Source organism: Cupressus sempervirens, chromosome 3 (genome assembly GCF_028749045.1).
Source record: "Cupressus sempervirens isolate cs-2001-9-10 chromosome 3, ASM2874904v1, whole genome shotgun sequence".
NCBI classification, from domain to species: Eukaryota; Viridiplantae; Streptophyta; class Pinopsida; order Cupressales; family Cupressaceae; genus Cupressus; species Cupressus sempervirens.
Genome location: NC_143120.1, coordinates 228,269,405 through 228,413,583, shown reverse-complemented (window position 1 = coordinate 228,413,583; position 144,179 = coordinate 228,269,405). Strand labels below are relative to the sequence as shown.

At 34.7% G+C, this 144,179-nt stretch overlaps 1 protein-coding gene and 3 pseudogenes across 1 annotated transcript; 1 reads left to right on the top strand and 3 right to left on the bottom strand.

The window, feature by feature from the left end:
* The first annotated feature begins 44,737 nt into the window (after positions 1-44,737).
* Positions 44,738-88,554, top strand: LOC149565673 (Guanylate-binding family protein). Its single transcript, XM_089819164.1, has 14 exons — positions 44,738-45,204; positions 58,432-58,593; positions 81,740-81,805; positions 82,213-82,356; positions 82,817-82,930; positions 83,569-83,670; positions 83,812-83,997; positions 84,799-84,888; positions 85,006-85,140; positions 85,757-85,879; positions 86,103-86,188; positions 86,318-86,930; positions 87,102-87,179; positions 87,273-88,554. The coding sequence occupies exons 1-14, from the start codon at positions 44,932-44,934 to the stop codon at positions 88,320-88,322; spliced, it is 3,222 nt and encodes a 1,073-aa protein (XP_089675290.1). The 5' UTR covers positions 44,738-44,931; the 3' UTR covers positions 88,323-88,554.
* A 4,325-nt stretch (positions 88,555-92,879) lies between these two features.
* On the bottom strand, positions 92,880-93,665 carry LOC149565672 (putative CCR4-associated factor 1 homolog 7 pseudogene; annotated as a pseudogene).
* A 14,017-nt stretch (positions 93,666-107,682) lies between these two features.
* On the bottom strand, positions 107,683-108,479 carry LOC149565671 (putative CCR4-associated factor 1 homolog 7 pseudogene; annotated as a pseudogene).
* A 25,173-nt stretch (positions 108,480-133,652) lies between these two features.
* LOC149565670 (putative CCR4-associated factor 1 homolog 7 pseudogene) lies at positions 133,653-134,514 on the bottom strand (annotated as a pseudogene).
* Positions 134,515-144,179: the final 9,665 nt, after the last annotated feature.

The following is a 144,179-nucleotide window of genomic DNA, read 5'->3' as shown; positions in this document are numbered from 1 at the left end:
CACAATCAAATCTTTAAAAAAATGAGAAATAGAGAAAATCACATGGGAAAAACCCTACTCCAAAAAGAGATGGGAATAATATTGAAAGAACTAGTGAAGGAATGGACAAGCCTCTAAACTAGGAAATGTCCTAGGAGATAGGAATAAAAGATGATCATGAAAAACACCATTGAAGCATGAAGCTACAAACACTACCAAACTACTAATCTAAAGAACCTCCACTATATAGAACATGACCAGGTAGAGAAGACCAAGTCTGAAGAGCTGATCAATCATAGATGAAAGGTATCTTCATGACCTCCAAAATAGGAATGAAAGAATTTCTATATGATAAATGATCCATCTCACCAAAATGCATAGGTATCCAGCCACTACATTCATCTAGTGCATAGGATCAAATATTGAATACATAGCTCACTCCATCAAACTAAGAAAGTAATAGAACCAACATAACCCCCCTATAATGTTGAGAGGTGAGACATGAACACTAAAATTGAATGCAATATCTCTTGTAGGAAGAAAAAATAGGAACATTGAGAGTGAAAAAGAAGTACAAACACCTATAATGGCACATATCATTGACACATTGTAAGAACCCTCCTCGTATGCACTTATTTAAATCTGAATTTCTTGTTAAACCCTTTATAGGAGATTTGAATGGATAAATGAGTACGATAATGTGACGTTATGAGAAATTGTCATGGTTATTGCTTGAAACTAGGTAGAGGACATTATGATAATTATGGCTATCTTACATATAATGATTTGATGATTGTTGCAATAAAACAACTTAATACTTAACCTCTTTTGAGTCATTATAAATTGAAAGACAAAGATTATCAACTCACAAGAAGTGTTCTTAAGTAGCTTAAATTTAAAATATTATAAGTACATTTTGATGTGTTAAGGTTGTTAGGGTATCATGTATGAGAGGTTATACTTTTGTATTGGGATGAGTTATTAGGTTAGTCGAAATTATGGTTTAAACCATAAACATTGTGTGCATTCTCTAGGATACATCTGCATAACTAGGTGATAGAAAGTTATGAACTTATATGATTATGATGATGGATATGAATTAAGGTTTTATGGTTTAGGTGTCCTAATCTAAATTGAGATCAGCTGATACATTTATGTTTTGATACCCTGTGATTCAAGACTAACAACATTGTTTGATTGTTTAAATATTGATTTGTACTAATGATGCTATGAGGTGTTTCACCTTATGAGGATGATGTTTATTTATGGTGCCTTGATGATTAGGTTATACACATTCAGATAGTTTAGTATGCTCTATTGATGGTGTCTATGATGGTTAAGTATATGCATGCATTACGACGATTATTTCAGCATTTTAATTCAAACTGATGAATATGTTATGATTATTGAATTATGAGATTAGTGATGTTAATCTATGTGCATAAATGGGATAAGTTTATTTAAATTAAGTTATAATGTTTAGATCAATTTGATTATGTAAATTTGGTTTAAATATATGAATTTGATGTTATCAAACTAATGATATTTGAATTGAGTGTGCAGGATAATTAACCATGGAATTAATCGAAGAATTGGTAATTGACCCTTTGTGCAAACTATAAGACTAAGGTTGAATCCAATAAAGTGATTCGAACCTCATTGTCAAGTGTTTAATTTGTATTGTAATCTGAATATATGTGTATCATTCTGTATTTTGTGACGTGTCAAATGTTATGTAAAAGTAAATCTTATGTTATCACTTGACACTCGTTATATGCATATGTATGTCGACATATCAATTTAGGGCTAGCAAAGTAGCCCATTAATCTAAGATTGATTAGTTAGTAACCTAAATTAGTCTCTCTTAATTAGGGTTTAGTGGAAAGGTTACATCCTTAGGGTTTTTGAAGATTAAATAATTCAAGGAACTTGTATAGGTAATAAATTGATCCTAGAAGCCAAATTTAATGTTATTCAAGTGTCCAAGTGGTATGTGTATAGGTTAGGAACCTTTTCCACACTTCTAGAGCTTCCTAGGAACATTTATGACCACTAAAATATCCCAAGTTCCCTTTGTTGTGAGAATGGATCATATCCATGAGGTCACCCAAGTTTTTACCCCTTTTAAAAGATTATTTTTATGTTAGGGGAAGACCATTGGAGGCTTAAGTCAAGCTTGGAATTATTGTTATTTTGAGTAGATAATTTTGGAGGCTATTTAGAGTCCCTTGGAAGAGTTGAAGGTTGTTCACCCATTTTCTACATATAGAAAAAGTCAAGTTTGGAATTGGAAGGAAGGAAAGGATTTAGCTCATCTCAAATTTCATTGCCATGACCTTTGCAAAGGTAGGTTCTCCATTGCCATGGTTATGTTCTTTGTTCATTGCTTGTGTGTTAAATTCTTGCAAATTGTAGTATGTGTGTATTTGTATTATGTGAGGGATGGGTATTGTGGCTTTTATTTGCTCTCTTTTCATGTTTCTTTTCTTCATTTTGTTGGAGAAATTGTGAAGGGAGTGTTGGCATTACTCACCCTCTGATAGGGCAAAAGTGGCCATGTACGGGAGAAAGACCTTAGTTGTACTCCAAGTCAGTGTAGAGTCTCTTCTCATGTTGAGAAGAGGGAGAAAGTAAGGTGTTAAGTACCCTTTATTTTCAATGTAAAATTGATTTTGTTTTGGAGAAATAAGGAGAGAAAGAAATGGAAGTTTATGTGATTTGGTAGACTTAGAAGAGGCATGTGATTTGTATTCTTCATTAACATCTCCTACCTGAAAAAATCCACCTTCTCCCTCATTATAAGTTCATTATGAAACCTGTTGTGCATACCTTGGATGAGAATTATATGTTGAGTTGTGTCATTATGTTTGGATTATGAATGTCACCCGATCAGTCACCGATTCTCCTAGCTTGGTGGGTGGCCTTTTAGGGCCTAGGATGGGAGGTGAGCTCTCCATGGTTCTTCTATGTGTTTTATAGATTGTCTGGATAGGTTCTTGATGGAGCAACCCATTTTTGAAGTTTTGATGATGTTCCTTGAGTCACCTTGTGCAAATATTTATCCATTATTTTAATCTCTTGTGCATTTTTATATTCATGTAATGAGGAAGGAATTGCATCTTGATTTTGATTATGAAATGGATCCAATATTGTGAGTTGCATATTTATTAATAAGAGAAAGGCATTCCATGAAGAATTATGCATGGCTTCATTGTGTAACATCCCTTGTACTTTTTTCATTAATTATTGTTTTCAAATGTAATGAAAAAACACAATAGCTACATGTTGAATGTACTCTTCATTCATCTCCTTATAATTTGAATTGCAACAATGAAAATAAAAGATTGATATTGGTAATCTCTGTTAAAAATAGATTGATACAAGTATGATAAATGTGTTTCAATCATTGTTTTGTCACTAATGTCAAACCTGGTATTTGCTGGTAAGACAATTACTTATATGATTTAAGTACTATAACTTATTTTATTGATGAAGAGGATTTAATCAAATGATGTAATAATAGCACCTAAAAGAAAGGTTGAGTTATCACATGAAGAGGAGTACAAGAATAAAACTAAGACAGTGATATCAAAGTGCATTGATTATCTACTTAAGGTTGCAAAGGTTAGTTACACTAAGCAAGTTTAGAAGAACAAGTGAAACAAAGTTTGTCTGCCAAGCTTGACCAAGTGGATAGTAGGTGCTGAGCAAAGTTAGTGCAAGTCGAGCAGAAAATCAGTTGGAGCCAAGTAAAAATCTATTTTAGTGTATGTCGAGTAAAATTGTTGATGCTAAGTAAAGTTTAGTTGATGTCGAGCACCAATAAAATTTAGTTCATGTCGAATGATTTTATAGAGGATGTCAAGTAACACAGTATGTATTGAGCATCAAAAGCAAGTTAATACTGAGTGCTAGCATTGTTAGAAAGAACATGAATTTGATAGATCTGAGCTAAAAAGTTTGTTTTCTTGGATTGTGTGAACCATGTGGAAGATAAGATTGATGACTCAGTGGCGCAAATTCATGGTAAACTGTATTGAGGCGAATTCAAAGAGGATTGAAGGAGAAGTTTCTAAAAAGGGATGAACTTAAATAATAACGGGTAGATTCATTGAATCCTACGTAATCTGTCCTAACCCTAAATTAGACAATGGAGAATGAATTACAAAATATCTTAATTCTCTATTTATAGGGATGGTTGGTCAGAATCAAAGGTTGTCATATGCAAGAACCTAAGGAAGACAAGGAGTCTAAGGTATTGCTTCATTCAGTGACCTAAGTCAAAAGTCTGCATTGGCCAGTTAAGCAAGAAGGCTCAATGGTATGGATGCTTGAAGGGTGAACAAGCTATCTAAGTTGAAGTGTGTGAAAGCCAAGCACAATTGAGGACTAAAATAGAGATTTTTAATTTGCAAATGGAGTTGTAAGTTGTTATCAGATCAAGCCTTTTTGTTACTCTTAAATAATTATATCACTCTATGGTAAATCATTTGGATTAAGGTTGACCTAATAGTCATTTGTAAATCCTTTAACTGGATAATATTCCAAGTAAATGGTCTACAGTCTTCTAACAAGGCTCACTCCTAATAGGGTGATTGAAATCTTTTAACAGGGTCACATTTAACAGTGTATATTGTAACCTTTAATAGGGTTGGCCTTTCATAGGGCATCACTTCAAAAGAGTGAGAAAGAGTAGCATGTTACTGGTGGTTTTTCCCAAATTTGGTTTCCATGTAAATCATTGTGTCAAGTGTGTTATTGAATCTATTATGTTTCATGTTTACATTTCTGCAAATTGATTTGATAGTAACCTACAAGGTTTAAGTGATTTCACAATCTTATGGATGCATGCATGATGATAAATGTTTTATGGGTTCATTAACTTGTGAAAAAAAATATTTGTACATCTGGACCTTGGATAACTAATTCACCCCCCCCCCCCCCCAGTTATTTTAAAGAATTCCAACAATTGGTATTAGATTTGTCTGCTTAAGAGGACTAGTTTGAAGGTACTAGAAGCACAAAAATCAAGATGTCAAAAAGAGAGGTACCAAAGCTTAATAGAGATAACTTTCCTGCATGGAAAAGTTTGATGAAGCTACACCTTAGAGGACTTGGAGATCATGCACAATCTACCATTACTGTTGAGCATGCTGATCTTTTTGGAGCCCTAACTACTGGGGATTTGAAAAAGAAGAAACAACACAACTAGGCAATGTTGGAGATTGCCTTTGCCCTAAGCTATGTTGAGTTTGATGATATCAAAAGTCTTGACCATAAAAAGAAAATATGGGATGCTTTACACACCATCCATGGAGGAGACAAGAATGTTCCAAGAGCCAAAGTTGAAAGTCTCAGAGGTAAGTTTGATGATATGAGAATGCAAGAAGGTGAAAATATTACTCAAGGATAAAAGATGTTAATGCAATAAGAGGAATTACTAGTACAATAGATGATGATACAGTACTAAGCAAAGTTTTGAAAAAATTGCTACCTATATATGCTATTAGAGTTTTTTCTTTACAAAAACTAAGATGTGTACTAGGGAATGTTCTAAATCTTGAAGGTCTAGTAGGTAGACTCACTGCTTTTGAGCTATCTAACTTTGACAATTACAAACCTAAACATATTGAATCTACTTTCAAAGCTAAGATGTCATTGAAAGAACCTAATGTAAAGAAGAAAAAGACAAAATATGTGTCCAATGACAATGAGACAGATGAGGAGGATGTAGATCAACTTGAAGCACTACTAGCAAGGAGATTTCACAGAGGTAAAGGCAAGTTTAAAGGTAAACTACATATCTGTTGGAATGTTCAAAATGGGAAGAGTACTTCTGAGAGGGGGGTAAATCAGAAGTAATCAACTATTATCCTTTCAAACGCTTGTTAACACATAATTGAAAAACAATTTGCATGCATGTAAACATATAAACAAACATGAAATGAAAGCATGCATCAACACATAACTTAAAGATTTGGTAACCTAGAAACCCTCCAGGAATAAGAAGGTAAAACTGGGGTGGGGATGACACCCACAAAAATCACTGTAGCAATCAACATTCAACCACTTATGATGGTCTGCCCTGTGAAAGGCCTACCCTGTTAAAGGCTTTACATTGTATCAATAGTGACCTAGTTAAAGGATTTACAAACACTTACATGAACTGTCACCCTATTAAAGGATTTACAATAGGTTGGTAAACTCACCAAATATATAGGATTTCCATGACCTTCTCCAAAGGTTCTCCTACCTAGCTATTAAGCTAACCTATCAACATAGGATTTCAACCTCTAATACAATTGTGAGAGAGTATTAAAACATTTGACCTGACTAAATGCAATCTCAAATTGTTGGGTTCAGGTACTAGATCTGCTTTTCCTATTCTGATCCTTGCTTGATCTAATCTCTGTATGTATTCCTTGTCCCTTGTGATGTTCTGATCAACTTGATATGAAATTGTTGCTCTGTTCCTCTAAGTCTTTTCTTTTCACACTAAAATTTTGCTAGAATCCTCCCTTATACTATTCTCTTCCACACATGCAATGGTGCATTTGTTCTCCTTATAAAGAATGCGAAGACTTAGGGTTAGATATGGATCTATGATCTATATTGAATTTCAAATTCCCGCTCATACCTTTCATTTTTCTTATTGGTTGCATGCCTTCACCTTTTTTTTTATTGGTTACATGCAAATTACATAGGGAATTTAAATGATTCGTCCTTATCCTTTTTCTCCTTCGAAATCTCTCTTAGTTGGCTTCAAAAATGGTTTACATCTTAGTTTGTGCAAGTATAAACTCTTATGCTAATTTTGAGTTACTCGGCACTCATTACATTACTAATGCTCGACATGAACTAATTCCTAGATTGCTCAGCATCTATTACTTTCCTGGTTTGCTTGGCACTTGTATATTATGTATTGCTCGGCACCTGTATGTTCTATATTACTTGGCATCTGAACATTTCTGGATTACTCAGCACATGAACATTTCCTAGATCACTCGACATCTATTACATTCTGACTTGCTCAGCACCTATTGGAATTCTAGCTCAACATCTATTGTGTACTTGGCATGTATGATGAAAATGGTTAAGTGTGTTGACACTCAATTGTCAAGACTATTCATTTGACCAACAATCTCCCCCTTTGACATGAGTGTCAAAAACACTTAACTAAGCATTTATGAACTTAGCCTTATTGAGTACATTCTTTTATCTACTTGACATTCATGCAAAAATTTCAAAAATATTGTAAGTAACAATACACCTTATGACTCCCCTTGGGTTGATTATGCCTTGTCCATTCTTGAGAGTGAAATTCTATGCTAATGTGCCTAATCCTCTCTTGTCCTTTGCCCTATTTCTGCATTCTAAGCCTGTGTGTTGTATCTAATCTGTATGAAGCTCAAAATTTTGCATCTCCCCCTTTCTTCTTTATTACATTACTCCCCCTTTTGGCTATTTACAAACTTTCCACTTTTATTCTCAAAAATGAATGAAAGAATGTAAATCAAAAAATGGTCCAAATTTTGGTGTATCCCATAGTATCCCATAATGAAGTTTCCTGGCTACTTTTGTTGAGCTCGAGCTTGGTGTTCTAACTTGTAATGCTAACATTTCAGTGCTCAGCTTCTGAAGAGTTTGAGTGGGAGTACCTATTTTTCGTAATTCAACCAAAGTTTGTATTGCAAATTGCTCCTATCTCTTGTCTCTTCCTTCTCTTCTGCTTGTTTCTCCTTTTCACTATCACTGGCTGGGGGTGCGCTTGCTAGCTATTCTATTTTCTCTTTGTCTTCCCCTGCTGCTGCACTCAGCACTTGAAGTGCATCTATGACTTCTTTTGGTGGAGATGGTGGAGGAAGGAATAGGATTCTAGTAGTTTGAATGGTCAAAGGTGGTTCTTGTGTTTGCACCTTGACTTCCTTTGATTTCACTACTACCTTTTGCAACTCATCAACACTAACCAGTATTAGGCTTGAACATAATCTAGCTGCTTGTGTTGATTGGTTAAGGATCTTTGCTAGATCCTCTGCAATTAATGGATTGATGTTTTGACCAGAAGTGTCAATAACATCCTTAATCTTGATAATCTTTGTAGGTGTGATGGTGGCATGAGGAGGGTTAGGAGGTGATAGTTGTGTGTCTTGCACACTTTGTTCTTGTTGCTCTGCTACACCCTTTTCTTCTTTTGTGTCCTCTTTATTCTCCTCTTTATCCTTCTTCTCTTCCTCAATCTTCTTCTCTTCTTCTACTTTCTTCTCTCCTTCCTTCTTTTCCTCTCCCTTCTTTCCTATTTCTTTCATTTCCTTTTTCTTGGCACTTGCTTCTACCTTGTATTCTTCATCAAACACATCATCAATTTTCTTGTATTTTAATTTCCACAATCTTGTAGATTTGATGACTACATCTTCAATTTTATTCTGCAAAATACTAAATGCTCTATATTTTGGAGTAAATATATTATTGTGCCTCTTGACTGCATTAGCTATTTGACCCTTAGTCAAATCAGACAACAATCTTGCTAAAGTAGATTCTCTTATTTCCTTCTCCATTTGTAAGCAAAAATACCATTTTTCTTCTACTATTTTGTACAATTCCTTGGGCATTGAGCCATCTAGCTCTAGAGGTGTGTGCTTGTATTCAGCCATCATAGCATACATAGATTCCTCTAATTTATTTTTCTCTTCCTTTGTGAGCTTATTAAAATCTAAATTCTTTAAATCTTTCAAGTCATCATTTCTAATCTTTGTATATAATTTATCAAGTGAAGACTTTGGTGGATGACTTACCACTTTAAATTGACTATTATCATCTGTTTCTATCTTTTCTTCATTAGAGTCAGGTTGAGCCACATATTTTCTTCTCTTTCCTGGCTCCTTATCAGTCTTCTTTGTAGTTTTCTTCTTCTTTTTTGCCTCTTCTCTTGCCTTTTGTGTTGTAGCTCTAGTGGTGGCTTTGTATCGGGCTTCTTTAGTGCAGGATTTGCCACTTTCTTAGCTTTGGGTTGAGGAGTAGGTGGAGCTTTAGCCTTCCTCTTGGTGACTTTAGTTCTGATAGGTGCTTCCTTGGCTTCTTCTTCCTCGGCACCTTCCTCTTTATCCTCACCTAAGCCTTGTGTCAATTGTAGAGGCTCTTGTTCAGGCTCATCTCCTTCATTTTCATTGTCTTCCTCTTCTTCATCTACTTCCTCTTCCTCTGTTCTTGCCTGCCTCTTCAACTCCAAATTTCTTTTTGATCTTTTTAACCAATTTATCCTTCTTCTTCATAGTTGTGGCTATCTTAAGTTCTATTGCCACCCTTGAATTAACAATGTCATAGGTTCCAAAATGTTTTACAGTATTGTCAATTTCCTATGCAAGTAGAGTTGTTATTGTTGCCGAGGCTTGATCAACATCAAGTTCATAACCTAGTGGCCTAAGCCATCTCACTCTAGATATGACTACTTGTATGTAAGTGTAATCAATGTCCACAAGAAAGAAAATTTCCTTTTCATGCCTCTCAACCAGTGAGACTGGTATCCTCATTCTTTGTTTCATGGACTTCTTGAAGTCCTCAAAATAGCTAGTCATTTGGGCATCAAAATTTTCACCCATTTGATCAATGAATCCATTTATTTGGTCAACAATGGTCTTATTTTGATCCCATTTCACCTTTCCTATTGAAAGGAATTCTTTCATAATGTAGAAAAACATACAAACCAAAATTGAGCCAAATTTGCATTAAGCTCCCTTAGACTTCCTTATAGCTCCTAGATTCTCATTGATCTGCTATAACATGAGCTCTGCAAGATCATATGTATGATCTTTCTTCACCAATTTATAGGCAACATCCACTGCTATACATGGTACACTGTTTAGTCTGCTTGACTGGTAGAATTTGTGTGATATGACTCTCATAGCAATTTAATCTAGTAAGGGTTTTGTTATGGTATCTATTGTCATTCCCCTATTATTCCATTTTGCTCCTGTATTCTTCTCTATGGCTTCCTTTTTGTCGCTTCTTAGGGTCTTTGGCCGACCTAGGGTTGGAATACTAGTAACCCTATGTACAGTTTTCTTTGTAAACTTTACTAGCCCTGTTTCTAAACAAAAAGCTCCATCATGGATTCTGCTCAACACTATGCGTATCCATTCCATTTTGAAGACAATAGGGAAAACTAGGGCTTTGGTCAGACCCTTCTTCTCAACTATGGAGAATTCATCTTTAAGTTTTCCATTGTCACACAGTTTGTCAAATGCATTAAAAATCTCCAAATCTCCTATGGCTCCAACTTTACAATTGTAACATTTTTGAACATCTTGGACCATAACAAATTTATCAGGAATTAAGGATAGGGCACCAATAGGATCATTTTTATAAGCGACTTCAGGGATGGGTCTAAACTTTGGCTATCTGACTTCATTACTGACTAGTTGAATTTCAAGACCTTCCTTTCCTTTGGTAGATTTTGACCCAAATGCCATCTTTTCCAAACTAGGGTTTAAAAATAAATAAACTTTCAAATTCTGCATAGCTCGGCACTTGAATGAAATACCTGTGAATCGATGAACTGGAGTTGAATCATGGTTGAAATCGCTACAAATCATTATTTGTTCACTGTAGAATTGCCTCTTCACTCTGCTTGACTTTGCTTCGTATTCGAATGATTCAAAAATGAATGATTTTTACCTTTATTAGGTTCAAAAACCTAGCATTTATTACACTTGTGATTATAGCTATACGCTTGGCTCCCAAAGATTTTATCAACTTAGCTTCCACTAAAGTTCATTTGTTTGGCATCCACTATCTTATTTTACTCATAATCAACTAAACTTTTCAATCACTTGGCAGCCACTAACATCACTTATTCGACATCCACTACATTGTTCATCTTGGCATATACTGGAGTTTTACTCAACAACCAAAGATAACTCGACATCATCTTCTAATTTTTAACTAGGCATCATTTCTCATGCATATTTCTTCTTTGCAGTACTTCTATATTTTCTTGGGCTAATGTATGGTACATCTTTGTATGTATCAGCCCCATGTATATGTCTTATGCTTAATTAGATGAGGTGTGATCACTTGACCTCTTGGGTGAAGTGATCTCTCCATTTGATGTGATGCATTCACCTTTCTTCTTCCATGTCTTGTTCATTTCTCTTCTTATTTGTTCAACATCAATCTTCTCTTTTCCTTTGTTGACTTCAATCTTTGATGCTTTTGACTTTGTAGGATAGTTTTTGCTGATATGACCAATCTTCAAGCAACTAAAACATGTAGTTTGGTTTAGCCACCTTCTGTAACTTCCCTTGAAATGTGTCCTTATGTAATTTTCAGTAATGTGTCCATACTCTTGACAATAGTGACAGCTATACCTACTATTGTAATCCCAATTGTAGTGATGTGCATGATTAATTCCTCTTGCAGACTGATTAGGTGTCCACATAGGCTTTGATATGCATTCAAATGCTCTATGTCCATACTTTTTGTAGTTGTAGCAATGACCCTCAAATCTTGGTGTCCTTATGGTCTTGATTCTGCAGTCTTGTGTTGAATGTCCTTGCTTTTTGCACTTGTGACAAATATTTGCATTCGTAGGCTTATCATGTTGATGACTATTCTTGCTTCTGCATACATTAGAGGTATGTCCCTTTTTACCATAGAAATCACAAGTAGGTTTAGTGTTCTTACCTTTTTTGCGTCTTTCTTTTGCAGCCTTGGATGATTCTCCTTATTCATTGCTGATATAGCCAAGTCCTTAAGTATCATTACTAGCCCTCGGTGATTTCAAAAATTCCTCAAAGTACTTGATGGCCTCATTGAATTTGTTGTAACTTTCTGCTATTTCCTTTTCTCTCTTCAATTCATTCTGCATCTTCAAGGTGGAGATCTCTATATCCTTCATGTTTAGCTCATGATGAGCATTCATCATCTGGCTTAAGGTGTCCAACTGGATGTTTGAAATCTTTTCAAATTCAATTGTCTTCTCTTCCAACCTATTGATAAGATTTCTCTTGTTATCTTCTATCATGAACTTTTCCTCAGTAGCTCTTTTCTTTTGTTCAGTCACTTCACAAAGTATTATGGCTTGTGATTCTTGTTCAAGCTTGAGTAATCTGATTTCTTCAGCTTGTGCTCTATTTTTCTCAATTAATTATGCTATTACTGCATCAAATTCCTTGGAATCTCCATTGGAAAACACTTGTGAGGTTTCAATCTCCTTGTAGTGTATGCCATTTTTAGCTATGGCTATCTCCTTTCTTCTTTTCAAGGATTTTCTCAGTTCCTCCCTGGCTTCCTCTACTTTGTGTAGAGCTAGTTGCACATCAATCACCTGATTATCAATGATCTTCCCAAGCTTGAAGACTTCCATCTTCTGACCTTTTTCTCCAAGATGTTAGGCTTCTCCTTGTGAGAACTAGAGCTCTAATACCAATTGTTGGAATGTTCAAAATGGGTAGAGTACTTCTGGGGGGGTGAATCAGAAGTAACCAACTATTATCCTTTCAAACCCTTGTTAACACATAACTGAAAAACAAATTGCATGCATGTAAACATATAAACAAACATGAAATGAAAGCATACATCAACACATAACACAAAGATTTGGTAACCTGGAAGCCCTCCAGGAATAAGAAGGTAAAACTGGGGTGGGGATGTCACCCACAAAAATCACTGCAAAAATCAACGATCAACCACTTCTGATGGTCTGCCTTGTTAAAGGCTTTACACTGTATCAATAGTGATCTGGTTAAAGGATTTACAAACACTTACACGAAGTGTCACCCTGTTAAAGGATTTATGATAGGTTGTTAAACCCACCTAATATATAGGATTTTCATGACCTTCTCCAAAGGTTCTCCTACCTAGCTGTTAAGCTAACCTATCAACATAGGATTTCAACCTCTAATACAATTGTGAGAGAGTATTAGAACATTTTACCTGACTGAATGCAATCTCAAATTGTTGGGTTCAAGTACTAGATCTATTTTTCCTATTTTGATCCTTGCTCCATCTGATCTCTGTATGTATTCCTTGTCCCTTGTGCTGTTCTGATCAACTTGATATGAAACTATTGCTTTGTTCCTCTAAGTCTTTTCTTTTCACACTGAAATTTTGCTATAATCTCCCCTTATACTATTCTCTTCCACACATGCAATGGTGTATTCATTCTCCTTATAAAGAATGTGAAGACTTAAGGTTAGGTATGGATCTATGATCCATATTGAATCTCAAATTCCTTCTCATACCTTACATTTTTCTTATTGGTTGCATGCCTTCACCTTTTTTTAGATTGGTTGCATGCAAATTACATAGGGAATGTAAGTGATTCGTCCTTATCCTTTTTCTCCTTCGAAATCTCTCTTAGTCGGCTTCAAAAATGGTTTACATCTTAGTTTGTGCAAGTACAAACTCTTATGTTAATTCTGAGTTACTCGACACTCATTACATTACATTACTAATGCTCAGCATGAACTGATTCCTAGATTGCTTGGCATCTATTACTTTCTTGGTTTGCTTGGCACCTGTATATTATGTATTGCTTGGCACCTGTATGTTTTGTATTGCTCAACATCTAAACATTTACGGATTACTCTGCACATGAACATTTCTTGGATCACTCAACATCTATTACATTTTGACTTGCTTGGCACCAACTGTGACTTGACACCTATTGGAATTTTGGCTCAACATCTATTGTGTACTCGACATGTATGATGAAAATGGTTAAGTGTGTTGATGCTCAATTGTTAAGACTATTCTTTTGACCAACACTATCATTTGTTTCAATTGCAATGAGGTTGGTCATATTGCTACTAGATGTCTAAAGAAGAAGAACTACAAAGGTGGTGACAAGTACAAAAGTAGAAGAGATGAAGACAACAAAGATTACAAAGACAAAGGCAAGAAGTCTTGCTACATTGCTAAAGAGGAAACAAAAGATGAATTAGATAAACATGATGATATGATGGTGTATGTTGCAATAAAGGACAAACCTAATGAAGATTAGGCAAATGCACTTGTGTCTTGTGTGAACAAGAATGACAGATGGATCATTAACAGTGGGTGTTCACATCATATGACTGGAGATAAAAGTAAGTTTATTGCCTTGAATTGTTATGATGGAAATAGTGTAATATTTGGTAATAATGCACCATGTTTTATAAAAGGAAAAGGTTCTATCAAACTCGTAGAAAAGATTTTATGTGATAATGCTTACTATATCAAAGGACTTAACTATAATTTATTGAGTGTGTCACAATGGAATAATTCAGGGTGTAAGCTTGAGTTTGAAAACAAGATTGCTAAGATATATGATAATGATGGAAAACTACTTGGCAAGAGTGATCAAACTAAGAGTAATCTATTCTACCTTGATATAGAAGATGCTACTTATTTAGTTGTAGAATTTGATGATGCGTGGCTATGGCACAAGAGGTTATGTCATGTTAATTTTGATAACTTGGTTAGTATTAGTAACATGAGAAAAGTTAGAGGTTTGCCTAAGTTGAAAAAGCCTAACAATATAATGTGCAAACAATGGCAGTTAGGCAAAATGACAAAGTCAAGTTTAAAGAGTAAAAGTCATACCTCTAAAGGAATACTAGAGATTGTTCATATTGACTTGTGTGGACCAATTGAAGTGCAAAGCTACAAAGGAGATAAGTACATTATGTTGCTGGTTAATGATTATTCTAGAATGATGACACTTATGTTTCTGAAACAAAAATTTGATACTTTTCAAATGTTTAAGTGGTACTTAGCAAGAGTTGAGAAGAAAATAGGTGAAAGTCTAAAATTTTTGAGTTTTGACAAAGGAGGAGAATTTACATCAAATGAGTTTGAGATATTTTGTAATGACAAAGGTATCAAAAGACAGACATCTGTTCCTAGAACCCCTCCACAAAATGGAATTACTGAAAGGAGGAACAGGTTTGTAATGAACTATGCTAGGACACTCGTGATGGAGAAAAATGTTGCTTCAAAATACTAGAGAGAAGCTATAAGCATAGTTGTCTATACCTTGAACCATGTACAAGTCAAGAAAGGTACTAATTCAACACCTTTTGAACTATGGTATGGATACTCACCCAATGTAAAATATTTTAAGGTATTTGGAAACAAAAGTTATATTCTCAAAGATTTCAGGAATGGTAAATTGGATGCAAAAAGTGAAGAAGGTATATTCCTAGGTTATTCCATATGAGGTAAAGCTTATAAGTGTTTAAATACTAACACTAACAAAGTTGTGGAAAGTGCAAATGTGAAAGTTGATGAATATACAAAAGTATATGAGGTTGAACCTATGAAGGAACCAGAAGAATACAAATTATTTGTATACTTTTATGAAGGTATGCCTACTGAAGAAGATGTTGCAAATTAAGTTACTAGCCAACAACAAGTTTCAGTGACTGTCGAGTCACATACTATGAATGTCGAGTTGCATTCAGGAACCAAGCTACATTCAGGTGTCAAGTTACAGAATGAAGTTGAGGCATATTATTATTCTGAGATTATTGTATATGAAAGAAATGTTGAAATACTTGACATAGATGTACATAGTGACTTAGAAGTTGAAAGACCAAATGAAGAAACTAGAGTTGAATCAAGAGACATCATCTTACTGTACAAATTATTGCAGTTAAAGATGCTAGACCAATGACAAGAAATTAGTTGAGAAATGATACATTTTTGTTAAGCATGAAAGAACCCAAAACAGTGAAAGATGCCTTAGAAGATTTGGATTGGAGTAAAGCCATGGAAGAAGAGATTGAACAAATTGAGAAAAACAAAACATGGACTCTAGTTCCTAGACCTAAAGACAAAAATGTGATTGGCATCGAGTGGGTATACATAAACAAGCTAGGTGAAAATGATGAAGTCACAAGGAACAAGGCAAGATTAGTCTACAAAGGATATGCACAAGAAGAAGGAATTGACTATGGAGAAACATTTGCCCCTATTGCTGGATTGGAAGGAGTAAGAACTCTGCTTGCTTATTCTGCATACAAAAGCCCAAAGTTTGTCAAATGGATGTTAAGTCTTCACTTATGAATGGTATATTAGAGGAAGAAGTTTATATAGAACAACCAGAAGGATTTGTTGATTTTAACAATAAAAACATGGTATGTAGATTACACAAAGCTTTATATGGTTTGAAGCAAGCACCAAGAGCATGGTATGAGAGACTTCATAATTATCTTGTGAAGATTGGATTTGAAAGGATTGATGATAACAACAATCTGAGCTTGAAAATGGAGAAAGGCAAAGGTATTTTGTAATCTAAAATTTTTGTTGATGATATCATATTTAGAGGTCAAGATACTTTATGTAAGGCTTTTGCAAATGAAATGAAGCAAGAATTTGAGATGTCTATGTTTGGAAAGATCAAGTTCTCTGTGGGTTTGCAAGTACACCTAATGAAATATGGTAGATACATCACTCACTCAAAGTATGTTAAGGAGATACTAAAAACTTTTAGATTGGAGGATTCCAAGTTAGTAAGTACACCTATGGTGACAGGACATAAATTGTCAAAGAATGATGATTCAACTGAGGTGAATCAAACATTATACAAGTCTCTGATTGAAAAATTACAATATATAGTACATAGCAAATGTATTATTGCATTATTTGTAGGGCTAGTTGCAAGATTCTCTGCTAATCCCAAGGATAATCATTTGATGGTTGTAAAGAGAATAATGAGATATCTGAAAGGAACAGAGGAGTATGGTCTATACTACAAGAAAAATGAGAATTTTGAATTAAGAGCCTATACTGATGTTGATTGGGCTAGAAATATTGATGAAAAAAAGAGCACCAGTGGAGGAGAATTTTTCTTAGGCAAGAGGCTCGTTACATGGACTAGCAAGAAACATAACTACATTTCATAATTTACTGCTAAAGCTTAATATGTTGTTGTTGTTGTTGTTGTAAATTGTACAAACATTATATGGATCAAATAGCCACTGAAAGGAATGAAGGAAGAGATTATTGAACCAATGATGCTTTATTGTGATAATACAAGTGCTATAAATATATCAAAGAATCCCATAATGCACACAAAGACTAAGCACATTGCAATCAAGTATCATTACTCGAGAGAATTAGTTTAAGATAAAGAGATGAAGATGGAATATGTTAAAAAAAGAGAAAATTGCTAATATCTTCACAAAAGCATTACCCAAGGATACTCATGAGTATCTAAGAGGTAAACTAGGGGTGATACCTCTATCAAATGTTATCTAAGAAACAAGAGGAGTGCACTGCATCAAACAATTTGATTGACATATGTTACACATTGATGCTGTGGATCTTTCTTTAAGGGCTGCCTAAAGTTTTAAAAAAGATGGAACTACAAATAAGTCACAAGCAAGGTGACAAAGGGAGAAACTGAAGAAGTTCATATCTACATATTAAGATGACAAGTTTTTGGCATTGTTGTCAAAGAGGGAGATAGTAACTGATTAGAAGAAATATTGAAGATAGACATTGTTAACAACACATAAAGGAATTGAGCAAAGAGGGAGAAATCCTAACATAGTAAGAGGGAGAAATTTTGACTACTAAGAAAGAATGTGTATCTGTTGATTACATCTACCTGGTAAGAGGAAGATAATGTAGAAGGAGATATAAGAAGTAATTCAGAGGGAGTCATAAGGATGAGTTGATTGTCTGTTGGTTAGAACAAAATACAATTTTGGAATCTATTCAGATGATGAAAGTTGATGAAAATTGTTGATCTTACTATTTAAACCAAGTCACTTTGGTTGATCAGTTTCATTTGTCATCAATGCCAAAGAGGGAGATTGTTGAAAACAGATTGATACAAGTGTGATAAATGTGTTTCAATCATTTTTATGTCACTAATGTCAAACTTTCTATTTGCTAGTAAGACAACTAGTTATATGATTTAAGTACCATCACTTATTTGATTAATGAAGAGGATTTGATCAAATGATGTAACAATAACACCTAGAGGAAACATTAAGTTATGATATGAAAAGGAGTACAAAAATCAATTAAGATAGTGATATCATAGTGCATTGATGATCTACTTAAGGTTGCAAAGGTTGGTTACACTAAGCAAGTTCAGAAGAACAAGTGAAACAAAGTTTGTCCATCAAGTTTGACCGAGTGGATAGTAGGTGCCAAACAAAGTTAGCGCAAGTCAAGCAGAAAATCAGTTGGAGCCGAGTAAAAGTCTATTTTAGTGTACGCCAAGTAAAACAATTGATGCCGAGTAAAGTTTAGTTGATGTCAAGCACCAATAAACTTTAGTTCGTGCCAAGTGATTTTACTGAGGATGTCGAGCAATGCAGTATGTGCTAGGCATCAGAAGCAAGTTAATACCGAGTGTCAACATTATTAAAAAAATTGTGAATTCGATGAATTTAAATCAACAATTTTGTTTTCTTGGATTGTGTGAATCATGTGGAAGATAAGATTGATGAGTTGATGGCATAGAATTCATGGTAAACCATTTTGAGGTGAATTCAAAGAGGATTGAAGGAGAAATTTCTAGAAAGGGATGAAATGAAATGAGGGGTAGATTCATTAAATCCTACCTAATTTTTTCGTAATCATAAATTGGCTGATGGAGAATGAAAGACAAAATATCTTAATTCTCTATTTATAGGGATGGCTGGTAAGAAGAAAATGTTGTCATGTGCAAGAACCTAAGGAAGACAAGGAGGCTAGAGTATTGTTTCATTTAGTGACCTAAGTGAAAAGTTTGCATTGGCAAGATAAGCAAGAAGGCTTAATGGTATTGATAATTGAAGGGTGGACAAGCTATCTGAGTTGAAGGGTGTGAAAGCCATGTGGAATGGAGGACTAAAACAGAGATTTGTAATCTACAAATGGAGTTGTAAGTTGTTATCAAATCAAGCCTGACTATTACTCTCTAATAATTGTATCGGTCTAGGGTAAATCCTTTGGATTAAGGTTAACCTAACAGTCATTTGTAAATCCTTTATCCGAGTGACATTCCAAGTGAATGGTCTAACATCCTCTAACAAGGCTCACTCCTAACAAGGTGATTGAAATCCTTTAACATGGTCACATTTAACAGTGTGTATTGTAACTTTTAACAGGGTTGGCCTTTCATAGGGCATCACTTCAAAAGAGTGAGAAAGAGTAACATGTTATTGGTGGTTTTTCCCAAATTGGGTTTCCACATAAATCATTATGTCAAACATGTTATTGAATCTATTATGTTTCATGTTTACATTTCTACAAATTGATTTGACAGTAACCTACAAGTTTTAAGTGATTGCATAATCTTATGGATGCATGCACAATGATAAATGTTTTTTGGGTTCACTAAGCTATGAAAAGTTTTATTTATACACCTAGACCTTGGATAATTGATTCACCCCTCCTCCTAGTTATTCTAAAGAATTCCAACAAATCTCCTGGTTCATGCATAACTATACTAAATCCAAATATAGATAGGACCCTATGGTTCTTGATTAATCCAATGCTCATATTAATACATGTATTTCATTGTTCATTTTAAATTTGGTGGAATAGACCCACTTAATAAATCTCTTACTACAAGAAGTCCTAGAAGAACTAATACACGTAATCCATTGTTTTCCTAAGTTGTTAAAATGATTATCCAAGTCCTTGAAAATTGAATTGTGCATATCAAATTTTACTATCCTTATGCTTTCTCAATACTTACCTAATCTAAAAGTTCATACCAATAGTCATTAGGGAAGGAAATAAGGAAAATTCATAAAAGTCCCCAGCGTGCATATCACTCGTACATTTTTCGAGAGAGCACTTTTGCTCTCTATAAAATGTATGGGCAATATTATTGTCCTCAAGAGAGAAACAAAGAATATCATTTTAAAGATCCCCTTTCAAATTTTAAATGTATATTTGAACCAAGTGGGACATAAATGCACGAGGTGGATAAAATATTCCTTTTAATAAAGTCATCATCAAAATAAGATAATAAAGAGGGTCAATGGACCACGTTGAGGATGGGGATGTGACCTACATGGGGCCCACACCCCACAACCTCACTCCTCCTTGAAAACCCACACAACTCTTACTGTTGTATGGACAAGAAAATAAAACATAACAATCAAAAACTAAATTCCACCTGACACCTCATCTTTTTACCCTCTTAAGTGAGCACATCACTCATCACTCGTGTGCAGGGTATTATTAATGAAGAAAGGGTACACCAAACATTAATCACCTCTCTCCCTCCATGAAAGTTGTAACCCCTAGCTTAGGCCACTCACCTTCCTCCTTGGCTTCTGCGTTCAACAAATCCCAAGTGCTGACATCACCATCCCTTCTCCTTATGTTGGGATCTCACTCCAACACTCATACCTATGTTGGTACACGTGTGGGGAGCCAAGTCAACAATTGTAATAAGTTTAATACTTAAAAATAAAAACCACGTAACTCCCTCTCAATCTTTTCAAAAGTCCATGCAAGCACCTCCTTGTCTTGGGCATACTTCTAAGCATGGGACAAGCACATCATCCTTGGGTAGTATATTCTGCACTTGGAGGATGTGTTCGACCTTGGGGAGCACTTCCAAGGCATGGGAAAGGTTTAAGTAGGTGGCCAAGTGGCCATTGTTAGGTTTAGTAGGGATGTTTAGGGGTTATAAGATTAGATAGGAATTTTAAGTATGTCATGGTATTATATATATTTTAATTGTAGTACAAATAGTGTGTTAATAATAAAGTTAGTATATTGAGTTCATATAACTAGAGGTTAGTGTATGTTTAGGATTATTAAGGTTAATAAAGTGTTTTTAGTTAGTATGTTTATTAGGGTTGGTAATGAATAGTTAGGGATTAGATGTTAATGTTTATATGGTTAGATTAGGAGTAGTTGAATATGTTTTATTTCATTGATGTATTTTTACATTTTAGAATTGTTAAATAAAGGTTATTTTAATATGCTCTGGTATTGACTAAGGAGGTTGATTATAGCAAGTTTGGAGATTATAGTTAGGAAGTAAGTATATGATTGAGGTTTTATTTTATAACAAAGTATTGTGTTGAAATATTTATACTTTTATCAAGGAAGTATTTTAGTAGCGATTTAGTACAAATGTTATGCAATTGATTATGGGGTTTATCTAGTTTGAATTTATTATGTCTAGGATCAAAAGTGGTAATTTAAAAGGTCTTGCATAGTTTACTTGATAGTTGTATAGGAGCATGTTTGAAAGATAAAATGTATGTTGTAAAGGATTTAATGATGAATATTTAATATTTTTAATTAGTTCTAAATAGGTTTGATAATATCTGGGATTAAGTATTAGTATATTATGATAGATTAACCTTTAAATGTAAAATTAGATTCTCCTAAAGGTTGACCTAGTATAGTGTTATAAGGGATAGTATCATAGTCAACTTAGGAACTTGGAAACCCTAAATGCATTTGAAATTGATGTCATACCCTGGTAATTTGAAGCTAATGTTTAATTGATCAACTTATTCAACTCGAACTAAGTGTTCCTATAGCATTAGGACTTAGGGTTTTGAACATGTGCGGTGTGTTAGAATACTGATTGCATCATTTTGTAATATAATCAAAAAATTCAATTGTTTGCTTAAACCTCAAAATAAGAATGAACTCCTTTATGGGTACTTCAACTTACCCTTACCCTAATCAACGTTTTAATCAAAAATGAAACCCTAGAACTGTAGTAAACTAATAGTGCAACCTTGTGACTTGAACTTGACTTACCTTGTTGTTATGTTTTTGTAATGCTAGTGTGTTATAACCTTAGTTACTATTATTCTTTAAAAAAAAATTGGTGTGTTTTTACCCTGAATTTTGGGAATGACATACATCATGAGGCTAATGTTGTGGAAGGAACACTCACTTAACAAAGGAAGATGTAGAATATGGCCAACATGAAACCCCTCAAGGTACTTTATAATGTAGTGTGAGTACAACAAAATACAAAGATATGCAAGATCTTGAAATGCAATGGAGTGACACTTTATCTCAATGCGTTTGCAAAAATATTACAAAAGGATGTCAACAAAGATCAAAAAAGACATAAGGTTGATACAAGAGATAATACAACCCATGAAAATTCATATGAAACAACAAAATTGATCTTCGGACCTGAACCAACCAAGATATTCACCATAGTGCCAAAAAGCAAAAAATTGAATGAGATGTGCATGGAGTAGGATATGGAAAATAGAATGTTTCAAGATATGTCTTCCGGAGTGCAAAATAGAACCTCTAACTTTGATTGCATAAACTACAAACCAAACGTCATCAAAAGTCCAAATAAATTGCACCATCATGACAGGCTCAAAACCAACTTTCCAGAGATATCTCATTTGCAAAAAACAAAGTCTGTATGCTCGAGATATGAGCAAACACATGAAGGTAGTTCCAAATAGAGCTTGAAGGGGTGGTAGGATATGCTAATGCAGTGTTGATGTGAGCAAGTGACAAGCATAAATTTGATGGGAAAATGGTCGTCAAGGCAAAAAAAGCTAGAAAATGACCCCTGCCAAAAATTTATCCAATTATCAGAAACAAGTCAAAAAAATAAAGGATCAATGTCGGAATAAAAATCTGGTGGCCAAAAAATGCATGTGTTTTAAAACATATGCATAAAAAATCAACAAACTACAGTGGCAAAAGAAACCATATATCGGCCAAAAATTAGGCATCACTGGTGATAAGAGAAAAAATCCAAACAAATGTGAGTTCCAATGGATCACAAAGGACGAATTCAACACAAGGGATGGAGCTTGCAAAGAACATGGTGAACTTGTCTTCAAAAAACTCATGCCTCCCAAAAACTCAAATAGGCCTACCAAAAATCTCACGCTTCCAAGTGCCAATCACCACAAAACTCCACCATTAGTTTGGAAAACTGCCAATGTAGAAATTACAAACCTAGTAGATGTAGTGCAAGCATGTGAGCACAATCATTGTGATGAATAGAGGGAGGTAGAGTGTGGTGCAAAGGTCGGCATGTAGTGGCACAAAAAAGGGGGCCACAATCATTCAAGGTGAAGTCCAAGGCGAAAAAACTAATCCGCTCCAATCCAAAAATTGTTGACCACTAATAAAAAAATCATAAAAAATGGAGAACACTAGCGATTATCTGGGTCATAGCATGGAGAAGATGACATGGCCTAAGGTGAGCATGCGATGACCTTTACACACATAAGCCTCTCAAAAAAACACCTCCAAAAACTTCAATCATTGCCAATCAGTGCTCCAAAAATAAAATCTACCTAGGTCATGCCAAAAAACATGGACCAAGAGGAAATAAAGAGTGCATTCAATAGTGGGTGAAATAAATTGCCCAAGGTGGAGGCGTGGAGTTTATAGCGCTCCACCAATAAATTGTGTGCCACCCTCCTTGGAAAACACAACATCTAAAGAACTATGCACCCAAAATGTTAGGACCCAAATATGGAGCCTATGAATGAAGGTCGCTTTAAGCATTTCAAAAAAATTGCCCAGGTGGAGCCAAAACAAAATATGAAGCTTGTCAACAAAAGGATGGGTAGGGTTCTAAAAAAAATGTGATTCTCCAAAAAATACTAATGTGAGTACAAGGCTATGCCTACATAGGTCTCATGCACGCTCCAAGTTTCGTTAAAAAACAAAAATAAAGCCTCACAAAAGCGCATGCAAGCACTTGTTGTTTTCCTTTTGTTTTGATTGATTTTTTGAAATAAAAAACCAATGCCAATAAAAAAAAATCAATATTTTTTTGAATAAAAAAAATCATCGCATCGCCTACATCAAATAGCCAGGGTGCAATTTTTTTAAACCTCAAATTTTAATAGTATCCAAACTAGACATATTTTATATGGAAATGGGGGTTTTTGAGTGCTTTGAGCTCAATGATCATGTTTGTTTGTGCTCAAAGTGCTCTAGAAAATAGGTCCTCCCCAAATCCAAAACAAAAAATCTCTAAAAGCTTAGATCTAAAAACCAATGCCAAAACTCTCAAGAACATAACAGGGACATAAAGATCTGAAGCTTTGATATCATATTGAAGTTGATGAAAGATCAACCCCACAGCTCCCAAGAATAACCTGCATGCAAACACCCATCATAGAAAGAGAGAAGAAAAAGCTATGGAGGCTGGAATTTCCAAATCCATAGATGAAACATTCTTGATGACAGAAAAGAGAGATTGTTATTATCGATAGTGAATTGAATTGAATTACAAAGAGAGATCATCCTTGATAAGGAGATCAAAACCCTAACAGGGAAAACCTAGGTTGCATTATAATAATTAATAAAGAATTAGTTATTATATGCCCAAAGTTTAGCTCGAGTAAACTAGAGATAATAAGTGACTTAATAATTAAATCAATATGATTTAATTAATAAGAAAATACTTTATTACTCTAACATAGTTCATAGAAGAACTGATATTGCACAAACACTTGGAATAGTAGCAATATTTTCAATCAATCCTAAGGAGACACATACGACTGCAGTAAAAAGAATATTCAGATATCTAAAGGGAACTAAAGATTATGGATTATGGTACATGAAAGATGGATATTTTGAGTTGAGAGTCTACACTAATGTTGATTAGGCAGGAAATGTTGATGATATAAAGAGTACTAATGGAGGAGCTTTATTTTTAGGAGAATTATTGGTGGCATGGATAAGTAAGAGACATAGTTTTATCTTACACTCTACTTCTAAAGTTGAATATGTAGTTGTTGCAATCAATTGTTCAAATATTGTATGGAATAGATAACTATTGGAAGGTATGCAGAGGAAGTCACAGAACTTATAACTATCTACTGTGATAATACTGGTGCTATTAACATATCAAAGAATTTGATGATGCATGCAAAGACAAAGCATATATCTATTAAGTATCACTACTTGGGAGAGCAAGTTCAAGAAAAAAAGTCAAATTGGGCTATGTGATGTCTAAAGAGAAGATAATAGACATATTCACAAAGTCATTGCCTAAGGAAGCTTTTGGGTATCTAAGGGGTAAATTAGGGTTCCTTCCCCTGTCCAATGTTCACTAAGTGAAGATGCATGTTGCATCAATTCATGGTTGATCACAGTATCTTTATGAAGTTGATGCAGGAGTTTACTCTTTCCGAACTATCCTAGAGTTTTGAAAGAGATTGTGATGTAGATGATGTAACGAGTACATGCAAATTATAGGGTATAACTACAAGGTTTTATAAGTTTCTAATTTAAGCTTATAGTTACCTTTGGCATTGTTGTCAAAGGAGGAGATGTCTAATATGAAACAAGTTGCATATAGGGGAGTGATGTAGTGAATGAGAAAAGAGTCAAGAGTAAATTATGGAAGTGATGCAAATAATTAGTAAGTAGAAGTGATGTATGGAGAATATCATTATTATTAAAGGGGGCATAATATGTCTACACCCAAAGGGGGAGAGAGTGAGTAAAGGATAATGAGTGTGATAAAGTCAAATATTACTAAACAATGAAGTATATCCTAAGGGTGGAGTATATGAAGTACATGAACGGAGTTACAAGTTGCTCAAAATAGAGAATCTAACATTGCAAAGAACCTAAGGAAGTCAGAATTGAAGATACTAAATTGTATGGTATTGGATGGTTTTTTTTCATAATATGATAATATGTTGCCATCAATGCTAAAGGGGGAGATTGTTAGCCCCAACTCATCAGGCTGAAGATAAGGGAGATAATGTATGTGAAAGAGTCATATCAATTGCTATGTTGTCATTGATGTCAAGCCTAAATTTGTAAGACATTATGTGGATTTAGTAAGTGCAAAATCATCTGAAGGATGTAGTGTTGATTGATGAAGAAGATTTGTAAAGAGAATAGAATGGAAGAAAGCGTTGATAAGTATGTTTTCAATGGGAACTTGATGAGTTGGTATTTGACAATGTAATGTTGATTTAATTATTTTTGCATGATTTGATTAAGTGTCGAGGTCATGCATAAGCAAGATATGTTGGTTGACAAAGAAGGAAAGAAGTCATGAATTGGAAAGATAAAGAAATAGTAAGTTGTACTAAGCTTGTCAGTGAGCTCACTAAATGGACTAATGGTCACCGAGCTATTACAATAGTCACCAAGTGCATGATATGTAAGTAAAGAATGAACAATATTAACTGAGCAAGAACAGTGTTACCCGGGCTTAGTATTGATCGAGCGAGTGTAGTGTTAACCCAACAGGGGAAAGAAGAATAGTTTTAAGAAGATTCAATTGAAGGCTGAAATTTAATGAAAATATAAATTGATCGAGAAGTTTCTAAGATAAGGATGAAGTTTATTATGAGATGTATGGCTGGAGAAATCCAAAGAAGATATGATGATGGAGATTTAATATTTGAATTGAAGCTCAAATTTTAAGGAGAAAGCGTGATACCTAAGTGTCTAGATTCAATGTATTTTAGATGGATGATGATCAAATGATTGTAATTTAAGTGACACAGTATTGAAGAATTTGGTGAAGCGAAAAAACCTGTCTATTTAAGGGATGAACGAGATTTTCATAGTTGTTGATCAAGTTATTTTTGAAGGAGAAGATAGAAGGTGAACCAAGCAAAGCAAAATTTTAAAATCTAGCAAGTGAAGTACAAATTTGTTGTGTATGTGAGTGGATAAGCCAGAAGGAAGGAAGAGGAAGAAAAGAGGATAAATAATGAGTGAGATGGATATCTGAAACAACAAAGGTAGTTGCATTATTCTCAGATCATTTTACTATTACTCTATAACAATGTAGTAGAACATCTCTTAATGGAGTGGTCTTTTAACAATCCTATTTATAAATCCATATACAGATACTCAATATACATATGGATTTTTTCTTATACTCAATATATATATATATATATATATATATATATATATATATATATATATATATATATATATATATATATATATATATATATATATATATATATATATATATATATATATATAAGTTAACAATTTATTGGAAAATATTGAATAAGTTGTAATTATAAAGTTTGATCTGTTTACCAAATTTCTTAATTTAAAGTTAAAGTTGTTAAGTTTTTTGAAAAATTATTAAGGACATGGGGTTAACCGATTCACCCCCTTTCTTAGTTATCAAACACTTGGATGTTCTACTAAAAGTAAGGCTTACAAATGTTATAACTTAAGACAAAAGAAGATTATTAAAAGTGAAAATGTAAGAATTGTTGAAAATTACGAGTGTGGGAGAGGAATTTTAAGTATGATTTGGATGATGATACAAATCAAGCAACTACAAGTCAGAGATCATTACAAAATCTCAATATAATACGTGAACTATTCTTTAAGATTGATAATGGAATCCATATTCAACTTGATGAACCTACAGAAGAACAAAGAACACCAAGGTATGTTTCTATGAACCATCTTGATGATTAGATTATAGGTAATGTAAGTAGTAGAGTAATGGTAAGAGGAAGAATGTGAAATGAGATTTTTTTATTTCATAAATTAAACCTAAGAGTACTTGGAAGAGCTTGAATAGATTAAAAAGGGAAATGCATGAGAATTAGTCCCTAGGACTAAAGACAAGAATGCTATAGGAACAAAGTGGGAATTCATAAATAAAATGAATGAGTATCGAGAAGTAGTATGGAACAAATAAAGACTAGTATGTAAAGATTATTCACAACAAGAAGGTATTGATTTTGAAGAAAACTTTGCCCTTGTAGAAGATTATAAGAAGTTAGATTATTTTTGGCATATGCATCTAACAAGAATTTTAATGTTTGTTAGATCAATCCCATATTCACTTTTGTGAATGGAGAAGTAGAAGAAGGCACATACATTGAGCAACCTAATGGATTTTCATTGACATAACAAGAAGATATGGTATGCAAATTAAAGAAAGCTTTCCATGGATTAACGAAAGTACCTAGAGATAAGTGTATGAGGTTAGATGAACACTTGTTAGACTTAGGATTAAAAGAGGGAAATACAAATAGTAATTTGTACCTAAGAGTTAATTCAGATGGCTTGTTGATTGTAAAAGTTTTAAAGGATGACATTGTTTTTGGAGGGAATGATGAGGTGGGTAGTAAATTTTCTTATAGAATGAAAAGTGAAATTGAGTGTCTATTGTATGTGAGATGAAGTAATTGTTGGGATTGATAACAATGCAAAAAAATATAGTATATTTATATATCAAACTAAGCATCTTAAGGAATTGTTAGTAATGTTTGGTATGAATATTTATAAACCAGTTAGAACACCTATGGTTACAAGATGTAAGTTGACTAATAATGATGATTCCCCTAGCGCCGTTTAGACAAAATACAAATCTATGATTGGTGGATTATAATATGACTTATGATTGGTGGATTATAGTATTTGACTTATGATTGGTGGATTGTAGTATTTGACTCATACTAGGCCTGACATAGCTAGTGTAATTGGTATTGTGGCAAGGTATCAGATAGATCCTAAGGAATCACATCTAGCAACTACAAAAAGAATATTTAGATATTTGAAGGGAACTTCAAACTTTGGTTTATGGTATGATAGATCAAATGTCCTTGCATTATATACCTATACTAATGGTAATTGGTTAGGAAATGTTGATGACACAAAAATAAGTGGTGGAGGAGCATTTATTTGTTGGAGGAAGATTGGTTTCATGGTTGAACAAGAAACAAGATTTCATATCACAATCTACAATAAAAGAAAAATATGTAGCAACAATTTTTTTTTTTAATAAGTTAATATGGATGAAGCAGATGCTAAATGATATTGGTATAACATTCTTTGAACCTACCATCATGCATTGTAATAATACAAGTGCAATTAATGTGTCTAAGAATCTAGTTTTACATTCAGAGACTAAGCATATTGAAATTATGTATCATTTTTAGAGAAATAAAATCATGGAGAAGGAAATCAAATTGGAATATATAAGCTGAAAATAACACATAACATCTATATTCTCTAAAGACACTTTTAAGTACCTTATAGGTATGCTTGGGGTAATGGCCTCATATCACAAATAATATTTGATGCAAATATGCAACTATCCAATGTATTTAGAACATATTTATGTTAGAAAGTAAAGTCCACCAAGATAACTAAGAGTGGGGGGGGGTGAATCAACTACATGAGCAAAAGAAACATTTATTAACCTTATTATTTCTCAAACATGTGATCAATACAAACATCAACCATAAGAAGACAACCATACACAATAACACCAAATGTGTTAACTAGGTGATGTAGTACAAGGCAAGAGAATCCCCAAAGGAGACATGTCCTAGCCCCCAACGAATGGCCACATAGTGGAAGTATAAAAATAACATAAAGATTTAGATCCAAATAATGCCAACTCTCGTAATAGAATCATAAAATTTACATCCAATATGCTCACTTATAAGGCCTTCTGGGTTACAACCAAATACATAAGCAATTGCAATAGTAATTATGCAAGATCTCACAAGATCCAAATCCTAGCTAGCCCAGATCCACAACTAGGTAGAAAACCCTTAAAATAATCTAATCTTGTGCTCGCAAGCCACCAAGAAACCTTCTTATTTCCCAAGCCATAGCTACTAGCTCTGCTCAACTACTCCTCTCTCTAACTGACTTCATGTCAAATAATGAATAATGAGAAGACACAACCCTCTGCTTATATCAAACCAAGCCACAAGTTGGCCTAGCAAGTTACATTAAGTAAACCCTCACTTTAAATAAATTTTCAAGCCACAAGTTACATTTATTATTATTATTTTTCTTCCAAATTTTGTCACTTTCTCTCTCCTCCATTTAAAAAATAATAATTTATTTATTTAATAAATATATCACACCCCCTTTTATTTTGAGATGCAAGATGCTCCTACATCACTAGGGAAACCCTTTATCAAAGGGAAAACCCTGGTGGGGATGGTACCCACAAAATGATGTAGTAATATATAAGTTCTTTGTAAAAGGATGAACCCTATTAGGAGTCAATGCAATATATTCAATACATATTAGTCACTATTAGGAGACTTTGAATCCTTGTTAGGATATTCCAACTTTGTTAGGAATTGTAGAAGGCAAAAGGACCCACTGTCCAAACAACTTCAAGGATAAGACCACCAAACTCACTATCGAATTGGCCTCTGTATTATTCATTTCAAAATAATAGAAAATGATCAACTGTCCACTAGCACCCTTTGCCAAATGAAATCACTTCACTCATTCACTATGCCTCTACTACATAAACACTTCTAAGATCTCATTACCAGATCCACAAACTCGCATCACAAGAATCCCTTAGATTTCTTACTCACATATAATTTGCACTTACAATTTACTTTCTATTTCAAAAGCATCTCATATTTCTCATTTCCATACTCATCACAAGAAAAATAACTTTCCTTTATACCTAGTCCTCAAATTAATTCATTGAGTCGGCCTTGAGGCTTTCTCGAATTATAATTACAATAGCACCTCATTAAGATATACATTACATTACATCTTTTCATAATTACATAAATTGTTGGCTCACAGTCTTTACAAATCTCTCACACGTGTGACCTCAAACTTTGTGCACTCACTAACAACATCATGAGGTTGTATTTTATCTTTTTACAACTTTGCATAGCTAGATTCTATCTCTATTAGGAGATACAATCTAAACATCATAAATTGCTTCTTAGGAACTCTCTCTGTAAACTGTCTTCTGTAAATCTCGAATAACTATTACCAGTCTTTGACTTTCTGTACGCACTCTTAACCACATCATCAGGACACTTTGTAGAACACATCCTCAACTTTTCATAAAATCATCTACAATCCTTTGTCTACTATTTTGTCAGTCTTCAATTGTTTGACATCAATGACAGATGCACTCATGAATGCAACATGTTGCCGCTATAGCAAATTCTCAAGTGCTCCAATAATGCTACGATACACTCCCATAGGAATATCATCAACATTCATGCTAACAATCTCCCTCTTTTGCATTGATGGCAACATAGATGAAGAACATTTAAGTTCCATGAATACCAAATACAACTCTAGTGGTGCTACTGCTCTCATCTTTTCAAATAATTTGCGCTAATCAAATCAATCTCTCAAAAAACATCTCTACCCCATTGATATAGTTCCCCCATTGACATCAATATTTTTCTCCATCTCATGAACAACTCTCCCCCAAATCCAGAAGGTTTTTTTCATGTATTCTCTCCCCTATTCACATCAATGGCAAATGCATCATTATGTCAATTTGCTACAAAAATATCTTCATCAAGCTCAAGTGTCCAAAGACACTATTCAATACCAACTACTAAGAGTCCTTCATGATTCAACTCAAACACATATACTCCCCCATAGAGGAAGCATCAAGCATTTAGTCCATATAAAGAATAATGCTATGTATCACTAGACTGATGCAATCTTTGCATCATCTGCTCTAAAGTAGGTAGGGACATAACCCCAAGCACACCTCTCAAATACTCAAATATATAATTTGGTTAAGGCTTTGTAAAAATATATGTTATTTGCTCCTTTGTATTGACATACTCCAGTATGATCTCTTTCTTCTCTCTCAAAACATGATACTTAATAGATATGTTCTTCATCTTAGAATGTAATACAAGATTCTTTGATATACTTATTGTGCTTGTGTTATCACAATGTATGACAACAAGATCAAAAAAATAAACTCCAACATCCTTCAACATCTATTTCATCCACATGATCTAACTGTAATTATTTGTTGCTACAACATACTTTGCTTCTATTGTGCAATGTGAAATGCAATCTTATTTCTTGCTTAGCCAAGAAACAATTCTTCCTCATAGGAAAAATGCTCCACCACTTGTACTCTTTATGTCATCCATATTGTCTATCCATTCAACATCAGTATATGCACATAGAGTAAAGTTATTTGATCTGTTATACCACAACCCAAAATTAGATGTACCCTTCAAATATCTTAAAATCCTCTTTACTGCTACATAATGTGCTTCTTTAAGATCAAATTGAAATCTTGCAACAATGCCAACTGCATTAGCTATATCTGATCTTCTATGGGTCAAATATTGTAAACCTTCAATCATGGATCTGTACTTCTTCGGCTCAACAGGTGTCTAATCTTTGTTGTATTACTTGTAACCAGTTACCATAGGTGTACCAATAGGCTTGCAACTTTATAAACTAGATCTTTTCAACAAGTCTTTTAAATACTTAGTCTGATTAATAAAATTACCTTCATCATTTTTTACAATCTGCAAACCCAAGAAATACTTCATCTCACCAATCATGCTCATTTCAATTTCCTTCTTCATTTCATTAGCAAATGGTTCACTTTCTTCATCATCTCCTCCAAAGATTATATCATCCACAAACATTTCAATAATAAAAAAACTATTCTCAATTTCTTTCCAATACAAGTTACTTTATGTAGTACCCTTAACAAATCCCAATTTCGCCAAATATTTATCCAACCTCGCATACCAAGCTCTAGGTGCTTACTTTAAACCATATAGTGATTTCTTCAACTTGCAAACCATATCTCTTTCTTTTGTTAGAGAAAACCTTTCAAGCCACTCAATGTAAACTTCTTTTTCAAGTTCTTCATTTTGAAATGTTGACTTCACATCCATATGATACGCTTTAAATTTTTTGTAAGCTGCATAAGCCTGAAATATTCTTATTGCTTCAATCCTAGCAACTGGTGCAAATGTTTTCTCGTAATCTATACCTACTTGTTGTGAATAACCTTTGCATACTAGCCTTGCTTTATTTCTCACAACCTCACCTTGTTCATTCATTTTATTTTTGAAAACTCATTTAGCTCCTATAATGTTCTTGTCCTTGGTTCTAAGAACTAATTCCCATGTATCATTCTTCTCAATCTGATCTAACTCCTCTCTCATAGCTTTAATCCAAAAGTCATATTTGCTAGCTTCATCTGTACTTTTAGGCTCTACTTGAGAAATCAAATACAACTCTTCATGTACCTTGTTTCTTGTTATAACTCCTTTATCTTTGCTTCCAATTAGTAGGGTGATTCTTTGTCAAATTCCTGTTTGATAACATTATTGTTTCAACTCTTGCTTTTGTTCTAGGTTCAAATCTTGGTTCCTCTCTTTGTTCCATCACTTGAATCTCACTCTACAAATCATTGTCAGTTTCATAAAACAACTCAATATTCTCTTGGTTAGTCTTAAGATTAGCTTCTTCATTAGAATTGTAATCAAGTATTCTTTCTTAAACTCCAAACTTCTCATCCACTTTCACTATAATTGATATCCCTTATCAACCAAGTGTCCAACACTTACAAGATTATGTTTCAATCCATCAACAAAATAAACATCATCAATATTAGTTTTGTCATCAAGAGTAATAGGTCATATTCCCTTAATATGACAAGTTGCATTGTTCCCAACTCTAACAATTCCTCCATCACAATCGTTAAACTCAAAAAACTTATTCATATCACTAGTCATATGATGTGAACAACCATTATCTATGATCCAATAAGCTTTCTTCGTAACTTGTGACACTAGGGCTCTTTCTTCTCTAACTTATTTTTTAGGGATTTCTCATTTTATAGCAGCAAATCCTAAATCATCATCACTTTCACTCATAACTCTTTCATCTAGTTCATCATCGTCATTTTCATACAAACATTCTCTAGGATTTCTAGATTTGAAATTCTTTTTGAACTTCTTCACTCTTTTAGGGCATTTATAAGCATAACGACCAAATTTATCACAAGTCCAACATCTAATTTTTTCTTACTATCGATTTCTCTTCTTACAAGCAGGAAAATTCCTTCTTCAATCTTTCTGGTCTTCTTCAGATCTTGATCTACTATTTCCAGCATAATCTCCACTAGTGATTGCACTCTTAGATAGGGTAGGTTGAACACTTAGTGCGCTAAAGGCATTCTCCAATCTAGGCAAATCTCTAGATTGTTTCAAACTAATTTTTGCTACATCCAATTTTCCAAGAAGAGTCTCTCTAGAGACCTTCTCAGTACAAGGTATCACTTGCTCAATTATCTACGTTGTCTACTTGAATGACAGTGTCAAATTTTTTAAGATTTTCCATATGTATCTCATCTTCTTCTTTACTTCCTTCACAAGCCTTAATTCCTGCAACAATTTTTGATATTCTGCCAATATAACTTCTTATAGATTCATCTTCCATAATTTTAGCTTCTCGAAATAGACATATTTAATTATGTAGTCTAATCCTTTTAGCATTTGATCACCTTCAAAAGTAGATTCCAAAGCTTTCCAAATATCACTACATAACTTTAAAGATTTTACCTAATTATATTCATTTTTAGGAAGAGCATACAAAAGTGCTTCTCTTACAAGCATGTTACACATGAGCCAATCTCTTTAAGCTTTAGTACATTCTTCAAGCTTATTTTCTTCAAGTACGATCTTCACATTCTTAGTGATCAACCAATATCTTGGACCCATGCATAACAGATGTGCCTTAATCTTCTCTTTCCATTTGTCATAGTTAACTCCATCAAACTTAGGACTTTCTCTTTAGAAATGACTCGCCATTGATCTCTTTAAACTATTAACCTTTGCCTTCAAGGACCATATATAATAACACCATATATGTTAACTAGGGAAACCCTTGATTAGACTGAAAACCCTAGTCGGGATGGTACCCATAAAATGATGTGCTAATATATAAGTTACTTATAAGAGGATGGACCTTGTTAGGAGTTAGTGGAATGCATTTAGTACATATTAGTCCTTGTTAAGAGACTTTGAATCCTTGTGAGTAGATTCCAACTCTATTAGGAGTTATAGAAGGTAGAAGGAAACAACTTAAGGGGTAATACCACCGAACTCATTGTCCAACTAACCTCTGTATTATTCCGTTCAAAACAATAGCGAATGATCAACTGTCCAATAACACTCTTTGCCAAATGCAATCATTGTGCTTTTGTAATGTCCCCTTTTTAGCATTTATAGCATGATGTTGTCGTTAGCCTATTTCCCCATGGTCCCGTAGGCTAAACAAGACATTAAAGGGACTTAGAGGCCATTTGGCCTAGATAGTTTTAGTTGCAGGTCTTTCTGAGGGGTTTTGAGGCAACTTTGGGCATACTTACTATTTATAGTAAGTCATCTTGGACATGGTCGGACATCCAGGGGCAGCGGTATGTCGATGGTAATTGTTTAAAATCGACAAGAAGACTTGTTTATCACTGATAAGATTTATTATGCATTGATAAAGCTATTTTATAAAGTTAAATTTAAATATTTAACTTTATTAATGCATAGACTATAGTTTGTGGAAAATATTTAAATTAAAAAGAGTCCCCTTTATTTTATAACACATTGGAGACATAAGTTACATAAAGGGAGTTATGTTTTATCCCACATTGAGAAAACGAAGGATGGAGCTCTTGTGAGAACACTATAAAAGAAATAGAAGAGCTTCTTTTAAGCATGCTTGGAAATATCAAAGAAATTGGGAAATTTTTTGGAGATTATGTCTCAATAGTTTGAAGGACGAAATCCCTTCAAGTTGGAAATCTTGATGCCATTGAAAGATATGGTCTTGAGATTCAACATAGTAGCAATCCGAAAAAGCAGATATGAAAAAGCAATCCGAAAAAGTGAAACCGAAAAAGCAGGCTGAAAAAGTAGTCCGAAAAAGCAGAACCGAAAAGGTAGGCCGAAAAAGAAGTTCGAAAAAAGTAAAGCAGAAGGGGCAACATTGAAGGAAATTATTACAGTCATCTACAATCAGGTTCTTCTGTTAGTATTGCTTTTTAGGGTGTTATAAGCTTTCAGCTGTAAGTGTGCATCATACCAGCATTATCATTTTGTAATCCCTGTAAATGCCAAAGTCTTGGCCATATTTCATGAGCATTGTATTAGAAATTTCATTGCAAATTAAGAAGATAATAGTTGCTGGTGTCATTTAAGCAATTTAATATCATTATTTATCAGCTAGTTAGTTTGCATACCAACTATTTGTAAAAATGCCAGTTGGCTGTAAGTGTTCATTTCTCATGCTTAGATCATATATATACACTGAATATTGTCAAAATTAGTAGCACACTCGCGTTAGGTCATTGTGTGGTCCATTTGGAGTCTTCTAGCACAAGTTTCTCATTGATGTAAATTGAAAAAAAAGTCATTTAAAGCCAGCTGAAATACTATATCAGTCATACGTCCCTTGCATGTGAATTGTTTGACGAAATTCCTTGAGTTTTCATCAGCATTTTTTGAGAGCAAATTTGAGGAGGGTCTTTACAATGGTATTAGAGCTTGCTTGCAAAGTGTTTGATGAAATGTCAAACAACTGAAGTATAAAGATTTTTGGTGTTTGAAGAAGTTATAACCTATTGGGGTTATTACAGTGGTATCAGAGCGGTTTCCTGCCATCCTATGGAGGTCTTATTGGGAATTTGGATTAGCCAGATAGAGAAAAAAATGTTTGACAAAATGAATGCCAGTCTAGATCAGGGAAAGGAAAGATTCTTACAGTTATTAGACACCTTAGCACAGGGACAACGATCAGCAGAGCAGAGAGCACAGGAACAGAGTCAGAGATTGGAGCTTATGATGCAGATGATGGCTCGTCAAATGGGGTTGAATGCTAACGTAGGTGGAGGAAATAATCAGAATGGTAACAATCAGAATGGGAATAATCAGGATGGGACACATAATCGAGGTGAACAAGTTGGGAACAATTTCGGTCATGCACCCCAGCAATCTAGGACAGTGAGTTCGAGGCCCATTATTCCCACATTTCCTCCTAGAGCTCCAGAGCAGCCCGTACTAGAGCCCCAAATCACTGATATACAGGACCAGCTGAGGAGAGATTGGGAAGCCGAAGGTCTAGATTTTATTGCTGCAATTACCTTTAGGGAGTATATAGATGTGCGGATGAAGCATATGCCACGTGGACATGACAGGAACCATAGCTATGAGCTACGGAAGAAAGTAGAGAAACTTCAGTTACCATATTATGACGGCTCGGGGAAGTCTACAACAAGAGCTTGGGTTCAAAAGCTTGACACATACTTTCAAATGAACCCTATGCCTGAGGAAGAAGCTATTAAGTATGTAGCAATTCACTTGAATGGGTTAGCACATGAGTGGTGGCATCATGGTATGGTCACTATGGGTCATGCACACATTACCTCATATGTAGAGTTTACCGAGATACTGATTGAATGTTTTGATAGGCCTAAGGATCGTACCTTCCCTATGACAGGCAAAAACTTGTATGAGGAGTTTAACAGACATGCTAATTCGATACAGGGAGACATTAGCACATCTTCGGGTAATGGTTTATCTGCATCATCTTCACAGGTAGAAGGGGTTACAGATGTTGTGCAGGTTGAGCCAGTAGCATCAGAAGGTGATATCACAGGCACACTGGATTGTGCGATTGACACAGATAGTGATTCCAATATAGTTGGGCTGGATGAAGTTACAACAGTTGAGGATACTGTCATGTTTGAGGATAGTATAGTTGATCAGAAAGTGAGCATTCAAGACTTTGTAGAAAATGAGTATCAAGCACAGTTGGATGCTTCTTCACATGAGATAGAGGCTAGTAGCTCTTCACTTGGTTTGGCAAGCTAGCTGAAGACAGGGGACAAGGATATTGTCGCGGCTTTATCTCATCATGACAGGATACATGGATTGATTGAGAACCACATTTGGATGATTCAACTATAGGAGAGACAAAAAGGAGTCACAACAGGTTCTTCTTGTGACGACTTACAACAGATCAAGGAAGGCATGGAGGCAATGAAGTTAAGTTACATACACCTACTTTCAAATCGCAATCATATCCTTAATCTTGCAAGGATCTATTTAGATGCAGTGAAGAAGGAGGAGAAGGAGGTTGACCAATTTTTTCATGAGTTGGAGGATACTCGAAATTCCTTGGTGTGTACTCAGTTGGCTCTCCAAGATTCTGAGAGACATGTGGATGACAGTTGTCTTGAGGTTAGTTCAGTTTGGGAGTTAGTGCATATAGCAGGGACTCAGTTTCCTTTTACAGTCAGGTCACATATTGATGATGATATGAGTACGTCTAGCATTCACACTCCGAATTTAGAGACTATAGACAAGTGCATGAAGTCAGTTGATATTGTTCACATTACTCAAGTGAGAAGTTTACTTGAATTGCCAATTGGTTTCCGTTCATGGATTAGATGTTGGGATCCTTATCTTAGTACTTGGGATCATTTTGACCAGAGATATTTATCATTCTTTGGTAGTAGTATCTATTACACCATCATGGACTTGAGTAGTAGCTTGCCAGGTGTAGTTCTCATCCATGCCAGCAGCTTGTTTGATGCTGGATTTAGTTTTTACACACCTGTGTTGGGCATTGTTCATATATCCAATCGACCATTCTTGTTGGAATGGGTTAATGATCTCTCAGAGTTTACAAAAGAGTCCCAGGATCTGAGTATTACAGATGATAGCTATTCTAAGGTTACTCCTTTGGACAGTGTACTAGGGATAGAGTATAGGAGTGCGACCAGTTGGCACAATCATGTGTCTAGTCAGTTGAGAGTTTGCGAGTGAGACATTTCTATCACTTACGAGCATTTCGATGCTGCTCGTCAGTTGTTAGCATTTTATGGATGGGGTTCTCCTGCTAGTGATGAGCAGGGAGGCAGTTATCTTTCCTTGACAGAGATCCACTCTTTATGGGAGGCTATTCGGATTCTGAGATAGAATTATATGCAGTTGGTAGCCGATAGAGATTATCTTATGGAGTGGGGCAGTACAACATATGACACATTATTGGTCAAGGAAGATGAGGTGAGTAAGCATACTCAGCAGTTTGAGGTGACTTATGAGTTTCTTGAGAGTACACAGTTGGCTTTTGAGGAATCACAGTTTCATTTAGCTGAGGTGACCGTGGAGTTGGAACGACTTCAGTCTTTACTAGATTCTGTACAGTCACTAACCGTGGTGTCTGGCGATCCGAGGATGTCCATGGTCGAGGTTGATAGAGGTAGTGGAGATGAGGATATATCTATCCATGACACTAGTATTGGCATATTTGGTTCGTTTCCACTGGAGGCAGGTTCAGCTGAGTTGGGTGCTGCAGTTGAGCATTGTGGTATGTTTGACTTGGAGGGCACAAAGACTAGTGATGTTGTTGTTGATTATGCACTCTTGGCTATATCATCCTCTGACTTAGCTAATGATCAGTCACAGTTGGTTGTATCATGTTTGCAGGATGAGTCTTTGATTGGGATTGGTTCTTTTTACCAACATTATACTGTAGGATATGTCATCAGTTTGCTTTTGATCCATGTGTTGAGGAGTTGATGGCAGACAGGTTTAGTCTGGGCTCTCATGTTTGCTATCTACCGTGTAATGACTATTCACCATCAACAGTGCATGGGTGTTATGGTTATGAGACAGTGACCAGTGATCTGCAGAGTTGTGATAATTGTAGTAGGTGTGTAGTGTGTGGATTCTCTGTATTTGGTGTAGTTTCATGCGGGAGTATTCATCATTGTTGCAGAATTGTATTATACATTCCACATAGGCTAGTGGGATGTGTTGATGTTATTTACTATGTTGGCAGTTTGGGTTATCTACTCTACTTGGGTTCTGATATTTCGAGAGCTTGTTTCTCATGGGTTCCTGACTTTGGAGTTTGGGTGAGTTGTATTTGCCAATTTGATTATGGGTTCCTCTTGGTTAATTTTCAGAGGTTGTTGCAGGAGCCTATGTTGACTGACAGCAATATAGTTCATGACTACATTTGGGATCCAGGTGGATTGATTGGGTTGTTGTTCGACCATTGCTTGGGGACAAGCAATTTTGGGAAGGGCGGACTGGAATGTCCCCTTTTTAGCATTTATAACATGATGTTGTCGTTAGCCTATTTCCCCACGGTCCCGTAGGCTAAACAAGACATTAAAGGGACTTAGAAGCCATTTGGCCTAGATAGTTTCAGTTGCAGGTCTTTCTGAGGGGTTTTGAGACAACTTTGGGCATACTTACTATTTATAGTAAGTCATCTTGGACATGATCGGACATCCAGGGGTAGCGGTATGTCGATGGTAATTGTTTAAAATCGACAAGAAGACTTGTTTATCACTGATAAGATTTGTTATGCATTGATAAAGCTATTTTATAAAGTTAAATTTAAATATTTAACTTTATTAATGCATAGACTATAGTTTGTGGGAAATATTTAAATTAAAAAGAGTCCCCTTTATTTTATAACACATTGGAGACATAAGTTACATAAAGGGAGTTATGTTTTATCCCACATTGAGAAAACAAAGGATGGAGCTCTTGTGAGAACACTATAAAAGAAATAGAAGAGCTTCTTTTAAGCATGCTTGGAAATATCAAAGAAATTGGGAAATTTTCTGGAGATTATGTCTCAATAGTTTGAAGGACAAAATCCATTCAAGCTGGAAATCTTGACGCCATTAAAAGATATGGTCTTGAGATTCAACATAGTAGCAATCCGAAAAAGCAAATACGAAAAAACAGTCCGAAAAAGCAGGTTGAAAAAGCGGGTATGAAAAAGCAGTCCGAAAAAGAAAAATCGAAAAGGCAGGCCGAAAAAGCAGTTCGAAAAAAGCAAAGCAGAAGGGGCAGCATTGAAGGAAATTATTACAGCCATCTACAACCAGGTTCTTCTGTTAGTATTGCTTTTTAGGGTGTTATAAGCTTTCAGCTGTAAGTGTGCATCATATCAGCATTATCATTTTGTAATCCATGTAAATGCCAAAGTCTTGGCCATATTTCATGAGCATTGTATTAGAAATTTCATTGCAAATTAAGAAGATAATAGTTTCTGGTGTCATTTAAGCAATTTAATATCATTATTTATCAGCTAGTTAGTTTGCATACCAACTGTTTGTAAAAATGTTAGTTGGCTGTAAGTGTTCATTTCTCATGCTTAGATCATATATACGCACTGAATATTGTCAAAATTAGTAGCACACTCGCATTAGGTCATTGTGTGGTCCATTTGGAGTCTTCTAGCACAAGTTTCTCATTGATGTAAATTGAAAAAAAAGTCATTTAAAGCCAGCTGAAATACTATATTAGTCATACGTCCCTTGCATGTGAATTGTTTGACGAAATTCCTTGAGTTTTCATCAGCATTTTTTGAGAGCAAATTTGAGGAGGGTCTTTACAATGGTATTAGAGCTTGCTTGCAAAGTGTTTGACGAAATGTCAAACAACTGAAGTATAAAGATTTTTGGTGTTTGAAGAAGTTATAACCTATTGGGGTTATTACAGCTTTTGCTGCACCAAATACTTCTCACATCTCAATAACAGATCTGCAAACTTGCATCATAGTAATCCTTTAGATTGCTTATTCACATATAATTTGTACTTACAATTCACTTTCTATTTCAAAATCATCTCATACTTCTCATCTCCATACTCGTCACAAGGAAAATAACTTTCCTTTACACCTAGTCCTCAAATTAATTCATTGAATCAGCCTTGAGGCTTTCTCCTTTCCTTTACACCTAGTCCTAAAATTAATTCATTGAATCAACCTTGAGGCTTTCTCAAATTACAATTACAATAGCACCTCATTAAGTTATACATTACATTACATCTTTTCACAATTACATAACATTGTTGGCTCATAGTCTTTACAATTTTTCACATGTGTGACCTTGGATTTTGTGTGCTCATTGATGTCATCATCAGGATGTCTTTTATCTCTATTCAATTGAACATAGCCATATTCTATTTGTATTACGAGATATAATCTGAACATCATAAACTGCTTCTTAGAAACTTTGTTTGTGAACTGTCTTTTGTAAATTCTGAATTTTTTTTACCAGTCTCTAACTTTCCATACACACTTTTAACCACATCATTAGGACACTTTGTAGAACACATCCTCAGCTTCACATAACCTCATATGCAATCCTCCATCTACTACTCTATCAATCTTCAATATGTTGACATCGATGACAAACACGGTCATGAATGCAACATGTAGCCGAAGTTACAAACTATCAAGTGCTCCAACAATGCTAAGATACCCCCCCATAGGCATATAATCAAAACTCATGCTAACAATTTATTCATCTGGATGTGATGCTTGGTATTGCTCCTTTGAAGGAGTGGTCACATGGTGCCGAGCTAATCTTAGAGCTCTTATATAATGATTTTTGGTATACCATTATTTATTGGCACTTGACATTTTTGGTTGCAAATTGGCTTGACCCAATGTAGATACTATGATGAAGATCATCATCAAAAAGGGGAGAGAAGTTCAAAAAGGGAGAAAATCAGTAGAAATATTGATATTTGGCATATTGACATATTTGTCATTAATGTCAAAGGGGAGACGATGAGTGAACATTTTTTATTAGGAGAGTTATATACAAGGAAGACTAGAGATAATTAGCAAAGTTATATGCATAGAAAGTTTAAATTTTGAAGACTGTATATGTTGAGGATATTAAAAAAATTGTATTATACTGTTTACTTTTGGATTGATGAATTTTCACCATACGTTTCCATCAATGCCAAGGGGGAGATTGTCAAGAATTGAAGCCTTTGTTGTCACTTAGTTGAGTTAGAAATAGGTTGTATTAATGAAAAGTTTGTCATTGATGATAACATATACTCTTACATTCATGGGAAACACAAATTTCGTATATCGCAAGTGGTTAATCAGATCAACCAGGATAGTGGTTGACAGGATTAGACATGAAAGCTTACATGTGTGTAGTAGAATGCGCATAGAGATCATACCTATGTTTGCTACATGCTTTATGATACGATCTAGTTAAGTTACAAATTATTTGGTAAAAACTGGTTGTAGATTAGTGTATAGGAAATAATGATAGAGATAGTTGCAAGCATTTTGGCTATATGTTATTAGCAAATAGGAATTAACCATGACGAACATGAAAGGTGGTAGAAGATTTTTTCATGCTTGTATGTTCAGAAGTGAGAAGCATTTTAATTATTTTTGAAAGGTCACTAGTGTGAAACATGTGATATATTTTATTGGTAGCCAACTAGGTTAAGCGAGCATGTGATTTATCATTGGCAAATGTAATATCTTTGTTATAACATGTGGAAACTTAAAGCAATGATTCTAATGATGATTATGAAGGCATGTACACCTGAGCATGGTCTTATGTAATTAACTATACATTAGGGAAACTGTAACATGTCAAGCTACTTAATTATTTATAAAAAGGGTATAAAAGAAAGTTAGTTTCCTTGGTATGGTAGAGCCTAAATGGTATGCATGGTATGTCTGGATACATCTGATGCAAGCTTTTATGATGATAATCTTAGCAAAGTAGAGATGGTGTTGGTTGGTCAAGTGGACTTCAAATTAACTATTTTGGCAAGTAAGTAAACCAACCAATTCATATTCATTGGACATCATATCTTGAAAGTATTGTCTTTCACATTGTTGGGACATCTAGACATATCGTCTACTTATTCTTTTCAACCTTTAACATGGTTAAAACCTTCTAACAAGAGTTCAAGGTCTCATGGTAGGGACATGTCCTTTAACATGGACTATTGTACTAAATAAACTATATTTGAGTCCTAATAGGGCCACATCCTTCCAGAAGGAACTTATATATTAGTACATTATCTCGTGGGTATCATCTCCACGGGGGTTTTCCCTTCTAATCAAGGGTTTCCCTAGTCAACAAATCATTGTGTTATGGTGTATGGTTTCTTGTTATTATTCATCATTATTTTAATCATTGGAGATCATATTTACAAGTTTGGATCTAATTATATTTGTTCAGAACTAATTCACCCCACGTGTGTGGACTTTACTTCTTAACAAACATTAGATCATTATGATATGGGTAATGTCTTTTTCACGTGCTCGAAGGTTGCACTTGTGTTAGATGTAAAATATTAAAAGCATGAACCACTACCTTTGCATCAAAGATCGTTCTTCAATATCCATTTTGTTGTTGATTGGAGGCATAAATTTCTTACAAAGACTTTTTTTTAACATATAACTCATTATTTGTTGAGAAATTTAGCAAATATAATGCATATATTTTTAGTAGCGGACTCTTATTTGTTGCTTGTGTAATCTACCTCACAAAGCTTTTCACATGCTCTAGAATTTTTAATAGCTATTAGATTTCACATAGTTCTTCACAAAAATTACCTTTAGCAAAAATTTAATTATATTTATAAAATATGAAATGTTATTTAGAAGAATTTATATCACCAATCATTCTTAATATACAAAGTACAAATAAAATTTACGAGCATTTATATGGTGATATCTTTATATATTATATTTGACAAATAAAAACAATAATAACAATAATGATAAACAAATATGACACCAATACCAATATAACATCAAACAACCAATAAGACAACTACAAAACTTAAACCAAACAAGTTTATTATTATTTTAAAACAAGGAAAAAGGACTGAAATTTAAAGTTAGATTAAGTTAATAGGAAAATTAAGGTAGAAAAGAGAACCAAAAGTTGAAATTGTATGAAAGAAATCTAAATATATATTTTTTATTAATATCCAAGTACGAGAAATATAATGTTCCCAATCTAAACTCTATTAAACCTTTCAAAGCTATGATTGAAATTTCAAATAAAACATGGAAAGCTTTTGGCATGATTTTGGTTTTCAATGTCGTTTTTCTTGGTACCTTGCTAAAGAAGAAACAAATTCCAAGTCTCGTAGAAAGGGGTAACGGAATCTGGCAACCGGCTATTGTCTGTCAATCTCAGATTTTTCAGCCTTACAACTTTACTTTTTGCTTATTCATATTTATTTGAGGCCCAACTTCATCTCCCACTTTTGTGTATTCCCTCCAAACTACACTTTCGCTTTGCTTGCAGTAATTAATTCTCAACACTATTAACGATCGCCAAAGTCATGCTCTAAATTTCATAAAATCTTTAGCTCAATCCGTTGCTGCATCTTTTTCAGAACACTTTTCGATCCGTGAGGGTTTGAATCACAGAAGAGTCGATCAGAGAGAAAAGGACGGAAAATGATGAATATGCTGGGGTTTCGGACGCCAGGGCGTCCGGGTAAGCAGAAAGAAGACGAGGCTGTTTTTGCAAGCCCTATAACCCCTTCGACGCCTTCGTCTCCTGCAACTATGGGGCCAGCGAGGCCGCTGAAGCTTGTCTACTGCGATGAAAAGGGAAAATTTAGAATGGATCCTGAGGCAGTGGCCACTCTGCAGCTTGTCAAAGGACCTATTGGCGTCGTCTCTGTATGTGGCCGTGCTCGTCAAGGCAAGAGCTATATTTTAAACCAGGTATTTTCTAAATTCTTGGCGCCTTTTTTATTTATTATTTATATTTTAAATTTAAATTTAAATTGATAACGATGCGCTGTGAGGTCAGGGCTTGCAAATTTGTACTACATATCAATCTACGCCGTGTGCTGGAATCGAAATAGCCCTTGATTTATTGCTTCGCTGCTAAGTTATTTTTATTAAACTCAGATTTTTTGTCTTACACAGTAAGGTCGGCTTTTTTCATTTTTTATTTTTCTCGTTCCAGTGTTATTTCTTCCTGTAACTTCACTCTGGAAGCGCACTTTGTTTCGTTTTATTGTTTTTGGCGCACTCTGCGTATTGAATTGGAGTTACAACTCGAATTTTGCATCTGTTCACGTCTTTTGAGATTTGGAAAGCCCTCATACGTTAACCACTCTAGCTCATCCAACGAGTCGCCGTGCCATTTGTTATAGATTATGCTAATTTTTTTCACATATATCTTAAAACGAGGGTTCATGTACAATAACACGTAATTACTAATGATAGAGCATTTGCAATGTAAAGAGGGTTTCCTTCGTTTTAGGAGGAATTCGTGAAGTTTTGAAATATTTTTTGAGAACCTGTAGATGGAGATTTGGTTAGATAAAATTGATACAGCTGTGTCATTTTCTAAGAGAGACTTGAATCTTAGGAGACTTTGCAGTGTTTTAGAGTGCCAGAGGGTGAGACTCTGTCATTGTTAAATCTTTTACAATAATTTTGTTTGTAGGCCCTAAGGTGAAAAGAAAAGTTGAATTCTTAGTGTTTAGTTGAAAGAAAAATGAGGTCTTAGAGTTGATTTGAAAATAAAATTATCTTATAGCACATAGGGATTAAAAGTATAGTTATGGAAAAGAATAAACAGTGGCTGCAATGAGCTTGTCTAGTGTGACATTTGAAACCATGCATCTGAGATGCAAAGTGTCTGAATATTAGTAGATATTTCTGCAGAGTCCATCGTCTTTGATGATAACCATTAGATTAGTCTCTGTAAATGGATAACATTGTATAAAGCTCCAAATACTTTTTTTGCTAAGTTACTGGTTCGGGTTTGGGTATGCTGGTGCATAATTTTTTTTTTATGTTGGGTACAGCTCGTGTACATCTTTACATAAACAAAACAAAATCATAAATATGTACAAATTTAAGCTTAAAAACAAGGACGAATTTCAGATAGAGACAAATTGTTCATAAATAAACAAATCAACCATAAAAGGTTTATAAAATTGTATTTGCGTTTCATTTTGATCTCAGGTGGGAAGGATTGAGGTAAAGTCAGGTGAACTGCAAACACATAAAATATAAAACTAATGATATGAATCTATTAGACACTTGCAGGCACTGAAAAGTAAAGCATGTGTGCTTTTAAAAAACAAGGAGCCGGTAATTATTGCCTTGCACAGAAAAATGCAGCAGGTAATATTTCAAGACTTAAAAAGGACAAGTCGTGTAAAAAATCTTAAAATAAAAAAAAACAAAAAGAAAAAAAAATGGTGGAGAAGCATAAAATCTTAAAACAGCAACATCACTAACAATAATAGCAGCAGAACCAAATCACCATCATTTTTATGTACACATTCATCAACCATCATTGGATAGAGCAGTTAGGAGGGAAGAAGTATCAGGAAATGATTGTCATACAGCCACACTTTTTTTGGCTTTCTAACTGTAATGGTGCTGCTTGTACAAGTCACCTGGTGTAATGGGCACCCTGGAAATGCCCATGAATAATTACACTTAATCTGCTTGTAGCTGGAAATGCGCCCAAGCTGCCTGTTAATGAGTTGATAGCAATGAATTCTAAAGGCCAAACCCCAAGGGAATGACATCTAGAATGTCAGAAGAGAGGATAGATGTCCTCTAATGCCAAGAACAGATCTATAATTCACACATCCAAGTTCTTATCAAACGCCATTCACAATAATCTGACGCTGAACAATGAAGCTCCCACCTCTATTTATATTTTTTCTTCACCCTTCTAGAAGGAAACAAAATATTAATTAATTGCATTTACTAGAAGCTTCCCCCTTCCAATAATTAATGCACTCTCTAGAAACTCCTCCCTTGCAATACAATAATTAATTGTGCTTCTAGAAAATTAAATTAATTAAATATAAAGTCACTTTTTAATTTTAATTTATTTAATGACTTTATAGGAAGTTAATTTAATCAATTTCTTATTTCTCCACTTAGCCTTTGGACAACGTAAAGGCTAAGAACTCCACTGAATTGCTAAAAAGATGGGGACATTACTCCTGGCTTAACAGGGAAATGACATTTGTAGCTGGGAGGTGTGGCAGCATTTTTATTTGTTCTTTTGGTGAAATCAGATGAAAGAAAGAACAAAAAGTGAAAAAAAAATGCTAAATGGGGGTATTTTGCAGAGGCTTTGCCTTTTGCATGGGAGTTGGACCTTGGCTATGTAATGGACATACCTGGGCAAATATGGGGATGAAAGTCTGTGCATTGCACACTCACACAGAGTGGATGAGACTGCAAATTTGGAATGGGAAGAAATCATGCCTGGATCTAAGGGTTTTCTTGATTGAACTGGTAACATAGCTTTTCTAGAAACATGTTACTGTAATCTTTTTGAGTCTATAATCCTGCAACTTATTCTGTATATGTGGGGAGCTTAAGGGCTGCATGGTGAGATATTGGAATTGTTTGTCTTCACTTGTTTGTCTTTGGTTGTAGGATTTAGGTGAAATTAAAATGAGTACAGGTTTAAAATTAACTATATTCATATACATCTGCTGCAACATGTTCATCCACTGTAAAATTTGAACCTGACCAGTTAAGATGCACTGGTCCAAACCTTCAGAAAAAAGTTCTCAAGCATCGGCAGCCTCAGCTTATTGCCTTCAAATATGATTTTAAATTAAAACACATGTTTTCTGTGTCTAGAAGGTCAATTGGGATTTTCTATAAGATTAAACGATTAGATACTTGTGTTCTTTTGTTGCCGTGCATTCATTTCTACTTGCAGGGTTTATTTGAAAACAGAATTACCTGAAACCTTAGTTACAGATTCGTGTGCGGATCCAGATGCAGATGTGAGAATTGGGTATGTGAATTTATTATGGGCGAACTTATTTTGGGGGATGTGGATGCCTTCAGATGTGTATATATATATTTTTGATATATCTATCTATCTATCTATGCAAAGAAATGAAGTAAATATACAAAATTAAAATATTTAATAGTATGCTTCGCTAATACATATATTAAAATTGAAATTAAAAAATTCTATGAAATTATAAACCATATCATATACATCTGTGTTCATTTTTTCAATGCAAATCATCAAATCATCACAATTACAAAATCAAAATATAGTTCATGACTTAACATTCATCTGTTCAAATCAGGATCATATGGATTCACAAAAATTCCTCATCATCACCAACTCCTTCAATTGCTGCAAGTTCAAGATCATTTGAACCGAGAACGACCACTTGTGCTAGATGCACCATGTATCATGATGTTATCAGTGTCATTACTTGTGATTGTAGTAAGATCTTGAATCTTTGCATGCAAGTTTGCACTCTCAGGTTCTACATCCCAAAATTTGGCTGCCCCTTCCTTGTAGCATTCCTCCTCATGTGACAAAAGATGCAAGTTGGTGTGAATGTAAATTAAGTCTTTAGCTTTTTTAGAGCCAAACCAATTCTGTTTTACTAAGCAGATAAAGGAGTATGTACTCCAATTCTTTTCGACAGCAGAACCCGCAACATGGACAATGTTCACATTTATAAAGGTAAAGTAAAACATAACAATGAAAAACAATTTAAAATAATAGTAGAGTACAACTAGTAAACAAAAAAATTTAAAACTAACTTGTGAGAGGATTTTGATTGTGAGAGGTTGTAGATGCTTAATTGGTCGACCATAGATGTACCACCATGTGATAGCTCCCATGTCACATTGTTCCTTTTGTAACATACCATTTTTTGTAGGCTGGAATTTAGAGATCATAATCTAAGAATAACAGATTTCATAATAGAATGACATAAAGTGGTTATATGCCTTCAAAGAAAACTATTAACGAATTTCATTTCACAAGAGAAAACAACTTATTTCAAATTCACATGAAAGAAACTAATTTAGCTCCCATAGCTAACTTCTACAATTACACTTTTGGTAGAAACTTAATAATAAACCATATATACTTACATGCATCTCAAAAGTAACATGTAATGCAAGTACGGGCAAAGATTAGGAATCATACATGTCAAAATAATTTTCAACGTGTTGTGCAAGCCTCGACATTTGGTGAAGAGGAGAAGCATTCTTAGGCTTAGCCTCCCAATCGCAAACTTTAACATATCCCCACACAATCTCATAAGAGAAAGACCCTCCCTACCCTAGGGTTAGGCTTGGGGCACCATAGTCCTGCGACCTGAGCATTCCGATGTGAGTGTCGGCTAAGCAACAGACAAGGTTGTGGAATTCCTCCATGAACCTCCCCTTTGTCAACTAGCACCCTGACCTCTAGTGATCAATTGCGATAAACATGCTTTTAATCTACCTTGGCCAAGGATTTAGATGGGCAAATGAATAGCTCGATCACCATCGCTTGACTTGACAACTGAATATACTCTGGACAACCATGAATTGACTTGGTCTAAGTAATTTTAAGTGTTCATATACTTTCGTTACTGACATTCAATTTGTTTTTCTAGGCATACCTCTCCTCTTCACCCATTTATGCTTGACTTTGTTAGTCTTGGGTGCATCCTGGGAGATTTTTGTGGTATACATGCATTCAGTTTATTAGTCACAATTTATTTACACCAATTTGATTCTTATCTCAATTGGTATATGGATAATACCATTGTATAAGTCAAACACATGCCTCATGAAATATAAATGAACCATCTCTATGTATAACGTACATGAGTATGCATTCTATATTGCTTAACAATTACAATGGAGTCATACCGAGCCTAATCGTACAAGTCTGTACTAACAACCGATATGCATGGATAAAAGAAACTATAATAAGATGGAAACGATTCTTATTTTTTTCAGGATCAATATACTCTTGAGCCTTGGTTATGACTGGCACGCTTATCCATGATCGTGGATGTACATTATCATAGCATTCATTCATTTTTGAAGTGGAAATCATCTTAAAACATTTCGAAAAAGACATAACGTATATAAATATGAAAGGAAACTTGAGTAATGATTTCATGACCTGAGAATGATGGTTAAGATCAGATGTCGTGGTCTGGCAACACAACTTCAACATGTGGATGAGCTTCTTGTACTACTGACAATGGCATGACTGATACTGCATTTATGGTTTCGTGATATGAAACAAGAATGATATTGAGTCTCCGAAAGGAGTTGTAAAATGGAAGATTTCTTGCTCCCTAACTTAGAGAAATTACATGCGAAGAGAATGGATTCATTGGGCGCTTTTCCTAAGTCGTAGGAAGTGTAATAATACCTCCCGCACACTCCATTGATTACAAGGAAGGAGTGATGAGCAACGCCAACAATCAGTTACAAGAAACTCTTCAAATCATTTAAAATTTAAAAAAGAATAAGGCCGATATAAAGGTGGCATTTGTTGAACGACATGGAGCAAAAATAAAGACTTAAATTATATTTCTCAAGGTTATATATATATATATGTATGTATGTATGTATGTATGTGTATGTACAGTTATATATTGGCATCATGCTATTTGATATTACCTATAATTGTATGCACACATATACATAGACATATACATATACATATACATACACACACACACACACATTTATGCGTGTGTAATTTTGAGAGCACATGTAATTCTTTTTATCAATATATTGATCGTGTATACACGCATATACATATATATACATGTAGGTGCAAATTATAGATGTTGGCAAAAATAACATGGTGTGAATATATATATATACAGAGAGAGAGAGAGAGAGAGAGAGAGAGAGAGAGAGAGTTACATTTGATGACCACTCCACGGTCTCAAAATAAAATGAAGGTAATAGTTTTTCTTATGTAATTAAATGTATAATGTTTCTCTTATTTTAAGAACCGACCGGGTAGCTCATGACTGTTGAAGGTATATTTTGTTGCCTAGCTGTTAAATCCTTCATCAAGATAGTTAGAACCCATACTTGATGGTCTAATGGTGGACCTAATTGGTGCCCCATTCCTTAAATCCCGTTTAGCAATGCTTCCCCCCTTTGTTTGCTCCTACATCCAAAATAATATTTCCACAATAATAACATGTTAGTTTGTTTTAAATCAAAATATCAAAAAAACAACAATAACTGATAGGTGTCACGATGACTAACCACCACTAACATTTATCTTAAAATATAAGCATTCATTTTCAGTTGAAATAACAATGAACAACTAGTAGGTCATTTTTACATGAATCAAAACGATTAACCATAACTTCCATTTCACAAGATCATGACATCCGAGTTTTAACTAACCATTACAACGACTATAAGATTATTTTAAAAAATCAAATTTTGGGATGTAACACCTTTATTGCAATAGGAACATGTCTTGCTCTTTGATGGAACTCTAAATTTTGGAAAATTTGGAGTCCTAAAAACCGTGGCAAGGGGCTAGTTTTCAGATCTTACGCACTACTTATGTTCAAACAATATACTTCAAGTAAAAACAAGTCATGATAAGAAGATTTTAGAAAAAGAAGCTTGATTCATATTGGCATCTCATTCAGTTTCCATTGCCAATCGTGTGATAATGTCTTCATCATCAAAAGTAGGACAATTCAGTAATATCAATGGAGGTGGTGAAATGGAAGACATGTCTGATTGTACTCAGAAGTTTATATCTGCACTTTAGTTGTCGTATTGACCTATTGGAGTTTCCTACTACAACATCAATGCAAATGGAATGTTGAGAAAGACTTAACAGTTTTGGGAAATAGAAATTTTATCTAAGGAAATTCATGTTGCCAAATTTAGGAGAAACCTGTCACAAGTATAAAGCTATGTTACACACTAAAGATGATTTTGGTACAATATGCTATGTGCAAAAAGCTCACTTTCAGTCCTATAAATATGCACATCTGTACAAGCTATTGTAGCATGGTGATGACAGAACCTTATGTTTGTTGAATGTTTCCTAATAAGAACGATGATAACCATTAAGATGAGTATTAATATATCTGGAGGAATTGACCAGTAGCAAACTCAGGAATATGCATACCATGAAGATGTGCCAGATTTAAAATAGCATAGCACTTGCAGAGTGCCCAGGAACCATAAATTTGGAAAGAGCTACAGATTTTAAATGGCACCAAGTTGAACTCCTACAATAAGTATCGGTAATGAATGACTTATTTACCAAAGTCACGCTCATAACGCATATGTTAAAGGGTCCATCATCTCAAATTTCTTCTACCTACATACAACGCACTTGAGACATTGCTGAAACTTCAGACTTGACGAGATTTCATCGAAGAGGAGCATTGTTTATGCAATCTGATTTTCGCCCGAGCCAAATGAAACACCTAGAAAGTTTCATGTCATAATATATCAGATGTGAGACCAAAAGGCGTCTCCATGATACTAAGCAAATACTCCAAAAATCATGCCTAACATCAACAACGAACCGACAGAGGGAAACCTTCCGTGTTTGTGTGTGCCATTAAATTAAGATTGGAAGCCGCAGATGATGTTTCCAAAAGAATATAGAAAGCCACGAAGTCAACAGCTACTGGGATGCGCAATGGAAATAGCGGCAGGAAGGAAGATTCAGGGTCCTGATCAAAAGTCATCTTTTCATTTGCGATGAAACCAGGGATGCCGTCAGGAGTTTCTATGCCTTGTCGAATGTCAAAAGTGATGCCTGGCACAAACATAGTGGAGTTTGTGTAGTTGGAAGACGATTTCACCCAACACTCAATATTTTCAAGCCGACCATGTAAGGATAATTGCGAATCTCACCTGACGGGATTGGAAGTTCTCCAAACACAGTGGAAGCCTTGATTTTATCCGTTCGATCATTTTGTTGGCACAAGTAGGATGTGCGTATAACTATCGCCGACAGATGAGATGCTTATGTTGAAATGTACAGTGCGTGCTTTTAAGAGCTTTGCGATGGATTCAAACCAATTCGCCTTATTCGATAATGGCCAGACATGAATAAAAATGCACGTTTGATGACCTTGGAGGAATTGGGAATAAAGTCAAATACTTGAATTAGTTTGCCATTGAATGGGTGTGATTAATAAAAAGAAGAAAGGTAAAAATTAAACGAAGTAATAACATAACGTCAAGAAATGTCTAAATAACACAAATTGTTAAAGACAATAAATGGCGATAAGGAGAAACTAATTAATCTAAGGAGATGTAGATTTCCGTAATAGAAGTTGTTTTGGCCAAAAGACTTATCTTTTAGATAGATTAAAGTATGTATAAATATTCTAAGAACTCTTTTTGGAAAGACAAGATTCACATTTTGACAATTACATTCATATTGAGAAGAGGCATTTTATATTTATATTTTATTTTAAGGAGGAATAAGGGTTCAATATGATTTCATAATGAAATTCCATTATTTTATTATTATAAAATTATTTTATTTTAATAATAAAATAAAAATGTTCTTTGTTTATCATTAAGGGCATGGAGATTTAAACTATAGGCGAATCGTCCTTCGTAATTATATTTTAGAATTCTATATATGATTTTGATATCAGATAAGTGGACATGGTCAATTAGCATTTTAGATGTGGTCATCATAGGTGTTGTGAAATATTAAGTTGTTTCTGTACCTCTGTCCAGTTTGTCTCCTTCTTAGCGGAGTTAAAATTCAATTTGGACTAATTTAAGATTGCATTATAATTAGTCTGTCACATCTGGATTATTAAAATTGTTGGCAGTATAAGTGCATTAAACATTATGAAGTTGTACATAAAAGTTCACCGAAGTTGACTCTATTGCTCAGATGAGCAAAGGCACTAGTCTTTTTATTGAAATCAGAAAATCTACATATTCCTTCTACAAGCATCAATTCCATTATTTACAAAATTTATACAAAACATCAAATTATCAAATATTCAGCATCCAATTTCAGTTTCATTGAGTTCGAGGACCTTGCCAGTTGAAGAACTCACAAAGTTTAAATTCGCTATATAAAACCCTTGAATTGGATAGTCAGTGTTCAAGGTGAAGGTCTACCTGCCTGGGTGTTGCAGAGCTCGAAGTGCAGGGGAATCTAGGCGATTTTCGTTCGTTGGCCAAAATTTGATTGAGAGATCCTACTGGAGAGGTGGCAGGCTCTTGGATTTCCAATTTGCGTTTTTGGGAACCAACACTCTCGAAGCAAATAAGCCAAATTCCGTCCTAATTTCTTTGTAAATGTCATCATCTAGGAAGAGTCTTTCAAAAGCCTTGTAGCACCCACTAGCAACTTCTTCATTCACATTTGTTATAGCAAGTACTTCATTGCTATAATACCTTGGAGATAAGGCATATGCAAGGAGGTGCAATGGGGTAGTCATCTTTTCTTAACGATGATGAATGATTGTTTCTAGTTGATTGTATAAGAGTTCACATTGTGTGTGATTATTCTCATGTGTTTGTATAGAAAGTTTTACTTTCTCTACCATTGTATCCATGCCATTATAGACATCCCCTAAATAAGGTTGGTATGTATCAACAAAGTGGAGCAATAGTAATGATAGGGTTTGTGAAATCTAATACAAATTGCATGCGAACCCACCAACTTGCAAGAATGGGTGTTTTGAGGATAGATAGGGCTCTCACTTAGTCATCAACCATATTACGTCCATAATAGATGGATGATTGTAGATCACTCTCTCCCAGAAGATGGCCTATGGAACTAGAGCTAGGGGAGGGCCATGCCCTATCCATATATGGGGGCCTAGTCTATAGTCCAGGTTCCATGGGTAATTGCATTGTTTTCTTTGAGGATGGAGGTTGATAAAACCTTTTTTTTAATCTTATAACTAAAATATCAACAACTTCTTGATCTTTTACAAATAAAGCTATTTGTGCATTAGAACAAACCCTCCTTATATGTGCCTTTGAACATTGCAAATCCTTTACTAGTAGGGCCCATAAAATGAAGTTTGACTTGGGGATTTGAGCTATTGAATGCATTGCCTTTGTTACTTTGACAATAATTACACTTTCAAAGATAAGAGCCACCACCTGCAACATGTGGTACTCTTGTGGTATGTCTCCATAAATGAGATCCTACATCAATATTGAAATTACTGACTCCTTGCCCCCTATTAAACTTTGACTACTGGTGGTGACCATTCTTGCGCAATACAATCTAATTTTTTGCTATAATAAGACATAAAATAAGTTTAAATTAGAAAAAAAACTTTGAACATCAAGCATACAAGCACAAAAAAAGGATACAAAACTACTAAAATAGATGGCTAAACTTGTTTCTTTAAAAAAAAAAAAAGAAATCAACTTGAAAATCATCAAAATCTCAAAACAATTCATTAAAGGACTCAACAATGGGATCAAATGCTTACCTAAGATGCTCAAAACTCCTTTGTGGAAGCTATCTCTTGCTCTACAAACGATCATCTTCGAAAATAATCACCTTGACTTCAAAATGCCAAAATGGAGACCAATGAGAAGAGAGACTTGCTGCAAACAAAATGTCACAAACAATGGTTGAATGGCCTCTTTTAGGGCCATTTTAGGGTTTAGGAGCAAAAAAGAGAATTCAAAAATGATATTTGCACATGTCTAACTCCAGTTCTAAGTGGCAAAGCATGACTTTTTGGGCATTTTTTTGTTGTTTGAGTGTGCAGAGGCTTTTGGAAGTGTTTGGATCCTTGTAGGTGCCATTTGGATGTGACTTTCATTCATTTGGAAGCCCATGGTTGCCTCCGAGAGGCATCCACGTGCTTCCGAAGGCTTGGAGGCCAAGGCATCCGCACGCTTTTGGATGGTTGAAGGCTGCATTTGGATGACACTCACATGGCTTCCACCTTTAGATTGACATCCAAAAGCTTGCGTCAATTACTGAGCCTGAAACCTATTTTACAAGGATTGTGTTTGTGTTTAAATTCGAGTTTGGCATGTGAAAAATTGGGAGAAAGTTCATTAGCGAATACATATAGGGAAAAATGGTCATTTAATTAAAATAAAATAAATTTGCAAATTTTTATGTCTTAAAACATATCATCAAATTATAATTGATGTTTTGAAATTTAAATAAATTGAGACCTTAGAATTCAAAAATACGAAAACTAAAATAAAATAAGAATGCTAAAATGTAAATAACTTAAAAATAAAATTGTAAATAATTTTAAAATTAAAACCCAATCTTAAGGCAAATATATCACAAATTGACAATTTTTTTGATTGGTCATATTACTTTTGATTGGAGCGTAGAACCAGTGGGGTCACATTTGGGTGACACCATCCCTGATGTGATTATATTTCATTGTTTTTTTATTCTTAAGACATTAACGCCTCTCATATTTGACTCATGTTGTTGTATCATTCAATCCTAATGATTCTCCTTCTTTGCTCTAGATTCTCTTTATAACTCCGAATTCAACCCGTGACCAATGGTAGTGACACACCCACCTTATATCTCCCCTACATGTAGACCACCTTTGTCAATGAACCACCTTATCTCTCTGATCGTCGATGACGCTATGCCTCTTGATGCCGAGTGGTGCCTATCTATACCATTTGACCCTACCCACGATAGTCAAACCTCCTTATACCTCCCCTACTGTCAACCTTATGTCTCTTGCCTACGACAACCACAAATCTCTAATTTCTCCGTACTTTGTGTGCATGCCTTATCCCTACAATTAGTCCAACCCTTTGTTACTGGGTTCACACCCTATAGCTTGGATTCACGTCCGTGTTCATTGTGGGTCCGGGTAGGGTCTAGATTTCAGATTGTGGGTTCATCTGGGTCCCTGTTGGTATGAATATGGGCGAGCCCACGACGAAGCAAGGAGAACTTGCAGCAGTAGGGTCCAAAAAATGAAATAAAAAATTTAGAACAATTTTTTTTAATATTTAATTTTATGTAACCCTAAAAGGAGCCTAATAAAACAAATTTCACTCATCTAATCTCTCATTTTAGTGTGCCCATTTTGCAAGTTTTAAGATAAGGCTGTAGAGATTGTTTGTTCCGATGATGAGGATCTAGATATCGTTGTAGTTGGGGATGAAGCCATTGATCCTTCATTGTTTGATGAAGCATTTGACCCTCGAAGGGCATTTGATACTATGATCATTGATAAACTATTAAAACACTTGCCATTTATCATTATGTTTCAAATTTTATTATTTGATGAACTACTCTGTTCTGAAATTTCATTTTGCAATTTAGTAATTCAATGTATGATTTTCTTTACAATCATGAACATAGATTAATGACCAGGTATTTAATGTTTATTTTTGACATTTGGCATTGATCAATGATAAAACAACATATATTCGTACTATGAAATGACTAAGTTTTGCAATTATGCACATTTCTCTTTTTTTTTTGCGTGTACACACACACACCTACAAACCCAAATGGAAATTTTTTTTGCCCGAACCCATGAATCCAAACTTGAACCTGAATCCGTCCTTGAACCCAAATTGATAACTTAGGTGCAGCCTCTATATCACCTTATGTCTCCCTTTGGTCAAACCTGCTGCATCAGCTCTATTTTCGAATTCCTGGTATAACAGGCAGCGAACTTTGTGATGTAACCTAGACTGGTCCAAATTTCAGTGTTAAAAATTGAATAGTCATTGATGCAACTTGTGATTTATAGAGAGAATTCAAGGTACGTGCTCTTTTGAAATTTGAACCAGGTGTTATGCTAAGTGAAGGAAGCTCTTGACCACAAAAGCCTTCTGTGTGTGTGTGTGGTGTGCTCTACAGAGAATCTTGTGGTGGAAGATCTTTTCCCTTAAGTTGGCTTCTAAATAGCATGCCTATGCCTTTCATGATTCAAATAAAAAATGCTTTAAAGTAAAAGTCTTTAAAGTTTAAAGATACTAATACCAGATTGATACCATTATTTGAATTTCTATATGTTATCAACTGTTTTTACATATGCTCCTATAACCAAATAAATCTTTTTGCTTTCCATATAATTTAATGTGCAACGTTGGGCCACTGATATTCCAAACTTGCTCTAGGTATGCAATATAATTTTTTTGTTTTGTAAACAGATTATCTAACACACCTTTGCCATGGAATCTTGTATGCAGTTGCTAGGTAGGAGCAGTGGCTTTCAGGTTGCCTCTACACATCGCCCATGTACAAAAGGTCTTTGGATGTGGAGCGCTCCATTGCAGCGGACTGCTCTAGATGGAACTGAATACAATCTTGTACTTTTGGATAGTGAAGGCATTGATGCATATGATCAAACTGTAAGCACAAATCGCACAATGTTGATTTCAAACACAGTAATAAAATTAATGTTTGAATTTTGAAACTAAAATTTGTTGATGTGTTGATAGTTCTTTAAGGTTATATAAGTGGGAAGTTCGTGTGAGTTTTTGTGATTATGGATATGCACATTGTTGTGAATGTACTATGCATTAGTTTCATAGAAATAATATTATGTAATGCAATGTTCAGATTATAAAGGGGCTATGACATGTTATGCTTAGTTTAGATTAATAGGGGTTTACATCATAGACTCATAGCGTAATTAGGGTTTCCATCCACTTGAATGTTAAATATTAGGGAAAGCCTTAAACTATGTATCTATTTGTCTTTTTTCTATCAATATAAGATATGTTGCTGTAATTAAGATCACTTGTATGCTTTCAGGTAGATTTGTGGTTCTAAAACCAGCTTGAGTGTGTACGCGTTGTTTTTACTTGCCTTTTGAATTCTGTTTAGTTCATATTTATATGTATATTGGAATGTTGCAACAGGCAGCACGTATCAGCTTTTACTTTCTTACAAATTATGTGAAGAGAAGGTTATCCAACCAATTGTTACAACATGCATTTATGTTGCTTTGCACATAGTTTTGTTACATTTAGCACATTTGGTTTGTTGCAAAAATTAATTGTGTACATGCTCAAAGAATATTCTCACGATATTTACATGACATGTGCACATGTTTGTACATGTATGATTTGTTGAAGTTGATGAAAGATCAACCCCACAACTCCCAAGAATCACCTACATGCAAACACCTGTCATAAAAAGAGAGAAGCAAAAGCTATGGAGGCTGGAATTCCTAAATCCATAGGTGAGACATTCTTGATGAGCAAAAAGAGAAATTGCTATAATCAAAAGTAAATGAATGTTACAAAGAGATCAATTCTTATAAAAGGGGATCAAAACTCTAACAGGAATCTAACCTAGATTGCATGATAATAATTAATAAAAAAATTAATTATTATATGCTCAAAGTTTAGCTTAAGTAAATTAGAGATAATAAGTGACTTAATAATTAAATCAATGTGATTTAATTAATAAGAAAAAACTTTATTACTCTAACACCCCCCCTTAAGATAAACTTGGGAGTAGCTAAAAACCTAGAAACTACTACTGAAAGTAAATTTGAGTCTCGACAACAATGCCTAATGAGGTACCCAAGCACAACCAAATCTCTAAAAAAAGGAGAAATGGAGAAAACCACATGGGAAAAATCCTATTGCAAAGGGAGATGAAAATAATATTGAAAAGAACTAGTGAAGGACTGAAGAAGCTTCCAAATTAGGGAATGCACTAGAAGATAGGAACAAGAGATGATGATGAAGAACACCACTGAAGCATGAAGTTGCAAACACTACCAAACTGTTGATATGAAGAACCTCCACTGTATAGAACATGACCAGGTAGAGAACACTCAGTCTAAAGAGCTGGTCAATCAAAGATGGAAGGTATCTTCATGGCCTCCAAAAATAGGAATATAAGAATGTCTATATGGGAAATGATCCTTCTAATCGAAATGCATAAGTATTCAGTCACTGCAATTGCCTAGTACATAAGAGCAAATACTAAATATATAGCTCACTCCACTGAACCAAGAAAGCAATAGAACCAACATAACTCCCCTATAATGCTGAGAGGTAAGACATGAACACTGAAATTGAATGCAATATCTCTTGTAGAAAGAAGAATCAAGATTATCGAGAGTGCAAAAGAAGTACAAACCTATAATAGCACGTGTCATCGACACATCAAGAGGCTAATGTTGGTGAAGGAACACTCACTTGACAAAGGAAGATGACAAATATGGCAAATATGGCCAACATGAAACCCCCCAAGGTACTTTATTTTGTAGTGTGAGTACAACAAAACACAAAGATGTGCAAGATTTCAAAATGCAATTGAGTGACACTTTATCTCAGTGCGTTCGCAAAAATGTTACAAAAGGATGTCAACAAAGATCAAAAGAGACATTAGGCTAATACAAGAGATAATGCAGCCCATGAAAAATCATTTGAAGCAACAAAATCAATTTCTAGACTTGAAACAACCAAGATATCCACCAGAATGCAAAAAACCAAAAAATTGAATGCGATGTGCCTAGAGCAGAATTTAGGAAATAGAATGTCTTAAGATGTCTCTCGGAGTGCAAAATAGAACCTCTGACTTTGACTACACAAATTGGCAACCAAACAACATGAAAGTTCAAATTAATTGCACCATCACGACGGGCTCAGAACTAGCTTTCTGACAATATCTCGTTTTCAAAAAACAGAGTCTAGATGAGGAAGTTATGGCCAAAAAATCACATGTAGGTCATAAAAGCGCTGAAAGGGCAAAGAAAAAGATTCATTGCCTCAGGAAGCATCCCCAAACAGGGCTAGAAATTATCTTGGGATTTGTGCCAAAACACATTAAATTTTGAACCAATACTAGGTAACGATGGTTGCTCTGCATATTAAGCAAGGTTGTACGGGGACGGGGGTACTGAGGGTAATGGCACGTGTACGTGTACGACAATTTTTCATAATAGGGGATGAGGGTACTTGGGTATGTCAAACTTTATTTTTAATTATACTTTTATTTTTATAGAAAATCTAAAATTATGAGTCATGACAATGGTTTTTCAAAACAATAACAGTGATAAATTTTGCAAATGTAATGTATTGTTTTCAGTTTCAGATTTGCTATATGTTTGTACTAATAATATATGATAAATGTTTAGATGCATAACAGAGAAGGCAGACTTTAAACATGAACAAAAAGATCATAAATCATATGATAAAGACATATTGTAAACTATGTTTTCCCGAGTTTCCGGGATGGGGACAGCAGGGTACATCAGGACTGGTTTCCGGGACTTCTGACTTGAACAGTGATAAAGATTATTGTTAATCAATGCTGTATCATAGTTTCAAACTGATTAGGTATTGAATTAAGCTTGATAAACAACAAGCTGATATGCAAACATAAAGCCGGAATTTTTTTTCAGAAATCTTAATCAAGATTTGTAGCTATGATGCTCTCCACCGAGTACCTAGTACTTGGGTACATGGGTACAAGTACTAGGGGCGTGGGCACAAGTACCCATGCAACCTTGATATCGAGGTATTTGAAACCTGTGAGGCTGAGACTGATACCAGTAACCAACACGTTGCTCTAGGACTATTCTTGTAAATCTATCAACACCCAACTAATCATTCCCAGAGGCATGAGAAACCCATAAGGTGTCACAGCCTGCCAATCAATTTGGAAAGCACAAATATCACATGCCAATATGAACTCAAATACAATTAGCCAGGAAGTGTCAAAGAATAGATCACAAGGAAGTGTGGACCGATCAACAGAGTCAATGCATTGTGATAGATATAGAACCAAAATGATGTAACCAATGAAAGATAGTGATTGAAAGTGAACCCATATAACATAAGTCGCTTACAATAAATTGCTCTGTCTCAGTTATGTGTTGCTGGGTCAAGATTAGATTCTCAAAGGCTCCAAGCACATGAAAAGATCACATGCTTGAATAGAAATAACTGGCATATAATGTAGAGGGCCGATCTGTATTGTCTAACATCTCAGATACCGATTCGTGCCCTGTAGCACTGAATGCGGAAGTGGATACGTATGGGTAAGTGGATTTGGGCGGGTGCCCTGTGGGTGCCACCTGGGTGCCCACTCTGATGCCATCCGCAGGCTTCTGTAAAAAACAGTCGCCTAGAAAAGAAAGAAAGACGTTTTTAAATATATATATTTTTTACCTACAGCACTAAAGCACACTTAAAAAATTATTTTCCATACACTTTTAACTCTTTAGGATCATAAACAACCTTGTTTTCCAATCACTTTATCATTGTTAGAGACAGGAAGGACATTGGATGTTCAACTTACGACTGCATCATGTTCACATTCATTAGGATCAGTTGTTGACGGTTGTCAACTAACTTGCAATACTAATCACCATTACTTATAGTAGAATATTCATTATCTCAAGCCCTTATATGCATCCTTGGTAACCAATTGCTGGGAAACAGTGGATGCAGAAGCACAAGATCTTCACCTGACATGATTACCAATCCAGGCAGGTTTGGTTTAATTCTGACCAGTTCTCAATTGTTTAGACTAGCCAGATTTGTTTGATTATATCTTCATCTGGTTTTTCCAATTCCTATATATATATATATATATATGATCTGTTTAATTTTGTATATTTCTTTCATTTCTTTGCATCACATAGCATATATATATATATATATATAGTTTCCAAATGCATCTGTACCCCCCAAAAACAAAAATCCCTGCATCCGCTCCCGGATCCTCATCCAAATTGGTAACTTAATCTAACATAAATATACTAGCTGAAACCATAGGCACATTCTGCTGTGATATATATATAGTTTCCAAACGCATCTGTACCCCCCAAAAACAAAAATCCCTGCATCCACTTCCGGATCCTCATCCAAATCGGTAACTTAGTCTAACATAAATACACCAGCTGAAACCATAGGCACGCTCTGCTGTGATACTATATTACAATTTGCAGAGCAATTGAATTGAATTCCATTGTATTGGAAACATGTATATATACAGTATGATTAGAGATAGCCTGTGCATGTTCCTGCAGTGACAGTTTCCACAAATTACCAACTCAATTCCTCAATACACAGCAAGACAACAACAAATCAAAACAAATGAAACAAACTTTGCATGGGTGGACTATGATGGAGTATGACAACAATTTCATGAGCTGCATGTTAACCTTGCGATTGTTGGGAGTGAGAAATTAGTACTTAGCTAGTTATTAACAAAATTATCCAATCATCACGTAATCTCACTAATAGCACTATTAAATAGAGCTTGGTGAAAATAGATTCAAGATCAAAGTATGACAAAATATCATCCTTTTCAAAAGTTTCTTCCTTGACAAAATTGGCAAAGTGCTCCAAATTAAAAACAAAAGATACGTACTTTCCAACCTAAAGTTTGAGCCTTCTCGAGAAAATTTCTTATATGTTGGGGAACAATCGTGTCCACAATTGTTCTAAGAGGAAGCCTCTTCTTGTGGATCTTTGGAGGTCCACAAATTATTGCCAACATTTTTTTATGTGAAATCAATGTATTTTTGACATCTTTAGTTAAAGAGGAATGGCTTTTAATCCAACATTGAAGATGAGATATACTGGTTTTAAGTCTATCTTTAGTAACTCTTAGTTTTTTTCTACTGCTGAAACAACTTGTTGAAATAGTTATCCCTGTTTAGTGGAAATGTCACATTTTCCTAATTTTTTTTTTTTATCAGTAAAACATTTTCCTAATTTGTTTTAATCACGAGTAGAGAAGGCTCTTTTGTTGTTGAGTCTCTCTGAGGATTTGAATTTTTTTAAAATGTTGATCTGTGATGCTTTTGCATGCATTACAGCCACATCCTATGCAAACATCTAATTGCACATTTAATAGCAATTACAAAGCCTTCTCATAGAATTTTATAGGGTATGATGGAAAATCCCAAACTGCTTTTTAAAATGTACAAAGTAACTTCGATTAAATAATAATAATAATTTTTTAAGTATATCATTTATACATTTCATGTACATATATTCTCAAATTTTTAGTTGTTTTTTATGGCAAAATTAACTAAATGCTATTACTCACCCATCAGAGTTAGGTTCTTTATAGGAACTTGTTTTTCGTTGTTAAAGAATGATTGAAAATTGATGTTTGTTAATGAATTTGAGTGATATAAGCGTAAATGTGTTCAACTCAAAATTTATGTAGTAAAGTTTTCAGAAAACATCATAATTTGACACACTGATAAAAAAAGGGTGTTGTCTGTAAATTTTATATTGTAGCCGATGGGTAGAATTGTATCTAAACGGGTGTGTGACGGTTGAGTCATCCCTTCGGGAAAGTATATGTACACCATCCGGAAGAGACTTTAGCATCATCATTATAATGAGTATAATCATATTGTAAGCATTGAAGTGCATATTGCATATATGAATAAAGTATTTGTTCTGTGTTATATCTTGCTATACTACATGCGATAAGTATCCTTTAACCCCGTATAGTAAACATTTGGCGCCATTGCCAGTCGAACTTGGAACAAAGGAAGTGTTATGAAGATTAATGCCGAATTTGTTCAACAAGGATAGGAATAAGATAAAAGATAAGGATGAAATATGCATAGCACAGGAAGTTTTAATTTTAGCACAACAGGCAGAGTGCATACAGAAGCTTCAACAGATTACAAACGGACACTGAGGGGTGAAGGAGCATAGACGGAGGGAGTGCATTCACCTAGCAAACCGAGGAGTGCCGAGGAATTGCTAGAAGAGACTCGACAACAATTGAATTTGGTGAAAGAGACAAGGGAGGAGTTCCTCAACTTGTATACACCGAGGGTAGAGCATTCAAACAGAAGGGAAGTAACTCGCATGGCTCGAAGTGTTGAAGGAGCACGAGTGTGGAGTGAACTCTTCGTTCCCGATACACCCGACGAACAGATACAAATAGAGAATCGAACAACTTCGCTTGAGGAAGATCTTCTTTTACTAGGTAATGCAGTTGTTGGAAGCAGGGTGGTTGTCCGAAGCAGCATGATTGTGCAAAACAGTGTAGGTGCTTAGAACAATGCGGGTGCTCGGAATAACGCAGGTACACAGAATCAAAAGAAAGTAGCAATGGCAGGACCAAAGGAGAAATTGCCAAAGTTTAATGGTGATGGGACGACAGATCTAGTTTAATGGTGATGGGACGACATATCTGATTAGGCATTGCAAGACATGTAAAACAATATGGACAACTAATGGTGTAATAGACAAGGATGATTGGGTCCAACAGTTTCCAACGACCCTGCGGGGTGTAGCAATTGATTGGTTTACGGATGCCGATCCTCAGAAATTAACTACATGGGTAGACGTTAGGAAGGAGTTCATAGCAGAGTTTTGATTGTTAAGGGACGATAACGAAATTGTAGCAGAAGTATATAGTACAAAGTAGGGAAAGAATGAGATGATCCGTGCCTATGCAAGAAGGCTAAAAGAATTGGTGGGGAAGATGGAGAGCCCACTAGCTGACATATTAAATAAACGATGGTTTGTTGAGGGGCTACGACCGGCTCTGAAGAAGAAAATGAAAATTGTACCTCTAGCATCGTACGCAAATGCGTATAATCGGGCGATGGATCTGGAGAGAACAAAAAACAAGCAAGAAGAAGAAGCACAAATTGTTAGACTTAGATGATTCATTATTTGAAAGTAGTAGCAACGATGAAGAATCAAGCTAGAAGGTTCGAGTGTTGCCGAAGGATATGCTACGGATGATGAAGGAATTTAAAAATTTGAAAAAGAATCCTGACTTGGTGAAGGGGAAATTGTGGTGTACAGACTGTAAGGAGGAAGGCCACACAAAGGGCTCCTCGAAAAACAATTTTGTGATATCTGCCAGATTGCGGGACATTCTATAAAGGAATGCCCGTACAATATGAAGTCAAAGGGACACCAACAAGTGTTACTGATGCAAGAAGTGTCCACCGAAACAAACACACACAACGATGCAACCTCAAGAGGATATCGCAACAATAACCGACATCGAAGGGATGGTAATAATAATAAAAATAATAACAATGGAGGTTGGAGTCAGATACAGTACGACGCGAGTGGACGACCGATGATCCAGTGTCGTGTGTGCAACCTCTGGGAGCACTTCGCCAAAGATTGTACCATGAAGGAGGTGCCGCAACTATTATGTAGATGGTGTGGTTCAGAAGACCACAAAGATTCGAAATGCCCAAAGCAAGGGGTGAATTTGTTAAGCATCGAAACATGTGAGGAGGAAGCTCTAGCCATTATGCGTGAGCAAGCTAAGAAGGCAATGTACCTTGAGGTAGAGGAAGAAAAGAAGAGGGTGCAACAAGCACAAATAGAGTTGGAAAAACAGATGGAAATAGGGAAGTTGCAAGTAAAAGACACGGTCGATACCTCAAAGAGGAACCTTGCTGAACAAAACATGATAAGGCAGGTCATACAAATAGAAGTCCTTATAAAATTAAATGACATTACAATGCCTCAGTTACAGACGATGATTCTAAATATGGCACCACTTCCAAAAGCAACGAAGGAAACAGGAAAGGACGGTAGTGGAACGATTGCAACAAACCCAATGCTTTTGGTACTCACAACGGGAAGGCATTCGACAATAGTTGAGATGGGTATCATGGGAACAATACTTACAGACACAATTGTGGACGGAGGGTCAGGCGTGAACGTGTTACCAGAGGATATATGGAAAAAGTTGGGATAACCTACATAGTGGCCACCTACATTATAGTTACTCATAGCGGATCAACAGGGAATCAAACTGTTGGGAACTTTGATGGCACAACCGGTAACTATTGGAACACAACCATTTTTATTAGATTTTGTGGTCATAAAACTAAAAAGAAAAGGGTATGACACCATCCTTGGATGGGGTTGGTTGGTGCAAGTAAAAGTGAAACATGATTGGAAACGAAATACCCTATCCATGGAACGTGGAGGCCGAAGATTTATAATTGACTTGTACACATAGATGATAGGTGAGGAGGCAACGTCGTTGGATTCCGAAGGCAAAGGTGGAGGGGACAACTGAAGGAAGAAGAGAATGAAACCTGATGAAGAGGGAGTATTGAGACTAGAAGGAGGGTTTAACAATGACAACCTAGACTTGGTTAACAGCCTACTCCATTGGCAGATGGAGGACTACAAGTTCTTTCTGAGCTGTAATATGTTAAGGGTTGACGAAGGTGAGAAAGGAGAGGAAAATGAATGTTCGAAGGAATATAGAGAAGCAAAAGGAAAGGTGGTTACGGCTAAAGTTGAAGGGAAGAACATACCATACGAACCCAACAGAAGGAAAGATTCCACTGTACGGTACACGGTGAATAGACCGCGCAGAAAGAAAATGTTACACTGCACCATGGATTTAGTAGAAAGGTACCGACAACAAGGAAAACACATTGTACGGTTTGAACAGGTTACGAAGAGGAAGGGCTTAATAAAAACTTCAACAGTATGGAGTGAAGGTTCTAAAATCAAGAGTACAGTTATTGACAAGGAGAAGTGGCAGCGGAGGAAATTCATGGTACCAAGTTTAAGGATCGCGATCGAGAACAAACTAGGAGATATCGAAAGTTTGAGGGAGAGATTATATAATTTAAATAAACTTGATGAGCGACGACTGCAAGCACAATAGGCCACAAAGGTTACATAGAACACGCATAAGGCACGACATGACAAGCATTTAAAATTGAGCAAATTTCAACCAGGCCAATTAGTTTTGAAGTATAAGAGGCGCAACTAGATCGGACCAAGTAGATTTAAAATAAAGTGGGTCGGGCCATATAAATCTGCGGAGTGGGCGATAACAAAGCAATAAAATTATGGATGCTCGATGGGAAGGAAGTAGTCGATGTAGTGAATGGGTCGAAGTTGAAAGTCTATCATGAAAGAAATAACGCACCTCTGTGGACGAACAATTGAGAGACAGTATAAAAATAGTAATTATTAATGTATGTATGTAAATGTAAATAATAATAAAGAATGTAAAATTGTATAGAGCAATGATAAAAGAGTGAACTAAAGGCCATACAATGCACCGTACGTTTGGAAGACTTGTCTGCAAGGGATAATAGTATCGTACGGATTCAAAAAATCACATGTACCATTAAATAATGTATAAAGTTGAGCAAATTTTCATTGTACGGCTATAAGAGGAATTATAATAAGTGCAAGCAGGTATTGTACGAACGTGACAATTAGGAAGCCGTACGGCCATACCACCGTATGCAAGGGAAAAGCATTAAGGAAGCACTCAGAATGAACACTGTATAGAAGAAAGAAAATATAAAGGGAGCAACAAACTTAAGGGTCGTACAGATGTACAAAATGCAATAGGGGGATTATATTGGACCGTACGACCTTGTGCGAAGTCAATAGGTAATCACAAGTGATCCACCGTATAGCCAAGCAGAGAGTAGAAATTGTATAGGTGGTACATTGATACACTGTATGACAAGGGAGAGAGAGAGGGGAGGCGACAAGAAGCAAGCCCTATGACATGAGGGAGTAACACAATTACTGTACGGTAGCCCGTACGGCCTGGGAAGAGCATCGTACGACCAGCTATAAAAGACAAACATTGTGGTACAACCATTGTTAAACTAGGTAGATGTGATCGTATAGAATACACTGTGGAGGCAATACATTGTGTAACCATACACCGTACGATATTAACGACGAGGGACCATTGTACAATGCAAACAAAATATCTTACACTAGTTTAGATACAAGAGACGACCACCGTACAGACACATAAGAAGGGTGATAGGGTTTTTTTTTAAATAAAAAAAAGATGATAAATCAAAACAGTTCATAATGAATAACTTATGGTGCTGAAGGGAAAGACATAAACAAGTAGTGAAGAAAACATAAGCGGTTGGTAGAAAGAGTATGGGATCAGAAGAAAATCACAAAAATGGTGTGTTCCATGGGCTTTTGTGTGGGTTTGAGGGTGCTAATTTGGTCTTGGTGTTGCTTTGAGGGTGTTCCCTCGACCCCGCTAGGGGCGTTGCCCCCAGACCCCTAGTCAGTTCAGTTATTAGTCGTGGGAAGTGTGACCAGTTGATGAGACTTAGAGCTGCTGCAGGCATGGAGTGTCTGTCTGCCAGAGGTGGAGAGAGCACTGGAGCAAGCCTTTCGAGAGAGGTGCTACATTTTGAGGCACTCGAAGTAGGTGTTGGATGTGAGGCTGTCTTGGTGAATGCATAGAGAGCTCGGGAGGAGCTGATCATCTAGTTGGAGGCAGTAGAGCGACACTTTGTTGAGCGTACCCAGGCATTGGAAGCAGAGAAGGCGACACGGTGGCTATCAAGGTCAGCTTGGCTAGGGAGACAGTATTGTGTTAGCAGAGGCTACAGATGCAATGCGTTTTTGGAAACTAGTTTGGTGTAGGCACAGGAGGAATGTGAATGTGATGTGAAGGAAAAAGATCTATCTTGTTATAGTTAGTCACAGTTAATGTATTCCAATTTGTTAATCTGTCTCAATAATTTTGTAATTGTTGTTCGGAAATGACTTTACCTTTTGGGGGGGATGATGTTGTCGGTAAATTCTATATTATAACCGATGGGTAGAATTATATCTGAATGGGCACGTGACGGTTGAGTCACCCCTTCAGGAAAGTATATGTACACCATCCGTAAGGGACTTTAGCATCATCATTGTAATGAGCATAATCATATTGTAAGCATTAAAGTGCATATTGTGTATATGAATAAAGTATTTGTTCTGTGTTATATCTTGCTATACTACATGCGATAAGTATCCTTTAACCCCGTATAGTAAACATTTGGCTCCATAAGTATCCTTTTACCTTGTACGGTAAACAAAACGTATGTCCTACTTGACAAATAATATACCTATCTCTTGTATCTATTAATGTTTTTGTATATCAACTGTGTAAGGATGTAGAGTCTTGAATAGATGCATTTTATTTGTATACAGGAGCAACTTCTTGATTAAGATGACTCCGATTTAGCTAGTTGTAGTTGAGCTAAGATCCTAATGGTCTCTTGATCTGAAACCCGATATTTATACTTCTGCATTTAAGCTATCTTTAATATATATAAAAAATTAATATATTCATCTTAAAAATTCATCTACAATTATCGAATTATAACCCCTCTTGAGACACTTATTCAACTCATTTAAAAAAATTTTCAATGGAAGTTTAAACTGCGACCTCGACATTCCATTTTATTTCCAATTGAATACCATCTCTACATCTAGTGATCACCTCCTTTGTTTATATCAATGTCCAATGTTATCTGTGAACTATGTGATTTGAGGAAGAGATTAGTACTTCAAAGTTGGGCACCAATGCATAGGTGAAAAATTGAAAGCAACAAAGACATTATTTAATGAGCTAAACTACTAAGACCAAGTCCAATTTGAAGGCAATATTATGCATGTCCATATTGTTTGCATCATTAATATTAAGTCCTAAGCTATCTTAGTTGGAAATATTTCTTAACTATGTTTGAACATAAGCCATATTCTTTTCAATTTGCATGTAATCTAATTTTCCAACTCTTAAATATGGCAAAACACCACTAATTGCTGTCATCTCATGCTCGTTATGCAAACTGCAAGTAGAAAATAGGTAAACACAAATTATAGTCATTTCAATCTTTTGGGATGGGAAACATAGGGTATTTCAATCTAAGGATGGTAGGAGGATTACTATTGAAATGACTAAACAAATTAAAAGCATTGAATTTGAGTATAATGCATCACATTTGCATTGATAATCCCTTTGCCCCTTTGGTAGTTTTTAAAGGGTTTTTTAACTGATAGACAAATTAAAAGCATTGAATTTGAGTAGAATGCATCACATTTGCATTGATAATTCCCCTCCCCCTTTGGTAGTTTTTAAAGGGTCTTTTAGCATTTTTTTCCTTACCCTTTTTATTTTTAATTATCAAATGAAGCAATTTATTTAGTCTTGAGAAAGGGTACATCTTCTCGAAGTTCCCAAGTTATAATGATGTCAACTAGACACTTGGGGACATGTTGTCATGGAACGCGCAGACTAACATAAATGCAACCAGAGACATTTAATTTGAAATGCATAAGCCTTTATCTAGCTGAAGAGACATTGTATATCAATATCTACATGCAACTTACAAGAATTAAATGATGAAATTAAGACCAATTATTGGGCATAAATCTTACTAGTAACCTATACTTAATCTATTAAATAATCCAAAGAGAATAAATATTGAACAAAGTTGTACAATCTTATTGTGTTGATCCAAGCAATGAATCCAGGAATTGTTTTCAAAATAATTATCTTTCAAAGGGAGAGTGTTGGGAAATGTTTCACCATGAATAAAAAATTTGGCTAATACATTTTATGATCTTGTAATGCCCCCATTTTTAGCAAGTTCCTGCAGTTGGCTTGGTCAGTTCACCATCACAACCCTTGTGAGTTGGCAGTAGGATTTGAGTGTCTCAGTTATGTGGTTATGGGCTTTCCAGCAACCTATGATGTGTTTTGGCTCTATTTGAGGGGACTTACTATTTATAGTAAGTCAAATAGTTGGTTCCAATGAGCGCAGTTGAGTTAGATGAGTTGTGTGATGCTCTAAATTTTTATTTCGGGCTTCTAGTTTGGGCTTCAAGAATCTTGGAGAGAGCGTCTATTTATAGTAAGTCACCTTGTTAGGTTCATTTGTCGTCTTTCATCATCAGGATCACTTTGGTGTTGTTAGATTTCGATTCTAATGCTTCTTCAATTGTTTTCATAAGAGGAGTGAATTATTATTATTATTCATCTAAATACGTTGAGGTTGCTATTTTGTTGGTGTTGTTGGTTGGTCACCTTAGTATCATAGCTCGTTGGAATCGAGACAAAAAGTTTTAAATCGCGGGAACAAGAAACAGTGGACTTGTGTGTCAAAATATTAAGTTATGGTGGAAAAAGTCATTTTTGGAGCCAAAAATAATTAATAAATTATATTAATGGCACTTTATTATATTTTAATGTGGTGTGAGTGGAGTTCTTTTGGGAAATTGGTGCCATTTGGAGATTATAAATATGGGGACATTTGATAAGAAAAACATCCAATTATTTGATTATCTTATTTGCTGTTGTTGTCTTTGTGACATTTTTGAGTCTGGACTTTGTGCCCTTGTTGAAGTATAAGGGTTTAGATCGCTTGGTAATTCACAGCTGAAGTATTGTGAATTATTCTCTGAGGATTAATCTTGCAAATTTGGCTGAGGTAAACAATTTGCCATTTCTCCTACTGTCATTTACTGTGTCTAAGGAGGTCCATATTGCTGGAGATTATTGTGTGGGTTTGTCTGGAGAATTTATTGAAATCTGATATCAACCTGCAACTGCATTAGAGGGGTTCGATCTGGACATTTATTGCTACCATCTTCATTTGGGAGATTAAATTTAGTTGCAATACTCAGGTCTGAAAACATCATTTTGAAATCCAGCAATCACTCCTCAAGCTTGTATTCATTCCAGGGCTGCCATTTGCTGAATTGGGAGCTAGCGTTAATTTCCAGAAGTGCCGCATTTCATGTGCAGGCAAGGCACATTCATAGCTCAGCCTGCGATCAGTATTCCTGCCCATGCATTGGGAGTTTGCTATTTTCTAGGAGCTCAGCAATCAGTTGAGGAGCTGCAATATTTATCTGGAAGCCTGCGTTAATAACTAAGGGCTGCAAATTAGTTACAGGTGTGTGCACTTGGGAATTTAATTCTGTAAATTGGTATTAGTGTTGGCAATCAAGCTGGAAATATACTACAAATAGCGTTGTAGGCATACAAACAGGCACAATCATCTATATTGGGGCACTATTGTACAATCATCATTTTTGGGGCAGATAGCAGGTTCATCTGAAATCATATTTGAAATTGGAAAACTATTCTTTTAATAGTTGTAATGGTCATTTCGAAATTATGAAGTAAACGTATTACTGTTGTGAATTCTTGGCATTGAGTTTCAGTAATTTTATATGAATGCATTTAGATATGTTTTATATCATAAAACCATAAAAGCAAATGTATTCCAAAACCATAATAGAAGCCTTCGTTGTATGGGTGTCAAGTATCAAGTGCCAAATTTCTGAATTGCGGAAAAATTAGAGTTGTTAAAGTTATAATCTGAGCAGGGCCATTACAGCGGTATTAGAGCTTGCTTGCAAAGTGTTTGGCAAAATGTCAAACAACTGAATTATAAAAGAATTTGGTGTTCGTCGAAGTTATAACCAGTTGGGGTTATTACAGATCTTTTACATCTCACTAACCTCACTAGTTTTTTAGATGTGTTTTCCCTCAACTTGATTTTTGTTGCCTTTTGCTTGAGTGAATGAGCTAACATCTTATAAGTTCCACACATAATGTCCTATTAATTTAACTCGTAATTGTATTTAATCTAATCTTAGTGTTAAGTTTTTTCACATTAGGAGAGAAGCACGTGCCTTGGAGATGGGCTTGCTTAAAGGGGAAGTGATTGATACATGCAAACAAAAAGAACTTTCTGTTTACACCATCTCTCATGAAATGCCAATATTGCAATCTTTGGAATCATAAGAAGGTTGATATTTTTGAAAACACCCCTTCTATATGGAAATGATAGGAAATTTAGAATTTTTACGGTTCGTAACTTTGGAAATTGTTTTTGAAATGATGTGTGAATTTTAGAACTGTCGACATCTTGGATCATGTGACGCATTGGCAACACAAGAGTTTTAGAATGAGCATTGGTAAGGCCAATTGGCATCACCAAAAAGTCTTAATGACATAAATGTTGTCTTGGGAATATTTTCTTGACGAATTTGAATTTGATTATTAGTTTATTTAAGATCAAGTTTTACAAGCAATAGAGCTCTCCGTTTAGTGCATTCAGTAAGTTATCAATGATTGGAATAGATTTTTTTTTGAGAGTTTACATCTTCAGCTCTTTGTAATTTGGATGTATCCTCCTATTGCCATCTTTCTTGCATACCTTTACCAAATGAGACAAGTTAGCAGATTGATTTTTTCTGACAATTCTTGCCTTTAGCTTCACTTGAATTATGTTCCCAGTGACAAAGTTAGGTGATTGTTTGTCATATGTTACTAGAATGGCATGATCATTATCTCGTTTAAGAGGATACCTTTTTGTATCTTTCAAAAATCAATTGGTATAGTACCTCATGAGTGATATGCTTCTAGTGAAAAAATTGGTTCACAAGCCCATATGTCTTCTTTTTATGCATCTTTTGTATTTGGTGAGAGCTTACCATCCATGGCCACTTAACATTTAACCCTCTCAAATCTAATGCCCTTCCCTTTGAATGAATGTTGAGAAATAGATTTTGAAAGTTATTCTCGATTGTCCCCTATGTAGTAAGTCAACTATATTTCTAAAATAACATTTCTTGTGTTTGAGGTTATAGGAAACATTGAGAAATCAAGCCGTTGAACCCCTCAGATAATATAATGCTATGGCATATCCGTAGAGAACTCATACACTTGTATACTGACAAGACCTAAAATTCTTGACTTGGATATATAAAACAATTTAGACGAGCAACTAATTTTTTGTTGATGAAATTGAAAGTACTTCTTTAGTCTATCAACACTATACTCTTTTTTTAAAGAAATTCACTAGAGGGTCACTATATAATTCTCGATAGCCCATTACAATAAATGGTTCTATTGGTACCCCTTATTCCACTTCTATCTCATTGTCACCCTTTAATTATTGATTCTTCCATCATTTCTTTGTCACTTCAACTTTAGTGTAGAACAATTTCTTTTTATAGTGTATTGATGTCCTCAACCTAAGTCACAGGGTTCATCAAATGTTCAACTTAAAGTTCAAAATTTGGCAAACCCATAAAAAATGAAAAACATTCACTTAAATTTGGAATGAAATTCGTCCATCAGTTTTTGTTTTTGTCATTTCTCAAGAAACATATTTCAGTCCACCATTTTTATGGTTTTTGATTTCTGGTGCTGTAATTTGTCGTCTATTTGAGAGAGACTCTCCACTCGGTAATGAGAATTTTTGCATGCCACAGCGATGCTACAACGACAATGACCAATCTTCTACATGGACAATGATCAATCTTTTGTGTCAGAGGAAACAATGATCTCCCAGCGGCAGTGACAATTACCTTGTGGACATTCCAAACATTTTCGTTCTCTTTTTAGGTTTTAAATAGTTATAACTTCTTTTATAAACTATAATGTATGTAATTTATATAACAATTCGATAAACTTAATTATAAAGTATAATTAATGTAATTTATATTTCTTTATTAATAGTAAAACATTTTTATATATGTTTTTTTAAAAGAGAAACTTTAATGTTTTATGTATGTTTTATTTACAAAATATTAATAGTTTGTGTGTTTATCTATTATTTATTTATTTATTACATTATACACACACACACACACTCACATATAGATATATATATTTATTTGAGAAGCTATATAAGGCGAATTTTATGTTGAATTTTTCCAATTTTTTGGACCTTGTCGAACTTCATCCAAATTTCATGGTTGTTGAATTCGAACTCGGACCTTGTGACTTAGTACTCAACTATAATTGTTATCATAGTTAAAACATAACCCTTGTGCGTTCTTCTCATGAATTTGTGGTGGAGTTAGCAGGTTAAGTGACTCTGAAAGGGTCCTTATTTATTTTCACAAGAACTTAAATCTTCTATAGCCTATAAAAGTTTTCCTCTTTTAGCCTTGCGATAATCGTTGCTTGGGAACAATAAATTTAGATGGAACACGAGTACCTCATATTTGATTTGGTCGTTTGAATCCTTGAGGAATGTTTCCTTATTCTTCACCTGTAAAGACAAGGTTTGGAATCAATAATATAATCCTTGACCATACCTATTTGATTTATTCTGAGAAGCTGGCTGAAGTAATTATCCGTTAGATTGTCATCATAATGTGTAGTGAGTTCCTCTAGGAAAACAATCCATGTCACAAGCATCCTATCTTTTTCTTGTATTTGCGTAGGTAGTTATATCAAATGGAATTATCGTGATTCAACCATAAGGCCACCATTGCAAGATTTTGTTAACAAGGAACACTACGAAGATCAAATAATTGCTCCATTTTACAGAGCCAGTTGGTTGGATAATTGCCATCAAACTTTTGCATATCCATTTCGATGTGAAATGCCTAGCCATATTATTATTTGGGTCAAAGCAGTGCCTTGAGATTTGAGTCAAACCCAAATTTGTCATCTTTTAGAAGCATTATTGATGCAGTGTAGGGCAGGAGAATCCCCAAAGGAGATGTCCTAGGCCCTAGCTATATAACTACACAATGATAACACAACAACAAGAAGCAACAATGCAAGATCTGATACCAAATACAATAATTTATTTATAAAAGTAACTATTACATGCAATGTGTTGGGTTGTAAGGCTTTCCCGGTTACAACCAAATACAAAGCAATTACAATAACAGTTCTACAAGATCCCTCAAGATCCAATCCAAACCTATCCCAGCTAGCCCAGATCTGTAACATAACAGTAATCTGGAAGAAACCACCAAGGAAATCTAAACTTGTGCTCGCAAGTCTACCAAGCAATCTCCTTGTTTTCCAGCTGCAAGCCTAGCCCTGCTCCAACTTTATCCAAGATCCAAGTGTCAACTGCCTCACATTCGGCGCTCTGTTCACACACTTGCATCTCCATCATAATCCTGCTGTAAATTGCCTCACATTCTACTCTTTGTCTACAAACTCAAGAAAAACTCGCTCTTCAGTTACTCTTCACACTCACTCCTCTATCGAATGAATGAATCGCTCCATCATTGAATGAATAGAAGACTCCACAAAACCCCTACTTATACCCAACTAAGTCACAAGTCGGCCAAGAATGCCAAAAACTAACATTAAATACGTGAAGAGTCACAAGTCGGCCTCCAACAAAAATTAGCTGTCCAAAAATTGATACTTGAGAAAAATTGTGATGTCTCCTAGCTTCGATTGAATTAGAACTCATGCGTCGAACCAAAGGTAGAACTTTAGGTCCTCTACAACCCCTTAAAGGCGTAAAGGTTGATTTACCAAGGATAAGTGCACATCCATCCCGAAAGTCAAGCACAGAAAATTGTTGTGCAAAACTGCCAAAAAATCGATACTCCAGGAGAATTGCCATATCTTTCAACTTATAAAGAACTAGAACTTGCGCCTTTGACACAAGGTAGTACTCTAGGCCCTCTTCAATCCTTGAAAAGCGCATCCGATCATTCATTGCGCAAAATTAGTTACACACCCTGCAATAGGCACCTAGAAACCAAAAAACACAGTTCCAGCAGCAAGGTAAAAACAGCTCAAACTTCAACTTAATCCATCCAATCTCTATGCAATCATGAGGAAAGGTTCCCCAATGTGTTTCCAACACATCCCTAACCATGAAAATAATAACTCCACCAAAATCCAAGCTTGATGCTCCTGCATCAGACTCCCTAGGTAAATAGAAAAGTATGTCCCATACTTTGATACCCAAAGGAAGATTTGCAACCATATTCATCTTTACCAAAGGCTTCCACATCATCAAAGTCAATAGAAAAAATCTTAAAATCCACCATCTATACTTCATCCATTGAAACATTAGAATCAAATACATATCAGCAACCCAATCAGTATGCTCACACCCAAGAACAAACTGAATATAAGGCTTTATCAGCAAACCCTCGTCCACATCAACAACTAGTGAATCCACACCAGCAGCAACAAACTGCACATTAGCAACAATATGTAACTCCTTAGCAACATATGCCAAACTCTCAACACCAGCGACCTCATTGCTCACAACAAGATGCTCTGCAATACACAACTCATCACCAATGGCAACCGGATCATCCATGACCAAGTGCTCTGCAATTTCCATGTCAGATCCAATCGACTGATCATGAAAATCAATGTCTATCCTAGCATCAACAAGGTTAGGAATAACTTCAACAACAACCTCCAGCTGCTCTACAAGTTTTGTACTAGACTTCACAAATTGATCAACAAAACCAACCTCTTCCACCTCGACCTTGTTATGCCATCTTCTCTCACAAACAATTCTCTTAACCGACCAAACAACTCTTTTTCTTATCGGTAAACTCCAGCTCTACAAACATCTACAAAATGCCTTCCTCATCCTGTCCTTATCTCGATCAGCCAAACTAGTTTCAAACTAAGCAACCACCTTCTTAGTTCGATCAACCAAACTAGCTTCAACTCGAGAAGACATCTTAGAAAACCTCCTTTCCAGCACATCACAGAGATTTGCAATCATCTCAGAGTCCAATCCTCTTAGAGCCATCTCCCAAGATCTTTGCAAACCCTCTGTAACAAATCCTTCCCACGCTCCTTGTGAAGACCTCGAGTTGTTTGCAAGTTAGATTGCAACCTGCCACCTTGCATGAACAATCAAGAACCACATCACAAGTCCAAGACCACGGGTCTGCAATCCACAAACTCTCTACTATCATGCCTCAACAAGATCAGTCTTCCATCTTCGCATCTATCGATCCATCTGCAAGCCCTTTGCAATTACAAGTCAGAATCATGATCTGCCACCTCACAACCAAGAGATCTAGGACTCCAGAAAGAAAATCCACAACTAGATTCAAGATCTTCTTAGATCTACTTCTCTAACCCAAGTCCTGGTGCAAACTGCCACAACTTAGGCGATTTGTCTACACACTCAGGAACAACCTTCGCTTTGATACCACCTGACATAGTGCCGGACAGGAGAATCCCCAAAGGAGATGTCCTAGCCCCCAACTATATAACCACATAGTGGAAACACAACAGCAAGAAGCAAGAATGCAAGATTTGATACCAAATTACAATAATTTATTCATAAAAGTAACTGTTACATGCAATGTGTCGGGCTATAAGGCCTTCCTGGTTACAGCCAAATACAAAGCAATTACAATAACAGTTCTACAAGATCCCTCAAGATCCAATCCAAACCTATTCCAGCTAGCCCAGATTTGTAACATAACAATAGTCTGGAAGAAATCACCAAGGAAATCTAAACTTGTGCTCACAAGCCCACCAAGCAATCTCTTTGTTTTCCAGCGGTAGCCCTACCTTTGCTCCAACTTTATCCAAGATCCAAGTGTAAATTGCCTCACATTCAGCACTCTATGCACACACTCACATCTCCATCATAATCGTGTTGTAAACTACCTCACATTCAGTGCTCTGTCCACAGACTCAGGAAAAACTCGCTCTTCAGCTACTCTCCACACTCACTTGTCTTTCGAATGAATGAATCGCTCCATCATTGAATGAATAAAAGACTCCACAAGACCCCTACTTATACCCAACTAAGTCACAAGTCGGCCCAAAATGCCAAAAACTAACATTAAATACTTGAAGAGCCACAAGTCGGCCTTCAACAAAAATAAACTGTCCAAAAATCGATGCTCAAGCATAATCGCGATATCTCCTAGCTCCGATTGTATTAGAACTCGTGCTTCGAACCAAAGTAGAACTTTAGGTCCTTTACAATCCCTTAAAGGCGCAAAAGCTGATTCACCAAGGATAAGTGCGCATCCTTCCCGAAAGTCAAGCATAGAAAACTGTTGCGCAAAACTGCCAGAAATCAATGCTCCAGGAGAATTGCCATATCTCCCAACTTATAAAGAATTAGAACTTGCGCCTTTGACACAAGGCAGTACTCTAGGCCCTTTCCAATCCCTGAAAAGCACATCCTCTCATTCATTGCGCAAAATTAGTTACACAGCGTGCAACAGGCACCTAGAAACCAGAAAACGTAGTTTCAGCAGCAAGGTAAGAATAGCTCAAACTTCAACTCAATCCATCCAATCTCTATGCAATCATGAGGAAAGGTTCCCCAATGTGTCTCCAACACATCCCTAACCATGAAAAGCATAACTCCACCAAAATCCAAGCTTGATGCTCCTGCTTCAATTATCTTCTTCCCTAGATTCTATATCACTTGTGAGGGACTCGTATTCTCTTTGTGAATGCATTAATCTCTACCTGTGTTTTTTGTTCTGTTTGGGATCTTGTACTAGGGTTGGGTTCGTTTTTACAAAAAATCTATAGACCCCATCTTTTTCCAATACAAATTCTCATTACTATACACAATTTATGTATTATATCAAAATAAGTATACCATTTTTTTATAATGTATTATTAATTAAAAAATATATAATTTTATACATATATATAAGTATTATATGAGAAATATTAAAATTTAAATGTAATTGAAAACTTGAATTCAATTTTGAAAATGTTGAACTCAACAACTTTTTGATATTGGCCCATAGACTGGGTACTGGAAGTAGGCCTGGGGTAAAGGAGGTGGAACCTTGACTTAACAAATGCAGGGGTTTTGCCCTGAGCTGTTACTTGAGCCATAAGTAGCAGAAGCAATTGTACACAGTTGCAAATGGAATATGATGGTACCCTCACAAGAAAGCAAGCACACATGGCATCAGGTTGTCACTCACCAATTTCAAATGCAACAATTTAATTAGCATTTGGTTGGTTTCTCACCATTAGTGGAATATTTCTCATACATGAAATGCTACCCTAACTCATAAAGGGGTGAGACACTGAATTTAAATAAAATCGAACTGGAATCTGAATCTGTATGAATCAGATCGAGGCATTTTGAGTTTTTGAGGTTGATTGTGGACAGTTTCTGGTGATGGGACACTATACTATGCCATGGAAGCAGGTTTTATAGAAGGCAACTCATACTGCTATGAATACTGTTCGCAAAATTTTTCAAGAAGATTGGTATGCTTCCTTATATACAGTTATATTAGAACTGCTATTTTAGTTACAGATGCTTGTTTGTAGTTGCATGATGTGGCTATATGCTACTTGATTCAATTCTTCATGACATCTTTTTCGAAAGCTTCTTGGAAATAGTAATAATAATAAGATATGTTTTTATGTGCCTTTAGACTACAATTCTATACAATTATCCCTTGCCTGTCATATGTTATTTACTTTCCCATGATTTGATGAAGGGTTACAGTACTTTCACGTAAGGTATGCTTTCAATCAGAAGCTTAGACTCCTCTTGACACGTGTTGGTTCTGATCTTGAATATAAACAATAACAAACAGGAAATATATTGGGTATATTTACTGTTTCTTTTGTAATGAATTCCTTGTCATAACATTTGTTTGTTGTCCTGAATTGGCTTTGGCTTGAGGCATGTGATAACTTTTGTTTGGCATATTGGTTTGCTGTGTTGAGATTTTCTGTGTTTTTGTTTTTTAATTATATTCCTTGCATTGTTTTAGAAGAATACCAATGTGTTGAACTTTGAAATGTCTTTTTTTTCTTATATTGGTACAACTTACTTCAGTTTGATCTGGGAGGGTTAGAAAGAAAAGCTAGTTTAGTTATGTAACAATTGATGAAATGTAATTTTATATTCATATAATTTTCTCATGCCATGTAATGATTTATATTATAAAATACATGTTTACTTTTATGGTAAATCTTTATCATTCCTTTTGCATATTGGTTTATCATTCCTTTTGCATATTGGTTTTGTAGGGAACGTACAGTACTCAGATTTTTTCTTTGGCAGTACTTCTTTCAAGCATGTTTGTATACAATCAGGTACGCCATTTTTGAAGCTATTTTCATTCATTCCACTTGTAAAATCACTAATAGTGGCATTTAAGGTATTAAGAATCTCTGTATCTGGATTTTCAATGGAACAGTGGACAATCAAGCACGCCATTTGTAAAACTATTTGCGTACATTTTACTTGAAAGATCACACTTTCTTTCTGTCTGAATATCTAATAGGTTAATAGTGGCATTTAACCTAAGAAGAGTTTCTGTATTTTGATTTTGGATGTACCATTTCTATATACCACATTCCAAAATTCTTGTTGGAGTTGAGCTTGATGTTCGAGCTCTTCTCATGTTTCTAGGAGGCTCTCTTAGTGATCTTTAATTTTTTATTGAATAGTATTTTAAAAAAGGTTTAAATTTTTTATTGATTCTTTTATCTGATATCAGATGGGAGGAATTGACGAAGCTGCTCTCGACCGTCTATCTCTGGTTACAGAAATGACAAAACATATTCGAGTAAGAGCATCACAGGGCCGCACCACAGTGGCAGATATCGGACAATTTTCTCCTGTCTTTGTCTGGCTTCTGCGTGTAAGTGTTGTTTCTTTTAGAATCTTATGCAAAGCTACTTTTAGATGCTGGCAAAATTTGAAAGGCATGAAATTAAAAAAATTGATTAGTGCAATCAATACTTTGCATTTTAAGTTCCCAGTATGGTATGCAATTATCCTGGATGTGTTTTTACCATCATGTAATTCGTTACATTTTCCTGCATGAAGAATCTGATGCTCAAACCAAGGTCAAAATCCATAAAAAATGGTTTGAGCATTACTCTATGGTTTTATCATTTTCATTCACATGGTTTCTTTGTATCTGCTATCTTCAAGTTTTGAGGTGGATGGTCCTTGTGGCTGTTATATTAGTTTTTCTTACTTGCCAATCTTCATCTTTTTACTTTCCACATTAATTTACCATTGCAAGTTGTGTTTTTTTATTCTAGTTGGGTCATATTTAAATGTCAATCACAGTTCTTGATAAAGTATGGCTACAGGATTTTTATTTGAACCTGGCAGAAGATGGGCGGATGATCACCCCACGGGAGTATTTAGAATTAGCCTTGAAACCAATGCATGGTTCTGCAAAAGATATTGCTGCAAAGAATGAGGTATGTGTTAAGATTTATTTGGTACAGTACTAAAGTAAAATTGACTAGCTCCTAAAGTACTGTCTGCTTTTTTCCTTTGTTCCATGGAGTTATCAGGATGGGGATGGCAAACATTATTATAGTACAGAGGTGACACAAGGCCTTTTTGAGGGGATAGCAATGTGGAAAAGGGATTTTTTTAAATACAGGAAATCTCAGTTATTCCTATATAAAGCATTTATTACATTATACCAACATGCTACAGAACATTGGAGCTGAATCAAGAACTCACATGAGAGTTGAGACACAACTTAATAAAATTTCATTGCTTTCATTGTCGTTGTGCATGTATATTATATAACAGTTTCAAATTAACTGAAAAATGACTAATCCATAGTAAATCTGTTAGTTTCCTTTATCTTCATCTGCAGTTGCTGCTTGAGAATGAGAGGGTGAGCATGAAACACTTCCAATACGTAGAGTCTAACTCATCCAATTTGACAAGATTAACTGATATATAACATCCATCTGACAGGATCTAACTAAATTGCCCTTTTATTGATTAAAAGGGCAATGCATTCAACATAATGCATTTATTTGCATATATACAGGGGATATGGCATCTGAATTTTCTTATAATGAATAATGTTGTATGCTAGATCCGTGAGTCAATTCGAGCCCTGTTTCCTGATCGTGAGTGCTTCACTCTTGTACGACCATTAAATAATGAGAAGGATCTCCAGCGACTTGATCAGATTCCGGTAAGACAATATTTTCTGAGTCTAGATTTTATTGTCTTTGGATAATTGTGTTGCAATTAGATTCTTTTATATTATGAGAGTGATAATGTAGCAATAGTTATTTCAAAGTATTGGTAATTAACCTATGCCTTTTTCCCATAGCTGGACAAACTGCGCCCAGAATTCCGAGCTGGTCTTGATGCATTGACAAAGTTTGTATTGGAAAGAACGAGGCCAAAGCAGGTTGGATCAACAATCATGACCGGTCCATTACTTGCAGGGCTCACACAGTCGTTCTTGGATGCAATTAATGCAGGGGCTGTGCCAACAATTGCAACATCATGGCAGGTGAATGCAACGTGTCATCTTTCATTAATTAACTTTTCTACTGATGTTCATTTCTGGTTTCTATTGCTGTTTCGTGTTCCCTAAAATTGTTGTGAGACTATTCATGACTTTTGAATTGCAAAAAAAGGTTTTTACAAGACCTTATAGTAGCACATGGTACATATCATACTATCATAATGATTATTTTAGGATCAAATTAATGCTAATCTTTACTGTTTTGCTATGGATTGCATGGTTGTGGTGGCTTTATTTGTTAATTTCTGACACAATAGTTTTGTTTATCATAATCTCAAATTACCCAATTACTTGAGCACATTTAATTACTTTGGCAAGAAAAATATACAACTGATGTTAATAATGGCTCTAGTATGCTTATTTTTAAAGATGCATATTTTCTAATTCTCAAAGTTTAATTTGCTTCTGGCTCTTGGCCGTATAACAAGTGCGCCAAATCATTGTCCTTGATACAACAATCACAATCTGGTTTGGATTTTTGAGCTACTTGCATTGCTTAAATATCTGCAAGATTGAGAATCACAGATTGTGGGCCGTTGTGTCATTATTATCCATAAAATACACGAATCACTACCCATTGTACAATGTTAACACTTTTTGTTTATTGATTTAGAGTGTGAAGGAAGGTGAATGTAGGTGAGCTTATGGGTTTGCTATTGAAGTCTATGCAGGGCTATTAATCTGCAAGATTGAGAGTCAGTTTATAAGCTATTGTCATTATTCTTTACAAAATACATGAATCACTACTCATCATACAATTCAAACACTTTTTGTTATTGATAATAGAGTGTAGAGGAAGCTGAATGTCGGCGAGCTTATGAGTGTGCTATTGAAGCTTACATGGGCTCCTTTGATCAATCAAAACCACCTGAAGAGGTAGTTTATTCTCTAATAAAGTTTGTAAATTTAAATGTTGTTTGTTCCAGGGTATTTGTGTGTATCAGGTCCATAACCTTGGATTGTGTTTATAACATTGAATTTGACTCTTTCCAGGCAGCTCTGCAAGAATCATATGAGGGTGCATTGCAAAAGGCTTTAGCTGCCTTTAACAGAAGTGCAGTGGGAGCAGGTGCTGCAAGACAGAAATACGAGAAGATGGTCCAGACTACCTTGAAGAAGCAATTTGAGGTAAAAACCAAAATAATTTGTCAATGTTTTGGTTTCTAAATATGCTTAGCCTGTAACATTGAGGGTCATACTCCAAGGAACTTCTATTTGTGTATGTTATTTGTATACTAGGTTCAATAAAGCATTTATTTTATGGCCTTAAATTTTAACATACAAGTAAATTTATAGTTTGATTCCTACATTATTTGAAATAAGTAACATGGCCTTGCATAAGTTGGGCTGTGATGTTTATGTCTGTTCATAATTGTCAAGGAAAACTTATAATTCTGGCCTTCTAGGTAGGTGTATTACGTACTACTAGACTACTAGTCCTCCTTAAGAAATAGTGATAGCAATAGTGAGCAGGCAACAACAATTTCAGAGTCAATAAACTTGGTATTCTTAAAGAGGAGAATGGGTACATAATATGGGGCTACGCAATTTTCCCAATGTATGCAGATGTGTGTTTAGCTCCTTTATGTTGAACTTTAATGGGTATTTGTCAGGTTATAAGTGGCATAACCAATTTTTTTTTGTCTATCCCATACATCTCTTTAACTTGGTTGATTTGAATGTGGCAGATGCAGATATTTAGAGTTACATTGAGTTACTACTGAAATATTGAGTATTTTTGTAGGATTTTAAGCGGAATGCATTCAGGGATTCTGAACTGAAATGCACAAGTATTATTCAATTGATGGACAAAAAACTACGTGCTGCTTGCTATGCCCGTGATGCAAAGCTTGATCAAGTTCTAAAGGTAGTCTTATCTTTTGTTAAACTATTGTTTGCATTAATGTTATTTATTCAAGCTCATGTAAATTGTACAATGATCATGTTATCAGACAGCTTTAAAATTTATTCTGTAATTGTACCCACCTTGACTCTTATCAATTTCTTCATGTAACTACGTGATTATGAATGTGCCAACCATTATATTTGCTTGCTTAATGACAGAAAATATTTCCATGGTCTGTTTTCAGGTTCTAAATGACCTTGTGTCAGAGTATGAATCATCAGCTTCTGGTCCACAAAAGTGGTGGAAACTTGCTAACTTCTTAGAGCAAAGGTGAGAACCTAGTTCCTCAGTAAATTCTGCCCTTGTTCTAATAATGTTTCCATTTAGAAACCTGAAAAATTTCATTTTATTTAATATTTAATGATCTGATGAAAATGTAATTTCTTCATGATTTTCCAGTTTAGAAGGGCCTCTATTTGACCTAACTAAAAGACTCAGTGATCAGAATTCAACTGAAAGATCTGGGCTCCAGTTGAAATGCCGTTCACTTGAAGATAAATTAGCATTGATTGGAAAGCAGCTGGAGGTTAGCCAGAAGCATGGAAATGATTACTTAAAAAGATATGAGGATGCTATTTCAGACAAAAAAAAGATTTCAGATGAATATGCAACTAGAATAGCTAATATTCAGAGCAGGTATAGCTCATTAGAAGAGAGATACACAAATGTGTCTGAAGTTCTGGAATCTGCTAGGAAAGAAGGCTCTGAGTGGAAAAAGAAGTATGAACAAATAATATCAAAGCAAAAAATTGAAGAAGAGCAGATTGTTTCAGAAATTGCCTCTTTAAAAAGTAGGTATAGTTCTGCAGAAGCAAGGCTTAGTGCTGCTCGTGAACAAGTTGAATCGGCAAGGGAAGAGGCATCTGAGTGGAAACGGAAACATGAACTTGCTGTTAAGGAAGCTCAAACATCATTGGAGAAAGCTACAGCACAACAACAACGTTCTAGCAAGCAAGCACAGCAGAGAGAGGATTCTTTGAGGACAGAATTTGCTGCCACTATAGCACAGAAGGTAAGGCATATTAATACCATTAGAAAAGCTATTAGTAATGCAATATATGATAAAGGCCAATACATTATATAATATGATTTCTTAGTGTTTTAATGTAAATGGAACACTCATTTCACAAAATTATTATTTTTGAACTATATATGGTAATTTTTCCTTTTTTGTGTTTTTTAGGAGAATGAAGTAAAAGATTCTTTGGCAAGGCTTGAGAATGCCGAGCATCGCCTAGCAGGATATAACCTACAATTGAAGGTATATTTAATTTTGTTGCCAGTCCAGTTTTCCTGTTTCATTTGTGTTTTTAATATATTATTGGCTGTTGATTTTATGCTGCCATTTCTGCAGGCTCAAGAGAGTAAATTGAAGTCTCAAGAATCGGAACTTGGTATTTTGAAGGCTGAAATTAAGGAATTACAAGACAAACTAGAGGATGCAAAACAAACAGCTTTGTCATTTGAGAAGGAAGCCAAGATACTAGAACAAGAGAAATCACATTTACAGCAAAGGTTTGCAACTGATTTTAAAAGGTTCGAGGAAGCAGATGAAAGATGCAAGGCTGCAGAGAAGGAGGCCAAGAGAGCTGTAGAGGTGGCAGAAAAAGCTCGTGATGAGGCTGCCCTAGCACAGCAGGTGAAATCAGAAATTCAGAAGTTGGCCATGGAAAGATTGACTATAATTGAAAGGTCGGAAAGGCACATAGAAACTTTAGAGAGGGAGAAGGCTGATTTGGTGCAGGAAGTCGGAAGGATCAAAATAACTGAACAGGATGCATTATCCAAAGTTGCAACATTAGAAGCTAGAGTTGATGAACGGGAACGGGAGATGGAGGAACTCCTTCAATCAACAAATGAGCAAAGAGCAAGCACAGTGCAAGTCCTTGAAAGCCTTTTGGGTAGTGAAAGGGCAGCTAGAGCAGAGGCTAATGCTAGAGCCGAGGCACTCTCTTTACAGCTTCAAAATACTCAAGGAAAATTGGATGCACTCCAACAAGAATTGACTTCAGTTCGTTTGAATGAAACAGCTCTAGATAATAAGCTAAAGACTACGTCTGCACGCAGTAAAAGAATGAGATCTGAAGACTATGCTGGCGTGGACTCAGTCCAAGATATGGACATTGAAGTGGGAACTATGAGAGAGAGAAAAAGGAAGAATGCAAGCAATGAAAATGGATTCAGTCCCGTTGCAATGGCACCTGAGGGAGACTCAGTCATCAGGCCAGGAGATGATAACAATTCAAGTGATCAGAGAGAGCCTCAGGACTATCTTAGATTTACTGTTCAGAAGCTTAAACAAGAGCTTACAAAGAGTGGGTTTGGGGCTGAACTCTTACAACTAAGAACACCAAACAAAAAGGAGATACTAGCATTGTATGAGAAACATGTTTTGAAGAGCTAGGGCTTTGAGTTTACTTTTATTATTTCATCTATTTCCATACTCATGTACTATGTGATTTTTTTCGTTTATGTAACAATTCCAAGCCCAAAAAAAAACAGTGGCTACAGTTTGTTGGGATATACTTTCATGTCAAGATTCACATTCTCATGTCTGACGTTGTTGGTTATTATAGGGAGCATTGTATGTGTATTTGGTGAATTAATAATCAAGAAGTTGTAATGTTGCATCATAATTTGGGCAGACTTTGTTCTATTTGGATTGAGTGGAAAGAAGAAAAGTTGTTTAAATTTTCATAAATGATTGCAACTAATGGTTATAATTTTGTTAGTAGTTTCTTTGGATTCAATATTTACACTAAGGTAATTTAGTTCAAGAATTTGAAGACCAGTAGAGGCTAGAGACCAAAGTAAAGTTTTTGTTATTACGCCGAATGCATTTTTATTTGAAGATGATGAGCAAATTTCTAACATGCACAGTGCAGATTTTTGGAGACTGAAACGGTTGGAGGTGATGTTTAATGCAGAGCCTTAATGGGAATATATCGCTTGAGATGATTATTCCTACAACTCCTAATTAATTAAAGCCAATGAATTTGTTTACACTTGATGATGCCTGTAACATCATAACTGTATTCGTAAATTTGCCCCGAACACTGGGCAGCTGTAGGCCTATCAGAGAGCAACTGCATTCCCTAATTACTTTGAAAGAAAGATCAACATCAACTCTGCTTAAATTGAACAAATCATTGCCAGAAAGTTCACTTTATCCTCCGCGAAACTATACTAAAACCAGATATACTTATTTGATATCCACTAAAATTGTCTTTTTCACATTGGGGTGAAGGATTTTAAACTTGTGCTGCAATCCTTGAACCTTTGTTTTGCTTAAAATACTACCTGCGTTTTCTACTTATTGCAAATGAATCTACCAGCACTGAAAATATCCCATTTCATTTTCTGGATATGTGTCCACTTTTAACAAAATATCTCTGCCAATTTCTTCAGCTTTCCGAGCATTGACACTGTTTAGTGCAGTCTTATGGAATTCTACTGCTTTTTTAAAATTTATTTATTACGCCAAAGTTCTCTTTATTATTTGAAAGAGAGGACCTAACATTTTAATTTTTCACTTAAGGCGAACAATGTTGTAGAAGAAAACCAAGACAGTTGAACCAATCACAGGCATTCATGTTTCCATCAATTTATATTTGCCATTTTACACATCATCAATTTGTATCTTTTGCTTTCTTCGACAGTTTTTAAACATCACGAATGTCTGTCTGCACGTCTCTGAGGTTAACATCATGAATGCCTGTCTGCACGTGTCTGAGGTTAACGCATTGTGGTTCGTATGCCCTAAGTCCTGCCACTTTATTTATACACAGCCTCTGGTACAGCTGTAAAACTCTGTAGTTGTTCCTTTTTTGGGTGAAATGAGTTTTCCTGTTAACTGATGGCTTGATCAACCAAGGAAACAATCAGTGAAGTGTACGCATTAAAATTCCTTCATTCAGTCAATTGTTAGGAAGACTGCATAAAATTAGAAGATGACCTCAGACTTTAATTTTATTTGTATGCCGATCATTTTCCTGATTCAAAACGTCAAGGAGGCTGCAGGTTGGCTTTTATGCCGATGTTTCAGGGGAGTTTCTCCAGCTCTCAGAAAAGTAAAGATGAGGGCCATTGTAGGCCTTTATTTGCCGATCTAAGTACATTGCTAGTAGTGGAACCCAAGGTGTGGTTTTCATCCCCTGTAAGCAGAGGAAACTAGAATACAGTGCTTCAGACCTACTCCCCATTAAAATATATCTCAGTTCAAACATGTAAGAAACCCACTCAGCAGTCCTACCAGAACCGCAAATTTAAAAAGGAAGAAATTGATGCTGATAGATTCCAGATTACCTTAGTGGTCTCCAGGAGTCTCGCAGCGGAGTGCAATCAAAAAAGGATAAATGTTTTGAATTTACAAGCCACAAATAATCTCATTTACATATCCAAAAATTGCCGTTAGAAAACAAACAACTGTCAAACGGGGGCAATACAATCAAAATTAGTCTATTTGAACAAATGAATGTAAATAGGTGGAGGTTTATCATTTAGGAATAAGAGAGTAGGGTGGCATCTTAAGGTCTTAAGCCGAGGGTCATTTTTCAGTTTACATTTTGGTAGAATCATGCTTTTTTTGAACCAGATGCCTCAATAATTTTGGTTAAATTGAAGATAAGTTTTTGATATGTTAGTGATGCGATGCGGTGTGTCATTCTTCTTTCGAAACTATGCATTGTGTATGTTCATTTAATAGAACAATGCAATCAAAACATGAATAAAACCAAAGTTTGTGTTTTTGGAAAATCTTCAAGCATCCATTGATGTTGCATTTTGTAATAATTGGTTGTCATATTTTCTTCATTTTCTTGATAGATAATGAGTCAATGAACTTATATGTTTTAGCTCATAATTTTTAGACCTAAGTTGAATGTCAATTTTTTTAAAATTGTCTTATATTAGATCTAGGACAAAATTTTAAAAGCTTTATATTATAAAATATTAATATACAATTCTTAAAATGCATAATAATATAGGAGATATAAGATTATAAAATTTTCAAAAAATATTAATTCATGTAATATACTGTGCACCCTATATGTACTTCAAGCTTCTTAATTTAAGACAAGCAACATATTTAATTAATTACAATACATTCTTTATATTGATGTATTTCTATCTGAATACTAAAATAATAGAGATATGTACTTTCTAATTTTTATTCCGGAAATGAGCTTTACTTGGATTTGCTTTATCTATTACATTTAGATTTGCTTGTTTCATTTTAAGAGAAATGCCTAGCTCTTTAATAGAAAGGTTAGAATGCATAATATTTATTTCACATTAGCATAAAAAACTAAATTATATCAGCATAAAAAACTAAATTATATCAAACAATGATGTTTTTATTCTTTGAATTTTGATTATCTTTATGATTCAATTTTTTTATATTTAAGTTGTATCAGAATCTATATAGATAAATTTATATATTTATTTAATTTATTAGATTTTTGTTTAGACATGGTAGAATTGACATTATCTCGTGACTTCATAAATTGACTTATCTAGGTGTGATTGGTAAAATTTTTCCATATATTTTATACACATAATTTCCAATACATTTTTAGATGTTCCTCTCTAATTAGAGGGATGACTATGCCCTATTTTTGGGTTTTAATACCTCAGTGGCCTCAAAGAATGCTATCAAGTGTTAGTGTATAACCTGTTCTTGTTTCGAACCAGCTATGGCTTTGAATCTGAGCTGCACATCAATCTGTTATAGCATAAATCTCTTCTCTTAGCATATTCATAGTAGTTGGACATCGTAATAAGTCAATTACACACAAACATCTAGAGCTCCTCTTTAGACGAGATTTTTTTAGGCATATTAAATAGTTGAAATCATTTTAAGTGATTAGTTGAAAAGATTTTTTTTTATTTTACAATATTTCACACTAGGTGACAATGAGAGAATAATATAGTGACTTATTGTTAGGCAGCCTTCATTGTTTTGCATTGGGTGAATGTAGGGATTATTGTGATGCAACTTTACTAGAGACATGATGGTTTAAATAATCAATAGTTTTTATTGTGCATAATATTAAGAATGAGTAGTTGGGTTTCTAATTTAAGCTCTCCTTAGATACACTTACCTAATTCTATTTAGGTGAGTTGAATTTATTTAGTTTCTCAAGATTACAAGACTCAAATATAAATAAACATTAGTGTTGACAATGTAACGTTTTATCTTATTGATATTCTGAGTTATCATAGGATTGATCTAGACATGCCAGTGGAAACTATGAGATATCAAAAAATATGTGGACATATGAGAAAAGATGTAATCAAGATTCTTTTGGCTAATTTTGAGTCATTATTTATCATCTATATTCTAAAAATAATGATTCACAGGAATCCCCCTGTCTTAGGAGCATGGATGTTGTGTTGTGATTAACATTCATTGTATGTATGTGATGGTCACAATGATAAAGCCTCCCGTTTGGAAGGTTAATAATTCCATTGCTTCCTCAACCTAGACACAATAATGAAAATTTTCCCAAAATTTGGTCCAATTAGTTTAAACACCATTTGCAATACCTTCCACATATTTTATGTCTTATGAATCATTTGATATAGAACTCCCTACCTAGTTATTTAAGAGAGTTTTTTTTTAGTACAACAAATTATATTTGTATTGATTAATGTTGACTATTATTTCATATAGAAAGATTCCAAAGAACTCTTTTCTTCTGAATATGAATGATCTACTCTAAATACTAGTAAGAAATAAAAGACATATTTTTTAAAAACTTCAACTAAAATATATTTAATCATAAAATTTCTTCCAAAATCAAACCAACTTGATAATACTTAATTCACTATAATCTTAGTCAACTATCACACTAAATTTGGAAAAACCCATATCTAATAAGCTTTGCAATTACAATGTTCAGAAGAGAGAGAAGGAATCTGGGGAACTCAACTTCAATAAGCTTTGCATAGACCTGTTGCACTATTCCAATCCATACACTACATTTGCGAACCTATTAATATATCTCGGAGGATACACCTCTGTCAATTTCATAAAAACACGACAAATAAGCAAACTGACTGATCCAGCTTGATGGGAAGTCCCAACTCTATCCACTTTGAGGAGCTCAGCAACTTTGTTAAGCCCTCCGTACAAGCCATCACAGTACTTAATCAAATGCTTCACATCATAAACATTGGGAAAGTAGAATCTCACAAGCCCAAAAAAGTGGTCCGCACTGAGGGACAATGGCCACCAATTAACAAGCTTGATTAGATATCCAAAATCATAACATCCATGAAATGAGATCCAGTGAACTTTAGGATTGCAAAGAATGCCAGAAGACCAAAGAAGCTCTGCAAATCTCGTGGCATCAATACCCATCTCGTTGTTTTTCTTGAAATCAATTCCACTCTTTGTGCGAAGCTCAATGGAGTCAGGGGCATGAAGGTTATGGTCTGGATCAAATTCTTTGAAATTGAATTGCCACGTTCCACAATCTGCCAAATTACCTTTCTCGTTAGCAAAGGTGAGACCGAGTTGGATGAGAGAAAGCACATTTACATTGCCCATCATAGTCATGTACTCGTACTCTTTCCTGCTGCTGAAATTCCCATACACCTTCACCACGTCCGTTCCAGGAAATTCTGTATCCATCGCCACATACGGAAATTCTTTTACAACCGCCCTCATCAATTCTATTTCTTTCTCCACATTGTGAGCCCACACTTCCCTTATAAAAACATTCCCTTTTGCCGCCATTGTCATCTTCACAAGTAACTCAGAAGTCTAATCCGATGGATCCAACTCGTTTCATTCCACAAATGTTGAACTTCAAAAATTTGGGAATGAATGCGAAATATATATACTAATTCCCTCCTGTAAGTGTGACACGTTGTATTGAAGTTTTCCTTTAAAAACTATCGCAGCCTGCAAGCTTAGTTACCAAAAATATGATGACAGTCATCCATTTCAATGGGAACAACATGTTTTGGGGTCATAAGCACACGATTCTTAAGGGAAAATCAATGTCGTTCACAAAAAATTTAAAATTTAACAGTCCACTGATTTCTACAGGCTGACTGCAACATAAATGTAGCTTATTTAATATATTATTTGATTCAAAGAAACATAGACTCATAGTGTTTAATTTTTTATTTATTTTTAGTTAGAATGTTTCATTTTAGGGAACTGTTGTCCTAATCTTTCAACTAGCAAAGGTGAGAGGTTAGATGGGGCATTAGAGATTATAGAAGCTATATTCTGGATGCATGTCTCTAGCCATCATTCAAATGGTGTGATTGGAAGGGGCTAGTTTTTCCAAGGTAGTCATACTTGGAAAGGGGGGACATTCAAAAATCCTTTAACATGCAAATGATCCTATTCTCACAGCTTCCGCTTCTATTGTTAGCCTTCAACAACTTATTTCCCCAAAAGCTAACCCCTTGGACTCTTAGATATTTTACATCACCTTTTACAAGAGACGTTAGTAGTTGTCATATTTATTGAATGCATAATGCATATTGCTTATGAAGCATTTTCTAGGCATTGAATATATATCCCTTTAATATTCAAAGTAATCTGGTTTAGCTAGAAGTTTTTATGGGATATGCATGAACAAAATAAAAAATCTTGCCTAAGTTTTCTTCCACCTTGTTCAATTATATGTTGTCTAGTTTCTACCTTATGATTGAACAAGTAAACCAAACCTTGACAATCCACATACTATCTAAGGTATCATCCAAGAAGAGCATCATAAGGTGATATAACTAGCACTTGCTCCAGAAAGAGGTGTAAGGGGTACGTCAATAGTTTTTTTAGAAAAGACAAATTATATATATATATATATATAAAAGAGGCATATACATTTGACTAACCTCTCTAGAGGTTCAATAATGTATATATGACATCCCAATTCAAGAGTTGATTTGAATTGCACATTTTTTGAATTTTTTGAAACTGTAAATAGAAAAGTAATAAGAGTTCTATTTGTGGCAAGGCAGGAAAGACCTATATGTAAGAGAAAAATAAAATTAATTCTTCAGAAGAAGTACATATGAGGTAATTTTATTAAATGTAGAAGTAGCAAAATTCTAGAAGCAATCAAAAGAAACCTGAGATACCTGAATTCTTTGAATCCAACAAATGTCAACCTGTACAAAAAGAGTAGTGAATTACTTAGGAAGCTGCACAAAGATATGAGGAAATGAAAAATGGAAATTTGTAGAATGGCATACATTACCATTTTCTATAGAAGTAGCTTCAAAGATATGGTCTTGATGTGAGATTGAGTGCACACGTGCTTCTTCTTTCTGTATAATAATATTGTATGAGTTTTTTTGCATCTTACAAAATTTTTCATTGGATCACAATTCTATCAAACAAGGAGAGGTATATGTGTGACAAAGTCTTGATGGAACCATAAAATTTTGAAATTCTACGGTGACCAAACCATGGAAAAGAATCAAGTTTCTACATCAGGTATTCTATGTCAGATTCTAGGTGCTTCATTTCTAGGTATGCATATATTTGTAGATGCCAAATCATCATAGGTGCACTATTCAAATCTTAATTTCTATACAATGAAGCATTGCTATATCAATAAGATTGATATATGATACATATTTTAATGCTCTCATATAAGTTTGTTAACTCCTCTGACATATGTTAATTTTGTATGTAATTTTCTTATATATAGTTTTTGCCAAGAAGAAATTATATAAACATCAATAGAGGACAACACAAGTGAAGTGTACTATACTATGGACGATTAAGATAATTTTGAAATGCACAACGAATAATGGGTGCACTCCCTTGTCTGTAATACTCATCAACATGAATCTCCCTTAGATAATTGCAATAACTATAATAGTTGAGTTGTTTTGTATTGATTTCTTGAAAAACTTCCTCAACTCTAATGATCTCATATTCTTGAGCATCACATGTATGTATGCTTGTCACTTTCATTTGTGCATATAGTTGAGCACAATTTAAAGAAGCACAATTTGCAAGACTTTGTATTTCAGTTTGGGGATACCCATTCCAATTGATAGAGCCATTAGATCCCGTAGATGGTTGTGTAGTATTGAGCTCTGATGTACTGCTTGCTCGATGTCTATTATGTGGTGAGGTTGGGGAGGATTAGCCATGACCTAGAAAACCAAAAAAAATGTTAAATATGAAAAAGAGAACGAATAGGAACATTGATAGTATTAAATGGTAGTTAGTTTTATCCATATGTTATAAATAATTTGCATGAGTGTTTTTTAATGAAAGATAAGTTTAAATGCATGAATGCATGCTATTCTAAAGATTTGGTTTGAAATTTATAATTACTGAAAAATATAGTTTGAGTCCTATTTGTGGATGTGAGCAAAACACATACGTAAAAGGAAAATGGTGATAATTGTTAAAATGAAGTAGAGACAATTGGATGGTGTAAAAGTTAGAATTAGTGTAATTCAAGAAACACTTAAAAGGTAACATGACATATTGGAAATTACGGTAAAAAAGTGTACACATAGTTGGGTGATATGATTTAAAAAAGTAAGTTGCAAACACATGTAACTTGAAACATATTAGAGGTTAAGGAACATTTGAATCCACAAAGAAAAATATACAATATGAAAAATTTCTAAACTTTGAAATTAAGGATGTCTCACTTCACAAATTTCAAAGAACAATTAAAGATAAATAATATAAGGAAGTATATAAAATTGAAATTATACAAATATGTTTAATTGTATAAGTGAGTCATGTACACAATAGTAATTTTTAAGGAGGAATAAAATCTATTACTAAAAATTGTATTTAAATATACAACTTAAGTGGACTATTGGTTTGAGATGGACTGAAAGATTAAAAGATAGTTGTATATGTAGATATAATTTTTATTTTAATCCTCTTCATGGTACAACCTATAAGAGAAGAAAAATTGATTAATTGATAAGAAAAATAACATAGATTAAATAGGTGAAAATTTTGAAATTTTAACTTCCCATTGGAGAATTTCAAATAAAAATTTGTATACCTTTATTCTCAACAATAGTCAACCTATAGAATGGAGTAATGGATTACTTATTAAGTCAAAAAATATTGAAAGAAATAAACAAAGGAAAAAAGAGGCAAAATTTTGTTTCAAGTAATCTATTTGAAAATAGAAGTAGTCAAAAAAATATAAAGTTAAAATTTGTATAGAAACTAATGACTTCAAAATTTAAAAATATATGACATAAAATTCCAACCTTACAAGAAACACCTAAAGAAAACTTAACAGTAATAAATATGTTGAAAAGGAAAAACCAAAAAAATATATTTCTAAACCTAAAAATAGTGTAATGATCTTTATAAGGTGTTCAATTGCTATGCAACACGACAAGGTAATATGGCAGGTCATTCACCACAACCATTGCAACTTTATGGCCAAGTGAGTAATAATATCTCCCTTTTCTTTGTGCTTGCCAAGAGCTGGGAATTTTAATGTTTAAAAAAAATTCAAAATGGGGATGGTTTTAGAGGCTTGTCCAGTAATTTTAAGCATCAACACAACTATAAATTACATTTTCCTTATTTTGAGAAAGTAAAACACGACTATATATTAGATTTTCCTTGCTTTGAGAAAGTAAATAACTACGAGGGCTTTCAAAAACTGTCTCTGGTTTCTATTCTCATGGATGCTTGTTGTAAGAGAAAATCATTCAAGTTTGTAAGGAGGATGTGACGATGAGAAACCTCCGCTGAAAAATGGTTTTTAGAACACGGTTTACTATTTTCAGACAACAGTTTTGCAGGCTTCAGGTACATCTCTGCAGATACAGCTGGTAGAGGAGACTACTTGCTCATTCCAATGTAGGCCTCTTTGGCCAGCTAGCATGAATCATCATGATGTAAGGCGTGAACATAACAACTTTTTTCTCTACACACTGTTCCACTCCTTTGCACTTTTCTTTACAACTATCTTTCCTTAATCGCTAAACCCATTCATGTCGGCAAATGTTAGCAAACGCCCATCATAGCATATTGCATGTCCATGGCTAAGCCTCGTAGATTAGTTTTGTTACATCTTTGGAAGGTAATGCTCCTTGAACCAAGTGATTCTTAGAAGAATGTGGATTTGAAATTTACAATAATATTGTCACTATATTTTAAAACCCAAGGACAACACCTTTCAATATAATATTTGATGATATATAATTTAGCTACATTTATAATTTTAAAAAATGTTCCAAACACTAAATCTAAGCAGCTACATATGACACTGTTAATGCAGAATTTGGATTTCTTCTTAATGAGCCAAAATCAAGATGTCTATGATAGGTGTTTTTTCAAACTTCACTGCCATCCTCAAATGATCTATACATGCTATGGAGGGAAAATATTTCACCGTGAAGTCAAACAAGAAAGGAATGGTATGAATAATATATTATAATATGTGAAGACGCATTTTAGTGATTAAAAAAATAATACTAAATTTATTGTAGTCTTTTGTCAGGCGTCTAATTCTCTACAATTTGCATGCATGCAAATACAGTTGGCAATTTGTTTCTATGCCTTTTAGCATCTATCATCCCCTGAGTTGTCATTCAAAATGATTGATGTTCTACTTACTTGGATATGAATTTCTTTCCTGAAATGGATGGTTTTGTAGGCTTTCTTTCAGATGCTATCGCTACTCTACTTAGGTGGATATGGGCCTTTCCAAGCAACACCAAAACTGGTAATTTTCTCACTAATAAGTATGAAATTCCATGCATGTTCAATTGTTCACAATTCTATGATTTTTATTAGTTATTTATTGCTTCAGTTCAAAGATATGATTTACATTGGGCAAAACTTTTTTTTGGTATTGATATTAGCAATTCGGTACCAATTTATTCGCTTGTATTGCAATTATGTGTATGATGACAAATAAAGTGGCATATTATTCAGGTAGGCCTGTTCCACAGTTTGAGGGTGGGTACTCAATGGAAACAAAATTTGATGGGAGCAAGCATGGAATCAAATCCTATTCCATACAAGTTTCTCCAGATGGCGATTTACTTATACTGGACTCTGAGAACAACAATATTCTTTGTGTCACCCTACCATTATAAATGGCACAGTAGGGAACCAACGGCAATTCTCCTACAAATTGGGGATTTGCTTCCTCAAAGTTGCCTCAGTTGCTCCCTAAAACCCAACCATTTATGGGTTCCAATGATCAAGATAACAATAATATGTACATGGGATGACATAATTTATCTTTCCAGAGGCATACCTTGAAACATTAGTGCACACCCTCAACAGCCTATCTATCACAATGCCAATCATCGTGGATAGATGATCTGTTGGACATGCCTTCTGAAACACCAACAAAGAAGGGTGCCCATATAGGCAATCAACGAGTGATTCACTTGCATTTCTGGAAGGCTCCACAAATTCTAATTAAATAGAGGAAATTACAGAGGAAGATGAGTTTGATTGTAGAAGCACAACATCTATATCTTCCAAAGGATCTCACGACTTTGATTCATTTGGTAGACACAAGAAGTACTTTGCCTTGCTCTATAAATGTAGAGCCGTGTACTCGGGCCCTTTCTCTACCCCCATCGTGTGTAGCACTGCTGCATAATCTTCTTGACCAACAATGGTCTCCCCTCCTAGCTCTTGTAGTGAGATCCATCCATCTACTTAGCAATCTCTTGACCTTGACACCACCTCTCTTCTCTTGTCTCACTCGCACTTCTTGGATCTGTTATTGGATGAAGGGACATGGATCAAACAAGCTATGCATAAGAAATTTGAGATCTCGTTTTTAATTTGATACCACCCAGACGCTTTCTCCATGGAAAAATTATTTTGACCAAAAATTTTCTCAATGCCATGAGGTGGAAGATAGCACGGCTCTAGAAAATCAGACATGGTGAAATAATAGTGCAAAGTTCTTGCTCAACAACCATCACAATTTTTGACTTTACACTTCTCTATTTCAAAGGTTCATATCTCCATATTGTGGTGAACCTGTATAGTGCAAAGACTCCTCTGTTTCGTTGAGATGAAGGCCAAAAATGTCTCTTATCAAAATACCTCATGACTTCTTGTCATCACCCCCTACCAGATGAAACGTAAATAGCAAACAAGATAAAATAAAAGGAAAGCGTAAAACCTGTTAGGTTTGGATTTACAAATTGTGAGGTGGAAAAACAAAATATTCCAAAGTTCTCAGAACTTGACATCTTCCATAGAAATTTAAGGAAAGATTGAAAAGTTAAAAGATTATATAGAGATATGTGAATAGAAGGGACTTGCGCACTAGGAGGGCTTTCACAAGTTCTTCAGAGTTATGGTGTTAAATGGCCTTGTGGCATTCTAAAGTCTCGAGTTTCCTTTGAATTTTCCAAATTTCGTGTATAAATGTACAGATTACAAACTAGTTCATAGTAGGGAGTTATAGAATTATACTTATGGCACCTTCTAGCAGAAAATAATGGATAGATTTTAATGCCTGACAACTACATAAAAATCTACTAAATCTATCCAAATCATATGTTTAAAGACGGGTTGTTAATGGACACAATCTCATCGTATCGACCTATCTAAAGATAAGATTTCTTCCATTATAAGAGTAAATAGGAGAAGTCAGAAGTTAATGTTAAAGAGGGAAAATCTAATTGGAAACCATTTATTTGCTGCCAAAAACCATTTTTTGGTACCTTATTTTGTAGTGTGAGACAATTTTTGGTTATGAGTAACCTCAATGGAGAAGCCTATCGGCTAATTATTTGTCTTAAAATCCATTCGTGGGTAATTAATCACAACTATAAACCATTTAATTTTAATTTACACATAATGCAATTATAAATGCACTTGGGAGTTGGGAAGATGAAAAGTTAAGTTACGAGTGAATTGTGTATCATGAGGAAATTTAGTTTTAAAATAATTGTTTATTAGGTACAAACTTCTAGGTTGTGAGTGTACAATTGGATTACACACTTTGCACAATAATTGTTTATTAGGTGCAAACTTCTAGCTTGTGAGGTGTACAACTAGATTACACACTTCGCACAATAATTGTTTATTAGGTACAAACTTTTAGGTTGTGAGGTGTACAATTGGATTACACACTTTGCACTTTCCTTGCATGTTTTTCACCCATTTCAATGTTCATCACCAATAAACATTACTTCATTTTGACCTTTCTCAAATCCAGAACATCCAAGAGCACAAAATTTCACCAAAACATTACCTCATTTGTGAAGGAATTTTATCTTTAACTTTTTTACATAAATGTCTCACTTTAGTGTTCATTTTATTTTCCCACTTGAGATATGTTTTTTCTATAAGAATGTTTTTCTATAAGAACTGACCCTTTACATGCTTTCAAATATTCATTTTTAGATATAAATCTTTTCCATCCATCCACTCCTCACCCCATTGCCTTTTTTACACATTATATTAACATTGTATTTCTATTATAATAGTTGGTCATACTAGCTTTATAAATAGAATTTACTTAAATTGTTTTAAAATGGCTGAAATCTAATAAATAAATAAAAACCAAAAAAAGTTGCAATTGTTATTTTTTGTTGAAATAAAAATGTGGGAAAATTCACAGTTTTTGCAATTAAAACACACCAAAAAAATTGCAATTATTAAGTTTTAGTCAAAATGAAAAATCTGGAGAAAAAAATACAAATTTTCAATTAACCATGTTTAAACTGTATCTTTTTCTTTCACAAACATTTTTCCCCTTTTCAAATGGCGTGTTCTAGTTGTTGGATAGACAATTTATGCCTACCAAAACTTGCTCAGGAAAACTGCATTGGTTACTAACATTAATTGTTAGTTTTACCTGAGTTATATCTACTATAGTACCATCACCATTACTAAAACACCTGGACACCTAAATTTTTTGCACTTACTTCTAGATCTAGTCCTCCAATCATTTTAGATACAAACTCTATATCCTTGTGCTCTTCTTTTCTTATTTCTTGTTCAAAATGAACTTAACAATTCATTTATCTAGTTAAATGTGAAGTAGATAATTGTAGTTATTATTTTAGTGAATATCAGATTAGTACGTGTTTGAACACTTTCTAGAGGCTCAAAATAAAAAATTGTTATTTACTTCACTTCCTAATGCGCTTATAGCTACAAATTTGGAACTCCTATTTTAGGGAGATAATCTCTTTAATCTTGTAGTTACATTTGTAAATTTTGTGTGACTATCCTCATGTGAAAAATAAATCACAAACTTAAAAATTTGCTTAGCAACCAAAGGTGTCAAGTGATAGTTTTGCTTGGCACAAGAGGGTGTTGAGTGGTAGAGACAAGGTGCCGAGTTAATTTAGCACACGAAGGAGCCTAGTGGGCAGCAAAGGGCAACTCGACTTAGAGTATGTTGAGTGAGCTTAGTCACTGTAGCAAGGTGGAGCTCGGCACAAAGGATGTCGAGTGAGCTCGGTCAACAAAAGGGATTGAGTGAGCTCGGTAAAGATTGTAGATAGAAACTTGGTGGACTCGATGGAAAAAAAAAAAAAAACGTCTTACACAAACTGAGTGCTCTATTAATAGACTTCTTGTCTGAACATTTCCACCATTAAAACACAGAGAGGATAATAATGAAACTTCCAAATATGAACTTCTCAAATACAAAATACCATGCAATGAAGAATAGAGAGGAGACAACAAAGATTTGTATGCTTGCTTGCTTGCTTTCTACTTAACTAGATTAAACTATTAAAAAATCTGAGAGCATTCGAATTCAACTAGAAAAACACTAAAACTTCAAATTAATAAAACTTCAAACTTAAACTTACAATAGTAATGGCTGCATACAAATAACGCCTAGAACAATCACTACTTCATAGGATAAACCAAATAAACTTACAAAACAACAGAGAGATTCAACTTGTACTACTGCAAATACTGAAAGCGAACCTTCCTTCTGTCCTCTGATCTCTATTTTGAATATTCTTCCTCTGCTTTGATCTGCTGATCTTCTTCATGTCTCTGCACCCCTCTCTTACTCTCTAGTCTCTCTAAGTTATTGATTGAATCAGATTCATTCCTTTTTGTCTTCTAGAAAATTGTTTTCCCTCTCATTTCAAATTCAAACTCACCTATCGAGTTAAATGTTGTCAGGAGGGTAGGTGGGCATTTGACTCTAGGGGCAACTGACTAGTCGCATTAAATATCTGACACCTCAAGGTAAAATAAGAGCTCAAAACTCTTCCTTGGAGCACATTCATTATTTTTTATTTGAAACTCATGGGTTTGGACACATTCCTGTTATTTGAATTCATTATAAACTATAGAAATTAGTCTAATCTCAAAACTAGGAATATATATCATGGGATAAAGCAAGTGTCATTGATGGAAATGTGCACATAATTTCACAAAGTATAAGAGTCATTTAATTGTTGGAATAGGACTAGAATTGTTGGAATAGGACTAGAATAGGAAGAGAAAATTAGAATATGTTTTATATTCGTTGTTTGGCATGCTCAATCATAATTGAGAATAGGAAGACATATTCCAATTTTGCCCCTAAAATGAGCATGTCTATGCCAAAAAATATATGTTATTGGAATAGGCCATTCTCATTCTCAATCCGATTTTAAATTTTTTTTATAAATTTTATAAATTTTTTTTTTTTAGAACCTTTTTTTAGAACCTTTTTTTTTAATAACATTTTTATTATAATATATATTTATTTAAAATAATGAAATAAATTATATTTCTCATTAACTTCAATGAATAAAAAAGAAAGAAAATAAATTAACCTTTTTACCATTATTGAAAATTTAACCAAATAACAATAAACTAAAACAAAAAAAATTAATAGAAATATTTTTAAAAATACAAAATTTAATCTTATTCCTATTCCATTTTTGCACAACCAAACAATGAATTAACAGAATTTCAAGTGAACCAAACAGAATTAGAATTGCCCTTTTCTATTCTTATTCCCCATTTCCATTCTCATTCCATTTTTCTAATGTAATTTTCAATTCCTATGCCAATAACCAAACGAACCCTTAATGTAATTCTAGACTTGATTACAATTGGTAGCACTTTCCGTGCCTTTTCAAATGAGAGCTTTTATGGACTCAAGAAAAGAATACATGAAGTATGTGTAACAAGTTAGATCTCATGAAGGATTTCTCACATTGGTGTGAATGGATTTTAAAATCGTGCTTTCAATCCTTGAACCTTTGTTTTGCTTAAAATACTGCCTGCATTTTCTACTTATTGCAAATGAATCTACCAGCACTGATATGCGTCCACTTTCAACAAAATATCTTTGCCAATTTCTTCAGCTTTCCGACAATTAACACTGTTTAGTGCAGTCTTATGTAATTCTACTGCTTTTTTAAAGTTTATTTATTACGCCGAAGGCTCTTTACTATTTGAAAGAGAGGACCTAACAACAATGTTGTAGAAGAGAACCAAGACAATTGAACCAATCGCAGGCATTCATGTTTCCATCAATTTCTATTTGCCATTTTACACATCTTCAATTTGTATCTTTTGCTTTCTTCGACAATTTTTAACATCACGAATGTCTGTCTGCACGTGTTTGAGGTTAACACATTGTGGTTCATATGCCCTAAGTCCTGCCACTTTATTTATACATAGCCTCTGGTACAGCTATAAAACTCTGTAGTTGTTCCTTTTTTTGGTGAACTGAGTTTTCCTGTTAACTGATGGCTTGATCAACCAAGGAAACAATCAGTGAAGTGTACGCATTAAAATTCCTTCATTCAGTCAATTGTTAGGAAGACTGCATAAAATTAGAAGATGACCTCAGACTTCCATTTTATTTGTATGCCGATCATTTTCTTGATTCAAAACGTCAAGGAGGCTGCAGGTTGGCTTTTATGCCGATGTTTCAGGGGAGTTTCTCCAGCTCTCAGAAAAGTAAAGATGAGGGCCATTGTAGACCTTTATTTGCCGATCTAAGTACATTGCTAGTAATGGAACCCAAGGTGTGGTTTTCATCCCCTGTAAGCAGAGGAAACTAGAATACAGTGCTTCAGACCTACTCCCCATTAAAATATATCTCAGTTCGAACATGTAAGAAACCCACTCAATTACCAGAACAACAAATTTAAAAAGGAAGAAATTGATGCTGATAGATTCCAGATTACCTTAGCAGTCTCCAGGAGTCTCATAGCGGAGTGCAACCAAAAAAGGATAAATGTTTTGAATTTACAATCCACAAATAATCTCATTTACATAGAGGTAATAGAAAGTGTTTCCAAAAATTGCCGTTAGAAAACAAACAACTGTCAAACGGGGGCAATACAATCAAAATTAGTCTATTTGAACAAATGAATGTAAATAGGTGGAGATTTATCATTTAGGAATAAGAGAGTAGGGTGGCATCTTAAGGTCTTAAGCCGAGTGTCATTTTTGAGTTTACATTTTGGTAGAATCATGCTTTGTTTGAACCAGATGCCTCAATAATTTTGGTTAAATTGAAGATAAGTTTTTGATGTGTTAGTGATGCAATGTTGTGTGTCATTCTTTCGAAACTATGCATTGTGTATGTTCATTTAATAGAATAATGCAATCACAACATGAATAAAACCAAAGTTCATGTTTTTGGAAAATCTTCAAGCATCCTTTGATGTTGTATTTTCTGATAATTGGTTGTCCTATCTTCATTTTCTTGATAGATAATGAGTCAATGAACTTATATGTTTTAGCTCATAATTTGACCTAAGTTGAATGTCAAATTTTTAAAATTGTCTTATATTAGATCTAGGACAAAATTTTAAAAGCTTTATATTATAAAATATTAATATACAAATCTTAAAATGCATAATAATATTTGAGCTATAAGATTACAAATTAAAAAATAAATATTATTTCATATAATATACTGTGCACCCTATATGTACTTCAAGCTTCTTAATTTAAGACAAGCAACAGATTTAATTAATTAGATTACATTCTTTATATTTATATATTTCTATCAGAATACTAAAATAATAGAGATTTATACTTTCTAATTTTATTCAGGTAATGAGCTTTACTTGGATTTGCTTTATCTATTACATTTGGAATTGCTTGTTTCATTTCAAGAGAAAGGCCCAACTCTTTAATAGAAATGTTAGAATGCATAATATTTATTTCACATTAGCATAAAAAACTAAATTATATTAAACAATGATGTTTTTATTCTTTGAATTTTGATTATCTTTATGATTCAATTTTTTTATTTAAGTTGTACCAAAATCTATATAGATAAATTTATATTTTTATTTAATTTATTAGATTTTTGTTTAGACATGGTAGAATTGACATTATCATGTGACTTCTTAAATTGACTTATCTAGGTGTAATTGGTAATATTTTTCCATATATTTCATACACATTATTTCTAATACATTTTTAGATGTTCCTCTCTAATTAGAGGGATGACTTTGCCCTATTTTTGGGTTTTAATACCTCAATGGCCTCAAAGAATGCTATCAAGTGTTGCGTATAGCCTGTTCTTGTTTCAAACCAGCTATGCCTTTGAATCTGAGCTGCACATCAATTTGTTATAGCATAAATCTCTTCTCTTAACATATTCATAGTAGTTGAACATCATAATAAGTCAATTACACACAAACATCTAGAGCTTTAACATATGTCTCTACTCTTTAGACTAGATTGTTTTAGGCATATTAAATAGTTGAAATCGTTTTAAGTAATTAGTTCAAAAGGAAATTTTTATTTTACAAGAACATTATATAATTGTATGATTAATATTTCACACTAGGTGGCAATCAAAGAATAATATAGAATAGTGACTTATTGTTAGGCGACCTTCATTGTTTTGCATTGGGTGAATGTAGGGATTATTGTGATGCAACTTTACTAGAGACATGATTGTTTAAATAATCAATAGTTTTTATTGTGCATAATATTAAGAATGAGTAGTTGGGTTTCTAATTTAAGCTCTCCTAAGATACACTTACCTAATTCTATTTAGGTGAGTTGAATTTATTTAGTTTCTCATGATTACAAGACTCAAATATAAATAAACGTATCTTATTGATATTTTGAGTTATAGGATTGATCTAGACATGCTAGTGGAAACTATGAGATATAAAAAAATATGTGGACATATGGGAAAAAATGTAATCAAGATTCTTTTGGTTAATTTTGAGTCATTATTTCTCATCCATATTCTAAAAATAATGATTCACAAGAATCCACCTATCTTAGGAGCATGGATGTTGTGTTGTGATTAACATTCATTGTATGTATGTGATGGTCACAATGATAAAGCCTCCCATTTGGAAGGTTACTAATCCCATTGCTTCTTCAACCTAGACACACTTAATAATGAAAATTTTCCCAAAATTTGGTCCAATTAGTTTAAACACCATTTGCAATACCTTCCACATATTTTATGTCTTATGAATCATTTGACATAAAACTCCCTACCTAGTTATTTAAGAGATTTTTTTTAGTACAACAAATTATATTTATATTGATATATGTTAACTAATATTTCATATAGAAAGATTCCAAAGAACTCTTTTCTTCTGAATATGAATGATCTACTCTAAATACTAGTAAGAAATAAAAGGCATATTTTTTAAAAACTTCAACTAAAATATATTTAATCATAAAATTTTCTTCCAAAATCATACCAACTTAATAGTACTTAATTCACTATAATCTTAGTCAAATATCACACTAAATTTGGAAAAACCCATATTTAATAAGCTTTGCAATTACAATGTTTAGAAGAGAAGGAATCCGGGGAACTCAACTTCAATAAGCTTTGCATAGACCTGTTGCACTACCCCAATCCATACACTACATTTGCAAACCTATTAATATATCTCGGAGGATACATCTCTGTCAATTTCATAAAAACACAACAAGTAAGCAAACTGTCAGAGCCAGCTTGATGGGAAGTCCCAACTCTATCCACTTTGAGGAGCTCAGCAACTTTGTTAAGCCCTCCATACAAGCCATTACAGTACTTAATCAAATGCTTGACATCATAAACATTGGGAAAGTAGAATCTCACAAGCCCAAAAAAGTGGTCTGCAGTGAGGGGCAATGGCCACCAATTAAGAAGCTTGATTAGATACCCAAAATCATAACATCCATGAAATGAGATCCAGTGAACTTTAGGATTGCAAAGAATGCCAGAAGACCAAAGAAGCTCTGCAAATCTCGTGGCATCAATACCCATCTCGTTGTTTTTCTTGAAATCAATTCCACTCTTTGTGAGAAGCTCAATGGAGTCAGGGGCATGAAGGTTATGGTCTGGATCAAATTCTTTGAAATTGAATTGCCACGGTCCACAATCTGCCAGATTGCCATTCTCGTCTACAAAGGTGAGGCCGAGTTGGATGAGAGAAAGCACATTTACATTGCCCATCATAGTCATGTACTCGTACTCTCTCCTGCTGCTGAAATTCCCATACACCTTCACCACGTCCGTTCCAGGAAATTCTGTATCCATCGCCACATACGGAAATTCTTTTACAACCGCCCTCATCAATTCTATTTCTTTCTCCACATTGTGAGCCCACACTTCCCCTACAAAAACATTCCCTTTTGCCGCCATTGTCATCTTCACAAGTAACTCAGAAGTCTAGTCCGGTGGATCCAACTCGTTTCAATAATTAATTGCCGAATTATTTAACAGAATCTCCAGGATACATTCATTCCACAAATGTTGAACTTTGAAAATTTGGGAATGAATGTGAAATATATATACTAATTCCGTCCTGTTTTTCACTATCTTTTTATTTTCTATTTTAAGACGCCCGGCTTTTAAATTTTAAGCTTCAAATAAGAATGGTTACTTTTTATTCTATTTTAAGATAGATCGTTTGGTTTATTTTTAGTTTTGGTCGTGCCTAAGTTTTTAAAATTTTAAAGCTATAGTATTATATTTAGGAGATAAATTGTTTAAATTTAATATTAAAGATTTATTATATTTGGTGTATTTTAGTTCCTTGTTATTATTAAAATTATAGTCTATTTTTAGTTTTAGTTGTACAACAATTTAAATTTTTTAAATTTGATGCTATGTGCTTTTTATATAGTATAGTTTCACTTGAACATTATGAAATAAAAATTATTATTTTTATATGATTTATTAATGAAATTATTAATTTAATAAATTTTCTAATATAATGATAGATGAAGGCTTTGAATCTATTGAATTTAGTTGCCATTGCTTGAGTGAGATCAAATAAGGGCTCTTTAAATGATCTTTATATTAGGTTTGTTTGCATCAAGGCACTAGTATGATAATTTGTAGGGTTCATAAAAAAAAAACATAAATATAATATATTTGAATGGGAGATAGCTATATTATGTCTAATGTGTCCTTGAACCAATTTTCAAAATTAATAATATAGCATTGATTTGTGACTCTTGCAACAAAAAAAAAAAAAAAAAAAAAAAAAAAAAAATTTATTATAATCATTTTTATTTTTTAATCCTTAAGATTAAGGCGCGAGCACTTTTTATTTCTATTACCGTTTGGTTATAGGCATAGGAATGGAGAATAGGAATGCATACTGGGAATAGGAATGACTATTCCAATAACAACTATTTTTTAGAATGGGTATAAGCTCATTTTAGAGGCAAAATGGGAGTATGTATTCCTATTTTGTATTCCAATTGACGAACCAGAAAATAGAAAATGTATTCCAAATTTTCTATTCCTATTCCAGCAACCAAAAGAGCCCTTAATTCCTCTTGGTATAAATTTAACCTATAAGAATAGTACTGTTTAAAATTAATTTCTAATTAATTTTAAGTCCTATCTATTTTGTATGAACGATGTGTTTTGTCCTCTACTCAATAAGTCTGTGGTGGTGTCTTTGGATGACATCTTAGTCTACAACAGGAATATGGAGGAACATAAGCAACATTTGGAAGAGGTATTTAAGTTGCTCAGGGAGCACAAACTATTTGTGAAGAAGGAAAAGTGTTCCTTTGCTCAAGAAGAGGTGCACTTCTTGGGCCACATAGTTGGTAAAGGTCTGATTTGTCCAGATCTAGAGAAACTGCAAGCAATCAGGGATTGGGAGCCTTTGAACAATGTTCATGAAGTGAGGCAGTTTCTAGGTTTGGCAAACTACTACAGGAAGTTTGTTGAGGGGTATTCCAAGCCTGCGGTCCCTTTGACAGATCTCTTGAAGAAGGACAGAAAGTGGAAGTGGTCGGATAAGTCTCAGGCAACATTTGAGAAACTAAAGGAAAAACTCACATCTTCGCCTATGCTGACATTGCCTGATTTCACAAGGCCATTTGAAGTCCAAAGTGATGCTTTGAATTATGCAGTTGGGAGAGTGTCGATGTAAGGAAAAGGTTGTAGGAGTGGCATGACCAAGTTGATCTTGCTAGGCATAACTTGGTCAAGGTTGCAGAAAGAATGAAGCACTATGTAGACTTAGGGAGGAGTAGTGTGGATTTCAAAGTTGGTGACAGGGTCTCTTTGGTGTATGTCCAAGGTGCAACATTTGGGCTACGTGGATCAGAGTGGTGTAGAACTTATCAAAGGTGGGTTTGAGGAGAATGAAGTAACTGCTGGGAGCGGTGAAGTGTGGGCTTGCACAAGGTGAGTCCAATTGTGTTAAACATTTGGAGACATTTTCAATGGTGAGGTGTAGGATTTTCAGCGTGGAGATCTGAGGAGTAAGTGTTGATGGTGTGATAGGTGGGCTTGGAGGCTAAGGTAGCAGTCTAGGTAGTGGTTTCATGAATCTACTGAGTTGGGCAATGCAGAATCGTGAGGTGTAGGTTGATGTGAAGTGCATCATCCAAGGTGAAAAAGGATTGGACTTCTGAATGAGTGCAGAGAGGTGTAGAGTTGTGGCTTGAAGTGGTTTGGGTTAGATTTTAGGATAGGAAGCAAGTACTAGGGAGTCACAAAGTTTCTGGAAGTGTATTGGTGGATAGAAGTTGGGTGTATTCTAGGGTGATGTGTTGAGGATGAGTGGATGTAGGGCATGCCCAAGGTTGGTCAATAGTCGAGCAGAATGGTGCAGCAGAAGGCCTAGTTAATACCAAAGTTGAACGTGATGACTTGGGAAAGTGGATTTAGGGAGCTGCCAAGTGTAGTTTGGTGTAGGATGGTGTCAACAACATGATTTAAGGAAGGTTAGTGTAAGTACTAGGTGCAACACAATGTTCTGGAGGTAAATCGGTAGATGAGTGTTGGTGGTCAATTTGAGTTGCAGTATTGTAGATGAGTTGGGTGTAGGACAAACCAAAAGGTTCTTTAGTAGACAGTTAGAGTGGCACAACAGGAAGTCAGTGACGCTAAAAGTTGAACATGTGAAATTTGGAAGGCAGTTTGGGCTTCTCCATCAGGGTGGTGACAAGCTTGTCTTTCGGTGGATGTCAAGAATGGAGTCTTGGGTAGTTGAAGGTGGAAGATAGAATCTGGGTTATTAATGGATAACAAAAAGGTGGCTGAGTAGAGATGAAGCAATAGTGTGGAGTTTCAAAGGTGTCACTGGGGATGGTTGGTTCAGTTGAAGTGAGACATGGAGTGGATTCATGCAAGAGGGTCAGTATCGAGGATGTTGACAACACCAAGTATGTTGTGATAATAGAAGGTGTGCACTAGAGGTTTAATGGTGATGATGATAGTCAGTGTTTGGAATACAAGGACATCTGTAGATTCATTCGATAGGTTGTGGTAGTGGTTGCTAGCATCGAGGACGTCGCCTATTTTAGAGTGGGGGAGGATGTAAGGGGCTGTTGATTCACAAGATGAAACTTAAAGGCAATGGGCCTGTGCAACAAAGCTAGGTGCACACAGGTGTGGTGTGGGCGAGGCATGAGCCGAGATGAGGAGCAAGATGGGGCTCTGTCATGTGCTGGGCAGACATGGTTGTGGTGTAGGATCTTGTCATGGACATGATCCAAGGTGTATCCTTTGGGGCTGTGTTGCGAGATGTTCCCTCCAAAATAGTTGTGGTGTAGGTACGGTGTGGAACCGAGCTGGGGTGCAATCCTAGGGCTATGCTACAAGATGTTTCCTCTAGCATAGTTGTGGCATAGGCAGGGCATGGAGCCAAGCTGAGGTGTAATCGGAGAGGGTAAGTGCCGGTGTGCATCAAGGGTGGCTTGGATAGTTGACCTCCCTCAAGAGGGATGAAGAAGAGTAGTCCTTCCCTCTAGCCTTCAGATGAGATATATGCGACACATAATCATTAGGAGTGAAGAAGAGTAGCTCCACCATATCATAACATGGTGAGGTTTGGTGACAAGACAAGGGTCCCTAACTTAGTGAAGCGGAGTAGCTGAGCCAATGTTGGATGACTACCTTGTGGTTGTTTGAAGTCTAAAAGTTGGGGAAGTGGAGTACCTAGTCCTATGGGAGGAGCCAAAGGGGTTTGTTTGAGTAGGAGCATTGGGGGCTTATGGTTATTTGTGTGGGGGACATGTTGTAGAGCTAGATATCTATGCAGAGTGGTATCAGAGGGGTGTGGCACTAGGTGCACATCCAGGATACTTTGTTTAGTGGGTTTACATTGGGATGGGATTTCAAAGGCCGTGGTGGTCCAGTATGGTGATCAAGATGTAGTGTTCCAGGATAGTGCTCATGGAGAGCTGAGTCATGAGGTAGATCTGTATCAAGTATCCAAAAAGGTAGTTGTTGGACATGACTCAAGGAGACGAGTCATGATGTATGGCTAGAAGCAATGGCTTGTGGTGCATGATTGAAACATGTGAAGCAGATGAGTGAAGTGATTCAGAGGTGTAGCTATGGTGGCATAGCCGAGTTGGAAATGGAGTACAACGTCTAAGGGATTGGATGGATCATGGAGCTAGGATGTGGAACTCAAGTAGGTCTTTTGTTACAAAGGGATTTGTGGATTGGGTAAGATTTGTGGATGCATGAAGGGGTTGGTTCGAGTGCATTAGATGCATGAGGACAAAGTGTTCACCAATGAGGGCATGCAAACATAGACTTGGTGCCAAGGTAGTTAGGGCTCAGTGTTTGGATTCAAAGTTTGGCTTAGGCAGACAACAATTTTGTGGGGGACAAGGGTTGGGCTTCAGGGTTCATGGGGAACCAGGGAGATCAACAAGAGGAGTGTCATGGAGACAAAGCCATGTTAAGGTAACATGAAGGATTGGGTTGGAGGACTCTAGAATGTTCTGAGGTGCTATGGTCATGTTGAGTATACTTTAGAAGTATGCGTAGTGATCCAGGGAGGACTCAAGAGTCTAAGTTAGTCAGTGTGGATGCGGTGTTTAGCAAGGAAGTCATAGTGGTTCTTGATGTAGTGGTACAGTGCTGGGCTTGGGTAGTCAATAGAGTTGAACAAGGGGACCTGCAGTAGTTTTGTGCATTCCAAGAGTGGTGTTATGAAGATCAAGGATGATCAAGGGTGGTCAAGAGACTAGGGGAGTTAAGATCATACATGGCCAGTATTGGAGTAAGGTGGTCTTATGGGGGACACCGAGGCGAAGATATCACAAGGGCTAAGTAGGGGTTTAGCTTGGGGTTGAACAGGGGTAGAGCTTATAACTTGAGGATGCATGCGTGGAGCAATAAAGGAAGAGAACTAGAGTAAGGAGTGGTTCGACAGGCGCTTCTATTCCGCAAGAGTATTTGTTAAGGTAGTCAGCTATCCTTTCTTATTAATTTGTCTTAGAATTTGTACCTAACAAAAAAAATTGAACATGTTTTCTAATGTTTGTTGTGATTTATTTTAATTTTAATTTCTTTGATGAAATTTCTTGTTTGTCAATTGATGGTTCATATTTTTCTTGGAGATTTAATTATTTAACTCATTAAAAAAATTTAACAAAATTATCCTTAAGAGGAAGATATTTCTTGTCACTCTCGTGAGTCAAGATATTTTCTTGAAAATTTAGGCTACTAGATTAGAGATCACATTGTTGCATAGAAAAGATTTGTCAGCAAAAGATCATAGAAGGGCATGCAAGATCGTACAAGGGAATTCCAGTATGTTTGAATTTGTAGATAGATGATGTTGTGCTGTATTCAATTACAAAATGACCGAGGCACACAATATTTATTCCTTAGTTATTTCACCAAATGCAATGACACTATTTGCAGAATTGTTTTTGCACTAGTCCTGTTATAACAGTTTGTTAATTGCAAGGACGTTGGGGTTTCTTTACTTGCAACTGATTCTCCCATCAAGGTTTTGTTGTAAGAGTAAATAAACATCTACTCAGTGCAAATTTATGCTCTCTTTTAGCTTTATCTTTGTATTTTCAAAAGTTATTTTTGAAAAATGGGAGATTAAAATTGTAATTCAAATGTATAAAAATTATTCATGACAACATTAAAAATTTCAAATAATGCAACAAACTATTGCTAGTTTATGTAATCCATCATCCATTTGTTAATTGAACACTAGATAGTAGCATTATAGTGGAATGAGTACAATTAAATCTTTAAAAAAATCTTTAAAACACAAACCAATTTAGATCCAACTTTATACATCTTCAAGAAATTTTCGTAATTTGTAGTCCCTTCTATTGTTTAAAAAAAAATCAAAGAGAGATAATGAAAGGTGGTACTAATTTTTTGCATGCATGGAAGGAGTCGAGGAATACAAAATAAGCTAGTTGTCTTGTTTAAGGGCTATATCCCTATCTTGGTGCCACCATGATGCATTTTTCTTTTTCTTTACTACCAAACTACCTTTGGTGGATGCAGGCTTGGAATGTAATAGTTTAAAATAGTTATAAAACGTAAAACAATATTATAGATACTATAACATTTTAATTTATAATATAAATATGTATTATATTAAAATATTTATGATAAAATATAAATTTATTTAGACATTTCAAATAAATGTTTCTAAGTCTTTGATAAAATTTAAATAAAATGATATATCTAAGTTTTCTCCATTCAAATGGGCATTGGTAGGAAAGAACGAAGAAGAAAACCTCTAGTCTCGCCCAAGACCTTAGTCCTTTATTATTACAATATAAAAGGGGCATACCCTTGTTTTAAAAATAAATATTTATTACAATCAAGGTGGACAAGAGTCCTTCTCTATAAATGTCCTCTCTAGACAAATCTGAATCAAATGAATATAGTTTCTTCAAAGGATCCATCTGACCATAACTTTATATACTTAGTAGGCACCCTTAATTTGTTGTTCTATTGATAGCTACACAAAACAATTAAAACAGAAGTACACTTACCAAGAATTCGTTAGTATTGTTAATGAGTGATATAAATGTCAAACCTGATTAGCTATTAACACTCTACGATAACTTTGATCAGTTTACACATTGCTAAAGGATTTGAATGATATTAGAAGCCCTACTTGATCCTACTTATCCTTAAAATACATATATTGATGCCATACCCATAAAATCAAGCAATATTACAACCATCTTAGGTCAATGTAATGATTAAAATAGGGTTAAATCATAGAATAAAGGCTATAGTCTAACCCAATTACCATTAAATATCAATCAATTATTTAACTAATCTTCGTAACTTGTGAAAGGATAAATTTGAAGAAAACTTATTAGATTATTTTGATACTATTTAAATAAAAGCTTAATGCACTCTAAGGACTAGAGATTCCACATTAGTCACCGTCATACTATGTGAAATCCAAATCATTAATAATTATACGAAGCATCAAAATTTTAATTAAATTATAAAGAAGGAAATACTGGATCCAAACTACATCAGTCGGGAAAAGAAATGCCAAATCGACTATCTCTGTTTAGTGCTGAAACAATTCATATCGATTCTATTCCTTATGATAAGAAGATTGGTAGAAATAAACAATCTCAAAATAGTACCAAAGATCATAAGCGAGAAGTGGATCAATATAAGGGGATCAACATGATGAACATCAAAGGCAATACAATTAAATACTATATCGATGTCCTCTTTAAGTATCTTCCTTAATGGATTTATTATAATGAAAAACTATTTAAAAACCTATTGTTCTATCCATTTAGAGCTTCTGAACACTCCTCCTTTCTTACCAATTTGAGCTAGTTTTAAGATCTGTGTTCTTTCATTCTATGCTCACATCTAAATAGATTCCTAGTTGAAATTTATGTAAATACACCTTAAAATGGCATAAGAACCAAATCAAACCTTACTTTGAGACAAGAACAGAATATGATCATAATAAAACCTTTATATATATTGATTTCATGGATTTATAGATATATAAACGAAGGACACTGAACATGAATCTATCGGACAAAACCACCTTTGAAAATAACTTCCAAACTTAAGAAACTACATATACACCTATGACAAGACGTTCCTTTATAGACATATGACTACAAGGAACATGCTCGAAACCAAAAGCGCACTAAGCCCTAAATAACAAACTAATATATGGACCGACAAAACACTAACCAAGATACCAGATACATAACATAATAAAGGAGGTTAATCAAAAGAGGCTGATAAACCAAACTGAGAACCCAGATTTCCCTAATGTTTCCAAAAGACCATAATGACCTCAACAATGTCATTAGGATAAATTGACTAAATATGTGGAGGAAATTCCAAGGAGAACTTCACCCTACTGGATAATTCGATGTTGGGGGTACAAAATTCCAAGGCATCCAAATTATCCAGCTCTACCTCCAGATGTACATAAGAATTGAATAAACCAAGATAGCTTTTGAGCCATTCTCTTCTAGCGTCCACCACTACCCCTCTCCACCGAAGGAGAGAATGGAAACTAGATTCCATTTTGGGCCAGACCTTATTAAAAGCTGAAAGATCCCGTATTACCAATGCAGGCCTTCTTGGAATGATAGCCAAATCGAAGCTCCCTGGAGGACGGTCCATATATTCTTTAGGTAGGGGTACTCTGAGCTTCTCATCGAGACTCATGATCACTTCTTCTAGCCCTTCGCACCAGATGGGATGAAAACTTTTCTAGCAAAGTCTCACCATGTCCCACTTGTCAATTCTAGCCCTATCCATACACCTAATGAAGGTTCCTATGATGTCACTATTAGTTCTCCATGACAAGTCATACTTGAAGAAACCTTCACCTATAACCCTACTCACTACAATCCTTGTCATCCCATCTACTGGCCTGAGCACCTTGTTCCACCTTTCTAGCTTGATGTTGCCATGAAAGGCCATGGTATGGAACTCCAATGCATGAAAACACTAATAAAAGTATCCGTAGCAGAATAGGGCACTAACAAACAAAGGTAGGTCCCAAATTGATTATAAGGCATAAAAGACATCTCAAGAAGACACTAGAAGGTCCAAGACACTCACCTACATTAGCTACATCATTGCCTCAATGTCATCTTGCTCTTGCCATAATGCGGATGAAGAGGATCCATTATTAGAGGACAGTGATACACTCCAAAAATCCAAACACATGAACTTGATAGAAATAAGTTACTAACTTAAGTATCTACCACTATAACTCACTATACAACTAAAGGTTCCTTAAAGATTGCATGCCTAAATCACAAAGTGATTATGAAAAGGTATGTCAACTATACCTATTCCTAATAATCAACGTGATGCCTATGCTTTAAGACAGTCTATATTAGTTGGTTACTTTTATTAGGATATAATATAAACTTCATTTAGACTATCATTTTGACATATTACAAAACCTACCTGAATAAATCTACTAGGCTAATTATGTAGACAAAGAATATAAAATAAAATTAAAACAAGTTAGGGGGAGGAAAAGAGGAAAAAACCTAAAAATATCCAAACAACCATTTAGGGCTAATTATTAAAAATTAGAAAATCTACTCCATCAATGCCTTTATTTGCTAATTGATTTTCCTTTTTGTTGCCTTCCATGAAAATATTCCATATTTTAATATTTGAGAAATGGTCCATAATGTTGAGAACTTCTTCTAGTTTGGAGTTGAGGACCCAATTCAGTGTCGAGTGCTTCTTGATGGCATTATGGACAATCTGGGAGTTGCCTTAAATGATGACATTAGTATATCCTAAATCTAGACAAATTTGCAAACCTACTTGTAGAGCTTCTAATTTTGCAAGGTTATTAGTATTAGGGTCCAAAGGTTTAGCTCTTTTAGCGATCCACCTACCAAAAGCATCATTGATGATACATCCAATGCTAGCGATATTGGGGTTACCTTTAGAAACCCCATCAAAGTTTAGCTTGGTCCACCCCATCGGAGGCAGAATCAATTTATAGAGTTTCCTAGCCTCTTTGTTCTTTTTTTTATAGATAAGAGGAGAATTAATAAGATCTACCCAATTCTTTTTTCTAAAACCATCCCAATTTGAAAAGGAACCTTCCTCAATTTGAATTTTACTGAGATAAGAATTTAAAGTTTCGACTATGCAAACTTCAATTTTTTTGAGGATTTCCTCAGGTGACATATCTGTGTTACAAAAAATTCTTCAGTTCCTTTCTTTCCAAAGTTCCCACATCAGAAAAGAAGGACTAATAATCAAAATTTTCCTATAAACATCATTGTGAGACCTAGTAGGCTATCCTTCCAAGACTTTGGAAAGGGAATTAGGCAAAGGAGTTGTCCAGCCTAACCTTTGTCAGAGCCAATCCCAACAACATTGGGAATATGAACATTTATACAGAATATGGTTAGTATCTTCACTTTCTTGCCTACATAATTCACATCTTGATGGACTCTCGAAACCTATCTTTTTTCGACTGTTAGAATTCTGTTTTGAGAGGCTAGCCAAAGAAAGAAGCTAGTCTTGGGCAGACATGATTCATCCTAGCATAGAGTCAACGAGATGCCAACATTTCCCCAATCAAAGGAGTTAATGATGACTCTATAACCATTCTTGACACTATATCTCCCATCTTCAGAGGTGACTCAAATGAGGTTGTCCTTTCATTCTAGTTGCTTGATTTTCCTATTCTAGAGAAGTTCTTTGAAAGCCTTTTTTTTCTGCTAAATCTATATCTAGATTATCAACTACCATCCATTCCCATCTAAAGACTCCATTATAGAAATATTTAGTTTTGTAGTCACTGACCTTACATCCCCAAGCATTAGTTAGTTATTGCTTGGTACTTTCTGGGATCCCTAAGCTGTCTACTGGGGGATGCCCATCCCAAGAATCTTCCCAAAAGAAGGCTTCATCCCCCATCCCCACATCCCATGTAAGGTATCTGCAAATAAGGTCACACCTCTTAGAAATGAAGTTCCAACTCTCAAAGCCTTTAGGGAGAGACTTCATTGTAAATATAGAATATGTATCATCTGCATTCATATATTTGTTGTATAGAACTTTAGCCCATTTTTGTTCTCTTTCAATGAAAAAATGCCAAGTGAGTGTAACCCCAAGAGCTTCATTTTTCCAACATAAGTTTTTAATACCTAAACCCCCTAAATCCTTTGGCTTACATATGCTATCCCAGTTGATAAGTGCCAGCTTGTTCGAATCAAGCGAATCATTCCAAAGAAATTTCCTAAATTCGTCCTCAAATTTCTTATACATATTTTTAGCTAAAGGAAGGCAAGAAAGAGGGTAGGATGACAGTGAAGAAAGGACAACCCTAATATTCGTTGATTTACCTGCTTTAGTAAGCCATTTATCTTTCCAACCTTCAATCCGGGAGTCTACTTTATTGAGAACACTTAGCCATGCCTTATTTGATCTCCTACCTTTTTATAACTCTATTCCTAAATATTTACACATAAAAAACCCTTTTTGATAACCCATGATATTGCAAATTTGGGATTCATTTTCAACCCTGGTGTTGAAGAAAATTTCAGATTTAGAGGCATTCACTTTTTGACCTGATGCTACCATATACCACTGGATGATAGATTTAATATTTAGGGCCTCTATTGTTGAACTTTCACAAGGTAGAATGGTATCATCTGCGTACTGTTGATGAGTAATATTAGGAACATTTTCTATAACCTTGATCCCATTAATTTTCCCTTCTTGGTGGGCTTTGTTTAAAGCCCTTCTGAAGGCTTCTACCATGATAATGTATAAAAAGGGAGATAGCCGGTCTCCCTGCCTAATGCCTCTTTAGGTCTCAAAGAAACCTTCAGGGGTTCCATTAATGAGAACTGATATTTTGGTTGTGGAGATGCATTGATAAATATAGTTTATCCAATGATGAGAGAAGCCGAAGGCTTCTAAGACTTTGCATAAAAACCTCTAGTCAACCATGTCATAAGCCTTTTGGATATCTAATTTCAAAAGCATGCTAGCCAATTTATTTTTGTTAGTTGAATGCAATATTTCTTGGATAATCATTAGACCATCTAAGATGGATCTACCTAGAATAAACCCAATTTTCTCTTCTAATATAATTTTGGGAAGAATAGGTTTGAGATGATTTGCAAGAATTTTAGATAAGATTTTATAGATGTTGTTACAAAGGGCAATTGTCCTAAAATCCCCTAGATTTTTAGTATCCTCTTTTTTAGGGATCAGAATGAGAAAAGTGTTATTTATTTCTGATAGTATCGAACCCCCATTTCTTGAGGCTTCGATGGCTTTCCACAAATCAATTCTGATGATATCACAACACTTTTGGAAGAAAAAGGCCTGGAAGCCATCTGGGCCTGGGGATTTGGTCGGATTCATGTCAAAAACCATGCATCTGACTTCTTCCAAGGTTATTGGTTTATTTAATAAGTTATTATCTTCGTGGGACACCGCTCTTAGAATAGCCTTCAACATCTCTAATTGAGCTGTTAAATTCGAGTGATCATAATTATTTAGTAAGTTCTGATAATGGCTAACAAAGACCTCAACTATTTTATCTGTATTGTCTATGGCTAAACCTAAAGGGTCCTTGATTCTAATTATCTTCTTATGAGTTCTATTCTAAAGGGTGCTATTGTTAAAATATTTTGTATTTCTATCACCTTCTTCTAGCCATTTTTCTCTTCACTTTTGTCTCCAAAAAACTTCTTTGGCCAAGATAGTTTCCTGCTTAGCCAGTAGTTCTTTTTCTAAGTTGCAGCTATCATTATTCATTCCCTTTTTAATTACTTCTGTGTTTCATTCTTTTAGTTTCCCTTCTATTTCTATTTTTACTTTGAATATGTTGTTGAAATGAACATTACTCCACTTAAGAATGTTTTCTTTGATCTTTTTTAGTTTAGATACGAAAATGAACATTTTAATGGAATCTTTGAAATAACCTTTCCTCCACCAGTCTTTGATAAGATCGATAAAATCTTTATCTAAGAACCACATTTTTTCACACTTAAATGGGTTTCTAGCTAGTTTAGAGAGTTCAGAGAATGTAAACCAAACCAGAAAATGATCTGATCTTGCTATGGGAAGAATTGAAGCTTGGATCTCAGTTTTAAGCTCACCGAGATCGCTTCTAATAAAAAACTTGTCAAGTTTTTCTACTATATAAGTGAAGTCTGTCCTCTTGTTGTTCCATGTAAACTTCCCATTATTAAAAGGGATATCTATCTGTCCAAATATTAAAATCCTTGGTAGCTTGGAAAGTATGTTGAATACCTCCGTATTTTTCATCTAAATTTAAAATGGTATTAAAATCACCACCTAGAAAAATGAGTTCATTACTATAGTTGTTGATGAAAGTGCTAATTTCATCCCATAAAAGCTTTTTAGCATGATTAGTGGTAGGGCCATAGATATTAACTAGAATAATGTGTAAATTAGTTTTGATGCTACTAACTCTGCTGCTTAGCCAAGAGTTATTTGAACTTAGAACATCTAATGTGACTTTTCTAGGGTTCCAAATCATACCTAAACCCCCTAAAGCTCCTCTACATTCATTAAAATAAATATTCCAACTACCTAGTTTCTTTCCTAATTTAGATCCTTCTTCTATATTTAACTTTGTTTCTTGTAGCATTATGATATCTAATTCAAACTGTTTTAAAATTTGTTTTAATATCCATTTTTTATGAGGGGCATTTAGGCCCCTAGAATTCCAAGTTGTGATCTTCATGTTGCCTTGGGAAGGATCTTCCCCTTCTCTACATTAAATAAATAGCTGATATTTTGCTTCTTTTTTGCCTTCCCATCTGCTTCTGTGAGTTCCTTAAGAGTTTTCCTTCCCCTCTTGGCTTGAGCTTTACCATAGTTAGGTGATATTGGCCCTTCTTGATTCTTTTGTATGCCCAATTGATCTATTTTTTCAAGTATATTTAGTGCAATATCTGGTTGATTGCTTTCTACCTTGTCTTTATCTTGAATGACTAATTCTTCCATGAATTGCTCTACTATGAAAGGTACATCCATTGGCATATACTTCATGTTGAAGTTATTAGTATCATCAAATTGGGCTGTTGATGTTGTATTATCTTCTCTTTGGAAGATTTCACTTTCCTTATTTCCAACTTCAAAAGATAACAAATCTCTTTTGAGATCTTCGTAAGTGTAATTGTCACCACCTAGCTCTAATACTCGCTGCATAAGTTCTTATTTCTATCAATTGCTGCTCTTGTCTATATTTTCAAAGTCAAATACTTTGATCAATTCCTCTAAAAGCTGTTCTAGATTTTCCTTTTCAACATCATTTAATACCCCTACTTTTGTATCTTCATTCTCCCCCAGATCCTTGTTCAAAAAATCTTGAAAATCTTGTATTAGAATGTCTTTTATCCTATTGTCCTCTGTGTTGCTCGCATGGGGTCTGAGTTCAGGAGAATGTTTCCTTGTGAGAAGAGCTTGTTAGAATTTGGTGAATAGATTCGTGGCCTTACTGTTTGATAATTTGGTTTTCTTAGTGGGTTCTTCAAAATACTGCTTCGAGACCAGTTTATCTGCTATATGCTTAATCTTTTCGTAGACTAGATCTTCATCATCAAATAAGAATGAATTTTCCATTTCTTCTATATTGCTGAGTGGATTATCATAACTCTTAGTATCCTTAATTCCAGGTACAACTTCCATTGTAGTTTGTGCTTCATTTGATACTCTTGGACTCTTTCCCTTCTTAGCTTTCTTTCCTTTCCTTTTGGATTTTTTGCTGCAAACTAATATGCTCTACCTTCTAATGTTGATCCCATCTTGGATATGTTCATTTATTACCTTGTTAGGGATTTTGTAGATTTTCTTATTTGGCATAGAAGGAATTTTCGAGCTGGGCTTGAAGCCTTCATGAACCAATGTGTTTGGCAAATTCAATATATCTTTGATCATATCTGTTCTTGGGGGTTTATCCATGTTTATGAATTAAAGGCTTCCTTTCCTATTCCCCTATGCTGATCTGATTTCTTCCTTCTGACAATCCTTGTCTGGGGAAGGTACGTTGTTGTCACTTTTTGAATTTTTCTTGTTTGCTTTTCCTACCATTCCATTCTCTATCACTTCTTCCCCTGAATCATTCTTGGTGTCCATCATGTAGTTCTGTTTGGACATACGCTCCTTTTGTATCATTCTTTGATTCCTTATTCTGATCATGTGGAAGGAAACATCAAGATCCAAAGAAGGTTGCAGGATTTTGAAGGTGATTTTCCTCTCATCATCTAGCCTGATTATTTCTAAAATTTTGCCTTCACAACTCTGGAATTTAAGTTTGTAGATAGATCTGTTTGTAATAATTTTGATTGATTTGAGATTCATATTATTTGCCTTACATTTAGTTAAGAGTTTTATGTTATTGCAACATTCAAAGGAGGCATCTAATCCATTTAGATCTCCCATTGAACGACCTATTTTCTTAATAATATTTATCTATTTTAGCTCTGGAGGGATAAGATTAATGGAAAACCAGGTTGGGATTAAAAAATTTAAGTTATCTTCCTTGCAGTCTGGTGACCATTCAAAAAATTTGATAGCATGACCTTTAAAAAAAAAAAAAGCGTATAGAAAGTCTTTGTTAATAGATTCTTCACTACAATGAATATAAATTAATCTACCAGTATGGTGCGAAATACTTACCTGATTGATGTAGTAGTCCTCAAGCGAATCAATAAGGTTATGCAAATCTGCTCTTGGGCCATTCCAGAATGCAAACAGTCCAACCTTTATGCATTCCTACCAATGATTTTCACTGTCTTGGTAATTGATAATGAGGACCTTATCTTTAGATTCGGTTAAAGAGTGGTTGAGGTGTGGATAGGACAACGCTTCAGAGAGGAACATAGGGTTAGGATTCGGGGGCCTACGGTGAGGAGGAATATAAGATTTCGGGGAAGCTAGAGTAGGGGTAGGACCAGAAGTGGCATCATTCCCACATTGCTTTTGGTCAAGATCTGAGGAGGCCATAATGGGTTTAATAATGAAACAGGTATATGGAGTTTAGGTTAGATCTTGCATATTTGGTTAGGTTAAAGAGATAAATTTTCTTATCTAAACTAAGAGTGGAGTGAATAAAAGTTCAAATTTTGTCTAAATGTTGAGAGGAGAGATGATAAAACTGGCTGCTGCAAGAGTCTTTTGGAGATGAAATCCTAAATTTCCCCAAGCTGTTGGTCTGATTTATTTCCATCTTGGCCCCTACTTTGGAAGTTTTTTCCTAACAATCGTATGCGACTCATTTTGTCCTTATTTCTTGGCATGGATTGTGTGCAAAGTGGCCCAGTAATATTTATTTCTTTACTGTGAGTTCCCTTGCTAGTGCACTTTCATTCATTTTCCTTTTTATGTATTTCTCATCTATACTCTTTTGTTTTGTGCTTTTAAGTGACTACGAGCAATCTGAATGATTTGCTAACAACCCTATTGACCATGCCAATGGTCATGGACAAAAACCATTGAGTGCAATTTTTATTTTTATTCTAATTCCAATTCTTGTATTTCTCCAATCAACACTCTTTTATTTTAACTCCATCTTTGTTTTGCACATTGCAGGTAAGTGTGACATGTTGTATTGAAGTTTTCCTTTGAAAACTATCGTAGCCTATGAGCTTAGTTACCAAAAATATTATGACACTCTATCATTATCCATTTTAATGGGAACAACATGTTTTGGGGTCATAAGCACACGTTTCTTAAGGGAACTATTGTCCTAATCTTTCAACTAACAAAGGTGAGAGGTTAGATGGGGCATTAGAGATTATAGAAGCTATATTCTGGATGCATGTCTCTAGCCATCATTCAAATGGTGTTATTGGAAGGGGCTAGTTTTTCCAAGGTAGTCATACGTGGAAAGGGAGGACATTCAAAAATCCCTTAACATGCAATTGATCCTTTTCTGGCAGCTTCTACTTCTATTGTTTGCCTTCAACAACTTATTTCCTAAGAAGCTAACTCCCTTGGACGCTTAGATATTATACATTACCTTTTACATGAGATAAGCGTCTAGCTAAGTATGAGACCAATGGAGATGGATTCCATATTAAATTGCGAAGAAGAAAACCCCAGTCCAAAATGATATAGTTCATTTCTAGCAGTTAGTAGTTGTCATACTTATTGAATGCATAATCCATATTGCTTATGAAGCATTTTTCTAGGCACTGAATATATATCCCCTTAATATTCAAAGCAGTCAGGTTTAGCTTCAAGTTTTTATGGGATATGCATGAACAAAATAAAAAATCTTGCCTAAGTTTTCTTCCACCTTGTTTAATTATATGTTGTCCAATTTCTACCTTATGATTGAACAAGTAAACAAAACCTTGAAAATCCACGTACTATCTAATGCTTTGTAAAATTATGTGCACATTTGCATCAATGACACTTGCTTTATCCCATGATATATATTCCTAGTTGTGCGATTAGACTAATTTCTATAGTTTATAATGAATTGAAATAATAGGAACGTGTCCAAGCCCATGAGTTTCAAATAAAAAATAATGAATGTGTTCCAAGGAAGAGTTTTGAGCTCTTATTTTACCTTGAGGTTTCAAAAATTTAATATGACTAGTCGGGTGGACAACATTCAACTCGGTAGGTGAGTTTGAATTTGAAATGAGAGGGAAAAAAATTTGATGGAAAAAGGAATGAATCCGATTCAATTGATAAGTTAGAGAGACTAGAGAGTAAGAGAGGAGTGTAGAGACAAGAAGAAGACCAACAGATTAGAGCAGAGGAAGAATATTCAAAATAGAGATTAGAGGACAGAAGGAAAGTTCACTTTTAGTGTTTGCAGTAGCATGCGTTGAATCTCTTTGTTGTTGTATAAGTTTATTTGGTTTAAATCCTGTGAAGCAGTGATTGTTCTAGGTGTTATTTGTATGCATCCATTAGTGTTGTAAGTTTAAGTTTGAAGTTTTATTAGTTTGAAGTTTTAGTGTTTTTTTGGTTGAAGTCGAATGCTCCTAGATTTTGTAATAGTTTAACCTAGTTGAATAGAAAGCAAGCAAGCAGGTATACAAATATTTTTTGTCTCCTCTCTATTCTTCATTGCATGGTATTTTGTATTTGAGAAGTTCATATTTGGAAGTTTCATTATTATCCTCTTTGTGTTTTAACTGTGGAAATTTTCAGATAGGAAGTCTGTTAATAGAGCACTCGGTTTGTGTAAGACGTGTTTTTTTTCATCAAGTCCACCAAGTTATTATCTGCATTCTTTACCAAATTCACTTAGTCCCTTTTGTTGACTGAGCTCACTCAACATCCTTTGTGCCGAGCTCCACCTTGCTACAGTGACCAAGCTCACTTGGCATACTCTATGCTGAGTTGCCCTTTACTGCCCACTAGGCTCCTTCATGTGCCGAGTTAAATCGACACCTTCTCTCTACCACTCGATACCCTCTTGTGCTGAGCAAAATTGTCACTCGACTGATACCTTTGGATGCCGAGCAAATTTTTAAGTTTGTGATTTATTTTTCACAAGGATATTTCTCACAAAATTTATAAAATGCAACTACAAGATTAAAGAGATTATCTCCTTAAAATAAAAGTTCCCAATTTGTAGCTATAAACGCATGAGGAAGTGAAGTAAATAATTAAAAAAAAAAAAAAAAAAATTGAGCTGATGAAAATTGTTCGATCACGTACTAATCTAATATTCACTAAAATAATAACTACAATTATCTACTTCACATTTAACTAGATAAACGAATTGCTAAGTTCATTTTGAACAAAAAATAAGAAAAGAAGAGCATAAGGATATATAGAGTTTGTATCTAAAATGACCACAAGGACTAGAAGTAAGCACAAAGAGTTTAGGTGTGTAGGTGTTTTGGCAATGGTAATGGTACCATAGTAGATATAACTGGGGTAAAAATAACAATTAATGTTAGTAACTAATGCAGTTTTCTTGAGCAAGGTTTGGTAGGCATAGATTGTCTATCCAACTGGAACACATCATTTGAAAAGGGGAAAAATGTATGTGAAAGAAAAAAATACAGTTCAAACATGGTTAATTGAAAAATTATATATTTTTTTCTCCAGATTTTTCATTTCGACAAAAACTTAATAATTGCAATTTTTTTGGTGTGTTTTAATTGCAAAACTATGAATTTTCCCACAATTTTATTTGGACAAAAAGTAACAATTGCAACTTTTTTTGGTGTGTTTTGATTAGATTTCAACCAATTTAAAACTATTCTAAGTGAATTCTATTTATAGAGTTAGTAAGACTAGCTATTAGCATAGAAATACAATGTTAATGTGGTGTGTAAAAAAGACAATGGGGTGAGGAGTGGATGAATGGAAAAGATTTATATCTAAAAATGAATATTTGAAAGCATGTAAAGGGTAAGTTCTTATAGAAAAAACATTCTTATAGAAAAAAACATATCTCGAGTGGGAGAATAAAATGAACACTAAAGTGAGACATATATGTAAAAAAGTTAAAGATAAACGGCTGAAGCCTAGATTAATTATTATTTTAATTAATTATTTTTGTAAGTTAAGGGAATTCAAACCCAAGACCTTGAGAGGCTCACAAGTTACCATTGTGTTGTAGGCTCTTGTTTAAAATGAAGTAATGTTTATTTGTAGAAATTTTCTCTAAATTATATCTAACAATGATGTTTTTATTCTTTTGAAAAGAAATCTTCTAATTTTCTCTATATCTTCACTCTCTTTTCATATATATATATAGACTTGTTGGTAGTGGATTTTGATTATCTTTTTTATTCATTTTTTTAATTTAAGTTATATTAAAATCTATATAGATAAATTTATATTTATATTTAATTTATTAGATTTTTGTGTAGACATGGTAGAATTGACTGTGATGTCCCCAATTTCAGAATGGGCTTTAATAGAAAATAAGGATTAATTAACAATATTAGATTATTAAAATAATAATATAATAATAATTATCTATTTTAAAATTCAAATATTATTTATAATAAATAAGATAAATGATATTAAATATATGTGACATATATATATTGGATATATCTAAAATGTGTATAATAATATATCATTATTGAATATAGTAATGTTATGGTATGTTTAATAATGATATAGTTATAATTCATCGTAATATAAGATTACATAATATTATTTTTAATAATATAATATTATAATAGTCTTATTTGTATTAAAAACAATTTATATAATCCATAGTTAATATAATATAATAATATATAATCATTAAAAATTAATAATATATAATTAATAAAATAATAATTACCTTATAATTAATATATATTATGAATAGACACACTCTATGGATACACTCATATATATGATATAAACGCATAAAAAAGGATGTTAGGAGATATATTATAAAAAGGGCTATGATAAAAAAAAGGGAAAATTAGAAGGGGACATTACAAATGGTATCAGAGTTCCTGCCATCCTGATGGAAAGTACATCAATAGATAGCAATTTGTAGAACAATGAACAATTGCTTCCAGCATACACATTAATAGATCCTACAATGTAATAGACGTCATATGAACTTTTCTTATATTTTAATCAGCCAAATAGATTGAGCATCAAATTGGAAAATTAAAAGCCAAGACAAGAAAGACTAAATGCTTGGATTTAAATGCAGAAAATTATAATGACAGTCAAACTTCTAGATCAGACTCTAATTTTGTAACTTCAGATAGGAACATGAGAAAAGCTGAAACCCAGAGGAAAAGGACTAAGGGTCTAGTTCCAAATGTAGCCAATGAAACATCATCCAAAGGCTTTGTTACAGATGCAATGTCCTATTCTATCAAACCAAATAAAGTTGGAATTGTTCCCACTACTGAGCAGAAATCTAAAAGCACATTCAACAATGAAACTGTTTTCTCAGCCAGGAGCACTAAAGAAAGAAAGAAATGACTAAGCTTGGATTTGAGAATCGTGTCAACAAAAGAAAAGCATTTGGAATATAGTAGTGAAGATTGGAATGTAACAAAAGCATATTGTATATAAAAATCCGCATTTGGAAAATGGTGAGAAGGATACGCAGCATATGCAGGCAATAGTATGGTCAGGAGACTATATTACAAATACATTTGAAACTGAATGCCCTGTACAGTCCGTACTTGTGCTGTGGTCCAACCCTACTCGTTCCGTGGTCCAATACTTTGATCAAGCATTATCAAGTCAAGAATACCAGTAAACATAAATTTATTGTGTATTATAAAGTGGCCATTTCAAAACTAAAGATCATTTAATCTTTGACCTAGTAGATAGGATCATTACAAAATAAAAGTTAGATAGGATGCTAAGAAAAGATCACGCTGCTAGTCAGAGAAATAAAAATATAAATATTACCAATGAAGAGCCTGATTTCTAGTCTGAGGAAGTCGATGACCTGATTAAGTTATATACCATGCCCGCAATGGGTTTAAACTGGAACAAACTAGAGTATCGGGAACTTCTTTCTCCTGCAGAGCACAATTGGCTTGCATATCTCATGAAGCCCATGAAGTCCTATTTAAAAATAAAAGGAAGTCTTAAAAAATAATTCTTGGAATAGAGCCAACAGAAAATGAAATGGCAGCAAAACTGGAGATACCTCTTCACACATTCAAGAGACATATGGAAGCAAGCCGAGCTACTGAGTTGCGAGAAACAAACTGATTCAGGCAAGAGAAAATAAAACATGATACATTCCTGTTAGTGGTGACTCGACAATGACAAAGAAATAGGGAGGATCTCTTATTTTCGAAACTGCAATGTCCAAACGAATTCTGATGAGGAAATAGAAAGACAAATCAATGCTGATATATTTATGATGTCCAAGGCAAATCAAGAAAAGCTGGTTGGTCAAAAAAGAATGGCGCCCTATATGAAGTTTAAGATAGGTTCGCACTGAGAAAAGAGTAAGAAAAAGGAAAAAAGGTGCCAACATATAAGGGAGATGGATATTAAAGCCAAAGTTCTTCAAGACATAAATTAAGGAATTCATCCTACATGGGCAGCAATGTGTTATATAAGAGGATTAAAAAAGGGAGACGTGAGATTTTTAGACAACAATTAAATCTTATTCAATTAAATATTGAATAAGAAAGAGCGTGCTTGGAAAATAATATAGGTAAATACACTATGGAATTTTGGTCACAAAATGGTTAGTATATTCTTATTTTTATTATTTAAGTTATTGATAATAATTTTTAAAACTAACATAAATACCAAAAAAAAGAGAAAGAATTTTATAAAGGAGCATGAGGTGTATTAATATTATTATTGTATGGTAAATAAAGTAGTTAAATATATTCTTAAATATATTTAATAAGGGATATGATGTGGAATGGTGCATCTTTGATGTTAGTATTGATCACATTATGCATATAGAATATTGATATCAATGGTGACAGAATATTGGTGAATATATATATAAATAAATATTTGTGATCAGATTAATGATATTTATATTTCTTGATTCACAAATGATGATAATGTTGGGTATGATTGGAAGAAAAAAATTATTTCTTGTGCATAAAATTAAATTTTGAAGGTCTATGACAAATTAATTTGGAATTATAAAGAAATGTCTCATAAGGAGACATTATTCAAAATATTTGTGACCTATTACATAATGGATAGGGAGTGTGCACAGGGTGAGGAGTAAATCGATCACGTTGGGGTGAAAGAATCCCAATATGGATTTTAAGATTTGAGGGAGCCCTAAGCTGAGCATGTCCAAACTTGAGCAGTAGTAAACCTTCCATCCATAATGAAACTAAACATGTACATAATGGGTAGGGAGTGTGCACAAGGGGAGGAGTAAATCGGTTGTGTTGGGGTAAGAGAATCCCAATATGGATTAAAGATCTGAGGGAGCTCCAAGTTGAGCATGTCCAACCTCGAGAAGCAATAAATCTACCATCCAAGTCAAAATTAAGCATTTTCCTAGTGGATAGGGAGTGTGCACAAGGGGAGGAGTAAATCGGTTGTGTTGGGGCAAAATGAATCCCAATATGGATTAAGGTCTAAGGGAGCCCCAAGTTGAGTGTGTTCAAACTCAGAGCCGCAGTGAATCTACCATCCACTATGGAATTATACACACTATTATACTAGCTATAGAAAATATGCATCTTCAATCTAACTTTTTATTTCAAGCCAGGAGAAAGGAGCACACAATTCACGATCAAAGTGGTAGAACATTTACTTACCCTTTTTCTTATTTCAATTTGTAAGTTAGATTCTAACATGTATACTATGTGTCTACATTGTGTCTTCATGCATCAATGTGTTTTCTTTGTGTCTTCTTCGTGTCTTCATGCATTCATGTCTACCTCGTGTTTGCATCCCATCTTCATGCATTAATGTGTCTACTTTATGACTTTATTCATATGTTCTTGTATGTGCTATTATATACTAACATGTCTATTTTGCAATTGCCTAACACATATGCAGGAAAGAGAATGAATCCAAACTACGAATTAATGAGGATCAAATCAATTGCTTGAGGACAAACAAATTCGAGAGGGGAGGATTGTGATGTCCCCAGTTTCAGAATGGGTTTTAATAGGAAATAAGGATTAATTACCAATATTAGATTATAAAAATAATATAATAATAATAATAATCTATTTTAAAATTCAAATATTATTTATAATAAATAAGATAAATGATATTAAATATATGTGATATATATATATTGGATATATCTAAAATGTGTATAATAATATATCATTATTGAATATAGTAATCTTATGGTATGTTTAATGATAATATAGTTATAATTCATCGTAATATAAGATTACATAATATTATTTTTAATAATATAATATTATATGTCTTATTTATATTAAAAACAATTTATATAATCCATAGTTAATATAATATAATAATATATAATCATTAAAAATTAATAAAATAATAATTACCTTATAATTAATATATATTATGAATAGACATGGTTCTATGGATACACTCATATATATATATATATATATATATATATATATATATATATATATATATATATATAAATGCATAAAAAAGGATGCTAGGAGAAATATTATAAAAAGGGATATGATAAAAAAAGGGAAAATTAATGAATGTCCAGAAGGGGACATTACATTGACATTATCACGTCTAAAGAAAAATATTCAACTTTTTAAAATTGTCTTAACTAGGTGTAATTGGTATAAATTTTCCATATATTTTATACACATAATTTCCAATACTTTTTAAGATCTTCCTCTCTAATTTGAGGGATGACTATGCCCTATTATTGGGCTTTAATACCTCAATGGCCTCAAAGAATGCTATCAAGTGTTGTGTATAGGTTGTTCTTGTTTGAGTTGCACATCAATCTATTATAGCATAAATCTCTTCTCTTAGCATATTCATAGTAGTTGGATATCATAATAATTCAATTACACACAAACATCTAGAGCTTTAACAGATGTCTCTACTCTTTAGACTAAATTTTTTTAGGTATATTAAATAGTTGAACTCGTTAAGTGATTAGTTCAAAAGATTTTTTTTTATTTTACAAGAACATTATATAATTGTATGATTAATATTTCACACACTAGGTGGCGATGAGAGAATAATATAGTGGCTTATTGTTAGGCAACCTTTATTGTTTTGCACTGGGTGAATGTAGGGATTATTGTGATGCAACTTTACTAGAGACATGATCGTTTAAATTATCAATAGTTTTTAGTGCACATAATATTAAGAATGAGTAGGTGGTTTTCTTATTTAAGCTCTCATGAGATACACTTACCTAATTCTATTTAGGTGAGTTGAATTCTCAAGATTACAAGACTCAAATATAAATAAACAATAGTGTTGACAATGTAACATTTTATCTTATTGGTATTCTAAGTTATCATAGGATTGATCTAGACATGCCAGTGGAAACTATAAGATATAAAAAAATACATGTGGATATTTGAGAAATGATGTAATCAAGATTCTTTTGTTTAATTTTGAGTCATTATTTGTCATATGTATTCTAAAAATAATGATTCACAAGAATCCGCCTATCTTAGGAGCATGCATGTTGTGTTATGATAAACATTCATTGATTGTATTTGATGGTCACAATGATAAAGCCTTCCATTTGGAAGGTTACTCATCCCATTGCTTCTTCAAGCTAAACACAATAATGAAAATTTTCCCAAAATTTGGTCTAAATAGTTTACAACACCATTTGCAATACCTTCCACATATTTTATTTCTTATGAATCATTTGATATAGAACTCCCTACCTAGTTATTTAAGAGATTTCTTTTGGAGTATAACAAATTATATTTGTTTTGATATATGTTGATTAATATTTCATGTAGAAAGATTCTAAAGAACTATTTTCTTCTAAATATGAATGATCTCTAAATACTAGTAAGAAATAAACAGACATATTTTTTTAAAACTTCAACTAAAATATATTTAACCATAAAATTTCTTCCAAATTCAAACCAACTTGATAGTACTTAATTCACTATAATCTTAGTCAAATATCACACTAAATTTGGAAAAACCCATATTTAATAAGCTTTGCAATTACAATGTTCAGAAGAGAAGGAATCCGGGGAACTCAACTTCAATAAGCTTTGCATAGACCTGTTGCACTACCCCAATCCATACACTACATTTGCAAACCTATTAATATATCTCGGAGGATACATCTCTGTCAATTTCATAAAGACACGACAAGTAAGCAAACTGTCAGAGCCAGCTTGATGGGAAGTCCCAACTCTATCCACTTTGAGGAGCTCAGCAACTTTGTTAAGCCCTCCATACAAGCCATTACAGTACTTAATCAAATGCTTGACATCATAAACATTGGGAAAGTAGAATCTCACAAGCCCAAAAAAGTGGTCTGCACTGAGGGGCAATGGCCACCAATTAAGAAGCTTGATTAGATACCCAAAATCATAACATCCATGAAATGAGATCCAGTGAACTTTAGGATTGCAAAGAATGCCAGAAGACCAAAGAAGCTCTGCAAATCTCGTGGCATCAATACCCATCTCGTTGTTTTTCTTGAAATCAATTCCACTCTTTGTGAGAAGCTCAATGGAGTCAGGGGCATGAAGGTTATGGTCTGGATCAAATTCTTTGAAATTGAATTGCCACGGTCCACAATCTGCCAGATTGCCATTCTCGTCTACAAAGGTGAGGCCGAGTTGGATGAGAGAAAGCACATTTACATTGCCCATCATAGTCATGTACTCGTACTCTCTCCTGCTGCTGAAATTCCCATACACCTTCACCACGTCCGTTCCAGGAAATTCTGTATCCATCGCCACATACGGAAATTCTTTTACAACCGCCCTCATCAATTCTATTTCTTTCTCCACATTGTGAGCCCACACTTCCCTTACAAAAACATTCCCTTTTGCCGCCATTGTCATCTTCACAAGTAACTCAGAAGTCTAGTCCGGTGGATCCAACTCGTTTCAATAATTAATTGCCGAATTATTTAACAGAATCTCCAGGATACATTCATTCCACAAATGTTGAACTTTGAAAATTTGGGAATGAATGCGAAATATATATACTAATTCCCTCCTGTTTTTCACTTTCTTTTCATTTTCTATTTTAAGACGCTCGGCTTTTACATTTTAAGCTTCAAAGAAGAATGGTTTACTTTTTATTCTATTTTAAGATAGATCGTTTGGCTTATTTTAAGTTTTGGTCGTGCCTGAGTTTTTAAAATTTTAACGCTATTGTATTATATTTACGAGATAAATTGTTTAAATTATATATTAAAAATTTATTATATTTGGTGTATTTTAGTTCCTCGTTATTATTAAAAATATAGTCTATTTTTAGTTTTAGTTGTACAACAACTTTAAATTTGATATTATGTGCTTTTTATATAGTATAGTTTCAGTTGAACATGATGAAATAAAAATGATTATTTTTATATGATTTATCAATGAAATTATTAATTTAATAAATTTTCTAATATAATGATAGATGAAGGCTTTGAATCTATTGAATTTAGTTGTCATTGCTTGAGTGAGATCAAATATGGGCTCTTTAAAGGATCTTTATATCAAGTTTGTTTGCATCAAGGCACTAGTATGATAATTTGAAGGGTTCCAAAAAAAAAAAACATAAATATATTATATTTGAATGGGAGATAGCTATATTATGTCTAATGTGTCCTTGAACCAATTTTTAAAATTAATAATATAGTATTGATTTGTGACTCTTGCAATAAAAATAAAATAAAATAAAAAATAAATAAATTATTATAATCATTTTAATTTTTTAATCCTTAAGATTAAGGCACGAGCACTTTTTATTTCTATTACCATTTGGTTACAGGCATAGGAATGGAGAATAGGAATGCATACTGGGAATAGGAATGACTATTCCAATAACAACTATTTTTTAGAATGGGTATAAGCTCATTTTAGAGGCAAAATGGGAATATGTATTCCTATTTTGTACTCCAATTGATGAACCAAAAAATAGAAAAGGTATTCCAGATTTTCTATTCCTATTCCAGCCACTAAAAGAGCCCTTAATTCCTCTTGGTATAAATTTAACCTATAAGAATAGTACTATTTAAAATTAATTTCTAATTAATTTTAAGTCCTACCTATTTTGTATGAATGATGTGTTTTGTCCTCTACTCAATAAGTCTGTGGTGGTGTATTTGGATGACATCTTTGTCTACAACAGGAATATGGAGGAACATAAGCAACATTTGGAAGAGGTATTTGAGTTGCTCAGGGAGCACAAACTATTTGTGAAGAAGGAAAAGTGTTCCTTTGTTCACGAAGAGGTGCACTTCTTGGGCCACATAGTTGGTAAAGGTATGCTTCGTCCAGATCTAGAGAAATTGCAAGCAATCAAGGATTGGGAGCCTTTGAATAGTGTTCATGAAGTGAGGTAGTTTCTAGGTTTGGTAAACTACTACAAGAAGTTTGTTGAGGGGTATTCCAAGCTTGCGGCCCCTTTGATAGATCTCTTGAAGAAGGACAGAAAGTGGAAGTGGTCAGATAAGTGTCAGGCAACATTTGAGAAACTGAAGGAAAAACTCACATCTTCGCCTATGCTGACATTGCTTGATTTCACAAGGCCATTTGAAGTCCAAAGTGATGCTTTGGATTATGTAGTTGGGAGAGTATTGATGCAAGGAAAAGGTTGCAGGAGTGGCATGACCAGGTTGATCTTGCTAGGCATAACTTGGTCAAGGTTGCAGAAAGAATGAAGCACTATGCAGACTCAGGGAGGAGCAGTGTAGATTTCGAAGTTGGTGATAGGGTCTCTTTGGTGTAGGTCTGAAGTGCAACATTTGGGCTACATGGAGCAGAGTGGTGTAGAACTTACTGGAGGTGGGTTTGAGGAGAATGAAGTAGCTACTGGGAGCGGTGAAGTGTGGGCTTGCACAAGGTGAGTCCAATTGTGTTAAACATTTGGAGCAATTTTCAATGGTGAGGTGTAGGATTTTTAGCATGGACATCGAAGGAGTAGGTGTTGATGGTGTGATAGGAGGGCTTGGAGGCTAGGGTATTAGTCTAGGTAGTAGTGTCATTAATCAATGAAGTTGGACGATGCAAAATCGTGAGGTGTAGGTTTATGTGAAGTGCATCATCTGAGGTGAAAAGGGATTGGGTTGTTGAATGAATGCAGAGAGGTGTAGGGTTGTGGCTTGAAGTGGTTTGGGTCAGATTTGAGGATAGGAAGCAAGTACCAAGGAGTCACAAAGTTTTTGGATATGTATTGGTGGACGAAAGTTGGGTCTATCTTGGGCTGATGTGTTGAGGACAAGTGGATGTAGGGCATGCCAAGGGTTGGTTAACAGTCAAGCAAAATGGTGCAGTAGAAGGCTTGGTTAATGCCAGAGTTGAACATGATGACTTGGGAAAGTGGATTTAGGGAGCTATTAAGTGTAGTTTGGTGTTGACGACATGATTTAAGGAAGGTTAGTGTAAGTACTAGGTGTAGCACAATGTTCTGGAGGTGAATCGGTAGATGAGTGTTGGTGGTCAATTTGAGTTACAATGTTGTAGATGAGTTGGGTGCAAGACAAACCAGAAGGTTCTTTAGCAGGCAGTCAGAGTGGCACAACAGGAAGTCAGTGAGGCTAAAAGTTGAACGTGTGAACTTGGGAAGGCAGTTTGGGCTTGTGCATTGGGGTGGTGAGATGCTTTTCTTTCAGTGGATGTCAGAAATAGAATCTTGGGTAGTTGAAGGTGGAAGACAAAATTTGGGTTATCAGTGGATGAAAAAGGTGGCTGAGTAGAGACGAAGCAGTAGTGTGGAGTTTCAAAGGTGTCATCGGCGATGGCTAGCTCAGTTGAAGTGAGACATGGAGTGGATTCGTGCAAGAGGGTCAGTATTGAGGATGCTGACAACACCAAGTATGTTGTGATAAAAAAAGGTGTGCACCAAAGGTTTAATGGTGATGATGATAGTCAGTGTTTGGAATACAAGGACATCTGTAGATCTGTTCGACAGATTGTGGTAGTGGTTGCTATCGTCGAGGATGTTGCCTATTTTAGAGTGGGGGAGGATGTAAGGGGGTGTTGCGAGATGTTCCCTCCAACATAGTTGTGGCGTAGGCATGGTGTGGAACCAAGCCAAGGTGCAATCTTGGGGCTGTGCTATGAGATGTTTCCTCTAGCATAGTTGTGGCGTAGGTGAGGTGTGGAGCCGAGCTGAGGTGTAATCAGGGAGGGTAAGTGTTGGAGTGCATCAAGGGCAGCTTGGATAGTCGACCTCCCTCAAGAGGGACAAAGAAGAGTAGTCCTTCCCTCTAGCCTCCGGATGAGATAGAGGTGACCCATAATCATTCGGAGTGAAGAAGAGTAGCTCCATTGTATTGTAATGTGGTGAGGTTTGGCGACAAGACAAGGGTCTCTAACTTAGTGAAGCAGAGTAGCTGAGCCAATGTTGGATTACTACCTAGTGGTTGTCCGAAGTCTGAAAGTTGGGGAAGTGAAGTACCTAGTCCCGTGGTAGGAGGCAAAGTGGTTTGTCTAAGTAGGAGCATTGGGGGCTTATGGTTATTTGTGTGGGAGACATGTTGTAGAGCCAAATATCTATGCTGAGCGATATCAGAGGGGTGTGGCACCAGGTGCACATCTAGGGTACTTTGTTGAGTGGGTTTGCATTGGGATGGGATCTCAAAGGCCGTGGTGGTCCAATATGGAAAACAAGATGTAGTGTTCTAGGATAGTGCTCATGGAGAGTCGAGTCATGAGGTAGATCTGTATCAAGTATCCGAAGAGGTAGTTGTTGGACATGACTCAAGGAGGTGAGTCATGATGTATGGCTAGAAGCAATGACTTGTGATGCATGGTTGAAATAGGTGAAGCAAACGAGTGAAGTGATTCAGAGGTGTAGCTATGGTGGCATAGCCGAGTTGGAAATGGAGTACAGTGTCCAAGGGATTAGATGGATCAAGGAGCTAGGATGTGGAACTCATTTAGGTCTTGTGTTGCAAAGGGATCCGTGGATTAGGTAAGATTGTGTGGATGCATGAAGGGGTTGGTTTGAGTGCATCAAATGCACGAGGAAAAAGTGTTCACCAATGAGGGCATGTAGAAATAGACATGGTGTCGAGGAAGTTGGGGCTTAGTGTTTGGATTCAAAGTTTGGCTTAGGTAGTCAATAGTTATGTGACGGACAAGGGTTGGGCTTCAAGGTTCATGGGTAGCTAGAGAGACCAACAAGAGGAGTGTCATGGAGATAGAGTCGTGTTAAGGTAACATGAAGGATTGGACTGGAGGACTCTAGAATGTTCTGAGGTGCCGTGGTGGTGTTGAGTATACTTTAGAAGTATGCATAGTGAGCCAGGGAGGACTCAGGGGTCTAAGTTAGTCAATGTGGATGCAGTGTTCAATAAGGGAGTCATAGTAGTTCTCGATGTAGTGGTGTAGTACTAGGCTCAGGTAGTCAACAGAGTTGAATAAGGGGAGTTTTGGTAGTTCTGTGCATTCCAAGAGTGGTGTTATGAAGATCAAGGATGATTAGGGGTGGTCAAGAGACTTGGGGAGTTAAGATCACATATGGCCGGTATTGGAGTAAGGTGGTCTTATGGGGATGTCAAGGAAAATATATCACAAGGGCTAAGCAGGGGTTCAACCTGGGGTTGAACAGGGGTAGAGCTTATAGCTCGAGGATGTGTGCATGGAGCAACAAAGGAAGAGAATCAGAGTAAGAAGTGGTTCAACAGGCGCTTCTATTCTGTCAGAGTGTTTGTTTAGGCAGGCAGGTGCCATTTCTTATTAATTTGTCTCAGAATTCCTGCCTAACAAAAAAAATTGAACATGTTTTCTAATGTTTGTTGTGATTTATTTTAATTTTAATTTCTTTGACGAAATTTCTTGTTTGTCAATTGATTGTTCATATTTTTCCTGGAGATTTAATTATTTAACTCATTAAAAAAAATTAACAAAATTATCCTAAAGAGGAAGATATTTTCTTGTCACTCTCATGAGTAAAGATATTTTCTTGCAAATTCAGGCTACTAGATCAGAGATCGCATTGTTGCAAAGAAAAGATTTGTCAGAAAAAGATCATAAAAGGGCATGCAAGATCCTACAAGTGAATTCTAGTATGTTTGAATTTGTAGATAGATGATGTTGTGTTGTATTTAGTTACAAAATGGCCTAGGTACACAATATTTATTCCCGAGTTATTTCACCAAATGCAATGGCACTATTTGCAGAATTGTTTTTGCATTAGTTATGTTATAACAATCTTTAAATTGCAAGGATGTTGGGGTTTCTTTACTTCCAACCGATTCTCCCATCAAGGTTTTCTTGGAAGAGTAAATAAACATCTACTCAACGCAAATTTATGCTCTCTTTTAGCTTTATCTTTGTATTTTCAAAAGTTATTTTTGAAAAATGGGAGATTAAAATTGTAATCCAAATGTATAAACATTATTCATGACAACATAAAAAATTTCAAATAATGCAACAAACTGTTACTAGTTTATGGAATCCATCATCCATTTGTTAATTGAACACTATATAGTAGCATTATAGTGGAATGAGTACAATTAAATCTTTAAAACACAAACCAATTTAGATCCAACTTTATACAACTTCAAGAAATTTCCATAATTTGTAGTCCCTTCTATTGTTAAAAAAAATCAAAGAGAGATAATGCAAGGTGGTACTAATTTTATGCATGCATGGAAGGAGTCGAGGAATATAAAATAAGCTAGTTGTCTTGTTTAAGGGCTATATCCCTATCTTGGTTCCACCACGATGCATTTTTCTTTTTCTTTACTACCAAATGACCTTCGGTGGATGCAGGCCTGGAATGTAATAGTTTAAAATAGTTATAAGATGTAATTTTTTTTATAAATACTATAATATTTTAATTTATAATATAAATATGTATTATATTAAATTTTTTATGATAAAATATAAATTTATTTAGACATTTCAAATAAATGTTTCTAAATTTGTAATATATATGTTTCTATTTTATTTATTTTATATTTAATATTCATTTAGTTTTTTTTAAATCAGTAAACGACCGAAGCCTTTGATAAAATTTAAATAAAATGATACATCTAAGTTTTCTCTATTCAAATAGGCACTGGTAGGAGAGAATGAAGAAGAAAACCTTCAGTCTCACCTGAGACCTTAGTCCTTTATTATTACAATATAAAAGGGATATACCCTAGTTTTACAAATAAATATTTATTACAATCGAGGTGGACAAGAGTCCTTATCTGTAAATGTCCTCTCTAGACAAGTCTGAATCAATTGAATAGAGTTTCTTCAGAGGATCCATCTGACCAGAACTTTATATACTTAGTAGGCACCCTTTCTTTGTTGTTCTATTGATAGCTACACAAAACAATTAAAAAAGAAGTCCGTTTACCAAGAAGTTGCTAGTATTTTTAGTGAGTGATATAAATGTCAAACCTGATTAGCTATTAACACTCTATGATAACCTTGATCAGTTCACACATTGCTAAAGGATTTGAATGATATTACAAGCCCTAATTGATCCTACTTATCCTTAAAATACATATATTGATGCCATACCCATAAAATCAAGCAATATTACAACCATCTTAGGTCAATGTAATGTTTAAAATAGGGTTGAATCATAGAAAAAAGGCTATAGTCTAACCCAATTACCATAAAATATCAATCAATTATTCAGCTGATTTTCGTAACTTGTGAAAGGATAAATTTGGAGAAAACTTATTAGATTATTTTGATAATGTTTAAATAAAAGCTTAATGCACTCCGAGGACTAGAGATTCCACATCAGTCACCATCATACTACGTGAAATCCAAATCATTAATAATTATACAAAGCATCCAAATTTTAATTAAATTATAAAGAAAGAAATATTGGATCCACACTACATTAGTCGAGAAAAGAAATGCCAAATTGACTATCTTTGTTTAGTGCTGAAATAATTCATCTCGATTCTGTTCCTTGTGACAAGAAGATGGTAGAAATAAACAATCTCAAAATAGTACCAAAGATCATAAGTGAGAACTGGATCAGTATAAGGGGATCAACACGATGAACATCAAAGGCATTACAATTAAATACTATATCGATGTCCTATTTAAGTATCTTCCTTAACAGATTTATTATAATGAAAAATTATTTAAAAACCTATTGTTCTATCCATTAAGAGCTTTTGAACACTCCTTTCTTACTAATTTGAGCTAGTTTTAAGATTTGTGTTCTTTCATTCTATGCTCACTTCTAAATAGATTCCTAGTTGAAATTTATGCAAATACACCTTAAAATGGCATAAGAACCAGATCAAACATTACTTTGAGAAAAGAAAAAAAATACCATCATAATAAGACCTTTATATATATTGATTTCATGGATTTATAGATATACAAACAGAGGACACTGAATAGGAATCTATCAGACAAAACCAACTTCGAAAATAACTTCCAAACTTAAGAAACTACATATACACCTATGACAAGACGCTCCTTTATAGACATATGAGTACAAGGAATAGGCTTGAAATCAAAAGCACACTAAACCCTAAATAAAAAACTAATACATGAACTAACAAAAAACTAACTAGGATACCATATACATAACATAATAAAGGAGGTTAACCAAAAGAGGCTGATAGACCAAACTGAGAACCCATATTGCCCTAATGTTTCCAAAAGACCATAATGACCTCAACAATGTCATTAGGATAAATTGACTAAAAATGTGGAGGAAATTCCATGGAGAACTTCACCCTACTAGATAATTTGATGTTGGTGGTATAGAATTCCAGGGCATCCAAATTATCCTGCTCTACCCTTAGATGGACATAAGAATTGAATAAACCAAGATAGGTTCTAAGCCATTCACTTCTAGTGTCCACCACTACCCCTCTCTACTGAAGGAGAAAATGGAATCTAGATTTCATTTTGGGCCAGACCTTATTAAAAGCTGAAAGATCCCGAATTACCAATGCATGTCTTCTTGGAACAATAGCCAAATCGAAGCTCCCTGGAGGATGATCCATTTATTCTTCAAGTAGGGGTACTCTAAGCTTCTCATCGAGACTCATGATTGCTTCTTCCAGCCCTCTGCACTGGGTGGGATAAAAAATGTTTTGGAAAAGTCTCACTATGTCCCACTTGTCAATTCTAGCCCTAGCCATACATCCAATGAAGGTTCCTATGATGTCACTATTAGCTCTCCATGACAAGTCATACTTGAAGAAATCTTCGCCTATAGCCCTACTCATTGTAATCCTTGTCATCCCATCTATTGGCCTGAGCACCCTGTTCCACCTTTCTAGCTTGACGTTGCCACAAAAGGTCATAGTATGGACCTTCAATGCATGAAAAATACTGATAAAAGTAGGGTCCCAAATCTCAAGAAGACACTAGAAGGTCCAAGACACTCACCTACATCAGCTACATCATTGCCTCGACATCATCTTTCTCTTGCCATAATGCAGATGGAGAGGATCCATTATTAGAGGATAGTGATACACTCTAAAAATCCAAACACATCTACTCGATAGAAACAAGTTACTAACTTAAGTATCTACCACTATAACTCACTATACAACTAAAGGTTCCTTAAAGATTGCATGCCTAAATCACAAAGTGATTATGAAATGTATGTCAACTATATCTATTCCTAATAATCAATGCGATGCCTATGATTTAAGACAGTCTAAATTAGTTGGTCACCATTACTAGGATATATTATAAACTTCATTTAGACTATCATTCTGAAATATTAAAAAATCTACCTAAATAAGTCTACTGGGCTAATTATGCAAACAAAGCATATAAAATAAAATTAAAACAAGATAGGGGGAAGAAAAGAAGAAAAAACCTAAAAAATCCAAACAACTAGTTAGGGCTAATTATTAAAAATTAGAAAATCTACTCCATCAACGACTTTATTTCCCAATTGATCTGCCCTTTTATTGCCTTCCCTAAAAATATGCCATATTTAAATATTTGAGAAATGGTCCATAATGTTGAGAACTTCTTCTAGTTTGGAGTTGAGGACCCAATTCGGCGTCGAGTGCTTCCTGATGGGATTAAGGACAATATGGGACTTGCCTTCTATGATGACATTAGTATATCCTAAATCTAGACAATTTTGCAAACCTTCTTGAAAAGCTTCTAATTTTGCAAGGTTATTAGTAGTAGGGTCCAAAGGTTTAGCTCTTTTAGTGATCTACCTACTGGAAGCATCGTTGACGATACATCTAATGCTGGCGATATCGGGGTTACCTTTGGAAGCCCAGTCAAAGTTTAGCTTGGTCCACCCCATCGGAGGCAAAATTCATTTACAGAGTTCCCTAGCCTCTTTTTTCTTTTTTTTTAAAAATAGATAAGAGGGGGATTAATAAGATTTACCTAATTATTTTTTATAAAACCATCCCAATTTGAAAAGGAACCTTCCTCAATTTAAATTTTCCTAAGATAAGAATTTAAAGTTTTCACTACACAAACTTCAATTTTTTTGGGGATTTCCTCAGGTGGCATATCCATGTTACAAAAAATTCTTCGGTTCATTTCTTTCCAAAGTTCCCACATTAGAATAGAAGGACTAATAATCTAGATTTTACTATAAATATCGTTACAAGACCTAGTAGGCCATCCTTCTAGGACTTTGGAAAGGGAATTAGGCAAAGGAGTTGTCCAGCCCAACCTTTGTCG

What these genes read in the sequence shown, in the direction of transcription:
- LOC149565673 (XM_089819164.1), top strand. Translation starts at nt 44,932, where the DNA reads ATGATGAATATGCTGGGGTTTCGGACGCCAGGGCGTCCGGGTAAGCAG. An exon ending in TCTTTGTCTGGCTTCTGCGT is followed by an intron (nt 82,357 to 82,816) that starts GTAAGTGTTGTT and finishes GTATGGCTACAG; the next exon opens with GATTTTTATTTGAACCTGGC. An exon ending in GCTAACTTCTTAGAGCAAAG is followed by an intron (nt 86,189 to 86,317) that starts GTGAGAACCTAG and finishes ATGATTTTCCAG; the next exon opens with TTTAGAAGGGCCTCTATTTG.